At 37.9% G+C, this 114897-nt stretch overlaps 2 protein-coding genes across 7 annotated transcripts; both read left to right on the forward strand.

Annotated features, from left to right (window-relative positions):
* Nucleotides 1-11913: 11913 nt before the first annotated feature.
* OCLN (occludin) lies at nt 11914-67452 on the forward strand. 5 transcript variants are annotated; one of them, XM_027864316.1, is made up of 9 exons: nt 11914-11936; nt 21230-21353; nt 23270-23936; nt 26026-26187; nt 48130-48275; nt 57639-57845; nt 61926-62097; nt 62672-62713; nt 66175-67452. In XM_027864316.1, the coding sequence occupies exons 2-9, from the start codon at nt 21304-21306 to the stop codon at nt 66274-66276; spliced, it is 1548 nt and encodes a 515-aa protein (XP_027720117.1). In that variant the 5' UTR covers nt 11914-11936; nt 21230-21303; the 3' UTR covers nt 66277-67452. The 5 variants fall into 5 exon arrangements, with proteins under 5 accessions (XP_027720117.1, XP_027720115.1, XP_027720113.1 ...); XM_027864314.1 differs by lacking the exon at nt 11914-11936 and adding an exon at nt 12192-12268; XM_027864312.1 differs by lacking the exon at nt 11914-11936 and adding an exon at nt 12201-12514.
* Nucleotides 67453-79689: 12237 nt separating this feature from the next.
* On the forward strand, nt 79690-104905 carry GTF2H2 (general transcription factor IIH subunit 2). Of its 2 annotated transcripts, none has more exons than XM_027864318.1 (16): nt 79690-79769; nt 84867-84962; nt 85255-85332; nt 86937-86973; nt 87206-87292; nt 89671-89721; nt 90141-90195; nt 92360-92465; nt 93900-93990; nt 94134-94221; nt 94733-94840; nt 98220-98283; nt 99131-99234; nt 100048-100150; nt 102287-102326; nt 104642-104905. In XM_027864318.1, the coding sequence occupies exons 2-16, from the start codon at nt 84907-84909 to the stop codon at nt 104759-104761; spliced, it is 1188 nt and encodes a 395-aa protein (XP_027720119.1). In that variant the 5' UTR covers nt 79690-79769; nt 84867-84906; the 3' UTR covers nt 104762-104905. The 2 variants fall into 2 exon arrangements, with proteins under 2 accessions (XP_027720119.1, XP_027720120.1); XM_027864319.1 differs by lacking the exon at nt 79690-79769 and adding an exon at nt 80632-80666.
* Nucleotides 104906-114897: the final 9992 nt, after the last annotated feature.

The raw sequence follows: 114897 nt of genomic DNA on the forward strand, positions 1-114897 counted from the left end.
ATGTAAGTCTTTCCAGGTTTTTCTAAGGCATCCTGCTCATTATTTTTTTCTTTCTTCTTCTTTTTTTTTTTTTTGGTTTGGAAAGTTGGAAATCTATTTATTTTTTAAATAATATTTTATTTTTTCCAAATTACATGTAAAGACAATTTTTTAAGTTTTCAACATTCACTTCTTTTTTTCTCCCTCCTTCCTCTCCCCCGCCCCCACCAAGTCAGCAAGCAATGTGATATAGATTATATGTGTACAATCATATTTCCACATTAGTCATGTTGTGAAAAAAGAATCAGAACAAAAGGGGAAACCACAAGAAAGAAAAAAAGCCCCAAAAAGTGAAAATAGTATGCTTTAACCCGCATTCAGACTCCATAGTTCTTTCTCTGGATGTGGATAGTATTTTCCATCGTGAATCTTTTGGAATTGTCTTGGATCATTGTATTGCTGAGAAGAGCTAAGTCTATCATGGTTGATCATCATGATGTTCTCCTGGTTCCGCTCACTTCACTCAGTATCAATTCAAGTAAGTCTTTCCAGGTTTTTCTGAAATCTGCCTGCTCATTATTTCTTATAGCACAATAGTATTTCATTACATGCATATACCACAATTTATTCAATCATTCCCCAACTGATGGGTATCCCCTCAATTTCCAACTCTTTGTCACCAGAAAAGAGCTGCTATAAATATTTTTGTACACATAGGTTCTTTTTCCTTTTTGTTTTTATTCCTTTGGAATGGACCTAGTGGATGTATTGCTAGGTCAAAGAGTATGCATGGTCTTATAGGACTTTGGGCATAGTTTCAAATTGTTCTCCAAAATGGTTGAATCAGTTCACAACTCCACCAACGGTGCATTAGTGTCTCAATTTTCCCACATCCCCTCCAACATTTGTCATTTTCCTTTTCTGTTCTATAAGTCTTAAACTAAGTTTTCTTTCTTCTTAGAATTTTTGGTAACTTTGTCTTTCTCCTTATATTTACCTACTGTTCAATTTCTGACTCCTTCTCCCTTTGACGGTGGACCTCCAGAGATAACACCTCAAAGCTACCACAGCCTCCTCCCACAGTGGATAATTCACTTTTCATCAGTCTCAGTCTCTTCCACAAGTGACTTCTGGGGGAGGGGGGAACAGAACTAGTCTCAATTGGATGCCAGTCCCATTTGCTTAGGTTGATGGAGCCTCCCACATATGCTAATACCCTGCCTCCCTCTGTTTCTCAGTTCTCTACCTCAGCACTTTTTTTTTTTTGACTCCCTACCTTCTTATCTCCTCTGAAAATAGGAACTTTTGATCCTCCCCTGTCTCCCTAATTTTTGGTCTCTCCTTAGCTATACACTGGCTCCATCTCCATTGCCTAAAAAACATGTCTAGATTGCTCCCGTCCGTGCAAGCCCTAAACTTGATCCTTCCATGCCAGTGTTTTACACTGTTGGCTTCCCCCTCATTCTGGATATTCTCCCCTCCCTGGGTTTTCATCATATTCCTCTCTTGTGGTTCTTCTCCTACCTCTCTGGCCAATCCTTCTCAGTTTCCTTTGCAAGGCAGTTAGGTGACACAGTGGGCAGTGCTGGACCTGGAGTCAAAAAGACCTGAGTTCAAATCTGGCCTCAGATACTTACTAGGTCTGTGACCTTAGGCAAGACATATAACTCCTGTTTGTCTCAGTTTCCTTAACTGTAAAAATGGGGAAAATAATAGTACTTACCTCTCAGGATTGTTGTGAGATCAAATCTCAAATGAGATCATATTTGTGAAATGCTTGGCACATGGTAGGTGCTATATAAATGCTAGCTGTTATTACTGCTATACTACCATCTGTGGCTGTCACCTATGAGTAGATGTACTGCAGGGCTCTGTCCTAAATTTGCTGCTCCTCCTCTCTACTTTGCCCTTTCCCTCTCTGGGAAAAGGCCTATTTCATTTCTATCTTTGAATCCCCAGCACCTAGCATAGATTCTGGCCCACAGTAGGTGCTTGTTGATTAATATTTAGCTCTCATATCTCTAGATGACTCCCAATTCTATACCTCCAGTCTTCATCTTTCTGCTGAGCTCTAGTCTCACATCACCACACCACCTGCCAGCCTGGCATCTCCATCTGGACATCTTGTGGGAAGTTCAGACTCAACATGTCCAAAGCAGAACTCATCCTCTTTCCCTCTAACTCACTCACCCTGATATCTGCCTTCCTTATTTCTCTCAAAGGCAAAACCATTCTGCCAGTCATACAGGTTCACAACCAACCTAAGAGTGATCACCCACTTTTCATTGTCATTCTTCTTCCTTCGGTCCCCTCAATCAGTTGCCAAGTCTTGTTGATTCTACCTCTGCAAAATCTATGTGATGAGGTCTGGAGGTCTAGGGGTGCTGGGACCCCAAAATCACAACACATGTGTCCTGCCCAAATGAATTCGAGCCAAGCCTTCTTTCAGCCAAAGACAAGGTTTATTAAAGATCCAGTCATATTAATCAAACTCTTAAGGCATCTGAGCATCTGTGAGCTATTGGTTAGATTGTAAGAATCTGAGCAGTGGCTAGATTTTATGAATCTGAGCTGCCTCAGCACTCTTGCAGCAAATGTGCTGCTCTGTTGACATCACAGGTGGATAAAGCATCTGGCCTTTGGCTTTCCTTAGTACAGGGAGGGAAAGTAGAATTGAGTTTTGTTGCAAAGAGGTGATTTGGCTTGTACTGCCCTTCCAGAGCTAGTTGGTTCTCAGCAATCAGTATTAAGAGAGCACTTTAGGGATTAGGGTCATTAACTTCTTATGTTTTTTTTGTTGTTTGTTTTTTTAGGCAATTGGAGTTAAGTGACTTGCCCAGGGTCACACAGCTAGTAAGTATCAAATGTTTGGTCTGAGGCCGCATTTGAACTCAGGTCCTCCTGACTTCAGGGCTGGTGCTCTATCCACTGAGCCACCTAGGTGTCCCAACTCCTTATGTTTTTGGTTGTCTTAGACTGTGTGGACAGGTGTAATTCCTTTATTTTTTGTGCATAACTCCTATTTTGAAGAGGTTTGAGAGGTCATAAAGATCAGAAAAAATATATAGTCCCCCATGTTGTTGGTCACATAACTCGGAAGCTGAATAAGCTTTTATTAAAAACCTACATTTAAAGCACTTGTGCTGGGAACTCAGTATACAAAGACAACATGAAAGAAAATCCCTGCCTACAAAGAGTTTACATTCTACAAGAAGAAAAAAACTTATAAAGATAAGTATGTATATAGTAGTAACTTGAGCACTTGGGAGAAAACATTAAAAATTAAAGGAATCGGTAGAGCTTTTCTACAGGAGGTGCCACATGAAGTGGAGACCTGAAGGAAGGTAAGAATTGTAAGAGGCAGAAGTGAAGAGCCCGTGCATTCCAAAAATAAGGAAAAGTATGTACGAAAGTACCAGGGTAAGGTACAGAATGCTGAGTTTGAGAAACAGTAAATAGGCCAGTCTGGCTAGAATGTAAAGCTCTACTAGTGAATATTGAGCAATGAGCCTAGGAAAGAAGCCTGGGGCCAAACTGTGAAGGGCTTTAAGTGAAAAGTTGAGAAATTTTTATCTTAGAGGAGCCATGGAGTGATATTGTCAGGCATGCTTTAGAGTGATTATTTTAGTAGCCATATATGTGAATGGCAGGTGGAAGAGATAAGAAACTTGGGGTCCAGTTAGGTTTGTCAAAGTGAAACTAGGTGAGAGATGATGAGGTTGCTAGAAATATGAGCAGAAAGAAACAGATGGATGCAAAAGGCATCACAGAGGTAGAATAGATCAAATGTGACAACTGCTTGGATATGGGGGAGGGGGAGCACTAGAGAGCGAAAAGATAGGGATGACTCCAAGGCTGTAAAGCCTGGGAGGATGGTGTTATATTTGGTAGAAAAGAGGGAAATTCTTAGGAGCAGTGTATACCACCATCTTAATATTAACAATAACAGCTGACATTTAAAGGGTGCGCTAAGATTTTCAAAGCAATTTATTAGCATGATTTCATTTAGTTCTTATAATAATCCTATAAGACATTATTATCCTCTCTTTGCAGATAAGGAAATAGATCCTCAGAGAAGCTCAGGTTGAACAGCACAATTTTATAAACTCAGGTTTCTTATTATTCTGAGTCCAACACTCCACTTTCCATGATGCCTCAAGTCAATGTAGTTCAGGCGTTACTAACCTTAAGTTCATAGTACTTCAAGAGGTCTCTGAACAGACTTTTAAGGGGACTATGAATTTGGATAAGGGAGAAATTATATCTTTACTTTCACTGACCTCTAAAACTTACCATTTCCTTCAATTACTTAAAAACATCATTCTGAGAAAGGTCCAAAGACTGATCTGTCCATACTATCAAAGGAGTCCATCACACACACACACACACACACACACACACACACACACACACTCACTCACTCTCACACAGAATGAAGATCCCCTTATCTAGTCCAATCTGCCTCTGAAAAAGAATATACACCATCCCTAGGAAGCATTCATTCAGCCTTCTTTTGAAGACCTCAAAGCAAAGCTCACTGCCTCCCAAGGCAGGCCACTGCACTTTAATTTTAATTAAAATGTTTTATTGCTATCTTTCATCCATACATCACAGTTATTTCTGGAGTGATAAAAAAAATACCAATAGAAGAACCTTATCCTACAACAAAGAAAAGCAATGAAACAGGCATTTGATGTAGTTAACCAATTTTAACAACGTATATAACATTCCAACCAAGTAGTCTCCTTGACTAAGTCATTAGAAAGGAGGTAGTTCTTGAAGATGTTGAGGAAGAAACAGGAGGCAGAGTGAGCCAGATGAGTCCAACCACTACCTGCACTTGCCCTTAGACCCTGCTGAAGACAGTCCTGGACCCTGAGCCCAAGAAACCTAGAAAGAATAGTACCCAGATCACCAGTCCTGCTTCCAGCCCCAACAACCATGATGGAGGGGAAGATGTAACACCTGGTATCTGCTTCTGCTATAGCCTCTGCCTCCTCAGCAGTCACAGCTACTAAAGAACTGGAAAAGAATTTTCTCTAAACAAAGGTCCTGGGCACTGTCAAATGGCTCATCATCAGAAACAAAACGGTTTTATCATTGGAAATGAAATTAAAGAATACGCTTTGCTGCTGCCTGTTACAGATCTTGAGGACCTTCCCTTGGACTTGAAACTGAAAATCTATTCTGTGTACTGTCTCTCCCTATTAAAACGATGTGAGCTCCTTAAGAGCACTCTCTATTTGTATTGTCTCATTTTCTATTTGTATTCTTAGCCCTTAGCATAGTGTATTTCCTATAGTGTTTTCCCCTAATAAATGCTTTTATCATTCATTTACTCACTCACTAATGTTTTTTCGTTTGCTTAGAGCTCCATTTCCTTTTCAAGATCTTTTTTCATTTATATTGTAGTCACTCTATACAATTTTCTTTTGATTCTGCTTATTTTACTTTGCATCAATTTACATACATCTTACTGTGTTTCTATGAATTCTTCATGTTGGTCATTTTTCAGTACACATTATATCTGGATGATCTCATCCTATCTGAAAAGATGTTGGATGGATATGAGGAGAGACTACTGAAGGAATGTGAAGGGCTAAGAGACATTGGCCCCAGATTGCCTATTGAAAGTACAAATTCGAGGGGATGCCCATCAACTGCGGAATAGCTGAACAAGTTGTGGTATATGAATGTAATGGAATACTATTGTGCTATAAGAAATGATGAGCAGGTGGACTTCAGAAAAACCTGGAAAGATTTATATGAACTGATGCTGAGTGAAGTGAGCAGAACCAGGAGAACATTGTACATAGTAACAGCCACATTGTGTGATGACTGATTTTGATAGACTTAGATCTTCTCAGCAATGCAAGGATATAAGACCATTCCAAAAGATTCATGATGGAAAAGGCTGCCCACATCCAAGGAAAGAACTATGGAGTCGGAATACAGATGGAAACATACTATTTGCTCTCCTTTTCTTTTGTTGTTTTGTTTTATTTCTTCTTTCTCATGGTTCTTCCCATTAGTTCTAATTTTTCTATACACCATGACGAATGTGAAAATAAAAGAAAAGAAAGTACCAATTCTACAGCAACTCAGTAAAGCATATGGGTAAGAATGGACCCTGAAGAGGCAGGGTCACTCACTCCCTGGCCATAATCACCGAGAACTGGTAGTATTTCTAGGGCACATTACTACTACAAGAAATTTGTGAAGAACTGTGAAGTCATCCTTTAAAAGGCTCTCAAAAATCCCACCTGTAGGCATGTGCTTGAACCAAAAGCAGACAGGAGTTATAAGACTGAATTCTCTGGCACTTTTTTGGGATTGCTTTGCACAAGAAATGTGAACAGGCCTTCACAGACTCTTACTAATGGAGATTATACAATGGTTAGTTTGTATAAAATCCCAACATGTGATGTTATATACTACATAATAGCATATGACCTTTATTTGGTCTATCGTAATTTGCTTTGTGATGCTATGTACAAAATACACATGACCTATAAGCTTACAACACTATATGCACATTAATTAATGTTTTAAGATGTGGGCCTCAAGTTGTACAAGTATATCCAGTGTAATTTGCAGGGACAGCAAATTTTCTTTTAGACAGAGACGAGGACATTTAACAGGTTTGCCCAAGGTGACAAATAGACTTAATTCCCCAACTACCTAGATTTACAGAGTGATTTGAGAGAAGTCTCTAGGGCTCTGTTTCACGAGTGTGCTCATGGTGCCAGCTAACTATATCATGGGAAGAAACTGGAAGAAAGGCTCTGGAAAGAAGAAAAGCCAGTGCTCAGGATCTGAAATGAGGGAGCTTCCAAGACTGAAATAGTGATATCCAAGAACCTGGAAGTCCTAACATATTCCTAGGACTCCCATGACAGGAGAAATGAGCCAGAAAAGTATAATAACTGGCAAATGCAGTTTTCAAGAAGTGATATCAAAGACACCTATATTTCAAGTGTGCTACCTGCTCATTCTAGTTCCTAAGAAAGACAGTCAGAGAGAAGAAACAGAAAAAGAGACACAAAGAGCAAGAGAAGGAAAAAGAGGAAGATTAGAAGGAGGAGGGGGAGAGAGGAGGAAGGAAAAGGAGGAGAAGAAATGAGAGGGAAAGGCAAAGAAAGATGGAGATAGAAAGAGACAGAGGCACCTCTCCGTATTTCATTTCAAAGCTGTGGGTCTCAGAAAAATCCTTTTCCCAGGCTACTCTTCCCAGGTGGGAACTGGTGAAGAAACTACACTCACACAGGAAGGGGTGATTTTTTTTTTCAGTTGCTTTACAAGTTGGTCCTAATCAAAAAAAAAATGTATTTCCACATATTTTCCACATTTCTGATCTTTTAATAGAAAGTAACCTGAATTTATATGACCTCTAAATGTTTTCAGGAAATTAAGTAAAAATTTATAGTTATCTAAAACCAAATGATATAATTATCCAAAATACTGCCTTGAATTGAACCCTAATCTATGTGAATCCAGAGTTGAATGGGAAACAGGCTATACCTGCATCCTAATCCTTATACATTTACTGTATGTCATGAACTTCTAGTTACTCCCAGGAAAAAGAATAACTAAGTTTACTCATCATATTTCATCACCCTTTCTTAGAAATTATTTCCTCCTGGCTTCCCCATACAAAACTGTGACAATTTCAGGAAGACTCCCTACTAATTATTATATGTGACTTCCAAAGATATGCATGAACTGAGATGCAATTACCAGTCATTCTATTCACAATGGGAGATGGGATAGTGGGGAGCTGTTCCTCTTTCTCATCTCCCTGACTTTACACCCTAACAGTGTGGAAGAACATACTACTTATTAACATATTTCTATTTTCCCCTGAGAATCTTCCGCTTTCCTCAATTTAAAAAATTACAAAGAGATTCACTGACAGAAAAACCTTAAAATTTTTGAAATTATTTTTGTTAATGTCTTTTGGTTTTTCTATTTCTTACACATCCTTAGATCCTCTCTTGCAAGCCACTGTGTGCATCAAAGAATTTTAAAAAGAAAAAAAAGAGACTAATTCAGCAAAACCAAAAAACATCAACTATCTTGATTTATATACACATGAAGTGTCTCTCACCTGTACAAAGAAGGGAAGATATATATTTTTTTCCACTCTTCTCCACGGCCAAGCTTGGTCATTATAATTACACAATATTCAGTTGACATTTTCATTCTTTTCATTTACATTGTTTAAGTCATTGTATATATGGTTTTTCTGGTTCTTCTTACTTCATCGAGACCATAAGATATAGACTGTATAGTATAAGGAATATTTAATTTAGAGTCCAAGAACTTGGGTTCAAATCCTGGCTTGGTCACTTACTACATTGGAAAAGTCACTTCACCTCTCTGTGACTCAATTTCCTTAACTGTAAAATGAAGGGTGACCTGGATGACCCCAAAGGGCTCTTCCAGCTCTAAATCTATTATCCTATATGTCTTCTTTGAATTCATATGTCTTACAATGCCATAATAAATACTCCACCACATTCACGTAACACGAGTTGTTTAGCCATTTCCAACTGATGGGCATCTACTTTATTTCCACTTTTATATTACCACAGAAGTGCAACTATGAGTATTTTGGTACATTTGAGACCTGTTTGCACTTCACTGTACATGCTATTTCTTGTCAAAATACTTCCTAAAATATGGCACCCAGAATTGAATCCAATACTTCAAAAATACTGAAGCAACTATCACCTCCGTGGTTCAGATAACAGTGCTTTTTCAATGTAGTCTAGATCAGATTAGTATTTTTGGTTGCTGTCACATAGCTGATTGCTTTTAAGTTTCCAATCTGCTAATCTCTCCATGCCCATTGTTTTTTTCATATGAAGTATTTTTAACCACAGCTTCTTTATGAGGTTGATTTTTTGAACCCAAACAAGACTTAATATTTAACTCTATTAAATTTGATCTTATTAGATTCAGTTCCTTATTCTTAGCCTAATATATTTTTGTATCCTAATTCTGTTTTCCAACATCCTTGCCAAGTTTGATAAGGATGTCATCTAATGCCTATACTTTTAAATCACTTATAAAAAATTTTAAAACAACAGGAACAATGACAGGTGGGGGGGGAGGGGGTGTCTTGATAGAGACCTCTCTCTAAGCTGACATAATTCAATTCAGTTTTGGCTATTTAATTATTATATTATTAGAACATGTTAGCAGAAGAGCTAAGTTAATTAACAAACTATTCTTTTGTTTCTAAAATGATACAAAAGTTTATAAAAACCAACTTAGTTCCCCAAGTTATTCTCTATGCAGCATATGTATTTACAATATTAAAGTTCAAGCTTTTTAAAAGACAGGTGATAAATCTGAGACAATTGCTTAATTATACAAGCTGAGTGGAATGTTGGGAGATGATTAAAGCAATCTTAAGGCTACCATTTAAGGGATTAATTTGATAGTTTCCAGCTTTATCATAACAATTAAACCTGTATTATCTGGAAAATTGCATACTTGCATTAAAAATATAATTGCAGTAATGACTTTAATGCAAAAGATTTCCAATGAAATTAATTACTCAGTAACACTGTCATCATTTAAAGTTCTTCACATATATCTTATATAATGTGGTACTTTCTGAAAGATCATAACATGCCATAAAGATTTAAGGCAGAAGAGAGTTTCCTCTTTAAGCCCTGAAGTGTGGATACTTCTGGGTGGTATTAGAGAGAGACAATTATTGGCAATACAAGCCTTAAAGTTTGTAGCAGGAAGTGAAGTCCAATTTATGAAATGTAAGTTTCAGACTCATGTAATCAGGCAAAACACCAAGAATTGCAATAAACCAAGTTTGTTGGCTTTTTTTTTCCCACAGAAAGGGCTACTGAACCTGCAAGTTCATATAGGATAAGAAACAGGACCTCAGGTGCAGCTAAGTGGTGCAGTGAATACAGCACTGGCCCATAAGTCAGAAGGACCTGAGTTCAAATCCGGCCTCAGACCAAACACTTGACACTTACTAGCTGTGTGACCCTGGGCAAGTCACTTAACCCCAAATGCCTAGCAAAAAAAAACAAAACAAGAAACAAGACCTCAGACCTCTCAGTTACATCAGTGAATAGTGGTAATGTAAACAAGAGGCATCAAATCTTTTTTGAAGGGAGGTGGGCTTGAAGTAATTCAATGCAATTCCACTGCCTTTATTAAATTCAACAAACATTTATTAAGTGCCATTTTCTCTTAGATTGTTCCAGATATATGAACCAGTGAGCCTATCACAGTAAGAGATCTGATACAAAGATGCAAAAAACAACATAGTCCCTGTTGTCTAGAAGGGTATAATCTAGCAGGGGTGATATGATATGTAAAGGGAGAAGAATAACAAAAGCTACACTATAATAGGAGCAAAGGACAGACAGACATAAATCACTTTCATTTGGGGGGAGGTTTGATCAAAGAAGGTGGTACCTGAGTTGAGTCCTGATCAAAGCAATTTCATGTAGTCCAAACCCCTTATTTTACAGATGAGTATCCTGAGCTCCAGAGAAGTTAAGTGACTTCCAAGGTCACATACATAGTATTGCAGAGTGAGGATTTAAATTCAGGGCCTGTGACTTGAAGGTTTTCCACTCCATATTTCAACAAGCCCATGGCAGGTCAGAGTGAATTGAGGCCAGGTGGGGCAAGGAAAGATTTAAAAAAAAAATTGATGTGAAAGACTGCAGGAAAGGGTCAGAGTGTATGAATAGGGAGTAAGTGAAATAATGTTGGAAGGGTAGGTTGGAGCCAGATTGTAAAGGGCCTTCAAAGCTAGACAGAGGAATGGGTAATGGGAAGCTACTGAAGAATTCTGAGCCAAGAGAATATCAAAAGCAGACCGCTAATTAGAAGATATATTTGATAGCAGAGTGAAGGATTCAGTGGAGGATTGAGGAAGGAAAGCAGCACCATAAACTGGAAAGAAAAATAGGATGAAAAGTTCCCCGGATTTAGGGTCGAATTCTGGCTCCCTTTCTATACTACCTGTGTGGGACGGGACAGGTCACTCTGGGACTGTTTCTTTATGTATATAAAATGAGCTGGTTGGTCACTAGATGATTTCTAAGGTCTCTTCCGGTTCTAAATCCTATGAGTTCAGGAGGCTATCAGAATAGTTCAGAAGCAGTAAAGAGAGGCCTGAGGCAGAGTAGAAGCTGGGTAAGAAAAGAAAGGACAGATGGGAAAGAAGTCGTGGAAGTAATCTACAGCACTTGGCAAGTCATTGCATGGGGAAGGAAGTAAAAGGGAAGAATCAATTACTAGGTTTCCAGCCTAGGAAGAAACATGGTGTCACCAACAAAAACTGGAGTGATGGAAGGAGGAAGGAAGTACGTACTTCATTTTTGTATTAGTAATAGTCTAAGATCTTACCTTGTTTTCCCCTAGGTCCTTAAAACAACTTTATCACTTGACAAATTAAATCGTTTTTACTTCCTAGGTTCTGAGTACCCACAACCCTCCACCTCCAATTCAGTAGAAGGTAATATCAAACGCTACAGGATTTCAGACTTACAAAAGAGACCTTGAGAAAATTTGGTTCAATCCCCTCAGTTTACAGATTATTAAACTGAGTCATAAATAAATGAAGTGACTTGCCTAAAGTCGCACAGTAAATGGCAAAAAAGCGGGACCTCACCACGACGATCACGTCTTTAAGAATAATAATCTCCCTTCAAAATTCTTCTACCATTTGGTGCGTCACTTTCACACAGTTGGCCTCCAGTTCAATAGTTCTCTTTCTGCCAACAATTCTTTGACCACACTTCGGGGAAGTTTTGGGAGAGCAGCCCTTTTCCTACCGAAGCGCATGCCAAACTTGACCCGGGAGAGTTCTGGAGGGTCACACCCTTCCAGGAAAACTAGGGCTTGCGGGCGATCATGCCTACAGCTCTCCAAGCCCTCCATGAGAGCGCAACAAAACTTCGCCTTAGGTAAGGTGCTTCCCCGGCAGACCCAGTCTCACCTAAATGCGCAAAGCCCGAGGGTATTCACTCCTCCCGGTGAAACTGAACCCTGTCTCTTTAAGCTCTCTGAACTGATGTGCAGACAGAGCTACCTGTTTGTCCCCGCTTGCCTCCTCCTTCTCCTCCTTTTCCCCCCTCCCCTGAGTTTCAGGTGAATGGGTCACGGGAGGAGGCGGCGCCACACCTGCTCCTTCCCGCCCCCTCCCCTTCCCCTTTCCTTCCCTTCCTTCTTCCTTTTGCAGTATTAGCAGCGAAGGTCCCCGGAGCCTCGCGCGTTTCTGGAGAAGACTGGGTCACAGGTGGGAACTGCGTTGTGGACGAAAAGGGCTGGCTGGGCTACAGCCCGGGGGAACCCCAGTTTAGGATCTGGTGCTGCGCATGCCCGGGGGCTGGGTGAGGGGAGTAGGAGGCGGTGGCCACAGCCAAGCCCATTCTCCCGCCGCCTGCTCGCGTGAAGAGGATCCAGGACGAGCCGGAGTCAGGTGCGCAGAAGGCTAGTGAGCTCGCTCTCCTAGTGCGCCCCTACTGCGCGCGGCGCGGGGACAGTAAGTAGGGGACGGGAAGGGATCTTCCATGCGCTTCTCCCTCTCGGAGGCTGGAGGGACTGAACCTGCTTCCCCGGGGGAGCTCGGTCGGCGGAAAAAGGGGGGGGGCACTTCGGCGCCTAGGCTTCAGTCCTGAACTAAGACTCCACGGAGGAGAAGATCGGGGTCGGGGATTGGAGTTGCTGAAGAGGCTGGGGGCTTGAAAAGGAGAGGGGCGGGGATGGCGGGAGAGTCTCTGGGAGGAGGAGGGCAGGGGAGCGGGAGCCCCCACCGGGAGCTAACTTGGCCCCCTGCGGGGCTCTGAGGGTGTTTTGAGTGTGTATGTATATATCTGTGTGTGTGTGTGTGTGTGTGTGTGTGTGTGTGGTGTGTGTAAAACCTGCTGCCTGCTCTCTTAGGCTGAAATATTTAAAGCCACTCCCAGTCTTTCAGCGAAAACTTTTCACTTTTCCTGGATTGTTGTGGTTTTGTTGCAACAATAAGTCTCGTTTGGAAGTCTTCGCAGGAAGAAGAAACCCAAGCTGCGCTTTTTCGGGGCCGCATAACCAAGGGTCTACTATCCAACGGGGTGCAGTGTAGGACTTTTGAGGAGCAGGGGTGAGTTGCGGGGGGTAGGTGTCCGAGTCTCTTTCTAGACGAAACCTGCGGAAAGGAGACCGGGAGGGTTTGCAGAACTTAAATAAGATCCTGGACGCTTGTCTGGTTTTTGTTTTGAGGAAGTGCAAACCCTGGGCTCTCAGCTGTAGTAAGTGGAGGTGGTGGCCCGAGTATAACTACACCTAGAATAGCTTCGCCCCCAGTTCAATGTTACGGAAACATGGAATTAGGATATTGATTAGTAATTGAATGTTTGGGATCGTTGCAGTTCCTTGCTACTGAAGCCCAACGTGGTTATAGTTTGATTTTAATTTGTGTGAAAGGAGTTTTACTACATGTTTTCATGCAGTTAGTTGATCACTTGGGTGTAGATACTGTGTCCTCAGTACCTGACTCATAGTAAACGCTTAATTTAAAGCCTGATTGCCTGGGGAGAGTAGAGGGAACATATGTGGGTGTGACTTGGGAATCTTTACTCTGCCACTTATTACCGAGATGATTTTCTATTAGACACCTTTTCTTTTATCTTATTTGTACAAACGGTTAAGATTACGTTAGTTTCTATTACCGAGATAGAGCTTCTAAAACAGATGAAAGGATGACTAGTCTTAGAAACGTCCATATTCTGATCTTTGACCAACTTTCACAAGTAGGTTGGTTAGATTTGCCAAGAAGAGCTTTTTATGTGACTTCTAAGGCAGGGCCCTAAATCAACCATCAGACATGTTGTCTTTCAGAGGAAGTTTGGAGAAAAGGGTTGAGGGGCTAAGTACTACCCAAAATGGCCTCTTCATTCACATAGCAATCCTCTTATTCTCAGTTAAATGGTCTTATAGGTAAATGTCCTTGCATAAAATGATCTATGAGGACGGAAAAGAAATTTTCTCGGCTAATACGGGCTCACTCACTCATTAAGGGATAATAACTGAAATTTTTGGGAAACAGGATATTTCTGCTTTAAGCTGATTGGCGAAGTTCCCCCCTATCTTCAGACAGTCTTCAAGGATTTATTGTTTACTGTGTGTTCGGCACGGTGCAACGTTCTAGGGATACAAAGAAAAGCATTGACACTGCACCTATTCTCTGGAAGCTCACATTTTAATGAAGACCATGCAAACTAGTCTACTTACAAGATAGACAGATAGATAGATAAATAGATAGAAAGAAAATGAGTGTTAGTATCAGAGGAAAGGCATTAGCAGTGGAGGAATCGGGAAAGACTTCTTGCCAAACACTTTGGGGCTTTTAAATCTCAAGATTGAGCAATAGTTTAGCTCTACCAGAAATCTGCAAATCTGAGATACTCATAAGCGTGATACTGAGATGATTCTTCTAAACTGAAATCGAATTGATATAGAAATACCTGTATTAGTAGAAACTTAGGCCCTAAATGTAGCTTGTGTAAAACTTGAGTGTTAATAACTTGACTTATGATCTGTGTTAATTATTTCAGCGTATTCACATGTATTTTTCTTTTTTCTTTTTTTTCAATTTGGAGGTGTAGCCAATATTCAGTAGTGGTTTATATGCATACATAGACCTCTGTGGTATATGGTGTTTTCACTGTGATTTTCACAGATTTGAATCACCATTTAAAAACATTAGTCAAAAAAAAACCCACCAAACCCTAAGCATTTAGAGACTGCCATAATTTATGGCAGAATTCACTCACTGATCGCCCAACAAGCATTTATTGAGCACCTACTATGTGTCAGGAACCTAGGGATACAAAGGGAAAAAACAGTCACTCCTCTGTAGGAGCTCACAATTCTAATGGGGGAGACAAATGCAAATGACTGTATACTTGTAAGAGATAGATAGGTCAATCAATATGGTATAAAAGACAATCTTATAGGGGAAGGCACTAGTTGCTGAGGGCAAAGGAAAAGGCCTTCTGCAAAAGGTGACAGTTTTATTAAGTCTGGAAAACCAAGAGATAGAAGTGAATAGGGAGAGCATTCCAGGCCTGAGAGACATTCTGTGCAAAGGTAGAAATGGGAGATAGGTGTGTCCTGTTATGACTGGATTGTAGAGTATGTGGAGGGGACAGAAGTCTTAAGAAGTTTGGGAAGTTAGAGAAGGGGCTAAGTAGTGAAGAGCTTTAAATACCTGGGGACTTTATATTTGACTCTAGAAGTAATGGGGAGGTACTGGAGTTTATTAATAGAGTGCCAGACACCTACACTTTAGGAAAGTCATTTTGACAACTGAGTGAAAAAATGAATTGGAGTGTAGAGAAATGGAAAGCAGGGATAGCAATGGCAAGGCAATTACTGTAGTCTAGGTGGGAGGTGATGAGGGCTTGAACTAGGAAGAGGGTGGAAACTATGGGTGTGAAGGTTGAAGCAAGATGGGGCAGTCAATTGGATATGTAGGATGACTGAGAAGTAGAAGTTGAAAATAACAAGCCTTTGAGCTGGAGGGATGATTAGGGAAGGCAGAAGAGCTGAAATGATCCCATAGGTTAAAACAGTTGGAAAAGTACTCTTTTCAAGCAGGAACCCTTTTCCTTAAATAAACAAAACAGATTTAAATAAATAAATCCTTAAATAACTCTGTATCTATATTAAATACCGTCTTAAATTCAGCCCACTCTTCTAGCCTGACTCCATCATCTAGGGTTTTAGCTATCCCTCCTAGCTTTGTGTTATCTATAAATTTGGTAAGTTTATTTATCAAATTCCCTTCAAGTCATTGATAAAAATATTAGCTATCACAGAGCTGAGCACATACTTGACAGTCCATTGGAGATGTAACATCAGACCATTCATTTACTACTCCTTGAATTCAGCTCTTCAGCCTGTTCCATCTAATTGTACTCCTGTTTAGCCTGTATCTCTCCATTTTTCCATAAAGAATAGTGTGACATGGTTTATCAAATGCTTTGCTGAAATCTAGGTAAATTCTATCAAAAGCATGCGCAGATCTACCAGTTTAGCAACTGTGTCAAAAAAAAATGTTGGTCTAGCCCATTCTGGACAAAGCAACACAGGCCTTTAATGAACATGTCTTCCCTTTCTAGATGGTGACTAACCAATTCTCTATTAATATGTTCTGCAATTTTCCTAGGAATTAAAATCAAACTCATTATTAACCTCTAGTTTAGAGATTCCATTCTTCCTCTCTTGTTTTGTTTTATTTTTTTAATTGGGACCACGTTTGTGCTTCTCTGTGGTGCCTCTCCTTTTCTCTGAGTTTTCAAATATTGGCAGCAGTGATTCAGCTATCCCATAGGCAGGTTGTTTCAGAACCAAGAATGTAGGTCATCTGGACCATATGACTTGAAATCATAAAAGGCAGCCAGATACTTTTTCTTTCTTTTTTTCTTTTTTTTTTTTTTAGGCAATTGGGGTTAAGTGACTTGCCCAAGGTCACACAGCTAGTATGTGTCAAGTGTTTGGTCTGAGGCCGGATTTGAACTCAGGTCCTCCTGACTTCAGGGCCGGTGCTCTATCCCCTTCGCCACCTAGCTGCCCCTCAGATACTTTTTCTTATCTCTTTAGATCAGCTATCAAAGAGATCTTCCTAAAGCCCAGGTCTGACCATCTTAATCTTCCTCCCGATTCAGTAAATTTCTATGCTTCTCTATTACTTCCAGAATCAAACAAAACAAAAAACCCAAAATCTTCCATTTCATTTTTAAAACCCTTTCACCACCTGGCCCCTTCTTACCTTTCAGGCTTCTTCCGTTTTACTCTCTTCCCATGTACTATTTGACCCAGTGACACTGGCCTCCTTGCTATTCCTTGCACAAGACATTACAATCTCTCAACTCCACCTGTTTTCTTTCTTTCTTTCTTTTTTTTTAATGATGCCCATGTTAAATAGATTTTTATTCTTCAAGACAAGAATTGCATCTCCACTTGTCTGCCATACTGATAAAGTACAATATTCTTGACTTCTCTCCATCTGTACACATTCAGAATGTACATTCAGCATTCAGAATGCCCAGGTTTGCACAGTAGCTCAAATGTTAAACTGCCATTTTACTACAGATTGAGTCTTTCCATTTTAAAAAAGCTGTGTGAAATGCTGTCTCTTCTGGTACATTTAGTCAGCTTCCTGAGTGGTGGATCCAGGAGGCGGAGCAGCTCTCTCTATGTAGACTCTTCTTCACCTGAATGATGGGGGCAGCTAGGTGGTGCCATAGTGCATAGAGAGCTAGATCTGGAGCCAGGAAGACCTGAGTTCAAAGTCAGCCTTAGACACTAGCTTGAGCAACCCTGTTTGCCTTGGTTTCTTCATCTGGAAAATGAGTTGGAGAAGGAAATGGCAAACCACTCCAGTATCTTTGCCAAGAAAACCCCAAATGGGGTCATGAAGAGTCAGACGTGAAACAAAACTATCTGAGTATCCACTGAGTATGCCTCCTCCTCGTGGCATGCTGTCTGAACTCTAGTATAGCTTTGTTGTGATAGGGTGATAGGGTTGCAGACATTTTCAAATTCTGTCTTGCTGGTGCTCAAATTCTTCCTCCTTAGCGTTCAGGTTTTTATTGAGCCAGTTGATTATTTCATTACAGTTGTCACCATTCTTCTCTTTGTCTTCATCACTAGTCATGACTTGGAGTTTCTCACCCTCCATCATAGTTTTCTTGTTGAATGCATTTAAGCAATCCACCTCCCTGTTCAGAAAACTCCAATGGCTCCGTATTACCTCCAGGATCAAAAAACAAAAACCCTTCAGTTTTACTTTTTATGCCATGTACTGTGTTTCTCTACTTCTCATCTTCACCCTTGTATTCCTCAGCTTTCTTGACCATATATGCTCACCATCTTCTTTGCTCAGGTGATCTTTGTCATTGATGATAATGCTCTTATCCTTAGCAGATACATGGAGGATGCCATTTGCATAAATGTCAAAGATTATTTCAATCAGAAACACCTTTAGGGGCAGGGAAATTCCTGTGAGCTTGACTCACCTAGTGAGTTGTATCCTTTGTCATTGTTCTCTCTGAATTAGCACACCAGGCTAGTGTAAAAGTCAGTGTCTGCTTAGGATTGGTGGCATTGACATACTGCAGTTATTAAAGTGGCAAATGCTACAAATTGGGACTTGACTCATTGTTTTCTTTGTTGCCTGGACTTAAGAAAGTCATCAAGGAAATGTTAATATGTAGATCAAACTTAAAAATATGTTGTGAGCATATTCTTTTTTTTTTTCCCATGAAGAGCTAGTTGTTAATCATTTACCAGCACACCCTGATGGTGGTATTCTGTTTCTGCCAGTAGTTTCAAAACTGAGGAGAAGAATTACATCCAACTACAACCAGTCCTGGACAGCTGCCCTGTAAACACCAGCCTTATCAGGATGGATTCTCATTTAGCTCTTTGCCCTTGAAGATGTTCAGTAGAAGTTTCTGAATCTTGGAAGTGTGAGTGGAACCACTCAGTAACATGATGTCGTAGATCTATGACTTAGCTGCCTTGGCATCCCTTACAGCTTTTTCCAGTGTGCTATGGAAGAATTCAATATCTGAAAATGGGCACAGGTGATAGAAGCATAGAAGTAGATACCTTCACAGAGAGAGTCAATCTCAATATTGGCCTTGATAAGAGAGGAAAGGATATATTTTGCAAGTTTACAGTGTCATCTTGTTCTCATTGATTTCGTTCTTACACTGGCACTTGGACTTAGCAATGAAATGGTCGACCATGTGGTTGTCACAGGCCTCCCTACCCAAGTGGGTGTCCCCAACTGTGAACTTGACTTCAAAGATCTTATTTTCAATGGTAGTAATTGAGGCATTGAAAGACCTTCACAATAGGGGCAGCTAGGTGGCACAGTGGATAGAGCACTGGCCCTGAAATTAGGAGGGCCTGAGTTCAAATGCAGCCTCAGACCAAACACTTGACACTTACTAGTAGTGTGACCCTGGACAATTACTTACAATCACTTAACCCCAATTGCCTTTAAAAAAAAAAAAAAAAGACCTTCACAAGGCAAAGATCAACACATTTCTCTTGGCTCAACCTTTTTACTCTAGATATAAGCTATAGCAGCAGCAGTTAGCTCCCTGATGAATGATTTAGAAAACTTGGAGACCAGTGACAGTTCCGTGTCTTTGGTGACCTGACGTTGGGAATCATTGATGTAGGCTCTGAGAGACCAGTGATAGTTCCATGTCTTTGGTGACCTGACATTGGGAATCATTGATGTAGGCTCTGAGGCTAGAGCTCTATTTGCTGTACCACCTAGCTGCCCCCAATTCTCATTCTTATAACTACATTTGCTCTTTCCTGTTCTTCTGCCTCCTATACTAGCTCTTCTTTCTCCAGACCCCAGCTTTGTTCTTTTTGCACTTTTTCCATGGGAGAACTTTATTTTCATGCTTCTCTCTTATCCTGGTTGCTACTCAAATCTTCCTACCTTAAGTCCATATACTCATCTGTCTTTTGGACATTTCCACTTGAATGCCTTGCCATCGCCTTAAATTGAATGTCTAAAATTAAACTCATTCCCTCCAACCAAGCAATTTTTTTCCCCTTCTATTTACTTGGGTTCTGTCAGTGACACTATCATTCTCCCAGTCACTTGTGCTGAAAGCCTCATTGTCATCTTTGATTTAAACTTTTCATCCTTTGTACCCAGCTAGGGCCAAAATCCTACAAATTTTTTTTTTCCAAAGAATTTTTTTGTAGCTATCCCTTCCCATTGCTAGCACTTTGTTCTCCATGCACCTTGGACCTTTTAGCACTTCAGCCTGAGTGCAGCAGGCTCTTGTCCCTGTATCCAAGGTCTTTCGATCCTAATTTCAGTGCTTTCATATCAGGCTGATCTTCCTTAATTACTACTTTCCTTATGCCCTTCGCTTGCTCAAAAACCTTTCATGTTTCTTTATTTCCTGTTGCATCATATTTGACTTCCTTTTCCTGACTTTTTGGCTCTTCCTCCCTGTCCAGCTTTACTTTCTGCTGTTTCCAATATGCATCCTTGCCACTTTCAGGTTAGTCTCTCTTGCCCCACAAACAAATCATACCTTCAGTTTCTCCTGCCAGGAATATTTTCTCTCCCTGAGGTCTAACTAAATCTTCCCCAGTTTTTTAGGCTGAGCCACCATTTTATTTTTTTCACGAAGCCTTCCCTGGTGACTCTAAACTTCATTTACCTGGTCTTGTGATTTCCCAGAACCTTTAGAATCTGTATCATGACATTCAAATATTTAATTATTTACTTACTGCTTTCTGGTTTTTCTAATAGTTCTTAGTGAATCTAAGTCATCCTCCAAGTGGTTTGGGTTGTTGGGCTTATTGAACATTGACTGGTCTACAGTTGCTCTGGTTCTTGCTTCTCTACCTAGACTTAGAATTCTTGAAAAAGAGACCACTCTTCTGGGATGTTGTAGAAAGGATTCGTTGTTCCTTTTTTTTTTTTTTTAATCAGGTCATTTCATTTGCTTAGAAAAAAAATCCTTTTACTGTCGATTATGCTGTAGAGATTTTTAAGATTAAGTTAAGCAATCTTTAAAGGAGTATGTATTTTTGAAAGAAGTGATTTTGTAAAAAAAAAAATACATGCGTAAAACTGCATTTTATCTATTGGAAGTTTTCAAATTTTTATTGAATTTTCTTGCTCATTTTTCTTCCATTTTCTTTCACTAACAGCAAAATATGAAACAATGCTCACATTTTCAAATACAATGTGAGTTATTTGAGAATAAGGGATCTTGGGATTCTTTGTTTCCACAGTGCCTAGCTTATTGGCACTTAATGCTTGTTGATGGATTGAAGGTCCCACCCCTGTCCCAACTTATGGCAAAATGGAGAAGAAGAAGAATAATCACTGGGTTGTTGTGGGGAAAGTGATTTAAAATATGGTATAAATGTGTGCAGCTTTTATTATCATTTATCATTAGTGTGAAATCATTAGCAAGTCAAGAAGTAAAACAGTTCACTTAGAATTTGCCATTTGAATCTTTAATTCTAGTTGAGGAAAGGAAATGATAAATTACATTTTCAAGAAACTTAGACCTAGAATAGTTGGTTACTTGGCTCTTAACTTCAACTGATGAACGCGTAGCCAAGCTTCTGGCATTAACAATATGGTGAACCAATTAATTTAATCCAATTTCTTAAAAGTTGTTTATTTACTTATTTGTTTATTTATTTTTCTTCCCAGGTTGTTAGTCTTATTTTGGAGGAGGCTAAGAAGAATTCTTCATTTTGAAATTTCCTAGACCACTGATATCAACAATGTCATCCAGACCATTTGAGAGTCCTCCTCCGTACAGACCAGATGAATTGTAAATATCCTTCTGACATTTTTCTTATTAGCTCTCCATAGGTAGAGAGGATATGTAGTTGCTTATGTAATTAACAATAGTTGGTCAACAGAGTATGGCTCTTGCACTTAGATTTTTGACAGTTGGTACAATATAATACCTTTAATAACTTTTCTATTTAAAGGTTGATACAAATCTCCTTAATTACATTTTTGTAATTACAGATTTGTGATTTGAACTGTGTCATTATTCATTGAGCAGGATTGGATTACTATACAGTTTTCATAATGGAAACTGGAGCAATAACAGGACTGATAATGCCCTAAATTATTTCAGAAAATATATAGTTAGTGGTTTGTGCTGACCACGTAACACATGGAGTTTTCCAAGATTTCCTTGTTTCTGTTAGTTTTGTTTTTCTTTTGGGTTGATTCATGAAAAGATCATAGCATCGTAGGTTTAAAATTGGAAGCGGCATCTCAGATCATCTAGACCAACCCTGTCATTTTACAGATGAAGAAACTGAGGCCCAGAGATGTTAGGTGACTTCCCCTACGTATTTTTCTCCTGGTTCTCTTTACTTATTTAATTATTGGCACTTGTTTGTGATAAGGATAGCTGTAGATTTGAAAGTACAGACTTTGGACAGGCTGCTTAAACTCACTGGTTTGTGTGAAAATTAAACCTGAGAGACTGTAGTAACGGGTCCTGGACTAGTCTTGAGACTTAAATTCTAATCCTGGCTTTGCCGTTTAATAGCTCTGTGACCTTAGTAAGTGAGCCTTAGTTTCCTCATTTTAAAAATGGAAGTTTGAAAAAAAAATTTTAATTAATGAAAATCCATTTCCTCTCCTCCTTTTTTATTGGAAAAAGAAAAACAAACCTTTTTTTTTTTAAACCCCTTTTAACATAGTCAAGTAAAACAGATTTCCTCACTGGTCACATCCAAAAATTATATATGTCAGTCTGCACCCCAAATCTATCGCCTCTCTTTCAGGAGATGCATTGTATGTTACCTCATGGGTCATCCTCATGGTTGCTAATTGCACTGATCAATTCTTAAATCTTTCAAGGTTATTTGGCTATATAATGTTGCTGTTGTATAAATTGTTCTACTAGTTCTGTTCATTTCATTCTGAATCACTTCCTACAAGTCTTCCCAGATTTCTCTAAAACCATTCCCTTAATCATTTCTTTTTTTTTTTTTTTTTTTCTTATTCAGTGGGGTTAAGTGACTTGCCCAGGGTCACACGGCTAGTAAGTGTTATGTGTCTGAGGCCAGATTTGAACTCAGGTCCTCCTGAATCCAGGGCCCGGTGCTCTATCCACTGCGCCACCTAGCTGCCCCTAATCATTTCTTTACAATGCCAGTACATTCATGTACCATAATTTGCTTAGCCTTTCCTCCATTGATAGACACTCCCTTAGTTTTCAGTTCTTTGCCACAACAAAAAGAGTTGCAGAAAAACATTTTCGTACTGAGGTCCTTTTCTTCTTTCTTTAGGGTAATCTCTTTGGGGTAATATGGAACTTCTAATACATGACCTACTTCACAGATAGGGCTATCGGGAGGACCAAATAACATAATTGACTATACAGAATGACTTATAAAGACAAAATGCTGTGAAAATTTGAGTTATAATAATAGATGGGCCTCCATAGGACCATGAGCTAATCAACTGGGTTATGCAGATATAAAGATGCCCATTTATTTCTGAACACTAGAAATATTTTTTATTCTTTTGATATTTTGTATACTGCAAGCTCTTTCTGGCCAGGTTTTGTGTTCTTAAGGAGCACACTACCTTTGATAGCTTTGGCTCTAGGTTTTCATGTAGGTTTTCCTTCTAGTTCCTTTCTGTCCTGTATGATTTAAATGGGATTTTGCATAAATCTTCTAACTGAAAAAACATTTTTTTTTCCAAATAATATTTCAGCAAACCATCTCATTATGCACCAAGCAATGACTTATACAATGGAGAGATGCATGTTCGACCAATGCTTTCTCAGCCAGCCTACTCTTATTATCCAGAGGATGAAATACTTCATTTCTACAAGTGGACTTCCCCTCCAGGAGTGATTAGGATTTTGTCAGTGATCATTATTGTGATGTGTATTGCCATCTTTGCCTGTGTGGCTTCCACTCTTGCCTGGGACAGTGGCTATGGAAGCCCCTTTCTGGGAACTGGTCTAGGCAGCTACTACCCTTATGGAGGAAGCAGCTTTGGAAGCTTTGGCAGCTATAACTACGGCTATGGAGGAGTTTATACTGACCCAAGGGCTGCAAAAGGCTTCTTACTGGCCATGGCGGCGTTTTGTTTTATTGCTTCGTTGGTGATATTCGTGACCAGTGTTATCAGATCGGGAATATCCAGATCAAGAACATATTTCTTAGTGGTGATCATCGTAAGCGCTATCCTAGGCATCATGGTATTCATTGCCACCATTGTCTACATCATGGGAGTTAATCCAACAGCACAGGCTTCTGGCTCATTGTATTCAACTCAAATATATGCGCTCTGCAACCAATATTATACACCTATGACAACTGGACTCTATGTGGATCAATATCTTTATCACTTCTGTGTGGTAGATCCCCAAGAGGTATGAGTACAAATGACTGTATGATGTTTTTTTTTTTCCTGCATGAGTCATTAATTATTAGCTAACACAATTAACATGCATGTTTTTGGAGTGATGTGTGTAGTGTTTCTATTTTTTTTTTCCAATTAGAAATATCCCACCTTTCCTTTCACCTAAATAATTCACTCTTTTATTTATTTGGGATTTTGAGGAAGGGGAGAAGTTCAAGGAAGGGAATATGAATATGTTAAACTTTCTATAGCATCAGCCTGTTGTTTTCAAAAACAGAATATGTAATATGGATTTTATTTCTGTTGCTTATGAGGCAGGAGTAGCTCTGCTGTAGCAGAGCAGCTGATGTCCTAGAAACATCTCAATACCCCTTCCTCTTGCCCAGGGGTTCTCATGCTTGAGCCCTCCACTTAGGTGTATCCCTCTCTGTTTGACAGATATATGGTAAAATAGAAAAGGATAGGGTTTGGACCTTTGATTTCACTAATAAGATGAATTCTCAGGCCAGGAAACATCTCCCAAGGCTGATCAACAGACCCTTTCTGTAACTTAAGGTCTAGAGAGTTGCCTAGAGCACTGACCATTTAAATAACATTCCCAGAGTGACACAGCCAGTATGTGTCATAGATGGGACTTGAACCTAAGTTTTCATAGCTTTTCTCCCCTAGGCAACTCTGACTCTCTTTGAATCCTGGTTCTTATGCTTAACAACCTCTGTGACCTTGGGCAAGTTATTTAGCCTGTCTAGCCTTCAGTTTTCTTAATTGCAAGAAGAGGTTATTCAATTAGATAACTTCTGAGTTCCCTTCCATCTCTAAATCTTTGACCTTATTACAAATCAGACATGTTATAGAAAGGCTGACTATAGCCACCCTGTTCATTCAGTCATTTTTCAGTCTTGTCCTACTCTTTGTGACTGCATTTGGGGTTTTCTTGGCAAAGATACTGGAGTGGTTTGCCATTTCCTTCTCCAACTCATTTTCCAGATGAGGAAACTGAGGCAAGAAGATTTAAGTGGCTTGCTCAGGGTCATACAACTAGTAAGTGTCTGGGGCCAGATTTGAACTCATGAAGCTGAGACTTCTTGACTCCAGGCCTACTCTATCCACTGTGTCTCCTAGCTGCCCTAGTCACTGAAAAACATATCTAGTGGAAACAGTGGGCCATGACAGTGGAGTGAGCTGGTGCTCTCCCCAGTAAGAGGCTACCTTTTTGTGATGCTTGAGTTTTGAGCTGGGAACCTAGCACCCTTAACCAGTTGCTTAAATCTCAGCTGTATTCCCCATGTCTGTTGAAAAGTGAGAAGATTGAATATTTTTCAATGTAGGGTACCTGCAATAGGAGGAATGCTCATTCAGGAAGTTCATCCTAATTGGACACTGTCTTTCAGAAAGTGGAAAACTGAAAAGTCCTACCATTAAAAAATGAGGCAGATTTGTTCTTTCCATTTTGTAAATTTGGATCTTCATATAATAAATCTTCACCTAGTTAGTAAGACTGAATGAGACTATATTGTTGAATTTTTGATCATTCATAGATTGACTGGTCCTTTCTGTCATTTATGAAGAATTATTTTATTAAGCAAATAGTATAAACAAAATTATAAGTGAGCGATGCTTACTTTACTTACTTTGCCTAGGAAAATAAGCTTTAGAAGTATATATACAGTTGATTATTTACAAATGACTAATTAAAGGACAGTGAGGTGGCGCAGTGGATAGAGCACCAGCCCTGAAATCAGGAGGACTTGAGTTCAAATCCGGCCTCAGACTAAACACTTGACTCTTTCTAGCTGTGTGACCCTGGGCAAGTCACTTAACCACAAATGCCTAAAAATAAAAAATGTAAAAAAAAAAAAATGACTAATTACATACATAGTCTTATGCTTCCATTAAAGCAAGTCCTATGAATTATTGTTTGATGAAATTAATATTTAAAAAACCCATTTATTTAATAAGTATGAATTAGAGACTTTTATCATTGTTCTTAGCACATCAATAAAGGTGGATTTCCTTATTTTATGGAAATTAAATAGCTTATTTTAAATCTCCCAAACTGCCAAACAGTTAATGTTTGATTTTCTTTTAACCCTTTTTAGGCCATTGCTATTGTGCTGGGGTTTCTGGTTATTATAGCTTTTGCTTTAATAATATTCTTTGCCGTGAGAACCCGAAGTAAGATGGACAGGTATGACAAATCCAACATTCTATGGGACAAGAAAAGAGTCTATGACGAGCAGCCTCCTAATGTAGAGGAATGGGTGAGTGTAAAAGAAAATTAACACGTTTTTATTCTGGTGACCCTATTGACTTTGGTGTTCTATTTGACCCTTAGTGTGGCTTTGTTTTCCTTTGTCCTCAAAATTGTGATCAGTTTATCTTACAAACATAAGTTAATTTTTAATCATTTGAAAAGGAAATGATTGGTGTCAGTGATAACTGCCTCATTATGGTATGAAAATCCAGATTCTCGTTTTCCTTTTATAAAGGAGTAGCTCTATAAAGTGATTAGAAAAATGCTTCCAAATGAAACAAATATTTATGCAGAAAATTTGTCTGGACATGGTCTGGAAAACATCAATTTTCTCTTTCCCCTTTTATTTACAAAAATGTTTGCCAGCTTATAAAACATTTAATTCTACATATTTTACATAAAACCACAACAGTGTAAAAAGTAGTGCTACAGCGCATTCGAAGTGCATGTAGTTCCTACATGCATTTGGTTGTGGTTTTGGAAGGGGAGTTTGGAAGGGGCTGGACGAGTTTTGAGGGGAGGGCTTCGTTATTTTACTCTAGGGAAGGACAGCAATGCTGGTCTTCCCAGTTGTAGCTACCTTGGGGTATACGTGTTGACGGTGTTCTTTTCCTCCCAGCCACCGTACTCTTCAATGCCTGAAATTTCACCTTTAGACAGTATTTCTTGGGATTTCAAATTTATGATTGCATCACTCTACACTAAGCACCAAGATAGTTGCTTTTCTGCCTGTGGAGTTTTCCTAAACCTCATTGTCGACAAAGACAGGCCTGTAATCCGGAAAGAAGGGGGTGGAATTAAAAAGTTAGTGGATTGTTTTAAGAGACCGTTGGCCCTACAGATTGGCAGCTGGTCTGCTTGGTTTGTAAAACATGGAATTATAGTGAAAAATGTCCTGATTGCTTTGTCATGTTTTGGAGATGAGGACACAAATACACTCACAGTCTTATTGTCATCAGTTTTACATGAAGAACTAGCGTTGGATTATAGTTTTGACAGAGACTTAAGAGACTATCACAGACTTTATTGGGAAACAGAATTCAAGCCTGAGGCACAGCAACTTCTTTTTATTTTATTTTATTTTTTTATTTTTGGTGAGGCAGTCGGGGTTAAGTGACTTGCCCAGGGTCAGACAGCTAGTGAGTGTCAAGTGTCTGAGGCCGGATTTGAACTCAGGTCCTCCTGACTGCAAGGCCAGAGCTCTATCCAGTGCACCACCTCGATGCCCTGGCACAGCTACTTCTTAAACGTATTCAGAGCCATCACATCCTTCCTTTATCTGTTCCTTCGTTTTAATATGGTAAAAGTCAGGTAGGTGATTAACAATACAAAGATGGATTCAGGTTAGGTCTTTTCATAAAAAATAATAAATTCAAACACTTAAAGTATTAAAAAAAATAGATGTCATGAGATTATGGAAGTGTTTTTCACATAACTGGTTAAGAGTAAGATTTTCAGGTATTCAGGATAGGTGAGTTTTGGTGGGGGTATGAAGAGGGAAGGAAAGTTTGAAGGATGAGATACTCCCAAAGAGGATAAACCTTGGTGGAACCTGCTAGCACAACGAGAAAACTGGGCATCTTGGAGAGTGCCAAGAGTTGGAAGAGTGATGATGAAAGGCAGAGTAGCAGAGGACTGTCCGAAACACTGAACGGAGGAAGATGGTATTAACGGAAGCTTGAAAGTCAAGAGATTCAAGATCTTGTCCAGCCCTGCTAGAAACTCTTTTTGTGACCTTAAAGAAGTTACTTTACTGCTCTGGGACTCATTTCCTCCTTTACTTAATGAGAGAGTTGGGCTTAAGTAAACATTTAGCTCCAAAAAGTTTTGATTCTTTAGATTTTTTTTCCTGAAGGGACACTGAAACCTAAGTGGAGACTTTGCCAGTTTGTGGTACAGCATGAATGAGGAAGTCTTCCTAAGGCCTGACTGTGTGTGGCCTTTCCCTTGCTCTCTCCCCTGCGGTCCTTCCCCTCCCCCCCTTTCTAAAAAAAATTCTGTATCTTTTATTACAGCATTCTTCTTAGAGCACTGTGGTTTCATCCCTTTGTTCAGCATTTGAAAACCGTTTATTTTTTTTTCCCACCTTTTGATTCTTGCATTTGCTATAGAAAGTTATTGTGTTTTATAGAGAAACTAGTATAAGGCTACCAGGGAGTGTTTCTTTTTGACCTTTAGCTCTAGGCAAGGCCACCTGTAAGTGGAATAGGACCAGCTACTGTGAATGGCAGCTAGTGAGTGTATGAAGTAAATGTTTCGGTGACAGTTTCTGGGTGTGTCTTGTGTTTGTTTACTGGTGGTTGGTTTCAGGAGGTATGGGAGACCAGTTCCAGTTGATGAGCATGGAAGTCCCACTGAACTTTGTGCTGTCATCTGGTTTTGCTGTCATGAGAGTTTAGTCATCTGTAAGTGCTTAAGGAAATGGAGTGAAAGATGGCCGCAGTAAGATATAAGGTTGTGCGTGTTGATAGATGGCTTTTAACAAATTGGTAGGCTATTCGGTTTCCAGTGATGTTACAGGGAATGTGTTTTAAGGTATGGCTGGCTATCAGGAAATAAATCAATGTATATACCTTAAAATTCAATTTTACAAAGCAGTATCTTCACAGTGACACTGTGAGACTGATGGTGCAGACACTGATGATTCCCATTTCAAACACAAGAAATGAAGATCAATGGCTGTCATTTTAATCCATCTTTTATGCACAAGGAGAGTCATTTCTATTACTTGTTTTTTCCAGTGGGAAGTGACTTTTAGGTTCACTCTCAAAAGTCACTTTGAAATAAACATTTTAGGGGGCAGATAGTTGGCACAGTGGATAGAGCAGCAGCCCTGGAGTCAGGAAGACTTGAATTCAAACCCGGCCTCAGACACTTACTAGCTAGCTGTGTGACCCTGAGCAAGTCACTTAACCCCTATTGCCTCCAAAATTGGAAAAAAAAAAGAAATAAAATTCTAGTTTCTTCGCAATTTTTGTCAGGTATCTTGACTTGCCTGAGATGTTTACATTTTGAGAAGTTAATTTTCTCAAACTTGTTTTACTTATATGTGAGTTTATTTCTCAATTTCAGATTAGTCATTGCTCTTCTTCACTGTTAATGTGGCCTGGTCTTCATTCAGGCAGCTAAGTGGCGCAGTAGGTAGAGTGCTGGGCCTCTGGTCAGGAAGACCCGAGTTCAAATCGGGCCTCAGACACTTATTGACTGTGACCCTGGGCAAGTCACTTAACCTCAGTTTCCTCATCTGTAAAACGAGCTGCCCGAGGAGGTGGTAAACCACTCCAGTATTTTTGTCAAGGAAATGTGACCCCATTTGGGGTCACAAAGAGTCAGATAAGACTGAAACAACTGAAGAGTCTTCATTTAGTGCTGGTACTGCAGTAGATAGAAGGAACTTGTTGGTTTCTGAAGTGAAAATAATACTACATTCAACAAATATTTGCCATATACACCATGTGCAAGGTACTATAGTAGGCACTGGGAATATAAAAATGAATGAGACGAGACCTGATAACTTCATTATTGGGAATATAATCTGAGCATGTATTGAAAGGGTAGGTATTTGGGGCAGCTAGGTGGCATAGTGAATGGAGCACTGGCCCTGAAGTCAGGAGGGCCTGAGTTCAAATCTGGCCTCAGACCAATCACTTGACATTTACTAGCTGTGTGACCCTGGGCAAGTCACTTAACCCCAATTACCTAAAAAAAAAAAAGGTAGCTATTTGTTCAAAAATTTTTGTTGAGCATTATTTGTAATAATAAAACAACTGGAAGCAAACTAAATGTCCAACAATGAGAGGGATGATTAAATTGTGGTATTTTGATGGAATAAAACACTATAATGTAGTTAAGATTAGCAAGTATAAGAATATAAAGAAATAAGGAAAAGTTTATGAAAAGACCTTAATGAAATAAGAATATACTTTAGGATCATGCAAGAAGAAAAGTGAATGAGAATGAATGGACAAATCACACTGTTGGTAATTTAGAAAATTATTGAAAAGTTAGGAAAATTTACATGTTTAAATTTATTCATTTAAATGAAAATCATTGTATTGGTATTGAGAAGTATTTGTGATTACTAAAACAAAAATAAAGGTGGGAATCCCCATATTCCCAAGAGAGACAGTGTGCTATTTATTTAGTCAATGGTGTACTGAATTTGGATTCAGGATGACTTAGTTTCCTATCTATCTTGGATATTTACTAGCTGTGTAACCCTGAGCCAGTCATTTAATCTTTCTGAGTCTTGTTTACTTATGTGTAAAACGTAGGCGATAATTGCACTAAAAGGGTTGTTGTGAGCATCAAATAAAGAGTTTAAGTATGGTCTAGTAGAAGAGAGAACTATATGTATGTGTGTATGCATATATATACGTATATAGGGTTTTAATACCAGAGTGTGATGATGCAATACAAAAGTTTTAAGATTCTATGAGAGTTTAGGGGATACTGGTTAAGGAAAGCCTGATGGAGAAGGTAGCAAATGAGCTAAGCATTGGTTACAACAGACTGATGAATAGTTAAGGTGGGGGAAATATTCTAGACTGAAGGAACAGAAAAAGCAAAGTAAAACCCTGGGATTAGGAGACTTGGTGTAGAAATGTTTTGTTTGGTCATATGACATGTGAAAGGGAGGTAAAGGTGAATTGGTAAGTTGGTGAATTACAAAGGATTTTGAACTTAAACGTCATTTATTGAGCTTGGGGGGACACATTTTTAAAATGGGTGTTTTTTGGGTGGGTGGGGTGTGGGGAAGTGACCAATGTGAGTTAAGACCTATATTTTAAAAAGAGTAATCTGTCAGTAGTATATAGATCATACTGGAAAGGAAACAAGACTGGTGATGCTGTTGAAACAGTAATATAATAAGAGCTGACATTTAAATAGTGTTATTAGATTTGTACAATATTTTACATGATTTTTCTCGTTGGAGCCTCACAGCAACCCTATGAGTTAATTATTACTAGTTATTTACCCATTTCACAAATGAGGGCACTGAGCCTCGAGAGAGGTGGTGAGTTCTTCAAGGTTACACTATCAGGTGAGATGTGACCTTTGATTTTCCCGTCTCCAAGTATAGCATTCTCTTAAATTGTTCATGCAGGTAGTAATGACTGACTGCCTTAGGGGAAGTTGAGGGAATGGAGAACAAACAACAGGTGGGAAAGGCATTACAGAGACTGAGCTAACTCAAATTATAACTAATGGTCTATGGAAGTTAGGCTAAGAAGAATGAAAAGTGACTACAGTGTTCTGAGCATGGGGTGATAAGATAGCATCATGATTAATTAAAAAAAAATAGGTAAAATTGAAGACAGAACTGGTTTTGAGTAGAACCAGTCAATCAGCAAACATTTATTAAGCACGTCCTGTGTGCCAGGTACTGGGTGCTAAGTGTTAGGGATACAAAGTTAAAAAAGAAACAGTCCTTGCCCTCAAGGAGCTTACATTCTATCAGGGAAGTCAACATGTACACGTTGTATAGCTATAGGTGTTATTAAGATGAATACAAAGTAGATGCAAAATAACTTTAGAGAGAAAGTCACTAGCAGCTGGGAGGACTACCTGCAGAAAGTGGTTCTTTCACTGATTCTTGAAGGAAACCAGGAATCCTGAGAGGGAGAGGTAAAGAGGAAGGACATTCAGGCAATTAGGCCAGTATGACTGGACTGTAAATTTCATAAAGGAGATTAATGTACAAGAAAACTAGAAGGACTGGAAGGGTTCAGATTATGAACTGGTTTAACTGCCAGAGAAGTGTAAAAACGATCCCCAGAAGTAATAGACAGTCACTGGAGTTTTTGAGGGTAGGTGTAACACGATCAGACCAACACATTAGGTTTCTTTGGTGTCTGTGTGGAGAATGGATTGGAGTAGAAAAGTATTTAAGGCAGGATGATAATTAAGAGGCTATTGCGGGGCAGCTAGGTGGAACAGTGGCTAGAGCACTGGCTCTGGAGTCAGGAGGACCTGAGTTCAAATGCAACCTCAGACACTTTCTAGCTGTGTGACATTGGGCAAGTCACAGCCCCAGTTGCCTTCAAAAAACAAAAGGAGGGGATGTGCTAGGTGGTGAAGTGGATAGAACACCAGCCCTGGAATCAGAAGGTCCTGAGTTTAAATTCAGCCTCAGACACTTGTAGCTGTGTGACCCTGGGTAAATCATTAACCTAGATTACCTTAAAAAAATAAATAAAAAGAGGCTATTGGTTCAGACAAGAAGTGGTTGAGGACCTGATCCAGGGTGATGGCTATGTTTGCAGAGAGAAGAGAGTGTCCGTGAGAGTTATTGTGGAGAAAGAAAGGACAGTATTGTAACCAAATGGATAGGTATAATAAATAAAAGTAAGGGGTTCAGATGATGCAGACATCTAAGCAGGGAAGGCTAGTGGTGCCCTACTGCTTTTGTTTTTGGATATGCTGAGTTTGAGGTAATAGACATCCAAGTGGAGTTGTCAATCAAGTGTTAAGAAAAGTAGAACTGGAATCTGAGAAAGATGGAGAGTAGGGAAAGGGAAAGAGTGATGAAGATAATAGACTTGCGTCTAAAACTGGAAGGAACCTTAGAGGTCACCCGGTCCATTTCCTGTTTTACAAAGGAAGGAACTAAGGCCTAGAGAGGGTATACAATGACCTATGACTGACTCCCAAGTTGACATCTGTCTGGTGGATGGATCAAAGAGAGGAGGGACCAGAAGCAGGGAAATAGTTTACTCTTTTTCCATAAGAGGTGAACACAGATTCAGTCTATAGTAAGAGCAGAGATAAGTGAACTTAGAATTTGCACCTCACTGCAAATATAACTGTTTAAAAACTTATTCTGAACCTTTTTTTTTTTAGAATCAGAAACACCCCACCCCACCCCCTCTGCCAAGAGCATCAAATGAGCTGGCCTTCTCCAGCTCTGGGCTTCAAATGTTTTTGTATGTTTTCTTTATCAGAGAAAAAATATTTCCCTCGCGTTGCTAACTCTAATTACCTAACCAGGAAACTACCAAGCACATCAAACTATCTGCTCCCTCTTTGCTAGAGATTTCTGCCCTAGGGGGTGGAAAGGGAGGGAGGAAACAGAGTTCTCTCTTCCTGTTGCCAAACAAGGAAAGACTCTTAGAGATACTGGCTTTGCAGGTACCACCTGAGGGAGTTCTCCCAAATTCAGGATCATTACTGATGGCAAAAAAAAAAAACCCAAAATGGCAGACTGTCATTTATTTTGCATAAAATAACTAGTTTACATGTTCCTACTGGTTTTTGGCTTTGCCTCAAATCTCCTGTTAAATCCACTATACTTCCTCTCCCCTCCAGAAAAGCCTCATTTTGAGCAACGAGGTTTTTTTGCTCTGAAACAAACTTTCCAGTCCATGCCAGATAAAGCTCCTGACAAAATATTTGATTTATCCATGTCATTATTATGATGGAGGTCGGAGTGGGGGATGGGAGGGGAGAGGGCTATGTCCTTTAACTTTGACACCATGAGCACGATATCTTTGTTACTGACCAGTTTTGTTGTCTCTTGCTGTTGATTTATTTACATTGTTGTAGTCGTTGTGTATATTGTGTAACAGTTTCTTGTTAGATTTATTCAGTAGTTATTTTGTTAGAGTTACAAAATCTTGTTTCTTTTTTCGACCACATATCTCACAGTCATAGCCACTACCCTAGTTGATCATTTCCAGACTTTCTGATTTCTGAAAATTGGTCTCCTTGTCTCAAGTCTCCATTCATATATCTGTCCCCCACAGAGCCAATTAATCAGCAAGCATTTATTAAGTGCTTACTGTGTCCTAGTCACTGTGCTAAAAGCTGGAGACATAAAGAAAAATTTAAAAACATAGTCCCTGCCCCCAAGTAAATTTACAATGGGAGAGACAACATACAGAAAATTATGTACAAAGGAGATATATAAACTGAAAATGAGAGTTGATCTTAGTAGGAAGACAATAATAGCCTGTGTGCTTTGTGGGGTGGCGATAAGGAGGTACCCCATGGCTTCTTGCCAGAAGATGGATTGGATCTGAGGCTTGAAAGAAGCAAGAAGGGCAGCTAGGTGGCAAAGTGGATAGAGCTCTGGCTTTGGAGTCAGGAGGACCTGAGTTCAAATGTGGCCTCAGACACTTGACACTTACTAGCTGTGTGACCCTGGGCAAGTCAATTAACTTGGATTGCCTCACAAAAAAAAAAAAGCAAAAGAAAGAAAGAAGCCAGGAGATGGAGGTGAGAAAGAAGAACATTCTAGGAATGGGGGAAGACCTTTGAAAAGCCATGGAAGTTGGGTGATGAGTGTCCTTTGCAAGGAATAAAAATAAGGCCAATGTTGCTAGATTGTAGAATGTAAGAAGTGTAATGTGGTGTAAGAAGAGTAAAGAAGACTGGGAAAGTAAGAAGGACCGAGGTTACAAGGAGCTTTAAAAGCCAGAGAGGATTTTATATCTGATGGTGGACTTAATAAGGAGCCATTGAAGTTTAATGAGTAGCTGATGACATGGACAGGCTGTCAGTGTTTTTCTAGGTATGGCTCCTTTTCCTTTTTGTGTGATCACTTTGGGGTTTAAGTTGAGCAATGGTGTGCCTGGGTCAAATGGATTTGCACAGTTTAGTGACTTTGGGGTTGTACTTCAAATTGCTTTCTGGAGTGGCTGGACCAGCTTAAAACTCTACCACAAGTGCATCAATGTACCTGTTTTCTCACAGCCGCTCCAGCATTTGTCATTTTCCTTTCTTGTCATCTTTGCTAATACAGTGAGTGGGAGGTAGGGTCTGAGTTGTTTTAATTTGCGTTTCTCTTATTTGTGACTTGCAGATCGCTAATAATTTTTTTTTCATTTACTTGTTGATAGCTTGGCTTTCTTCCTTTGAGAACTCCGTTTTCAGATTTGACCACTTATGTTATTGGGGGATAACTTCTGTTTTATTTGTTTGTATTCATTCCCTATATATCTTGGATATCAGAACTTTATCAGAAGAATTTGTTGCTAAGATTTTTCTCCCTACTTAACTGTTCCCCTTCTAATTCTTAAATGAATTGCTCTTGATTGTATATATTTTCAAAGCAATTTTCAGTGACTTTTCTAAGCCCATAAAGTTGGTAGCAGAGCCAGGGCCTTCTAGGCCTTTTAAATTGATAACTAGTATCCTGTTACCTTTCAGGAACTAATTGCCTACTATTTCTGCCTTAGAAGAGAAAGGGACAAGTAGCCAAAAGTTTTTACAAAACAGTTTTCTTCTGATATTTAGTGATTTTTGTGAAAGATTTGTTGGGTAATAAAGGTTGAAATTAATGAGTCATATGCAGTATGATAATATATGCACTATTGTGTGTGATATAGAAAATGATTGGATGGTGATTGATTAGACATATACTTTGATACTTATGCACTAACATCCATCAGAAGAGAACTTAATTTTTTCTCCATTTTGTAGTTTCTAATTTTACAAATGAAAAAATGAAGGGCCACAGAAGTGAAAAGCTTAGAAAACACAAATTAAAGCAGTTGGAGGAAAATTGTGAAAAGGTAAATTTAAAAATGATAAGTTAGTTGAAATTGCATTGAAGAATTGGAGGATGTCTGTTGATGAAATGAAATTATGTAGCTAACACTGCTGTTTACCCAGTTTAAAAAAAAACACCATTAGGGTGCATAAAATTCAACTAACCTATGGTTACAGGGGAAAGTGCACTGGTTTCAGAATCAGAGCAGTGACTTTGAATCTTATTTCCATCATTTTTTTTTAGCTGTGTAACCTTGAACTAGTCACTTAAACTCAGTTTTCTCTTTGGTAAAATGAAAGAACTGAATTAGATCTAAGTCTGTGATCCCATGATTGTCCTTGTTCACATTTTAAAAATAGTTATCTAAAGGCTTGTAGAAATTCAAGCTTGTCTTCAGTACTCAAATCCACCCTTGGTAGAACCATTTTGAGAATATGACAGATTTAAGAAGAAAAGTTTCAGGTTAGGTTATCCTTGAATTATGAAAACTGCATGCTGCAGATGTCTTTTTAAGAAAGACGATATAACTAATGCCATGTTAGAGTTGTGGATGGTTCAATAATTCTGGAATTCAATTTGGATCTATGCCCAAAGGTCTTTAAAACTGTGTACCCTTTGACCCAACAATACCACTACTAGGGCTGTATCCCAAAGAAGTCAAAGAAAGGGGGAAATGACCTATATGTTCTAAAATATTGATAGCAGCTTTCTTTGTGGTGGCAAAGAATTGGAAATGGATGGGATGTCTATCACTTGGGGAATGACTGAATAAGTCGTGGTATGTGATTGTGATGGAATACTATTATGCTATAAGAAATGACAAGCAGGAGGGTTTCAGAAAAACCCGGACTTACATGAACTGATACTGAGTGAATTGAGCAGAACCAGAACATTGTACACAGTAACAACAATATTATACAATGATTGTGAAAGATTTGACTACACTAATCAGTGCAATAATCCAAGGCAGTTCAAAAGGACTCATGATGAAAAATGCTATTCACCTCCAGAGTGAGCATTGATGGACTTAGAATGCAAGTTAAAGCATACCTTTTTTCATTTATTTATTCTTCCTGCTTTTTTTTCTTTCTTTTTTCTAACATGGCTAATATGGAAATGTTTTACATGCCTTTGAATATATAATTAATATGCTGTTGCTTGCCTTCTCAATGGGTGGGGAAGAGGTGGGGGAGAGAGGATTTGGAATTCAAAATTTTAAAAAAATTAATGTTAAATTATATATTTTTTAAAAAAGGATAGTATGCTGGTATAATGGAAAGAGTACTGGTTTAGGTGTTAGAAGAGATTCTAGTTCATAATGTATGCTAGCCACCAAGCTAACCATGTGACTAGACTAGCCATGGATAATCACTTCCTTTTTTGCTATGTAGAATGGGGATAATTAATTGTATCTGCTCTGCCTCCCTCCTGGCCTGTGGTTGTTGTGTTGACCAAATAAGATGATGAAATGAATAGAAGGACTCCATTAATTTTTAATATACTATACATATGTTAGATATGCTCAGCAATACTATATATCCTGGGTAGTAGTCTGGAAAATGTGTAAACTCCAGTTGCAAATTTTTTTTGGTTTTGTTTTGTTTTTCTAAACCCATCTCCATAGTATAAAGGAATCCCAGAATACCAGCAATAGAAGGGAACTTAACTGGTCTAACTCTCATTTGACAGAGGAAAAAAAAAACAGATCTATGGGGGCAGCTAGATGGCACAGTGAATAGGGCTTTGGTCTTGGAGTCAAGAGGACATGAGTTCAAATCCAGCCTCAGACACTTAACATTTACTAACTGTGTGACCCTGGGCAAGTCACAAGTCACTTAACCCCAATTGCCTTACCAAAAAGCAAAACAAAAAAAACCAACCCAAACAGATCTAGAGAGGTGAACTCACTTGCCCAAGGTCACAGATAATTTGTGGTATAGCAAAAACTAGAACAGGTTCTTTCTAGCCTCTTGATTCCAACTCTAGGACTCATGTTCAGTCTCATATTTTCCCTTTCTTCTCCCTTCTTTCTTCTTAGTCTTCATAGTTCATTTTTAAAAAAAGAACACAACAGAAATATCTAGCTCAGGGGTAGGAAGCATGTGGCCCTCTAGGTCCTCAAAAAAGGGCTGCACTTGAGGACCTAGAGGGCCACATGTGGCCTCAAGGCCACAGGTTCCCCTCCCCTGAGCTAGAGAAAGAAATAAAGGATAGCATTTGGAGAAAAGAGCAATGGCTTAACTTGGACTTCCTTGACCTATGGATTGCAAACCACATGAATAAAAGCTGTGAAACGATCTCCTCTTGTTTGCTTTTTTTTTTTTTTTAAAGTAAGTGGCAGGTGGCCAGCCTGATTGCTTCTCCTGCAAAGTTACTTAATTCTAGAAAGTTCAAAATCTTTTGTTATTAGGATGAAATAACAGTAACCTGGTGGCTGCTCCCAGGGCTTAAAGGCCTTGGTCATGAAACTACAGGAACTCTGACCTTTACCAAAAAAAGAGATTGGTGGAAAGCAAAGCTGTGCGTGGAGCCCTGACTGAGCTTGATGTGTTGAGCACAGAAAGTTCATCGGATTGTTCTCTAAGTAGCCATGCTCTATTTTGCAACTATTTACATAATGTTTTACCTATATTATCTCATTGGAGATAATGTTTTATAACTTTGAAACCAGATGCAATTTAGATATTAGCATTGCTAATGAATTTGGGGGTGGTGTGGAGCAAAATTAAAATGAAGGTATTTTTAACAGCCTGTGTCCATATTTCTCACAAGCCTCTCTTCATCTCCTCCCTTCCCCCTCTTTGCTAGACTGGTACAAACAACAGTAAAAATTGATGTCTGAGACTCTTCTCATCCCCCATACATTAGCTCATCTTGGAAAGTACGCAGGAACTTGGTACAGCACATTCTAGTCTAAACTCCAAAGTGGGGCTAGGGTGGGCAGGGCTGGCGGCAGGGGAGGGGTGGAGTAGGTTGCTGGGTGGAGTGGAGAATGGAGACTGTCTTCAGGAGACATCAACTGGAAGTGGGGCTGGCTTTTTTGTAACCAGCACAACCATTCCCCAGTGTGTGTTCTTTTAAAAAGTCTCCTGGGGCATGGGCTGCCACTGTATTAGCATATCACTTCTTTTAAAGGAAAAAAAAAGATAGCTGGCATCTGTGTTTTAGGTCACAAATGGAAGACATTTGTTGATCTTATTTAGTTTGTTTTGTCAGATAGCCACAGTTAAAGTACATAAGACCATGTCAACTCAAACAACATTGGACTTTGAGAAAAGGGAGAGAACAGTCTGGAAGGAGCCATTGTCAGGCATTTCAGTTATGTCCAATTCTAAGTGAACTCATTTGGGGTTTTCTTGGCAAAGGTATTAAGAGTAGTTTACCATTTCCTTCTCCAGCTCATTTTACAGATGAGGAAACTAAGGCAAACAGGGTTAAGGGACTTGCCCAGAGTCACTCCTAAGCGTCTAAGACCAGATTTGAACTTAGGGATTTCCTGACTCCAAGCTGGGTACTCTATCTGCCCTGTACAACCAAGCTGCCGAGCATTGAAAGTCCTGGGTTCCTATCCTACAGACTTGCTTTATAACTTTGAGTAAGTTACTTGAGTTACTTGTTTACTTAGTTACTTAGCTAATTACTAGTTACTTAGCCTCATTTTACTTAGCCATAAAGTAATGATGATGTTAACCCTTTCACAAAGCTGTTGTGAGAAAAGTGTTTTACAAACCTAAAAGGTCTAAACAACGAAGGGCATTAACTGTGTGCAACAGAGCTCTGTGCTATAAACAGATCAGAAACTTGAACTCTGCCATGTTGGCTTCCTTCTGTTTAAATTACCGAAGGGTTAACATGTAAATGCATGTCAAACTGGTATGTGGGATTAGGTGGCATTGCAGTGATTGTCGTTTTTTGCCTGATGCTCTTGATGTTGTCTCCTGCTGTAGGGAGGTTTCTAGACCTATGATGAGTCTTGAAGAGAAAGTTAAAATAGTTAAGTAAATGGCTGTTGAATGAATGGATCCAAGGTTTCTTATACTTAGAGGTATGATATCGCTAATATAGATCTTACCTCTGTACCTTCCCATCCTGTATTGATTCTTGCCTTTGTTTTTCTGTCATTCTCCAAATATACATATTCATTGTGATGGACTTAGTGGTTTCACTGCCAGACTCCCTGCTTATTACAGTCTGGACAACGTATGTTTTTCCCTTGACTGAATATAAGTTTTTTTGAGGAAGCCTTTGAAAAGCATTCAGACACCTTGTTACAGGAAAGCCTTGGAAGGCTGGACTTTGTTCTGCTGAGCCAAATGCTTTTTTAAAAAAATCGAAATACATACAACAGTATCTTGTGTTCACCACCCTTCTCAGTCAGATTCCTGACTATGGTGATGTGTTCTCCTCTGGAAAATAACTTCCAATTTTGAAAATTGATCCTTGAGATCTTTAGTGAATATCTGTAAGAGTGAAGTGGTCACCAAAACCTAATTAGAAACAGATCATACTAGATGATCTCATTTCATTGCTGACAGGTTTCCTAGACTAACAAACTAGGGGAGTATTATAAATGGTGGTCCCTTGTCTAGAATTCAGTCTCCACCTCTGGCATCATCCTTATTATTAACTGTGTAACCATGGACAATTCACTTAACCTTTCTAAGACTCAGTTTTCTAATCTGCCAAATTGGAATAATGATACCTGTAATAACTACCAAACAAAGTTATATAAGGATCAGATAAACTATTGTATGTTTAAGAAAGAAAATTGATCCCTAAGTGCCCTTAAAACTCTACCACTTCTAGAATGGATTTCTTCTGTATATATTTAGTCAGATCCAACCACTCTTCCCAGTTTCGTTCTTAAGCATCGTTATGTTTTATGTTTTTTCTTACTTTTTATATTGTGTTCGTAAGCAGTTAGAGGTTAAATATGGTGGCTTCCCTGTTATCACTGATGAGACTGGATCACTATAAAAACATTGGCAGACCAGTTTCATTTTGCCTATTTGTTAGGCAAACCTTCCGGGTTTATCTACAGATTGATTTAGTTGATCTTTGTTAGTTGGATGTCACACAGAACTCTCTTCAGATTAATTTTCTCTCTCATTTACTCTTCATTGTTTCATAAAGCATCTTTTTTTTTTTTTTTTTTTTTTTAAAGAAAGCATCTTGGTTCCCTGGCACAGGATTGTGGGAAGGCCCTGCTCATGCATCTTTATCTGTTCTCATAACATCAGCACAAGTGCTGCTAATTAAAAGTGTTCTAGTCTCTGGAAAAAAAAATGAAGCAATACTGTGTATCTGTTATTATTATATATTGTTTTGCAAATTAGCTCATAGTCTAAACTATCATTGCCTTTGGCTGCCATGTCCTTCTGTTTGCCAGAGAGATCAGGTGTGTTTAGCTCTTCCTGCCTATTCATTGTGGCTTCTGTTTTGCATAGTTAAATTTCTCTAAGATGTTGATAGACTCATTGTCTTTGTTTTTTGCTAGTTTGCCATTTTTTCAAAGTAAAATGTTTAAATAAATTGGGTTGGATCTTGTTGTGGTGGTTCATTCGTTTTTTTCAGTTGTGTCCAACTCTTCCTAACCCCATTTGGGGTTTTCTTGGCCAAGAAACTCTAGTGGTTCAACATTTCTTTCTCCAGCTCATTTTACAGATGGAGAAACTAAGGCAAACAGATTTAAGTGACTTGCCCAGGGTCACATAGCTAGTAAGTGTGTGGGACCAGATTTGAACTTAGGAACATGAGTCTTCCTGACTGCAAGCCAGCTGCTCTATCCACTTCTGTTACCTAGTTGCCTGGGTTGGAGGAGCTATAAATCAATGCAGTATCTTCTGATTTTCATCCAAATTTGGCATTGATTTTTAACTCTAACCAGTCAATCTGCCTGCAGTTCTCCCCATAGTTTATTAATTCAAGGACTTTTTTTCTTAGTTCCAACCTGACTTTGATTAATTAGCAGTAACTTTGAGACATCGGGGATAGAGAGCCAGCCTCAGAGCCAGGACAACCCTAGTCAAATTCTTCTTCTTATACCTCCTATTTTTTTTTCCATTTTTAGGCAATTGGGGTTCAATGACTTGCCCAGGGTCACACAGCCAGTAAGTGTCAAGTGTTTGGTCTGAGGCCGGATTTGAACTCAGGTTCTCCTGACTTCGGGGGTGGTGCTCTATCCACTGTGCCACCTAGCTGCCCCAACACCTCCTATCTTTGACTCTGGATAAATCAGTTAACCTGTCAATACCCCCTAGCAGTTTTCTAAGAATAATTCAAGAGAAAGTTCAGATCTTCCTTGGTGGTGAAGTTCCCTATACCAGTGAAATTACACATCCACTCAAAAACAAACTGTTCTCTGTGGAACAGCATGCAGTTACTTCTCTTACTCATACCTGCTCAGAAAGTTGGTAGTTGAACAGGTGTTAGCAGACCCTGGAAGACAACTACCTTTACAAAATAAGTAATGTTAGTAATAGCTGGCATTTGCATATTTCTTCCTTAAGGCTTAAAAACCACTTTGTTATTTGACCAAAGATGGTCCTATAAAGAGAAGAATCTGAAGGAAACATTGAACAGATTTGGACTCAAGGCATTTACTGGTTGAGCATCGGTAGGTGTAAAGTATCAGAAAAACTGGAAAAACTAGCTAAACAACTTACTGGTTGGAGAACTTGTGCTACAAAGACCTGGAAGGCAGTTGGGGCATTCAAGTTATAAAATAAGAGATGGTACTTTGAGATTAAAGTGCTCCTCCCTCTGACATCCCATAAGTTCAGCTATTTTAATTGCCAAGCTGAGAAGCTCATCCTGGTTTCCTTTTGGCCTGCCCAGTAGATTAAACAAAGGCACATAATGTTTGAAGCAGATGTAAGTAGTAATTTTGTGTGGAGAAAACTTTCCATCCAAATGGTAGACTTCTAGGCAGTAATACTTTGCTAGATGTCTCAACCTCAGCGAGAGTTTCATAGCTTGGGTGTGTAGGGATTTAACCTGTATGCACTCGTATAGTGGTAAAGGGTGTTTGTTGAGTTTGAAAAATGGAGAACCTGCATTCACATACTAACTCTTCCACTTGTTAACTGTGGGACGTTGGACAAATTACCTACCCTCTCTGGGCCTCAGTTCCTCATCTGTAAAATCAGAATCTTGCACTAGATGACCTCCAATTGATTAATCTATGATCCTGTGACCCAAAGCTAAGTCAGTAAGAGATTACTTTTGAAACAGGGCTGCATAGGATACCCAACATCCAAAAAAGGTTTGCTTTGATGTGTGTTGTTTGTTGTTTGTCTGTTTCAGTCATTTTTCGACTTCTTAAGTGACCCCATTTAGGTTTTTTGGCAAAGATACTCAAGTGGTTTGCCATTTCCTTCTCTAGCTCATTTGACAGATGAGGAAACTGAGGCAAACAGGGTTAAGTGACTTGCCCAGAATCACAAAACTAATAAGTGTCTGAATTGAGATTTGAACTCAGATCTTCCTGACTCCAGGCCAGGTACTCTATCCCTTCTGTACCACCTAGCTGCCTAGGAATGTCTTTACTGTGATTGAAATCAAAGATGTGGGGGAGTTAGGAGGCGCAGTGGATAGAGCATCAGCCCTGAAGTCAGGAGGACATGAGTTCAGATGCGGCCTTAGACCAAACACTTGACACTTACTAGCTGTGTGACCCTGGACACGTCACTTAACCCCAATTGCCTAAAAATGAAAAAAAAAAATTAAAAAAATCAAAGATGTGGAGAAACTGGATGTTTCTAAAATTTGCTAATATGAAAAAAAAATCCAACTAGTTGAAGACTGGTCACAGCTTGATAACAAGGGTATGTAAAGTAGATTTTTGTTAATAAAAATTCTGCATTTTCATTAAATTCTCATTTGTAGATTATCCAATAAAAATATTGAGGTGTAAAGTACAACTGAAACACTTCTGAAGATTTAGGTGAAAATTTGTAAACCTCTGGAATCCTATAATGAAAACATGACATGAAACTGATATATCAGAAAACAGCTGTTCATGTTATAATTCCCCCCCAAAGTAAAATAAATGTATAGGCTTCTGGCTGTGCAAGCAAAGACGGTCACCTCTTTTTCTCCTTAGTCCGGAGACAATCCCAATATTATAGTTATTATGATTCTCTCTATATTCTTTGTTTTTCAACTTAAAGTGGAGCTCAAGAGATATGTGACTTGTCAGGTCTCCATTCACACTCCTGAACTAATCCGAAAAGTTCCTTAGAAATATACCAAAAAAGGTGACCTTGTGTAAGTCACTTGTCCTCTTTGGACTTCTGTTTCCTCCTTGGTAAAAATGAAGGGTTTGTAGATAATGACTACAACAACAACTTAAATGGAGGGAATGAGCAACAGCAACAAACAAAAAAACAACCCATAACTGAATGTTGAGTAATTATGATGACCAAGAAGCTTAGCCCTAGAGAAGAGGTGAAAAAAGAGTCCTTCCTCCTTTTGGGGGGCTTGGTGGGGGTACTAGGGTGTGGATTATTACGTAGAATGACAGATTTTTTTTTTCAGTGTGTTTGTTTTACTAGACTTTTTTTTTCTTTCTTTTTTTTAAATTATTCATTACAAGAGATGGCTCTCTCGGAGGGAGGGATACATTGAGAAATGAGGTTGATGAAAAAAAGATAAAATTTACTTTTTCAAAAAATGAAGGGGCTGAGGAAAACAGTATAGATGACTACGATATACATGATAAAAACAAAATACTTGGAAACTGTATAAGTATGATGACCAAGTAGTCCAAAAGAAAAATTGAGAAAATGAGTGACTGTGTTGTCGAATGTCATAGCTACTATAAGGTTTGTTTGCTATATTGTTTGGTTTTTCTAAATGATACAGCCTTTTTCCTCTTTGGTTTTTTAAAAATTCTTCATCTCAAGGGATGTCTTCCTGGGTAAGGGTAAGGGATATAGTCAGAAATGAATACAACAGAAAAATAAAATATATTAATTTTTTCAACAAAGGGGCAAGACAAGAATGTTTCAGGTTACTTTGACCATGCTTTTAAAAAACAAAAACAAAAACTCTGGCTCTCCCAGAAACTATGCTGAGGACTACAAGGGAACAAACTCTCTTTCTTAAGAAAACATGCCTGTCTTTTAGTGTGAATTTCCATTCCTTTCCCTCAAACTTTGCCTGTGATTTCTTTAGAAAGGGGAAACTCTCAGTGTGAAAACTGCCTGAAGATAGATATGGTCTAAGATTTTGTCACAGAGAATTGTTTGGGCCCCGGGAGATGAATGGACTTTCCCAAGATCCCACAGCTACTGTTATATCCACTACAGCACTTACCTATCTGTACTGACAATAAAAGAGGAAAATTTTACAGTGACAGGCAGATCCAATTTCTCTTTTGATTTTCCCCTTCCCATCTTACCCCCTACTCTTCCTTTCCATTTCCTCATAGGAACAATGTATTTATTAACCTAGAGGTAATTATAAGTTATTTAGCAAGGGGCAAAAATTATTCTTTTAGAAGGCAAATGCTGAATCCAGAATGGCTTGGGAATGCTCTCTCTTATCACATACCTAGGGCGGCTGGATGGTGCAGTGGCTAGAGTGCCCAGCCAGGAGTTAGGAAGACTTGAGTTCAAATATGGCCTGAAACACTGGCTGTGTGAGCCTGGGCAAGGGTTGTTTGCCTCAGTTTCCTCATCTGTAAAATCAGCTGGAGAATAAAATGGCAAACCACTCCAGTATCTTTGCCAAGAAAACCCTAAATGGGATCAGGAAGAGTTGGGCTTGACTGAAAAACAGTGGACAACAATGCCCTAAGCCCTGAAGTTTATGTAAAGGCAATAGACAATTCCTGCTCTCAAGGAGTTCACTTCATTCAAGATAAGACTGAAAAGATAGGTTAAGGCCAGAGCATTGAAGGAGATTGAATTCTAGGAAGAGGGATTTGAATGTGATATAGTTATAAAGTGACATGATTTAATCTCTCTATCTAGAGAGTTGAGATTAGAGCTCAATTCTTCTCCCTTCTCACTTGAATCTCAAAAGCTAGAATGCTTCCCTTCTTTCCAAGCATAACTCAAATGGAGTCTCCCATGATTTCTTTTCTCCATCTCCCCAGTTTTTAATGTTCTCCCTACTACCCAAATTGCTTTGTATTTACCTTGAATATATTTTTGAATTTACTTAACTGTGTGTACTTTGGGCCAGTAGAATTCAAGCTCTTTGGGGGCAGGGCATGTCTTTGTACCCCACAGTGCTTGGCCTATAATTAGAAGCTCAGTAATTGCTCTTTGGATTGAATAACATTTCATCACCTTATGGGAAGACTGAATCAAAGCTTATGTTAATGCTGGAGAAGGACGTAGTGGTCAGGAAAGCATTTAATTCTACAAACTGGACTCCAAGAGATAAAATTCTGATTGGCAAAGAGCCAAGGTACTCTGAGCGGCGTAAAGGACATTTTGCTTTCTGTCTGTGTGCTTTGACATTTGAGCCATTGATTTCTAAAATTATAGGCCTACCAAAAATTCATCTGTGATAAACTTGTAAAAATGTAGCTCTGGGGGAAGTAAAAACATTTGGAGAAATATGCCTTGTATTTTTTAACAAGTGAGAGATCTGCCTGATCCCTGATTAGGCCTTCAGAGAAAGAGCAGGTTTCTGGCCTTGATCCTTATCCCTGAGGAAGGAACACGTGGTCTGGGGTGTACTGAGAAATTCACTAGGAGCAAAGAAATGGTCCCCATTCCTCCTCCCCTGTAGCAGGGTCTAAGAACACTCCCTGGCAACCCCCACCCACTCGTTTCCTAAATACTGCCAAAAATCCACCTTCCCAGGAGAAATATTTCTTCATTCCATTCTGACTCACAAGAACAGTAGACAATCAAGAATTTCCCCCTCCCCTCTACTCCAGTACGGTATGCAACACTAATATCCCATGGCATGTCTATACATATTTATACATGGTATAGTGAGAATGTTGCTTTTTCACATCATGGAATGGAAAATTTAGTACTAAAATAGACATAAACTGGTTCCTCTGGGTCCCAAAGACTAATAGATTGGATAAATGCTGGACCCAATAGCTTAGACTTGGAATAATGAAGGAAATCCTGGTCTTCAAAAACTCATGAGAATTCCTTCATCCCATATGCTAATTGTCCTTTTGGAGGACCCTAGTCTTCATCCTTTTGACATGTAAATATTCTTCTCCCACTGTTTCCTGAGGTCTAAGCCAATTTCCATAGTACTGAAGAAGCCTGGTGTGTGAAGGACTTCTCTATGGGAGGAATTTACTAGTGTACATTTATTGTGGAGAGAGAGGAAAGAAAATTAAACAAACTGTGACCGTTTTTATATGATCGCTATAGAGAGAAACAAAGCCATTTAGAATCTGAGAAGCTGAGCTATTCATTTTTCCTGCAGATTGTCATTTTGTTAAGTTCTTTAAGAAAATGTTCTTGAATTTAATTTCATATGAGTAATTAAACTGAACAATAAGGTTGATCATCCAAATGGCCCTTTAAGGTTTTCAAAGGGAAGCAGCTAGATGGGGCAGTAGATAGAACTCTGGATCTGGAGTCAGGAAGACCCACGTTCGGATGTGGCCTCAGACACTAGCTGTATGGCCCGGAGCAAGTCACTTAACCTCCATTTGACTCAGTTTCCTCATCTATAAAATGGGGATAATAATAACACCTTCCCAGAGTTGTTGTGATGATAATAATAAGTGAGATAATAATTCTGAAGCGCTTGGCACATAGGAATATTATTATCATTTCCTTCACAGCAGTCTAGAGGTCACTAATACAAATGTATTTTACAGCTGAAGAAACTTAAAGCTCTTAGAAGTTGAATGACTTACCCAAGGTGGAAACGGCTAGTGTGGTGCCAGGATGCACAAGAGAATCATAGATTAGAAGGGGCTTCTAAGGCGAGCTGGTTGAACTCCTTCATGTTATAGATGGGGAAGCTAAGGCTTTAAGTTAAAGTCAAGAAACTTACACAATGGGGCTGCTAGGTGGTGCAGTGGATAGAACTCTGACCTTGGAGTCAGGAGGACCTGAGTTCAAATCCAACCCTAGATACTTGATGCTTACTAGCTGTGTGACCCTGGGCAAGTCACTTAACCCTGATTGCCTTACCAAAAAAAAAAAAAAAGAAACTTGCTGAAGCTCACAGGGTTCAGTCACTTTTGGAACTTGGTTTCCCTGAGTTTCACCCTAGTTCTCTAGCCCTCCCCATCCTATATGATGTTGACAACTGAAAGAGCAGCTGTTGGCTAACAGTTGATTATTATACCAATGTGTATCAGAACAATCAGTATTTATATATATATGGGCTTTCTTCCATTTTCCTTGAGTATCAAGGGTATCTTGTTAGGGAGAAAACCTTATATTACAGCATTTTCACATCTGTGGCCTCAGATGACTCAGTTAATGTTCTTGTTTCTTGATGGGGCTATCCCTTTAGGTGAAGAATGTGTCCATAAATACACAAGAAGTCCCCCCAGCTCCATCTGACTATGTGGATAGAGTTGACAGTCCCATGGCATATTCCTCTTATGGCAGAATGAATGAAAAACGATCATATCAGGACTCTTCATACAAATCAACACCGTAAGTAACCAGCATCCCTCTCACCCATCTTTGGTTCAGTAACTCTTTTGTGCCATATAAATCAACGTGATGTTTTGGTTAGAAATTATTTCTGGTGTGTATAATTGCTGCAAAGACTTTGTACAACTATATGGCACCCATGTTGGCTTTCATGAATGTCGATGTATTTTTTATTGCATGGCATTATGGAATAGAGGAAAGAGCACTTGGAGACAGAAGTCGTGGGTTCAGGTCTCCCACTTGCTGGTCATGTGGCTTCAGAGAAGTCATAGGACGCCATAACGCAAGAGCTAGATCCTCTGACAAACCCTCTCGTTTTACTGATGCATTGAAGTCCAGAGAGGTCACTCAAATAGGAAGTAGCAGAGATAGCATTAGAATCCAGGTACTTTGACACCAAGTCGGCTGTACCAAGCTAAGTCCCTCCTTAAGCCTCAGTTCTTTACTTTGTAAAACAAACATGATAATGTTTATGTTGTTCCCCACCTCACGAAGTTTTTGTGATGATTAGATCGGGTAGTTTCTGTGAAGTCCTTTATAACCATTAAAGCACTAGTTAGCACCATGCTGAGTTATGAATTATGTAGTATTTCTCACTTGTTAGGTTACTTGTAATTGATAAGCTTATTGATTTATATCTTTTACAAGATTTTGAGAAGGAAAGGACTTTCAAGATCATCTATCTTAACACTTTCATTGTACAGATGAAGAAAATGGGATTCAGAAATTTGCCTATTGACTACCCTTCAAAAATACTTTTGAACATAAAATTGACTTAGGAATCATTTGTATCATGTATGTTATATATATGTAAGTAGGTTCTTTTCCATTCTTCCTTTCCTTTGGAACGTCATAGGATTCATAGGATTTAGAGAAGAAGGGACGTCATAATATTGTGGATAAGAAAATTCAAAATACTGAGTTCTGCTTTAGCCCTATTTATTGCATAGGGTTGACACCAAATTTTATGGAATAAGAGACCACTGCCCTGGCAGTCAGAAAAACTGGGTTCAGTTCTGTGTCTGTCTGAACTGTATGTGTGAACCTTGAGCAAGTCACTTGATTTCTTGGACTCATCGGTGAAAATAGAGGTCTCAGTTAGACAATCTTTCATCTCTATTCCAGATCTAAATCTGATGATTCTGTGTTACTCCAATCCATCTGGTCCAAGAACTGTATTTTACCTTGGCCTTTTTTTTTTTTAACCTTTTTTTCATGTAGCACCATAATAAAGTACAAAAGGATACTTGAGAAACTTGCTACCATGTCCATAGGGATGGCAAGATGGTTGATTGCATTTGATTCTTTAGTGTGACTGTCCTTAGCCGCATTTCCTCCTTTCACTTTGGAAAAATCATATTTGACATCTCTTAGTTTGAATTTTCTAGCAGAACTATTGATTAATAAATTTAGAACTGGATAAAGCCTTAGGGTTTGCCTAGTCTAGCACCATCATTTTGCAAATGAAAAAAAAGTGGCATTTGAAAAAGTAAAATTGGCTTTTCCAATGTCACAAATAAATAGCTGGGGCGGGGGTGGGGGGGGAGCTTTGGACCTGGGGCCTCTGGTTCCAGACTCAGGGCTCTTTTTTGATGTGGTGCTGGCTACCCCACATTCAGCATAGAGAGGAGTCATATAAAGGACCATTCTCAGAGCACAGGAGGTACTGAATCCGTTAATCCTATACTGGGCAAGCTGTTTTTAATTATGGGATCCAGTTGGAAATAATGAACTTTATTATAATGAATGGAATGGAATTTGGAAACCAGATAGACCTGCTATTGACCTTACTTAATAATTTTCTATTTGGGTGCTCAGTAGCTACCTCTATATTGATAAAAACTAGGTATATCTTGAAAAAAGGTTTTCCTAGCAAACCATTTTTTAGCCTCACTTCTGGGGTAATTAGTCTTGTTTTTAAAGTTACAAGTTGCCATTTGCATGACTTTCAAGCTTGTGAAACTTGATTTATTTTGCATCATGTGACCATTGTTGTCTCTCAACTCTCCTGTTCAGCTTCATGGGCATTCACTATGCCATTACATTTCAAGATTTTAAAGGGATGACAGGCATTTATTGAGTGCTACTGTGTTCCAGGCACTGTGCTAAGTATTGGAAATTCAAAGACAAAAAAACTATGCCCCTAAAGTGATTTCTATCAAGCAAGGCAATATAGAGCTAAATAATTATGTTCAGCATACACACACACACAGATGCACGCACACAAACACATGCTCCCAATACGTATTATATATACACACGTGTGTGTGTATATATGTGTGTATATGTGTGTGTGTTAGCATGCATATTAACAACACACGAGCTGTTGTGTATATATTATGTATAGTATGGGTATATTATTAAGGTTCTATCTGCCAGGCTTACAAAAAGAGGCAAAAGACAGTCCTTGCCCTCAAGGAGCTCACATGTAACATCTACTTTACAAATAGTACCTCTTTCGTCCTCAGAACAACCGTGTGAGGTAGGTACTGTTAAATTCATTTTATCGTTGGAGAAAGTGAGGCAAACAGAGGTTAAGTGACTTGGCTAGGGTCACATTGCTTGTGACTATCTGAGACTGGATTTGAACTCAGGTCTTCCTGACTCTAGACCCAGCGCTGTATCCATTGTGTCACATAGCTGCCTCTTGGGAAGGTTACCAGGTAAGGTTTTGTGTTAGGAGGTGGGTATCTAGTCTGTGTAAAGTATTGTGCTAATCTTGGAGGGGGATACAGAGGTGAAGAACACATTGCCTCTCCCCTCAGGGATCTTCTAGTCTAGTAACAGAGCTAATAGGAGGCAATATGTGATAAGGACCCTAACAGAGGCACAAAGTGCTCGGAGGATTCAGAGGAGGAAGTGATATCAGATTGGGGGAATTACTGGATCTTTATGAAATCATAGGATCAAAGATTGAAATCTGGAAGGAGCCTCAAAGGCCCCGTCATCCATCTCTCTTATTTTACAGATGAGGAAACTGAGACCCATGGAGGTTAAATGAAACTCCTGTGGGAACAGGTAGCTAGCATTAGGAGCAGGATTTGCACCCAGGCCCCCTGACTACAGAACCAGTATCCTTTTCACTGTACAGTGCTGCCTGTTTCATTTCTTCTGGTATTAGGTAACAATAACACTTCTAGTCCTGTATATCCAGGTACGTAGAATCAGAGAAATTTAGAATTGGACAGCTATGTGAGGTTCATCTGGCCTAGTCTTCCCATTTTACAAATGGGGAAACTGAGTCCCCAAGAAGACAAGTGACCAGTCCATGGTTATTTTTTGTTGTTCTTGTTGTTTAGTCATTTCAGTTATGTCCGTTTCTTTGTGACCCCATTTAGGGTTTCCTTGGCAAAGATACTGGAGTGGTTTGCTACTCATTTTACAGATGAAGAAACTAGGGCAAACATTATTAAGTGACTTGTCCAGAGTCACACAGTCCACAGTTATAACTCTTGTTAATGTTAGAAGCAGGACTGGGAGTCACTCTGTTCAAGGTCTGCCAAGATTAGTAGACAGGAGGATACTTGGCTGAAGATGACTCCTCCACCTTTGCTAAGTGGGTCTAGGAGTATGTTAAATAGGTCTCTCTTCCAATTATTTCTCCCACACCCAGTTTTGGAAAATGTAAATGGTGCTGAGCTGCTCTGTAAAATTTCCATGGTAGCAGACTACTGGTAGTGCCTAGACTCTTTCTCCTAGATGTTTATGAGAGGTGAGGATGTGAACGATGGTATTGCCTTGCAGCTTTGGAAAGCTGATGTGGCAAATGTGAAATTCTATAGTGAGGGACCATCTGACTGGTCTTCATGAATGCAGTCTTGTCCTTTTCCAATCTGTCCTTCCTAATAAATGTCCTGCTGTCATCATGGCTCTCACTGCTTTGGTCATGTCTCAAAAACCTTTATTGGATTTCCATTACTTACAAATATAGTCAAACATCCTTATCCTGGCATTCAAGGCTCACCATAGATTGACTTCAACCCACCTTTTCAGCCTTCTCATATTTCCCATCTTCATGTATTCTCTTCTACCAAACTAGATCTGTACAATGGGGACAATATTACTTATAATATCCACTTTACAAGGCTTCTGTCATAATTAATGTTGCAAAGATTTTATATATATTATAACCAGACTGTGAAGGGCTTTGAGTGCCAAAAGTGGAATGGTTCCACTTCCCATTTAATCAGCATCTATCCCCTTATATCTATCTTTAAAAAGGAGGTGAGGAGTTCCCCTCTTTATCAAACCTCTTCTGGAAAATGTGAGTGTTTATGACAGAAGATCTGCTAAAATATACCAAGAAAGTTAGAAAATATGGTGGTTTGTAAGATTGGGTTTACTGAAAGAGAATTAACTTCAGTTTATTTTTTTTTAAATTGATAGTGGTGGTGATATCATCTAGCAAATTAAGAAAGTTTCTTTTTTTTAGTCAGTTAACAATCATTTGAGTAATATGACATCGATGGTCTTGTTCAGGAACACCTAGGTTCAAATCCTACTCACAAACTTTTACTAACTGTGTGACACTGGGCAAGTCATAACCTCCCTGAGCCTCAGTTTCACCATCTATAAAATGGGCATAATTCCTCCCAGAATTATAAGGATCAAGTACAATAATACAAATAAAGTGCATTGTAAGTGCCAGTTATTGCTTTTTACCATGAGCCTCTCGGCTATTCAGTGACACAGCTTTAACTCAAATGTGATGATACTGATAATCTTTGTACAAGGAAAAATGGGTATGAACCCAACGCTTATTCTAGAAATAAGTGTCTCGGAGGGACAAAAAAAAAAGTGTGGTGGTATTTAAAAGATGTGGGAAAGAATTCAGAGGGAAAAAGTCCAGGCTGAAATTGAATGTTAAACTTGTTGCTGCTGTTTGTTCTTGAAAACGACTGTGACTTCAGGGAGGTGATGCCATGACATGCAAGTGAAGTGGATTTTAAGTGAGGGAGGGCCGTGCAGAGTCACCAGCCTCACTTTCTCCTCCAGAGCCATCTGGGTCTAGTCACACGACATAGATTAAAACAACTGGAAATGGCCAGCTTTAACCCCAAATCACTCAGAGTATTAAATAGCTTAAGCTATAATACCAGGGAGTTTTGATTTCGTGAACTTTCCAAGAAACTTGTAAATAGAATTCTAGCAAGACTGGGTGATTGATTCTGTTCCTTTTCTGTTGCTTTTTCCCTGAAAACCAAAGCCTATTTTGAAGGTTTTATGTTGTCATTCTTGCTGTGTCCAAAGCAAGAGCCTAGGCATATCATGTTACCCTAACACAGTTTTGGACAGAGCATCTGGAAAGTTTGTTTTCTAATGACTCATGGGACAAAACCTGACCAGCAATTAAAATGTGCAGGAATTCGGTTGTGGAGCAAGCTTAAGGAGGTTTTCAAGCTTGGTGACAAACTAGAATGGAGGGAAACTGCCAAATCATGTCCATTCCCAACCCAAACACACCCAGAAACCCATCCTTTTTAAAAGCCTAGTTCAAAACTTCCTTTGCCTATTAAATAAGATCTTGAAGTGAGGTGGGGAGCGGTGGAGGGGAAGATAAAGTTTTCTTTTGTTGATCACAGTAGGAACATTCATCCAAATGCATTTATTGAAGTCTACTCTATGTAGAACTCTGGGGAGAGAGATGAAACAGGTAATGCTTATAGATCATCTGCTTCATTTCCTTCTTTCTTTTTTTTATTTATTTAGATGTTTAATTTTTATTTGTTTTATTTATTTAAAAAAAGTTTAAAGTTAAAAAAACCCTTTTGGGTTTTTTAATCTCACCTTTACTGAATGGCATTTCTGATATCCCCAATATAAATCATTTTCTTAAGTAAATTTGATTATCCATATAGTCTCAACAGGCAGCTAGGTGGCAAAGTGGATAGATTGCCTGGCTTGGAGTCAGGAAGATGCATCTTCCTGAGTTCAGATCTGGACTCAGACACTAACTAGCTGTGTGACCCTGGGGGAGTTACTTAACTCTGTTTAGCTCAATTTCCTCCAGCGTAAAATGAGTTGGAAGAGGAAATGGCAAAACAAGAAAACCCCAAAAGGGGTCATGAAGAGTCGGACACAACTGAAAAACAATTCACTGAATAGTTTCAACAAACTTAAAAAAAAAGACATAATAAAAATATAAAATGTAGATTCATTCTCTTTGACTTTTTTATGGAAGAACATCCATACTTTGAAGAATCTGTGATTTCATAGGTGAGGATGGCTCTCCACTGAGGCTGGTCATAACTCCTGGAAGGTCTCCATCAGTTGCTTTAGTTGGGAAAAAAAATTGATATCCTGGTGGCCAACCTCCTGGGGGATGAGCCTTACTGAATTTCCTAGGGCTGGTCTTCCTTCCTGACGGAATAGCCTTTGGAAAGCTGGGGCCTCTTCAACCCTATGATGATGTGCCTGAAGGAGGGACTTCTTTGGAGGAAGCTGAATAACCCTATGTGGAAGAATATAAAACCTTTTTTGAAATAACAGAAAACTAAAATTAGAACTTTTTTGGTTATTGAGAGTGCTTTAGAGGTTTTTTGGTGGGGTTTTTTTGTTTGTTTGTTTGTTTTGGTAAACAGTATTTTATTTCCAATTACATGTAAAGATAGTTTTCAACATTTGTTTATAAGATTTTAAGTTTCAAATTTCTTATCCTTCCTTCCCATCCCCCCTCTCCAAGACAGCACGCTATTTGATATAGGTTATACATGTGCAATCATGTAAACACATTTCCACATTAGTTATGTTGTAAAAGAAGAATCAGAACAAAAGGGAAAAGCCACCAAAAAAAAAAGTGAAAATAATATGCTTTGATCTGCATTCAGTCTCTATAGTTTTTTCTCTGGATGTCATTTTCTATCATGAGTCTTTTGGAATTGTCTTAGGTCATTATCTTATTGAGAAGAGCTAAGTCTTATCATGGTTGATCATCACATAATGTTGCGGTTACTATGTACAATGTTCTCTGGTTCTGCTCACTTCATTCAGTATCAGTTCATGTACGTCTTTCCAGGTTTTTCTGAAATCTGCCTGGTCATCATGTCTTATAGAACAGTAGTATTCCATTACATTCATATACCACAACTTGTTCAGCCATTCCCCAATTGATGGACATTCCCTCAGTCTCCAATTCTTTGTCACCACAAAAAAGAACTGCTATAAATATTTTTGTACATATAAGTGCTTTTCCCTTTTTTTATGATCTCTGGGATATAGACCTAGTAGTGGTATTGCTGGATCAAAGAGTATGCACAGTTTCATTGCCCTTTGAGCATAGTTCCAAATTGCTCTCCAGAATTGTTGGATCAGTTCACAACTCTACCAGCGATGCATCAGTGTTCCCAATTTTCCCACATCTTCTCCAACATTTATCATTTTCCTGTTTTGTCATGTTAGCCAATCTGATAGGTGTGATGTGGTACCTCAGAGCTGTTTTGATTTGCATTTCTCTAATCAGTAGTGACTTAGAACATTTTTTCATGTGATATAGATAGCTTTAATTTCTTCCTCTGAAAACTGCCTGTTCATCTTCTCTGGCCATTTATAAATTGGGGAATGACTTGTATTCTTCTAAATTTGACTCAGTTCTCTATATATTCAAGAAGTGAGACCTTTATCAGAAATACTTTCTGCAAAAATTGTTTCTCATCTGTCTGCTTTCCTTCTAATCTTGATTGCATTGTTTTTGTTTGTGCAAAAACTTTTTCTTTAATATGATAAAAATTATGCATTTTGCATTTTATAATGTTCTCAATCTCGTTTGGTCATAAATTCTTCCCTTCTCCATAGATCTGACAAGGTAAACTGTTCCTTGCTCTCCTGATTTGCTTATGGTATCACCCTTTGATGTACCCATTTTGACCTTAATATATGGTGTGAGATGTTGGTTTATGCCTAATTTCTGCCATACTGTTTTCCAGTTTTCCTAGCTGTTTTTGTCAAATAGTGAGTTCCTTTCCCAGAAGCTGGGGTCTTTGGGTTTATCCAAGAGTAAATTACAAGAACCATTGTTAAAGTATAAGTTAAATAGTTATAAAGTTAAATAAATAAATAAAGTTATACGAGTTAAATAATCACTTGTTAAAGTAATGAGATTTAAGGAAACTTTGATTAAAATGTAAATTTGCCCCTGAGCAATGTTTTGTTTCCTTTGACCACATCCTGAGCTTTCTCTGAATTGAAAGCCAATAGCTGAAAAGCCACCTGTTAACTTGCCCTTTGTTGGCCCTTTTTAAATTTCCCTTTCCCTCCTTCTGCATTCTTAAATTCTCTATTACCTTTTCCCAACTCAACTCCAGACTTGCATTTATATTTAGGAGCCTCCTTTTAGTATTTTCTCGTAAGTCTGCATTTTGAAGTAATTTTACTTCCTCAGTTGGGGGTCGTGGTGGTGGTGAGTTGGTGGTGGGGAACCAAATACTTTTGAAATAGTAAGCAGTGCCATTGGAAAAAGTATATGTTGTTCCCCTTTCATTCTTTCTAAATACATGACCAGAAGTTTGAAAGGATCTTTAGTAATTATCTTTAGTTATGCTCTAAAGCTTAATCACTTCCAGATTTAAAGATTTTACCTTGGGTTGTGAATAATTATACTTTTCCATTTAATCCAAAGAAATTTTATATGAATTTTTAATTTTTTTTTTTAATTTTTAGGCAATTGGGGTTAAGTGACTTGCCCAGGGTCACACAGCTAGTAAGTGTCAAGTGTTGTTTGGTCTGAGGCTGGATTTGAACTCATGTCCTCCTGCCTTCAGGGTCGGTGCTCTATCCAGTGCACCACCTGGCTGTCCCCAAAATTTTATATGAATTTTTAAACATCCAGTGGTGGATATATGTACATATTCTCCTTCCCTACTTTGGTTTGTTTGTTTGTTTGTCTGTTTTTTTAATAATTCCATGGAACTTTAAAAACCTGTAGAATAGAAAAGTCTAAGATTTCCCCCAACTGGACTGATGTAGTGTAAATTACTGACATATATCCTTTCATGTGAAACTAAATTTTTCTAAGATTAAATGCCCTTATTTTATTTAGAAAGACTGAAGAGAGGCTCCTTTTAAATCAGGACCTAAAAACTATTACATGCATCACAAAATCCTAAGGGTTACAAAATTGGGCATACCGAACTCCAGGGATCTGTTCAGTGGACTGTGCATAAGTTTCTTGACTGAGTGAGCACACAGGGAGCACACAGTATTTTGGAGGTCTCTTGGCAATTTATTCTTGGCTGCTATTTGGATTGTGGGGGAGGCTGGGGCTTGAATAGTATTGCATTTGTTGAGAAGATCATTCATTCTGTATAGTGTTCCTGGTTTTGGCTTATAAATTGACCACTGATGTATGATGATGCTGTTTTCCTCTAGGATACCAGAAGTTGTTAAGGTTCTTCCAGTGACTTCATCTGTGGATGATTTCAGGCAACCTCGGTACAGTAGCAGTGGTAACTTAGTATCTACAACGAAACCTCATGGGAAAGGAAGGAAATCAAAAAGGGCTGACCAAGACCACTATGAAACCGACTATACCACTGGAGGGGAATCGTGTGAAGAACTGGATGAGGACTGGGACAGGTACAGATATAGCATTTGTAGAACACAGGCTGTCCAAAACAATGCTGGAACTTCTTGCTATTAGCTAAATAGCACCCTGGGTTCTTTCACTTTGAGACAATGTGTTGGGAGAAATTTAATAATTAGTTGCCTGCTTTGAGTTTTTCCAGGGTAACCTTCCAAATGTTGATTAAGGCAGTACTTAAATGGTTTCTGAAAATCTTCCCACATTCAAATGGGAAGTACCACTGAGCCAAGATCACTGGTGTTTTCCTATGCACTTGGAAGCTTTGGGAGAAGCTTCTGGAGAACCTGTTTAGCTGATGCCATTCAGACCTGGACAAATTACTTAACCTCACAGTGCCACAAGGAACTTCTTAAGACCAATGATGTTTGTTAGTATAGAGAATTTCCTCACCAGAAGTTCTTTACAGCAAGAAAATCACAGGTCTGGGCCCCCCACCCCAAAACAAACATTCGTTAAGCATAGACAAACAGGAAACAAATTGTACAAATGTAAGAGTTCATGTGAAAAAAAGATCCATGGATGTAGTTTTTAATTTCTAGGTTATTTTAGGAAAGTTGTTTCATCTCATTGTGGCACAGCTTCCTTGTTTGTAAAATGACAGATTTGGGGAAAAAAATAAAAAATAAAATGATAGGTTTGGATTAGATAATCTCTTTTTAAAAAATAGCATTTCATATTTTGCATGACTACATATGTATGACCTATATCAAATTGCTTGCCTTCTCAATGGGGGAGGGCTGGGGGAGAGAATAAAGAAAATTTGGAACTCAGAAATGTAAAAACAAATGTTGAAAAAATTTTTACATGTAACTGGGGGAAAAGAAAATACTAAACAAAAAATTTTGAGTTCCAAATTTTCTTTCTCTTCTTCTTCCTCTCTAAGTTGGTAAGCATTTTCATATAGGTTACATATATTCAGTCATATGAAATATATTTCCATGTTGGACTAGATAATCCCTTAAGAACTCTCTATCTGCAATCCTATAATGCTCTTTTTAACCACTCGTACTCAGTTATCAAGTTTAATTTGAAGTCTTGGATGTCTTAAGCTTTTTAAATATGTAAAACTGTATAGGTAAATGTTTAATATCTGAGCATATAAACATCCACCAAATAATTTGCAAGATAAGTTATCTTTGAATACTTTTCTCTGAATGAAGGAAAGCAAAAGCAACTTTTCCCCCAAATAATTCATGAATCCCATGGCAAGATAATTTGTACTTATCCAGCCTTCTCTCTCTCGTAAGGTGTGGGGTAGCTAGGTGGTACAGTGGATAGAGCACTGGCTCTAGAGACAGGAGGACCTGAGTTCAAATGTAGTCTTAGACACTTACTAGCCTTGGGCAAGTCACTTAACCCCAATTGCTTTAAAAAAAAAAGAAGAAGAAGAAAAGAAGAAAAAGAAAAAAGGTCAAGCAGCAGAGTAGCATACACATATCTACATACCACATAATACACACATATGTGGCTGTTCTAACAAAGACATTTCTTTCTCTCCTAATGTGTAATTCCAGGTCTTCAACTGACTTCTTAATCTTTGTCCATCAAGAACATTAACTTGCTGGTTGTCTCATAAGCATCTTAAACTCACCATGTCCTAAATACAACTCATTATCTTTCTCTCTAAATCCATGCCCCCCTCCTCACTTCTTTATTTTTTCTTTCTTTTTAAAAATATTTTATTTTTCCCCAATTACATGTAAAAACAATTTTTAATATTTTTTTTTAGTTCTAAATTCTATCCCTTTCTCCTTCTCCCCACTCCCTGAGATGCTAAACAGAATGAATAGGTTATACATGTGCAATCATGCAAAACGTTTCCTTATTAGTTATTTTGTGGAAGAAAATGAAAGAAAGGAAAGAAGCATGCATGCATGCTTTCATCTGTAGTTAGATGCCATCTGTTCTTTCTCTGGAGGCAGATCCTATTTTTCATCATGAGTCCTTTGGGATTGTCTTGGATCTTTCTCTATTTTTTCAAGGGGCAACATCATTCTTCTAGTCACCTAGGTTTGAAAGGTGGGAATGAATCATCCTTGCCTTCATTTACCTACCCCGAACATCTGGTCAATCAAGAGATCATCCCATCTCTTCAACTTCTCTCTCTCTTTTGTTCTCTTCTAACAAGTCTCCCTCAACACAACTTCTCTCCTCAGCAGTCCATCCTCCATATAGTTGCCAAATTGATATTCCTTAAGCTAAGCTATGTGACCTTGTTACTCTTTCTAAGGAAACTTCAAATATCCTCCATTTGGCCTTGAGGTTAAACTCCTGGGTTTTCAAAGCCCTTCACGTTCTGGCTCCCGTCCTCTCTCTTTCCATAGTGATTACCGATGGTGATTATTCTGCTTGGAACATACTTAAGTTTCGAGCAAAACAGTCTACTTTTTGTTCTTCAAGTTCTCCATAGAAGATATTCCATCTCCCACTTCATGCTGACGGCTTTTGAAATCTTTAACTCCCTTCAAGGCTAAGCTCAAATGCTAACACCTTCATGTAGTCTTCCCTGATTTAGTACATATCCCCTCCCCTATATTTTTTTATATCTCCATTATTTACTTACCTGTGAACATGTTGTATTCTCTAGTAGAATGTAAGCTCCTTGAGGGCAGGCAGCCTCACTTTTTTATTTGTAGTCCCAGTGCTGCCTAGCACAGTTAGTGGCACCTAATAGGCTTTTAATGCCTAAATTTACTATTATGTACTTAAGTGCTTTTTGTTTGCTTGTCCCTTATTGAGTTTGAATATTCCACCTGAGTCTAGGATGTGATGCTTTCTTTGTAGTAAGGTTGTAATCCTGGGTTCTCAAAGGCTTTGCCAGCATAGCACATTTGATCTGCCCTTAGAAACTGAAAAAGCTTCTAGTACAGAGTTGATGACAACTTCTAAGTCTGTCATCACAAGAATATAAGAGCTTACAAGCAAAAATTGATGGCCCTAAGTTTGGAGAAGCCCATAACCAGTCTGGCTACAGAGTGGTAAATTTTGGGTCCATAAACAGCATTAGAAATAACATCTTGAAGATTATATGATAGGTTATAGAGGAATTATGATGTATCCCTGTTGATAAAATCACAGCTCTTGAAGCATTGAAGTAAGCATTTAAGTAAGAAAAGACATACATGTAAGGCCTTCCCAGCTGCCTGCCACTAGAGCCTAAGTAGAGCAGATGCTACTAGACTGAAATATCTCTGAGTTGACCCATGGATTAAGTGTATGGCAGTTAGCCAAGTTCAGAGTGGCTTGTCACCAGGCTGACCACAGGGTGAAAAATTATTCAGCTAGAAACTCTTGAAGATCATCTGTTAAACTGTAGGGAATGAGGGAAGGAAAAAGCTTCTATATAATGCCTACTATGTGCTAGGCACTGTGCTAAGTGCTTTTTACAAATGCTATTTCATTTGATACTAACAACAGCTCTACAAGTACTATTATTATCCCCATTTTGTTGAGAAAACTGAGGCAAACTGAGATTAAGTGACTTGCTCAGGGTTACACAGCTAGTAAGTGTTTAAGGCCAGATTTAAATTCAAGTCTTCCCAACTCCAGACCCAGAATTATATTCATTGCTCCACCAATTGCATTTAGACAAGTTATGGAGAGGTTGCAGTAGCTAGAGGTAGAAGAGGAAACTTACACTGGTCCTTCTTATATTGAGGAAAGGTTACATAATCTTGAGGGTCCAGCAAATTCCTTTAATTTAACTTATGGGTAGCTATAGATGGAAGAACCAATAAGGAACCCATTCTTCATAACTATACCTCAACTTAATGTTCTTTGGGCACCCAGGTGGTCAAGTGGATAGATCACTGGGCTTGGAATCAGGAAGACTTAATCTTCCTGACTTCAAATCCTGCCTCAGACACTTATTAGCTGTGTGACACTGGGCACGTCACTTAATCCTGTTTGCCTCAGTTTCCTTATCTGTAAAATGTTCTGGAGAAGGAAATGGCAAACCACTCCAGTATCTTTGCCAAGAAAACCCCAAATGGGATCACAAAGAATTGGACACAACTGAAAAATGACTGAACAGCAACAAAAATAGATAACAATTTTCTCACCTTCATATTTAGAGAGTACCCACCAATAACTTCAGATCAGCAGAGACAACTTTATAAGAAAAACTTTGACACTGGCCTACAGGAATACAAGAGCCTACAAGCAGAAATTGATGAAATCAACAAACAGCTGTCCCGCTTGGATAAAGAACTAGATGATTATCAAGAAGAAAGTGAGGAATACATGGTAAGTTTCCGGAGAATAAAAACCCCTTCACAACAACCAGGGGAAACAAAGACTGGTTTGATAAGGAACAGAATAAATTCTGATTGAGTTGTATGATATCAGTAACATTTATCTTCATGTCGTAGAAAAACCACTATTGATCTTGTATTCATCCAGTCTAAAACTTTGGGAACCTTTATTTTACCTTGACAAGCAGTCTGAGCATTGGATTTGGAAAAACTGATGATTCTATTTAAAAATAGAGTCATACTGTAGACTGGTATTAACATAAGTCTTTAATATAGACACCACTTCCTAGCCTCATATGAAGTCATTCTAAAATGTAAAAGGGGCTGTTGGAATTAATAAAGGGAGCAGAAATTTGTCTATTTGTATCATTTTAGCTTCTCTTTGCCTGTATGGATGACATCTATGAAATGTCATTAAATAATATGGTCCTGCCTTTTTTTTTTCTTTTAAACATAATTCAGGGTTTTAAGCCTCAGAGTAAATTAGAGGGCTTGAGGATAATTATAATTATGCTTAAGATAAATGCCACAATAAACATGCATTTGCCTGTGTGTCTCCTTAATAGGCTGCTGCTGATGAATATAATCGACTAAAGGAAGTGAAAGCAGTAAGTGTTATCGGTTCCAAAATTCCTTAATTTCTCTGTGATCTGTTCTTTTCAAAAATTCAATGGAGTGAACATTTATGAAGTGTCTTATCATGTTCAAAGCACTGTCAGATCTTGAGGATGATACACAAGATAAATTGTATAGCATCCCAGTCCTCAAGCAGCTTGTAATTTAGTAGGAACGATTTTTTTTTTTAATGTGCATATTAGCAATAGCATATGGTAAACCCTTTTTCTGATGACTGTGCAGTGGAATGTAAGATTTGGAAGCTTCTTCAGAACTGGGGCGAAAGCTTCAAGTAGAGGGTGAGGGTCAGTCTTCTCAGAACTAGTCTATGTCATTTTGGAAAAGCTTATAATAATATTAGTCGTACAGTATTGCTGTTACTGTATACAGTGTTCTTCTGGTTCTGTTCATTTCATCTTGCATCAGTTCATATGAGTTTTTCCAGGTTTTTCTGAGACTAGATGTTATTTTACCATTTTCTCCATTATTTTGGATTTCTGCACCTTCTTTCCCATTTATATTCTGCCCTTTCCAGCTCAAAGACCATTCCCTGTGGAAGCAAAAACATAGGCAAAAGTTAATTGAGAGTTGAGCTTCCTCTTTTTTTTTTTAAATTTAATTAAATTTAATTTTTTAAAAAATTTTATTTTGGAGGGCAGCTAGATGGCGCAGTGGATAGAGCACTGGCCCTGGATTCAGGAGTACCTGAGTTCAAATCCGGCCTCAGATACATAACACTTACTTACTAGCTGTGTGGCCCTGGGCAAGTCACTTAACACCATTGCCTAACCCCCCCCCCCCCCCAAAAAAAATTATTTTGGAGGCAGTGGAGGTTAAGTGACTTGGCCAGGGTCACACAGCTAGCTAGTAAGTGTCTGAGGCTGGATTTGAACTTAGGGCCAGTGCTCCATCCACTGTGCCACCTAGCTTCCCCTGATTCTTAATATGTATATTTTTTAACCCATTTGCATGAGAAACAGCATGGCATAGTAGATAGATCTCTGGACTTGGAGTTAAGAAGTCTTGGGACTGAATCTAGTATCACACATTTACCAGTTGTGTGTTCCTTGAGAAGTCATTACCTTTTCTGAAACTCAATTTCCTCATCTGTAAAGTGGTGATAATATCTTTAGCACTTACATCATAGAATGGATATGAAGTCCAATGAGTTGTCATATAAGACTCGACCGAGTTCTTTGAGCAATTTTTTCCCTTTCTTTCTTTTGATTATATTTGTTAGATTCTAGCAAATATGGCATATTGACCCGTTAAATATGTTCCATCCCTTTTAAGAATCCACTATTCACAAACTGTGGTGCAGAAATCCAAATCCTATGGCTCCAAATCTCAGGCACTATCTTTTTACTCAACAGTTGACTTCTGAAATCTGCTCATCTTTGAATTCCTTACCTTCAGTAAACAGTAGTGATGAAATTTTACCCACCTTGTCCCCTTTTCAAAGATGTTCATTTTTATTTCCCATGACTTTCAAATCTTTAGAAACACATTCTAGGTTCTTTTGGCTAGTTTCGTTTGTTCTCAAATCATCAGAGGTGGTTGTCATCATTAACAGTTTTTGGCAGTGTAGATGACCAAGAAAGACAAAAGACAACAGACATCTTATTCCTGATTGTCAATTATAACTCCAGATATTCATTGTTCCCCCTTCCCTTCTTTCTCTGTCTTTTATTTTTTCTTTTTGGTGAGGCATTTGGGGTTAAGTGACTTGCCCAGGGTCACACAGTGGGCACATTTTAACTCAGGGCCTCCTGACTCCAAGGGTGGAGCTCTGCCCACTATGCCACCTAGCTGCCCCACTGTCTCATTTTTCTAATGTCTACCCTTCTATGAAAATGAGACTCCCCCCCTTTATGTATAAATCTTTTTTTTCCCCTTTTGTTTTCTGCCTAAAACACTTATGTTGTTGTTTTTTTTTTTCTCCAAGCAACACTTTGTTGTCTCTGATACCCTGGAGAGTAAAACTGTATCCCTCCAGCCCTTTTTACTCTTTCCTTTCAGGCAGAGGCCCACTTGAACTTTGTACATGTGAAAATGTTATGTATTGCTGGCAGGATACAATTTGCAGGTCTCAGTAAAATTATCCTTGCCCTTGAAATTTCAAGAAGAAAGTTCCATAGTCCTTTGTTATCTTTCTGGTAGCTCTTGGTTAATGTCTGTGATTGGTCAGATTTCCTATTTGTGAGATGTGAAACTCAAGGTGAGAATATTATGAAATGTATCAACCTCATTTCATCTTGCCACTTACCCTCAGAAGCTCCCTTCACTTCTCTAAATGCTGGGTTCTCTGCTCCTGCTTTGAGAAGCAAGCTTATTTTATTTAGGACATAAGGTAAGACATAAGGACATAACTAAAATTCATTTATCTAATGAAATCTACTGACTCATTTCACCTTGCTGATGCTCTCCTGAACCTTTCCTCTACTTGATGAGACATTAGGCTTATCTAGTGAAAAGGCAGTTTTGGAAGGCTTTAGGGTTTTATCTTTTCCTTGTCCCCTTCGCCCACTCCCCATTGTACTTGATGTCCTTGCTTGTCACAACTTGTGCTTTTGCTGATTGTTGTGATTTGGATAGTGGGTTGGTTGGAGGGGAGAACAAATATACACACAGTTCTATCAAAACTCTGTCAAAAAGTTTTCATTGGAAATTCTCCCATAGTAGTGATTCCAAACATACTGGCCACTTACTGGCTGCTCCATATTAGTTTCTAAGGTATATATATATATATATATATATATTGCAGGGAAGGGTGGGGGGGATAGGCAATGGGTTTAAGTGACTTGCCCAGGGTCACACAGCTAGTAAGTGTCAAGTTAAGTGTCTGAGGCTTGATTTCAACTCGGGTCCTACTGACTCCAGGGCCAGTGCTCTATCCACTGCGCCACCTATCTGCCCCCCTGAGAAATTCTTTAAGATTTTATAGGGAGGGGGGAGGTATGAGAGGGAATAGTTATTTTGTGTGACAGGTATTAAACTTTTGTTGTTTTGTTTTATTACCAGGATAATTCCCCTTTAAGCCACACTCCTACTGAATTCTTCATTATAATAAAGAAAAAAATTTGAGCAAAGCAAATTAGTTGATAGATTTCAGCAGCCCTACCCTGATAATATAGCATCCACAGTCTCTATCTTTATAGTTGAGGGGTGAAAGGAGAGTTCCTTACTTCTCTAGAATGGAGATAATTAACAGTTATCTTTAGTTAAAATTTCCATGTTAGAATTGACAGATTCTTACTTACTAGAACACTTAAGGTGTTTTTGCCTCTCTTTTTTTTTTTTAAAAGTTTTTCAGTGTTTAAAATAAAAGAGAAAATGTATAATCTTATTTGCCCATTAGAGCTACTTATCTTATAATGTTGTGGGATCTGTAAAAAGAGAACTTACAGAAAATATTAGGATAATTTTTCTCTAATTCTTTTTTTTTTTTTTTTAGTCTGCAGATTATAAGAATAAGAAGAAATATTGCAAGCAGCTGAAAAGCAAATTGTCTCATATCAAAAAGATGGTTGCGGATTATGATAGACAAAAAACATAAAGTCAGTGACCAGAAGGTTTGAGAAACTGTGGAGTATATCCTTACCTTCTCCGCAAATGACTTAACCAATGTTATCTGAAGACAAAATATCTCTAGAGTGTAATCAATGAGAAGATCTCTCTTTGTGACCTTTATAAAGTTTTGGTAGCTAAAGCTAATTCAATAGCATCAGTGTTGATACCTTTTGTAATGCTTTTTGGTAACTCACCTGTACATTTTGACATTAATAGTTTTAGTCTTTTAAATCTGGGTACTAGTCTTAAGGACCAAATGTGTGTTGAAGATTTAAGCCTTAATGACTACTTCAGATGTCACCAGTGCTATGACTTACACTCCAGTCTCCTTTGTCTTCTCAGCTGAACATGTAACCTCATTAAAAAGCTCTCTCCTCAATAGTGTTGCTACTGTTCTAGCTCACAGTTGAGGTGACCTCCATACAAAGACTCTGAATATATTAAAAATGCCTTAAATATATTCGTGTCTACTATGTATGCTGCATTCTAAACCCCAGCCCCATTGATTTCTTCTTAATGGCTTGAAAATTATTTGTAATAATAGTGAACTGTTTTCCTCAGCTGATGCTATGTAACCAAAATTATGCAAAAATACCATGCTTATGAAATTTTAAAAGTGTATATATTTTACTTTTTTAATCAGGGCATTTAGACTCATGATGATGTAGGTTAGAATATTTGTTGTGTATTTTTGAATGACTGTCATTCACCTGTTATGGTTTATGTGTTTTGTTTTTTTTAACCAAGCAAATGGTCTGTATAATAAAACAAATTACTTTTGTAATACAGTTATAACTTGAACTATATCTTACTGGAACTTTTCAGCCCTTTATATAGTTTTATTGATGAGTCAACCTGGTTAATTAACAATACACACCCTTTTTTGATATTATGTGACTGCTGATACCATGTGGAAAAGCCTTACACATTGAATGGTAGTAATTCTGGTGGTAGCAGTATGAAAAGGTCTATTCACACTATGTTGGTTGTTGATTATGCTGATTGTTAGGTTGCTGAGTTTTTGGATATAGACCACAGATTTATGTGAAAACTGAAGATAACATGGCAGTTCATGTAATAGAGATTTCCAGTGGTATCATTAAGTCTAAGTGTGTTCCATTTGTTAAGTTATGAGTAGTCAAATAAATTTAGCTTAACTGGTGCTGACTGCTGTTCATCTTACCATTGTTTAGAAATTTTTTTATTAAGAAAAAAAAGCCTATGGTGTGCTTTTATAAAACTATCCTAGGACTGTTAAGTATTCAGCTTTAATCTTTAGTGCATTCAAGACACTTAGCAAATATGACTTACTAACGATAATGAAGTATCATTTCCAAAAACGTGAGTCATTGGTAAAAGGATAAATGTATCCTGTTATATTGGTTATTGAATTAATTTCTTCAAATTGAAGAAATTTATATTTTTCTGAATGCTATATACATGAAAAAGTATAGTCCATTAACCTCAAAGAACAGTATATTCATCCTTAAACTTTCACTAATTAAAAGGTATTACTGTATTGGATATCAGATTGAGTTTTACTTCTTGAATTCATTTTTACTTTTTTTATGGGTTTTTCAAAAATAATATACTTGTTTGACATCATGTGGTATAATACATACGGAGTTTTGAAAGTGGATTTTCTTAGTCCTATAATTAGTTTTATTTTTGTTATTTAGTCTTTTTCACTTATGTCTAACTAACTCTTTGTGAGCCCCCCTCCTTTTTTTTTTCTTTTTTCTTTTTTTTTTTTTGAAGTGGGCTTGGCAAAAATAGTGGAGTGGTTTGCCATTTTCTTCTTCAGCTCATTTACAGATGAGGAAACTTAAGTAAACAGGATTAAGTGATTTGTTCAGGGTCACACAGCTAGTAAGTATCTGAGGCCAGATTTAAACCCAGGAAAATGAGTTTTCCTGACTCTAAGCCAGGTACTCCATCCACCATGCCACCTAGCTGCCCCTACATAGTAATTATAAAGATAAAACAATACTCAAATGAAGATATGAGAAGGCACCCCCAATCTACCCACCTTCATGAAAGTGGGTGGGTGGGGGGGTCTGCAGGTTTTATATTTTGAATATATTTTCAGAGTTTTCAACATATTGATCAGTTGTGCTTTTTCCCCCTCTAAAAAATACAATTTGTCATAAATTAAATATTTCCCAATTATTTTTAAATCTAGTTCAGAATCACTCTAGTGTGTTGCAGCCTCGTATTTGCAACTTTACACTATTATAGTCATTGTGTATATGTGTAAAATTTTCCTGGTTCTCATTCATAGAAGTCTTCGCATGACTCTGAATTCTTTACATTTGTCATTTCTGATAGTACACCAATGTAGCATTACTTTCCTATACCACAGTTATATACCTGTATATACCTGTAGTCTATCCACTGTTCCACTTAGCTACCCCCTCAACAAACCTAGTTAACATTTGAACGGTTTGATGATATGTGGAAGGCTCCTCCTCCTCAGTTCAAATCCAGCCTCAGATAACTAGCTGTGTGACTCTAGGAAAGTCACGTTTGCCTCAGTTTCGTCCTCTATAAAATGAGCTGGAGAAGAAGAGGGCAAACCACTCCCAGTATCTTTGCTAAGAAAACCCCTAATGTGGTCAAGAAAAGTGGATACACCTGAACAATAACTAAAGTTTCCCTGAGTTGCCTTTTTCTGTTTGTTAGAAGAAATGGCTTGCTGTTTAGGTGGGGAGAGCAGTTTTTGGAAATGTAAAACGAAAAGATAATCAAGAGTGTGTTTTTTTAAAAGATTTTATTATTTAGGGGAATAATATTAACTATTGGGGAATGGTTCTTGGTATTTTATTGTCATTTCCCTAAATATCTTGGATATCACATTCATTAAAAATATTTTATATGAAGACTTTCCCCCCCAATTCATCAATTTATTTTCTTGTTATCTTATTTGTATAAAAACTTTTAGTTTTATGGAGTCAAAATTGCCTTTTTTTCTTTTATACTCTCAGTTAGCAGTTTTACCCATTAGCCATAGTTGTGAAAGCTACTTCCTTTCAAATACATACAACCCAAGTTAGAATTACTTCTGCAAATGACTGTAGCATCAGTGTGCTAACCCTCATCATTTCAAACTAGGAGTTCTATTTAGAATATAAATCAATTGCACAAAATGATATTTTACAATATTACTTGTATGTTTTGGTTTATTTCACTTTTTGTTAACTAAGCTAGTCCAACATAACAAGGATAGGGCCAACAAAACAATGAACTCTTTTGATTATTTGAACTTAGGATCAGACTAATCCAGAATTACAGATGATGATCTTTTTACTTGGGGATGAATTTTTTTAATTTCTATTTAAATAAACTTACACCCAACACTTCAGAGAAAACAATGCAGCCACACTTGAAATAAGGAGTGAGTTCCTTATAAAGGAAAGATTTCTTATGGAAGCTTCCTGCTGAAATTCTTTCCTGAATGCTTCTCTGTTCTTGGAGAGAGAGGTATCATCCTTGACCCATGCAAAGCGTTACCTGACCTAAACTTTCATCTAGAAGGCTTCTGTTCAGTTAAGTCATAGCATCTCAAAACTGGACTGACCCTGGGATCCAGCACTCCTAGAATGGACAATGTTCATTTCCCACTTGGGAGTCAGGAGACTAATCCTGCTAATCTCGCTGCCTGGTACTGCCACTAAATAGCACATTTTAATCTCAAATGAGTCTTCATACCCCCCTGGCCTTGTTGCTGTCTCATCCTGGAAATTCATTCTATCAATACCTGGGGCCTCCTTACCCTGAAACATCCTACCATCCCTGGGGTCTGCTCATCCTGGAAGGTCCCTCTGCGAGGTATGCACCTCTTCGTCCCAGTGGCAGGTTCCTCCTAGAGCTCTGTTTTGTGAAGAGGCTCAGACCAGACTCCTCATTCCCTTCCTGGCCTTGACTCTGAATTGATGGGTTTCAAAACCTAAACTCTACTGTTGTCTTATCTTCAACTTTTTTCGGCACCTGGGGCCTCCTGGCCCACACACATCTAACCACTTTTACAGAGTATTTACCCTGGAATAACCCTCTGCAAAGCCCACCCCCATTCTACCATATGTGAATTCCTCTTGTAGCTTGTGGCCAGCTGACCTTTTACCTCCTCGTTCCGTTCCTCATTTCATTTCTAACCCCTTTTGTATGTTGTTTTTTTCCATTAGAATGCAAACTCCTTCAGGGCAGGAGTCTTTTTTGCTTGTATTTGTATTCTCAGCCCTTAGCACTGTGTTAACCCTAAATTCATAGTAAGCACTATAATGTTGCCTTTCTTTTCTTCCTCACAATAGCCATGTAGAACTGTCTCAATTTTACAGATGAGGAAACCAGCCCAGAGCATCTTTGGCTATTTTGAGAGAGTTCAGGACCAGAACAAGAAACTTGATAGTTCTATAGTACTCTTCCCCATAGATTACATTTGGAGAACATCTGGAGCACCTCATTTTGAGAGGGACATGTGGCCCCAAGAGAGCAACTACAATGGTGAAGGTATCAGAGACCACGGGTCTTATGAGAATTGTGTGAGAAATGAATATTTCTCTCATATTTAACAACTAATTATTGTATTAGGACCTAGGTTTTTCCCCATTGCTACTTCCTTGTCCAGAAATCAACCTGTTCAGGATCTAGTCAGAGAGTAACAGAAATTCTAAGTATGGGCTAATGGATGTGTTCCTGCTCATTGTGTTGCTCAGGTCCCTGGAAAATGTTGATTCTCCCCATTATCAAGATAGGTGATAGGAAAATTGAGGACCACAATTTGAGTGACTCGAGTCACGGATCCCAAGGTAGCCTACCTCTCATTTGATTAACCAATCTGAGTTAAGTAGGCACCCCTGTTGGAACGGGAACACTTCCTCTTGGAAGGTCATATATAAACTGCGACTCCACCGCTATTAGTGGTCTTTGGTCTGAGAGAGACCATCCTTTTATTAATAATCTGCTGGCAGGGGCAGCTCGGTGGTGCAGTGGATAGAGCACCGCCCCTGGAGTCAGGAGGACTTGAGTTCAAATTTGGTCTCAGACCAGACACTTGATACTTACTAGCAAGTCACTTAACCCCAATAGCCTTGCAAAAAAACCCCAAAAAAACCAACAAACAAAAATAATCTGCTGGCCTTATTAATAAAATGATTAACTATCCCAGAAATTATGTCTCTCGAACCTTTTTAAACATCACAGCTAGATGAAGGAGCAAAGATGAAAAAGACAAAGTACAGTCAGGCTCCAGTAATTGTCTTCATAGGTGAAGGGCCATCATGTAGAAAGGGATTATACTTGTTCTTTTTGGCCTTGGGAGGCAGAATAAAGAACAGTGTGTGGAAGTTTCAGAAAGAAAGGTTAGGTTTGCTGAAAGGATTTCAGGATCGGGAGGAAAGAAAACTCCATCAGAAATCATCTAGCAGGGGCAGCTAGGTGGCACAGTGGATAGAGCACCGGCCCTGAAGTCAGGAGGATCTGAGTTCAGATCTGGCCTCAGACCAAACACTTGACACTTACTAGCTGTGTGACCCAGGGCAAGTCACTTAACCCCAGTTGCCTAAAACAAAAACAAAAACAAAAACAAAAAAAAGAAATCATCTAGCAAATGCCATGCATTTTACTAATAAAATGAAATCCCAAAGAGGTTAAATCTCTTGCCAAAGGTCATTCAAGTGGAAGAGACAGGAATCCTAACCTAGGTCTTTCACTTAAAATCCAGTAATTTTTCATTATTATTGCTCTATCCTTAGTAACATGGAATGTACAAAGGTACGATTCCCCTTCATTGGAGTCTTCAGGCAGAGACTGGATGACTGTCACCTGTTGACCATATTGTAGAAATGTTTTTTTGTCAAGTACAGGTTGGACTTAGAAGTTTTTTGAGGTTAGTTCTTACTCTGAAATCCCCTAACCTCAAAGGCTGTCTAATTCAACTGATCTCCAAGAAGTAACCCTCACTACATACCATCATGAGTACTCTTTTCCAGCTATTTTCCCCACAATCTATCAATATAGAATGATTTCTTAAGTTATTTTTGTTAATTTTGTTGTATATATAATATTTTGCATTTGATAATTTCAACAGATTTTTATTAAGCACTGATTATGTACAGGGTTTTGGGGAACAGTATTTCCCTACTTCAAGAAACAATGTAATAGAGGGGATATGAGATTTGCACAAATGAAACATCGCACAGGTACTTTGTTGAGGGGAAAGTCCAGGGATTGGAACTTTTCACCAGAATGCCAAAAGGGTCCATAACACTAAAAAGTTCCAATTGTGAATGCCAAATTCTTATCAGAATAGTGTTTTTAAATATATAAAATACATAGGATTACAAAGGAAACCAATCATGTTGAAATACAGATATTAAACTATTTAAAAAACCAATATTACCCCAAGTTTACAACTCCTGGTCTAGATAGTCTTAATAAGAAGTAGAGGTAGGACATGGTTTTTCCCTTTTGTTCTGATTCTTCTCTCACAACATGACAAATGTGGAAATATTTGTAACATAATTGTACATGTATAGCCTATATCAGATCCCCTATATGGGGACAGGAGAGGAAAAAGAGGAGAAAAAATTTAGAACTCAAAATTATATAAAAGTGAATGTTGAAAACTAAAAATAATTCAAAAAAGAAGAAGTAGAGGTAAGAAAGACTGCTTTCAGTTGGGGCCATCATGGAAGATTTCATGGAGGAAGTGGTATCTGAGCTGTATCATGAAGGAAGAGAGATTTCAATTGATCCAATTGGCATCCTGCTTCCAATCTCTACCCTCTTAGATCGGTCTTATCAAAATAATCACAGATTGGACCATGTCATTCCCATGTTATAGGAAGCTTTCCTTTTGTGTATGGGTTGGACTATTAGGCTTTCAAGGTCCCTCCTAACTTAAATTCTATGATTCTGTGATTGTATTTATTTTTTTCTCTTTGTATCCTCAGTCCATGGCAAGATGCCTTACATATAATGAGGGCTTAATAAATGTGTTGAATTGAATTGTTGAATAGGCAGAGATGACGGAGAATTCATTCTGGGTATTGGGGATGGTGAGCAAATAAGCATGCCTATGCACAGAACTGGTGGACTGTGATGATTTGGTTGGTATCTGATTGTAAAGAGCCTTCAGATGACAGATGACAAAGTTCCTATTTTCATTTTACAGGTGATAGGGAGTATGCCTATGAAGATTTTATAACATGGAGACAGACATGGAGATAATTTTGAGAGTGACTAGATGTTGGAAATGAGGCAGAAGGAAAAGTCAAAGGTGACTGAGTATTCAAGCCATATGACTAGGCAGATGGTGAAGCCATTAACCAGTTAACAAGCCTTCATTAAGCATTTACAATGTACCAGGCACAGTACCAAGTGCTGATCCTACAAAAAAAAAAACAAAAAACCCCACAAAAATAGTCCTTGACCTCAAGGAGATTGCATTACAACAAAGAGAGACTGTGTCTAGGTATGTAATATGCAGCATGTGTACAGAGGGGCCACATGGTGACTTTGGATAAGAAGGCACTAGCAGTTGGGGGGAACCAGGAATTCCAAGGGGTGGTGCTAGGAAGGGGGATAACCAGAGCAAAGGCATGTAGGGAAGAGATGATGTCATTCGGGGGAATCAGCGAGTAGGCCAATATGGCAGGAAGAGAAAGCAGAGGGCAAGTTCATGCACAGCAGTAATGTCTAGGAAGAATAAAGAGGTAGCAAGGTGATACAATGAAGAGTATGGAGTCAGGAACACCTGAATTCAAATCTGGCCTCAGATACTTTCTAGCTGTGTGACCCTGGGCAAATCACTTCACTCTGTTTGTCTCAGTTTCCTCATCCATAAAATGAGCCAAAGAATGAAATGGCCAACCACTCCAGTATCTTTGCCAAGAAAACCCCAAATGAGGTCACAAAGAGTTGGACACGAGCGAAATGACTGGACAATAACACAAGGGGCAAGGTCACGAAAGACTGTAGAAGCAGATGGTTTTATATTGGCTCCTGAAGAAAATACGGAATCACTGGAATTTTTTGAATAGGGGAATGATATGGTCAGATCCGCATTTTAGGAAAAATACTTTGGTGGCTGCATGATAGACCGGAGCTGGGAGAGGCTCGAGGCAGGGCAGCCCCATAGGAGGTTATTGCAAATTGTCCAGTGTCACAAAGGACTGAACTTGGGTGGTGGCTATGTGACAATGTACCTGAAGTTTCTCAACTTCATGGGCTGGGTCTCTCGGACAAAGTACTCATGTATATTTTTTAAAACGTTGAATCATTTCACAAGTTGAAAGTCCTTTTGACTGAATCATTTTTCATTACTTGATCCTGCCCATTTTAGGCACCATTACTTAAGAGTGGTGGGTGTGAAACCATGTTAGGAAGGACTTCCTCCTAGGTGAGGCTTGCATTGGATCTGGTGCTGATGATCAAGATGGAAGGGGTGGGGAGAAGCATCTGGCTTTCCAAGGGAGGTAAACTTTGGCATACAGCTAGTCTCTAACTCAACAAGTTTGTTTATAAATTGGTTTGTTTGGATACTCAGTCAACAAGCATTTATTAAGTGCCTACTCTGTGCCAAGAAAACCCCACATGGCGTCACAGAGTGTGGGACAATGGATGCAATGACTCAACAACAACAGCAACGATGAAATGTGCCAGGCACTGTGCTAAGCGCTGGCAATGGGCAGAAAGGCAAAAAACCAACCAAACAAAACCTAGTCACGGCTCATGATGGAGGAGACACGCGTAAACAGGTAGACGTAAACAAGTGAGCTACAGATGAGATAAATTAGAGAGAATCTCAGAGGGAAGGCGCCAAGACCAAGGAGGCCTGGAGAAGGCATCGTTGGACTTTGAGAACTATTCCCTTTGGGGCAGCTAGGTGGCGCAGTGGCTAGAACACCGGCTCTGAAGTCAGGAGGACCTGAGTTCAAATCCAGCCTCGGACCAGACACTTGACACTTACTAGCTGTGTGACCCTGGCCAAGTCACTTAACCCCAATTGCCTTTAAAAAAAAAAAAAGAATGTTTTCCATAGTAATTAGGTTTCAACATGAGCTCACAAAAATCTACCGAAACCACAGTGAAGAACCAAAACAAAAATAAATGTTTAGTGATTGATTCTTTGTCTTTGCACAGGCTGCGTGGGTCCAGAAAGCTTTCTTTCCTCACATTGGTCTCTTAAAACTCCCAGCTCTCCCAAGGAATAGATTTATGTTAGATTTATGGAGAACAGAAGAATTTATGACCAAACAAGAGAGAGAATAATTTTGATTACATTAAATTGAAAAGTTTTTCCACAAAGTCAATGCAACCAAGATTAGGAGGGAAGCAAAAAACTGGGAAAGAATTTTTACAACTAGTGTCTCTGATAAAGGCCTCATTTCTAAAATATATGGAGAACTGAGTCAAATTTATAAGAATACAAGTCATTCCCCAATTGATAAATGTTCAAAGGATATGAACAGGCAGTTTTCAGATGAAGAAATTAAAGCTATCTGTGGTCATATAAAAAATGCTTGAAGGGGCAGCTAGGTGGCGCAGTGGATAGAGCAACGGCCCTGGAGTCAGGAGGACCTGAGTTCAAATCTGGCCTCACACCAAACACTTGACACTTACTAGCTGTGTGACCCTGGGCAAGTCATTTAACCTCAACTGTCTAAAAGTTTAAAAAAAAATGCTCTAAATAACTATTGATTAGAGAAATGCAAATTAAAACAGCTCTGAGGTACCACATCACACCTGTCAGATTGGCTAACATGACAAAACAGGAAAATAATAAATGCTGGAGAAAATGTGGGAAAATTGGAACACTAATGCATCGTTGGTGGGATGTGAACTGATCCAACCATACTGGAGAACAATTTGGAACTATGCCCAAAGGGCTATAAAAATGTGCATATCCTTTGACCCAGCAATACCACTTCTAGATCTGTACTCCAAAGAGATCATACAAATGGGAAAAGGAACCACATGTACAAAAATATTTATAGCAGCTCTTTTTGTGGTGGCAAAGAATTGGAAATTGAGGGGATGCCCATCAGTTGGAGAATGGCTACATAAGTTGTGGTATATGAATGTAATGGAATACCATTGTTCTATAAGAAATGAACAGGCAGACTTCCAAAAAACCTGGAAAGACTTGAATGAACTAATGCTGAGTGAAGTAAGCAGAACCAGAAGAACATTGCACGCCACAATGTGGGATGACTAACTTTGCTATACTCATCTCTTCTTAGCAATGCAAGGATCCAAAACAACTCCAAAGGACTCATGACAGAAAATGCTGTCCACATCCAGAAAAAGAACTATGGAGTCTCAATGCAGATTGAAGTATATTATTTGCTCTCTTTCTCTTTTTTTTCTTTTGTTATTTCTTCTTTCTCACGTTTTCTCCCTTTGGTTCTAATTCTTCTTTACAACATGACTAATATGAAAATAGGTTCAATATGAATGTATATGTGGAGCTTGTATCAAATTGCACACCATCTTGGGTGGGGGGAGGGAAGAGATGGGGAAAAATTTGGAACTCAAAATCTTATGGAAGTGAATGCTGAAAACTAAAAATAAATTAACTTAAAAAAAAAAACCTGCTAGCTCTCTGGGCAGCTAGGTGGCTCAGTGATAAAGCACTGGCCCTGGAGTCAGGGGGATCTAAGTTCAAATTTGATCTCAGATACTTATTAGCTGTGCGACCCTGAGCAAGTCACTTAACCCTGATTGCCTAAAAACAAAACAAAACAAAACAAAAAAACCAAAATATCCTACTTCCTCTCTTCAATTTCAGCTAAAGCTTCACTTCCTTTCAGAAGCATTTCCTTGTTCTCTCAATTGTTCCCCACCCTAACTCCCATCACTTCATGTTTAGTTTATATATACAAGATCATATAATTATTTAAATTTAGTATCTTATATTTACTTAACTGAGCATGTAGCTCCCTGTTGTTCAGTCGAGTCCACTTTTTGTGACCACATTTGTGGTTTCTTGTGGTTTGCCATTTCCTTCTCCAGCTCATTTTACAGATGAGGAACTGAGACATACAAGGTAAGTGGCTTGCTCAGGGTCACACAGCTAATAAGTGTCTGAGACTAGGTTTAAACTCAGATCTTCCTAATTCCAAGTAGCTCCTTAGTATCATAAATTTCTTGAGAGCTGATTACTTCAATTTTGTATTTGATTCCCCATCATGAAACAGGGTGCCTGACACCTAAAAGCATTTCTTGATTCTTTTGTTTGTTTGTTTTGAGCCAATTGAGGTTAAGTGACTTGCCCAGAGTCACACAGCTAGTGACTATTATGTGTCTGAGGTTGGATTTGAACTCAGGTCCTCCTGACTCCAAGGCTGGAACTCTATCCACTGCACCACTTAGCTGCCCCAGCATTTCTTGATTCTTGATGCTTCTTGATTCACTAGTATCCAAGGTACTGTGCTAGACACTATTATTTATAATACTGCTTTTGTGGGAAAAGCTCCTAATCCTGGCAGCAGGAGCCAGGGGCTTCTCAGGGGAGAGCATTCATTCCCTCAATAGCTTCCACTCCAGTAAAAGGCTTCAACTGAAAGATCGTATGGAGGGGTATGAGTGTTCACAAATGAGGGAACCATAAATGTGCAGCGTCATGTTATGTAAAAATAGCAACTTATGTGAGACAGAATTGACACACTTAAGGCTACATCCATAGAACTGATCCAGGCCTCTGCAGAAAGGGATATGGAAAAGGAAAAGAAATTAAAAGCAAGAAGAGAACACATAACAGATTGGGAAAAGGGATGAGGTGGACAGAGCAGTTCCCCTTGGAGAGATGCCCAAGACCCTCAAGCCCAGGACCTTCAGGGATCTATCTCCTTTTCTGTTCTGTCTTCCCCTTCCTCCCTGGTCCATCTCTCCCCAAATCTTCCCCAAGTCTGTGCATGCCTTAGGCTGCTCTAGTATTCCTTATTTCTGTCTTTATCTCCATAGCATCCAGGCAGGTCCCAACTCTCCTCTGCCACATTTATGGCTATCTTGGGGGTAGTGGGGGTGGAGAAAGACTGATAACCCCTATGGATCAGCTCCTTTAATGTTTACAAATTGCATACGTCACATTAACGCTGGGAGACAGGTAGAGGGGGAGAACAGAATAAACATTTATTCAGCTCCTGGTATGAACCTGGCACTGTGCTAAGCACTTTACAGATATTATCTCATTTGATCCTCACAACAACCCTGGAAAGTAGGTGTTATAATGATTCCCATTTTACAGCTGAGGAAACTGAGGCAGACAGAAGCTAAGTGACTTGCCCAGGGACATACAGTAAGTAAGAGGCTGCTTCTGAGCTTAGGTCTTGAGCCATTTGGTAGTTTAATTATCCCCTTTTTGAATATGAACCCAGAATCAGAATGGTCAAGTGCCTTGCCTACCGACACCCAGTAGCAGAGCCTGGTTTCCAGTACTCCAGATCTCCGTTCTCCCTTACACTGTCTTTTCCCAGTCAGGCTCAAGCCTGCATTATGTCAATCATGTCAACCATTCAACTGCCTGTTGGCCTCCTCCTAGACTAGTTCCTTCTCCCCCCACCTGCAACTGTGAGTCAAGGACAAGGCTGGGGCAAAGTCTGTGGCCAAGCAGCTGCACCTCCTATACTCTTACTTTTGTTTTCTTTGGGGTTAGGGGAGTGGGTGAGCTCTGCTCCTTGCACCCTGGCACCCTTCCTGAAACAACCAGCAATTTAAAAGATAATAAAATTAGTTCCTAAAGTCCAGGGCTGCCACACTGGAAAATCCTAGATCTTCTTGATCTTGTTAGGTAGGCTGCACAGTGCAGAGAGCAATGGGCTTAGAGTCCAGAACCGTGAGTTCAAATCCAGCCTCAGGCATTTACCAGCTACCTCAGTTTCCTCACCAGCAAAGTGGAGATAGCAATGCAATATAGGCACTTTCTAGCTGTGTGACCCTGTGTCATCCTGTTTGCCTCAGTTTCCTCATCTGTAAAATGAACTGGAGAAAGAAACAGCAAACTACTCCAGTATCTTTGCCAAGAAAACCCCAAAAGGGGCCATGAAGAGTTCGGACACGACTGAACTAGGATGAAACATGAAAGAAGAGCTGTAAAGCGCTTTGTAAAGCTTAGCACGCCCTATAAATGCTAGCCATATTTACCGAATGGCATTCGGAAGCAAAGTCGGGGCCGCCCTTTGCTCTTTCTGCCTAGAGGCTCCGCGGGGAGCGCGAGCGCATCCTCTCCAGGCTCAGCCCCGTCCCCGCGCCCAGCCGTGCTCAGCAGCCAGCGCCACCTGGCGGGAGGCAGACACTTCGCGTTCCGGAACCTCTGCGCGCCGCCGGAACGTTTCTTCGCCGGAGCAGCGTGCCTGGCGTAGCGGGGAAGGTTTTGGGCTGAGCACTGTGCCCATGCGCACTCGGCGCCCCCCCAAGTCGTACCCAGTGGCTGTAGCCAGCCGTGCTGTTGTGGGGTCCGTCGCCTTCTCCGGCGCCGCGGTGAGTATTCTGGCCGGGGTCTGGGGAGCTCGCCAAAGGAGGGGAGCAGGAGCAAGAGGAAGAGGAGGAGGGTCTGGGAGGAGGCTGCCCCGGGCGCCGGGAGAGGGGAGGGGCCTGACCCGAGGTGGGGGGCAGGGAGAACTGTTGGAGCCCGGGGAAAGGAGGAGGAAGGAGGCGAGGCTACCGGAACCGGAAAGGGTTTGTCTGAAGGATTGGGGGGAAGAGAGGAAGCAACCGGGGCCATTTAAATCTGGGCGATGAGAGTGATCGGAGGTGGGAAGGGAAGCAGCTTCCTGGAGAGAGGAGGAGTGGATTGGGGTAGAACCCACCAGTAAGGGAAGTGAAGAGCGCTGGACTCCAGTGCTCAGCCTATGCCTGGCACCAAGGCCCCCCCCCCCACTTTTTTTTTAAGGCAATTGGGGTTAAGTGACTTGCCCAGGGTCACACAGCTAGTAAGTATCAAGTGTTTGGTCTGAGGCCGGATTTGAACTCAGGTCCTCGTGATTTCGGGGCCGGTGCTCTATCCCTTGTGCCACCTTGCTGCTCCAACTGAGGCTCTTAATAGGTGTTTATTGTAGCATTGAATGAATGGATTTGGGAATCAGAACATCTCACCTCAGACATTTACTAGCAGTGTGACCCAAGGTAAATCACTTAACCCCTTAGTCTCAATTTTCTCATCTGTGAACTGGGCACACACACCCCTTCACAAGGTTGTTGTGAGAGTCAAACGAGCTAGTATGTGTACAGCGCTTTGCAATGTTAAAGCGTTATGTAAATGCCAATTAGTATTATTGTAAACTGACTTAGTATTTCCTTTTCCACCTCTCTATGTCAACCAGCTGTTGCCGAAAACTCCTTGGCAAGTGTTCCCCCTGGTGTTGGGACCCCAAGAAGGTGAACCTTTGATAATTTGATGGATAAGAATTTTCCTGGTGTAGTGTATTGCAAAGACTTTGATATAAGAAGGTTTCATCTCTAGACCCTTAAACTTGTGGGTTTAGGCAAGTCATTTAATCTCCCTGGCCCTCATCTTACTCATCTTGCAAAATAAGAGGATTTGGAAGATGATCCCCAACTTTAGGTAGTGAGTGCGATGTTTGAGTTGGAAAGATTTGAGTTCAGATTGTGCCATTCATTGTGTGATTGGGAGCAAGTAACTTAATTTTTCTTAGTCATAGTTTCCTAATCTGTAAAATCATTTTAACTAAGATCCCTTCCATTTTTAAAAGTATGAGCCATGATCTCTTCTGGCCCTAAACATTATGCTTCTTGGAAAATCCCGAATAGTCGTTTGTTTGTTAAAGGGAAACTATTCTAGGCATTGATTTGATATTGGCAGCTTTCTGGAGAATTTAAAATTATGGATATTGCTAAAAATATCACGTAAGGTGTTGTTTTCACAAGAACTTCATTTAGGAGGATCAAACTGCTGTTCAGTCGTTTCTTCATGACCCCTTTGGCAAAGATACTGGAATGATTTGCCGTATCCTTCTCCAGCTGGCTTCCCAGATGACAGAATTAAGGCAAATGGGATGAAGTGACTTGCCGGGGGTCATGAAGCTAGTAAGTGTGTGAGTGCAAATTTAAACTCAGGAAGATGAGTCTTTCTGACTCCAGGCCTGGGTACTCTCTACAGTGTGCCACCTAGCTGCTTCCATTCTCATTACAAAACTGCTGTGGTATAGATCACAACCTGTCTATGCACATTTCTTTTCAGTATGTGTGATTATTTGTCTATCCCTTCCCTTAAATCCTACATAGAGAATCGACCTAATTCACCAGAGGCTGCTTTCTAAATAGGTCAGTGGTTCCCAGAGTGTTGACCCGGAATGGTCTGTAGTCTCTCTTCCCTCTACCAATCCCCGTGTGATAAGATGGTTAGTAGTGTTCCTCAGTTTTCTGATATTTAAAGTTTGTTTGAAGCAATGAAAATTTCAACCTTGGCTCTGGTCTCACATTCAGCTTGTTTCAGTATTTTTCATTTTGATTTTAGTACAGCAAATGTAGAAAACCAGCTGTCACCCATTATTTTCCCTGAACATATTATTGGAGCTAAATATAAATAAAATGTCAGTGTTTGGTGTCTGTGTGAATTCAGGTGTCCTTTGCAGGTGACTTATGGGGAGGGGATATCAGTGTAGTACCAGTGCACAATTTGCACTTCAGCACTGAATTCATTACTCAGATGATTATGTGGCTTTATGATCTTATGATTTGGGTGTCCATCCAATGATGTAGGTTGAATATCTGCCTGCCCATTCTGGGCAACTCTTATTCATTGTCCTAACATAAATTCCACACTGAGGGTCTACCCAGTGAGCTAGAAACTTTCGTGTCTCCTGACAGTTCAAAGGTACCAGTAGAGAACTCCTGCTTCCACTTGTCATCTTTCATCTTCACCACAAGACCAGCTTGTCTTCTCTACCTATCAAAAATTTACTGATGATATCTATTAGTCCTGCTGTTTGAAGTTTCTCATTGATTCTCTGTCCAACCTACTGGGACCCACCATTTTTATTCCTATTGCCTTCTATATTATATTCATTTTAAAGTTTCATTTGAATTGGATTGATACTGACTTTTAAGGTTAATTGGTTGCATAGGAGATAACTTATTAAAGGAAAGCCTTTTAAGTAAAGCTGCATTTTTTCTGTGTGAGTGTGGTTTTGTTTTTTTTTTTAATAATAAAGTGAGAGTTCAAATTCCTTTTACTTTTCAGTCATTTTCTGTAACAGTGGAGATGTAGAAAATCATTGCAAAGATCTGTCAGTTTTTTTCTTATGTTTTTATCAAGGATACTCTCATGTTTATGTAGATGATTTTCCTAAAATCCTGTGAAGAAAGAGACAGTGGTTATTGATGTCCTCTTGATTATCTTTCTGTGGTAATATTGGTCTTTTTTTTAAAGCTGTTCACATATTTTGATCGCTCAGTGTGTTTAAAATTGTATGACCTCCATGGGTTTCCTTTATGACATAGATGGATATATTGACTGATCCAACTTTAATTTTAAGAGCTATTTGCACTTCCTTATTTTGTGATTTATTCCAAATATTATGGTTCTGTCGGTAATGAAAATAATTTTATGCAAGAATACTGGCAAGTGTGTTGCATAATTTTCATCTGTTGTCCTTCCTATTTGATCTGTAAACACTTTTGAGGTAATCTGCTTTATTTGGGGCTTGCACCAAGCTTTCTGCAGATTTGTTTTCTCCTCCACTGCTCTTTGCTATCTTTTAAGGTTGTACTGCTTATAATCATTTTGCGTCTTTTACAGTTGTATAATGAGGTTTATATTACAAACCATTGCAGACCATGGTAGCCATGTGGGAAGTCATTGAAGGTTTTAGAGAATACCTGTACATTAGGATGATTACTCTGACAGTGATGTGTAGGATGTTTTAAAATAGGAGGAGATAGTAACCAGGAGAGAATTTTAATTATGAGAGAGAAACTAAAGAGGCAAAATTAACAGGACTTTGGCAATTGATTCTATATAGGGATGGGAGGAGAGAAAAAAGACAAAGATCGTGCCTAGATTTTGAGTCAGGCAAGTAGGAGAGGGGCAAGGTTTTTTTTTTAACTTTTTTTTCTTAAGCTTTTAAAAATCCTGAACTTAAACAGCAGATAAAAATGATGAGTTGCATGTATATCATATGACAGAAGGAAAGGATTGAACATGAAACTTAGAATCACTGTTATATAAAGCTTTGTTTTCTAAGTATATAATAAATTCAACATGTAATTTTAGAAACTGCCTGGCTTATGATTCTTTCTGGCCTTCTCATCTGTCTCTGTCTGTCTGTCTCTTTCTTAGATGGGCAGGCATGGAGCAAAGATTAAATTCTGTTTTGGACATACTGAGTTTTACAGTTGAACTGGTTGAGTTGAAGAAGATGTTTAATGGGCATTTGGAAATGCTGATCTGACTTTGGGGTCTGGAGATAGAGATCTGAGAGTTGTCTACATAGAGGTGATAATTGAAACTGATACAGTAGATTAGATCACCAAAAGAAAGAGGTTGTATAGGGAGAAGATCAAGGACAGAGCTTTAGAGCATGCCTGTGTTTTTCCAGGGTAGGGAGAAGGACAATCAAAGACTTAAGAGGAAGAGATTGAGAATTAGTTTGTGGTCAACAATATCTAAAATACAGAGACATCAAGGAATAAAGCGACCTGAAAAAAAAGTAGTGGAAAGAAGACAGTTTTCCTAATGATAGAACAGAAGCCACTTGTCAAGTGAGTGAAAAATAATGAGCAAGCAAAAGCATTGTATATATATATTCTACTTTATTAGCATCATTTGGAAAGCATTTGGAATTTGGAGTCAGAAGGCCTGTGTTCCAGGCATGGCTGTGTAACGTATAATTTGTGTGAACCTGGGCAAGTCTTTAACTCTTAGGACCACATTTTTCTCATCTGTGACATGAAATTGGCATAGATAAGGAATTTTATCCTTTTTTGTGCCATGGACTCCTCAAATAATATTTCTAAATGCCTAAAATAAAATCCATAGGATTACAGAGGAAACCAGTTATATTGAAATAAAGATGTCATTTTTCTTCCATTCACAATGTCCTTGAATCTGTCTCCTTGAAATCTATCCATGGATTCCCAGTGTAAGAACCCTTCGTCTAGATGGCCTCTAAATCTATGATCTAGAAGTTTGGCTTGAAGGAGGAGAAGAAGAGAGTGATAGCTTGAAAAGGTAGAAGAGTGAAGGGCAGGTTTTTGTTGTTTCCAGCAGGGTACCTAAGCAGGTTTGTAGCTAGAAGGGAAGAAGCCTAGGGAGAGAAGAAAATGTAGTATGCTTGAGAGAAAGTTGATGATTGACATAGCATCTCAGTGGAGATGGGATGGAGTACACAAAAGAAGGGCCCCTGTGGAAAGCAGACAGAAAGAGGAGGAAATGAAAATAGAACTTCTAAGTTGTAAAGGGAGAAAGATGACCTTATGTCGGATGGCCTCAATTTTCTCACTTAAATATGACTTACTAGGTTTTTCTCCGTGTTAATATCTTTTCCATTTGGATGGCAGATACTGTTCCGGACATTGAAAATCTACTAATAAAAATTGAATGTTTTTGTCTTACAGGGTATTTACTTTTTGATAATTGAAACTCACAGAAGGAAAAATGGATGAAGAACCTGAAAAAACAAAACGCTGGGAAGGGGGCTATGAAAGAACATGGTAAATATAATATCATCTAGTTTTGTTCTGCTTTTTTTTAATATATAAATAGTATTTTATTTTTTCCAATTACAACAATTTTCAACATTCATTTTTAAGATTTTGAGTTCCAAATTTTTTCTCTCTCCCTCCCTCCCATTCCCCTTCCTGAAGACAGAAAGCAGTCTTATTCTGTTTTTTGTTTTTTGGTTTTTTGTTTTTTTTTTTTGGTTAAAGAATCATTGTTCCTTTCAGCTTTTTTCTTTCTTTCTTCCTTCATTTCTTTTTCCTTCCAAATAATTATTGCTTTTAGGGAAATTCTTAAAGAAGATGAGTCTGGATCACTTAAAGCTACCATAGAAGACATTCTCTTCAAGGCCAAGAGAAAAAGGTAAGCCAAGGGTTTACTTAAAAAGTTTTTTTTTTTGTTTGTTTTTTGTTGAGAAAATCGGGGTTAAGTGACTTGTCAAGGGTCACACAGTTAGTAAGTGTCAAGGCCAGATTTGAACTCAGGTCCTCCTGACTCCAGGGTCAGTGCTCTATCCACTGTGCCACCTAGCAGCCCCCACTTAAAAAGTTTTCAACTAGAATCTAGTTACTAGATCATCCTTTATTGATTGCTAAGAAAACAGGAGTCTCATTGTTCCTTCCAAGACTTTGGAGTCTGTATTTTCCCTTTAAAGTGACCTTGCATAAAGCAGAATCACATGACATATCTGTAATGAAGTTTGCTACTTACTTAGATTTATTTTTTGACCCAGAAGGTGAATTTTGAAGTCCCTTTCTGCGAGGAGATAAAGAGATATTCAGAACTACGGAAGGCTTTTCTCTGAGCTCTAAGATTTTCTTCATAAAACCATTGTCCCTATGTTTGTGCTTTTTCTTTTCCTCCAGAACTCTTTTCCATTATTTTCAGCCTTTTGCAGTAACTCCTAGAATCTAAAGAAACAGTCTCCAAAGAGCTCTCTGGATGAGCTAAAAGGCTAGTTCCTGTGTTTTACTGAAGGTGACCCTTCAGTTAATAGTTAAATATAATACACTACTGAAAAGGTTATGAAAAGGGTTATACTCCAAGTGGTAAATTTTTTCAGAGGATATTAAGAAATTATTCTTAATGTTTTCTTTTTTATTCATTCTTTTAAAGCCATAACTGAACTGTTCTGGTTTGTTAACTTAAAAACATAGGAATTAGACTGTCTAGAGAATAAAATTAATTTAACTCAGATTTACTTTCTCTTTATTCTTCTGAGTTCATGGTAATGTGCTAAAGTAAGTTCCTCTTCTTGCCTCTGACTTTTTTTTTTTTAACCTCTGTTATATTTCAAAGAAGCCACCCCAGGGCCTGTTGAGTAAGAGGAAAGACCTAACGAACCTTTGAGACTAGAATGGGGATGTGGTCTAACATGACAGGGACATAATAGGAATGGTAGTTCACATTGAAATAGTACTTTTTGATCATAAAATAACTTTATGTACGTTATTTCTTTTGATTCTCATAAGAACTTTAAGTAGTACAATAGTAGATGGGTGGGTAGGTAGGTTGGTTGTACAGTATTATCCCTATTTCACAGAGAAGTGAACTGAAGCTCAAAGAGTCTGTGCCTTAGTGACTTGCCTAAGGTCACATAGCTTTTCTTCTGACATCAAATACACTATTTCTTCCTGTTATGATATTCTGTCTTCCTTTAGCATGAGAGGTCATAAAAGTGTTAACTGTATGTTATTTCATTTTTATTTTTTTGTTTTGTTTTTGGGTTTTTTTGGGGGGGGGCAATTGGGGTTAAGTGACTCGCCCAGGGTCACACAGCTAAAAAGTGTCAAGTGTTTGGTCTGAGGCCGGATTTGAACCCGGGTCCTCTTGACTTCAGGGCCTGTGCTCTATCAGTGTTATTTCATTTTTAAAATGTGGCATATTTCTTGTGGTTTCATAGTATTATGGTATTAGTAGTATGGTATTACATTGTATTCTACTGAAATACTTACCTATTTTAACAGAATATTTGAGCACCATGGACAAGTTCGACTTGGAATGGTATGTTTTTATTTGTTTTTCCCACTGTTAAAGGCATTTTGCCTATGAATGTACAGATGGTCCTGAAGGGCCTTGTAGAATTAGCAACATGGCCACAAACTTTTTAGGTTATGTTTTTGTAAAAGTACAGTTCTCATATTGTCTGTGTGTGGGTTAGTATGAGCATCAAATACCAACTTTTTTTGAAGCTAAGAATTTATTCTTAAAATTTTTCCATTATTTATTTTTGCAGATGAGACACCTTTATGTAGTTGTAGACGGATCAAGAACCATGGAAGACCAGGACTTAAAGCCTAATAGACTGACGTGCACTTTAAAGGTAAAACATCTCTAATTTAAACTGATTAAAAGACAGGGTTTTAATTGCTCAGTCTTTTTTAATAAATGTAATTTTATTGATTTATATGAATTTCATGAACTGAATTTGTGGTTAGCAGTGTTGTTAAGTAAATGTCAACCTGATTCTTTTAATCAAAAGACAAAGTTACTTTTAATTAGAACATTCAGTATTAGTTTAGAAATGTGTGGTCTTAACTTGATTGAAAGTAATTTATTATCTTAAGGAAGCCAAACATTTTCCTGGCATTACAGTTTAATTGTTTGGTTAGTAAATATTGTAATGTAATATTTAGTAACAAATGGTACATATTTGGTAATCCACAGGTGTAAAGTTAGTCAAGTCCCTTATGTAACTTATCCAGAATTCCAAATTAGTAGAGCCTCAATTAATAAGACTTTATTCATCTAAGGAAATAACCTTTGAAGAAATTCAAACACTGGAGGGCTGTATTGTGTGCTGAGAAAGAAATCAGAGGAAGTTTACCAACTTTTGAATTCACAATTTTGATTTAAACTTACAGTTATAACTGAAGAAGAGTTGATGTTACTAGCTCAAAAGTGAAGAATTTTATTAAATGTCTTGGTGTGGTCGCCTGACAGTACAAAACATTAAAAACTCTTGAGTTCATTCACAGGTTCTAATAGTGATAAAACATGTGTAGTGCTTTATCAAGTTTACAAAATGCTTTCCTCAAAATAATCCAGGGAGTGAAATAGTGTAAGCATCATCACTGCCATTTTACAGATAAGGAAACTGAGACCTGAAGAGGTGAGGTGACTTGCGTATGGTCACATACGTAAGTATATCTAGTGTTCTTTTTATTACCACACCTCCTCTCAGCAAATAATATTATTATATATCCTACTTTTTAAAACATTCATGAGTAAAATATAATGCATTTCTACTTCAAATAACCAAACAGAAGCATGTCTTACGTCAAACTTTGCCATTAAATACATAATCTATGTAGCATACTATTTGCTCTCTTTTTTTGTTTTGTTTTGTTTTGTTTCTTTTTTCTCATGGTTCCTCCATTGGTTCTTATTCTTCTTTACAAAATGACTAATGTGAAAATATGTTTAATATGAATGTGTATGTAAAGCCTTTATCAGATTGCACACTGTCTTGGAAGAGGGAAGGGGAGAAAATTTAAAACTCAAAAGCTTATGGAGGGGGCAGCTAGGTGGTGCAGTGGATAGGGCACCAGCCCTTTAGTCAGGAGGACCTGAGTTCAAATCCTACCTCAGACCAAACACTTGACACTTACTAGCTGTGTGACCCTGGGTAGGTCACTTAACCCCAATTGCCTTTAAAAAAAAAAAAAAGCTTATGAAGTGAATGTTGAAAACTAAGAAGAAATAAATAAATTTAAAAAATAAAAACAAAAAAAATACATAATCTAATTTTCTTTAAAAATTAAGATCCATATAATTTAATCTTTAGTAATTAATAGTAGACCACACAGAATCACAGAGTGGTAGAGCCTTTATTACTCTCGGAAAACGAAGACAAATGAGTCATATACTTCCAGTAGTTAAGAAATGCTTAGCTATATGTTTTGAGTAGTTAGGTTTTCTTCCTCCAATAAAATTAATTCCTATCTGTACATCAGAAGATGAATTACTTTGATTAGATGCTGCTCTGAATTTATAACATTATGCAGAGTCCAGAGGTGGGGAACTTTGGATGTGGAACATTACATTTGTTGTCAAACTCAATTGATAGATTTGTTAGTTTTCTTTTTTTCTTTCTCTTATTCTTTGCTTCAGAGGGCAGCTCTTTAAGGAGGGACATATTAATAAGATTTGATTGATATCTTTTTTTATATGTCACCAACATTTCCTAATGTATTGCTCCTGTCACCCCTATTGGAAAGCCATTCTATATAATAAAGAATTTTAAAAGAAGAAAGGGGGAAAAAGTTCTATGAAACTAACTGAATTTATCAAACGAGTCTGACTTCAGTTTTTCCATATCCTTGGTCCCCAACCACTGCAGAGAAACTGGGCCAGGCTTCCCTATTATATTTTTGCAACATTTAATTTTGGTTAAAAAAAAATTAAGGGCCTAAAATAGATTTTACAGTGTAGCTAGAAGTTATGATTTTTTTTTACATTTAGTTCTGAATATTTCAGTATTTCAAATCAACTAGAAATCTTAGAAATCATTAATGTGTGTGATTATATGGTAGTAAATGAAATAAAGAATTGGAAAAATCTGAAGAACCATATAGTGGTATATAATTCAGAATACTAGTAAAGAAAGTATAAGCATTCATCAAATTCTGTATAAGGTCTTTTGATGGGAAATATTTGTATTGTTTATTTAATATGTAAATTTTTTTTTTATTTTTACAGTTATTAGAATACTTTGTAGAGGAATATTTTGATCAGAATCCTATTAGTCAGGTATGTACCTCTGTGATAGAAAGTAAAACTGGATTGCTGTTAATATAACCAAATGTAATTGACAAATGAAATCAATTCCATATTTATCAGGTGTTTTTAGTGTCTTTTTTAAAGAATCGGATAGGGTTAAAAAAATCAATTATGAATTAGGTCATATTTTCCTGGATTAGTAAACGTCCCAAGTGTTTGCCCTGAGCTGAGCAATACAAGAAAAAAAGGCATATTAGGAATTAAGCAGTAAATCCAGTGGAATCTTATAACTGAATTAATTTTGACAAAAAATTTTTGAAGTATAATAAGCAAATGCCCACTGTGAATCATGATCTCTTGGTAATTAATTGCTTGTTTTATTTCAGTTCTTATGACAATAACAAATTTTAATATGTAAGAATAATAGAAGGTTTTGATTTATTTTTGAGATTGGGATAATCGTAACTAAGAGTAAGAGAGCTGAAAAGCTGACAGAACTCTCAGGTATGTCCTGCTTGTTATACGTTTGTATTAATCACTGCTGTTTAGATCAGGTTGTGGGCTTTGAAACATCATGAACCATACCCGTTAATCATCATTCTCTTGCATGACACTGTAGAAAGACCATTGGTCTAAGAGGCAAGAGGTTGGGATTCAAATAATAGCTCTGCTTTGTACTGGTTGTATGACCTGAGACAGGAACACCATTTGCCTAGGCTTTTCTGTACTCATCTGGAGAATGGGGAGATTAGACTATGGGACTTGTAGTATTCCTTCCAGCTTTGAAGTTCTTTGGTTCTTTATTTACCTAATCTTGGATGTTGTAATTTGTTATGTTCGTGCCCTCAATGCACCCTCGGAAACTACTTTATAACAAAATACTTAAGTGAACCTCACTTAGACTGAATTTTGCTCTTTGGTCACTGTGATAGTATAGTGACTTTAAATGCATTTTTTCAAGTTCTCTAAAATCTTGCATATATTAAAGAACTTTTAAACTACTACTATTAATGATGTTGACCAGTCAGGGAAACTGCCTAACCTTGAAATTGATTAAATTTTTTTTGTTTCTTTTTATAATTTTCCATCAGCATCTTTTGTTTTTATAATACCTACATTTCCCCTTGTATACTTTCTCTCTTGTATAACGAAGAATTTTTTTTTAGAGTAAAGGCAAAGAAGTTCAGCAGAACTGCTCAAAAATCAATTAAATATTAAATAATTTACCTTCTGAGTTAAAAGAGCACAGAAAAAATCATAAGCATTACATTTAGTTGTTATTTTTTTAAAGATTTCTTTTTACATTAAGTTACATTTAAACTGGCAAATGTTCTGATAAAAAAATACAATCAGTTCTTCTCTTTCCTTGGTAAAAAGGAGAAAAGAATAATGATGTCTTCAGAAAATTTGCAACTGAACTTCTAAATAATAGAGTCGACTCTGAATTGAATATTTATTCAGTACACAGGTTACGTAAAACCACGTTGCCTGCTGTTGAACCCTGGGCACCTTGAATGTGTGAATGGATGAAATTATGCATTATATGCAGACTCCTTTCATTGCAATTACCAGCATTTATCAGTAATGAGCTACTTTATTTGGATTAAATTCACTATTCCCTTAAATAGTAAATTTCTCTGACATAGCTGTTGTTTATTTCTGACAAAGCTTCTGTAGGACCAGTTTGGGATAGTAACTTCAGTGGCGTACACTGGTTTGTGATTGAGGAGACTTAAGTTCTAGAACTCATCTCTGGCCCTTTCACTTAACTCCTCCTGTCTTCATTTTTTAATCTATAAAACAGGTGCATAGGACTAGAATCAAAGATCCTTAATCTGGCATCCATTAATTTTTTTAAAAACTATTTTGGTAACTATGTTTCAATATAATTGATTTCATTTGTAGTTTTATGCATTTAAAGACATTATTCTGAGAAAATGTGCATAGGCTGCACCAGACTGCCAAAAAGGCCCATGACACTAAAAAGGTTAAGAGTTCCTGGTCTAGATGATTTCTAAATTTCCTTCTGGTGTGATTCTAGGAACTCTGTTACGTTAACACCTTTCATTTACATTTTTCTGAGGGGTGAAGTGTTGCAAAAGCTAGAAATGATAAAGTGACAATTTAATTGATAGAAAAATATTTATTGGATGACTTTAATACAAACCACTATTGTAGGTACTGTGGGAGATAGAAAGGCAGATCATTAATTAGTGTTAGCTAGCTTGTTTTTTTGTAATACTTGATTACCAAGGAGCCATACCTGCCCAAATGAGACTTCCTTCATCCTAAGTATCCTTAATACCTTCTCAAGGAACCACTTATTACACCTCCTCAGCATCAATTTAGGCATCAGCTAACCAGCATCAAAGTGTTAAGTATTTGTTAACACCTTGCATAGATAAGGAAAGCATCAGCTATTCAAATAGAGAATCTCTGTCCTGAACTAGTTTCAGAGTAAAAGAAAAATGGAATTTGTTGATCGTTTCTGAGGAAAGTGTTAATTGTAAGACTTTACTGTATTAGCAACATATGTACCAACATAGATATTTAGGTGGAAAATCTTAATAGGATTTCATTGTGTAACTAATGCATATGAATGTGTAGGTATGTATGTATGTATGTATGTTTGTGTATATATGTATATATAATTTCATTTACATTTTAGGAAATCCAAGGAAGCATATAGCCTCTCTCAAGAAAGCAGTAGATATGACCTGCCATGGAGAGCCATCTCTCTACAATTCCTTAAACCTGGCCATGCAGACACTAAAGTCAGTGTTTTACATGTTCTATTATTTAATTTAAATTGTTACGTTATTAAAGGAGTTAAAGTGCTAGACTGGGTCTGTAAAATTATAGTTGTAACAATATTGTTAATTGCTAGGGGAACTATAAGGGTATTTATGTTGTATAGTACTATTTGGAGGTGATATTAGAAAATATTTTTATTTCCCTCACTTTAGGTTTCTGGAGTCAAGTATCTTGTTCACTGCAAATTTTAGAGATGTGTGGATAATTATTAACCATTTTAACTGTATTTCAAAATAAATATGTTTAATGTAATAGATATTTAAAAACAATTGGTATAAGAAATTCAGTGTAAGAATTGGTGATTTGATTTCACTTTCATTGAATATAGGACAGGACTTTTCCCCTAGTGTCCTTGCCTAGAACTCATATATACCTGGCTTATCTGGCAGTCTCACCTATCTATAACAGTCCAATCTTCCATTTATCAGGAAGTAAGAAATATCCCTGAATGGCCAATCTCCTAAAGCTAAGTCCTGTATCCAGGGCATTGTGCTCTGCAGACAGCAGGCAAATAAGAAGGGTTTATTAAGGCTTTGGTGATAGGGGAAAGAACAGGACCTGGATTCAGGATCAGTCCGTCACCACCAGCTTTGTGGCCATTGCCAGGTCACTTAAGTTCTTTGGGCCTGAGTTTTCTCATTCATCAGTTGGGAATGGTAATACCTAATATACATACTAATGCCAGGTTGTTGTAACTTTCAAATAATTTCTGCAAATCACTTTCTACGCTCTAGAAATATCAGTTATTATCATTGTTACTCTTGAGTTGGAGTTACTCATGTGAATCACCTGGTCTTACTACAGAGGCATCACAGTATGGCATGTAGAATACTGGATTGAATTAGAAGGACCTGGATTTAATCTTGCTTCTAGCACTTAATTTACTAGCTGTGTGACCACTCAGAGCCTCCTTCTTCTCATTTGTAAAATGAGAATAATAACACTGTAGTACCTCAGTGGATTGTTATGAGGAAATTGCTTTGTAAGCAAAATTCTTTATAAATGTTATTACATATTGCTTTGAACATTCTTCTCATTTTAAAAACATTTCTAACAAGTGTAGTTATTTAATTTCTGAGTGTACAGCAAATTAGAAATGGCATAATCGAATAATCTAGCACATATGTAGGCCCACTGATGATATAAAATGACAGCTGAATTCAAAGTGTTAGAAAGAAAATCTTTAAGAAACAGACATTAATTTGGAACCATTTGGTGCTGGAGTGAAACAACTGAAATCACCTCAGTGTCTCCCTAAGATGTCACTATATAATGAATGCCTCATTCCTTAATGTTCCTGTAATTTTAAACTATCTATACTCTTTTAGCTGGATATAGATTATGGAAATATAATTTCCTGTTCCTAATCATAGTGTATTTTGTCTTATCTTTAGACATATGCCAGGGCACACAAGTAGAGAAGTCCTGATCATCTTTAGCAGTCTCACCACCTGTGATCCATCTAACATCTATGATCTAATCAAGGTGACGCTCATTTGCTTTAAAAGTAGAACAAAATTACAACTTGGAAGATAAACTTAGTGTTTTATATATTCTGTATATTTAACATAGCTGTTAAATGATCATCGAATATCTCTACCACTCCCTCTTTCTTGTTTCTTATGAAGAGTTTAAAGGCAGCTAAAATTAGAGTGTCTGTTATCGGCTTGTCTGCAGAAGTTCGAGTTTGCACTGTACTTGCTCGTGAAACTGGTGGTAAGTATATAGAATACTCAGCATCTCCTCCTTTAGGAAGTATAACTTCTTGAATTGCCTTATTTAAGTCATTCAACACTTGATGGCTTTTCAACTTAAGATAGCACTGTATATCTTATAGCCAAAAATACTGGCAGCCATCTTATTTTTATCATTGTTTATATAAGAGGGTATCATCCATTTGCAAAACCAAGGAACTTTTATAATCAATTGCATTTTTCAGAGAGACTGAAATAAAAAGGAAAAATTTCCGTGTTAAGTCCTTGAAAAAGATTCTTTATAACTTTGATCTTTCTAAATTATAATTTTAGCTACATTATAGCTAGCTGATGTCTATCTGGGAAAGTTATCTAAATAAAGTCTTTTTAATGATAATTTACCTTAAAGTTTTTTATTTCAAATTTTGTATTTTATGTTTTTATGGCTAAAATGACTAATGAAATTTTATAGAAACAATGTTTTGATTGTATGGTTAAAAGCGAAATTTTTTATATTTCCTCCCGATTTTTAGGAACATATCATGTTATTTTAGATGAAAGTCATTATAAAGAACTCCTTACACATCATGTTAGTCCTCCACCTGCCAGTTCAAGTTCTGAATGCTCTCTTATTCGTATGGGTAAGTTTTATTCTCAACTTCCTTTTATTTTTAAAAATAAATTTTGATCTTTTGTTTTTACATTGCCAGAATTTCTCAGTATCCCTACCCTTTCTCACAGAGCTATCCCGTATAATAAATTTTTTTAAAGAAAAAAAAAGGGAAAAGAGGGAAAAAATCAAAACCAATAAATACATGAGAAAATTCTGAAAATATGTTCAGTTTTCCAAACCAGGAGACCTCCCACTTCCATAAAGGATTGGAGTGGAGATGTCTTCTCATTTCTTCTTTGAGACATGCTTTTTCTTTGTAATTTTGCAACATTCATTTTAGATTGTTTTATTGTGGTTACTCTTTTAATTTACATTGTTGTAATTATTGTGCATATTGTTTTCTTGACGGCTTATTTCACTCTCTATTAGTTCATGTAAGTTTCTCCATGCTTCTCTGTGTTTATTATATTTGTCATCTTTTATAGCATAGTAAAAATTCCATTTCATCAATTTACCACAATTTGTTTAGCCATTCCCCAGTCAATGGATGTCTACTTTGTTTCTAGTTCTTTGCTGCTACAAAAAGTGTTGGCTATAAATATTTTGATGCATATGAGGGCTTTATATTTCCTTGGGTTATGTCCCTACTTAGTGGAATTTCTAGATCAAATCCATACCGTAGAATCTCTAGATCGAAGAGTATAGCTATTTTATTCACTTCATTTGCGGAATTCCAAATTGCTTTCCAAAGTGGTAAATTCCAAAGTGGTGGATTCCTAGTTCTACCAACAGTGTATTAGTGTGCCTACCTTCCCACAATCCCTCTAATACTGACTCTTCAAAATGAGTAATTTTTAAAATATCAGGTTTTTTTTAACAAAAGAATTAGTTTTAACTAAAAAAAATTCTTCCTTTTGATTTATTTTGTTTTTATGTCACCTTTATTTCCAAATTTATTCCTCTGTCCTCCCCTGCTCAGCAAGCCATCCCTGTAACAGATTAAAAAAGAATTATAAAAAAGTAGTTCAGCAAAGCTAAGGAAAATATCAGCTAAGTCTGACAGTATGTGCAGTGTATCCCATTCATGAGTGCATTGAAGAAGCAAGTTCTACTCTGAAGTCTTCCACGGCTGTGTTTGGTCATTATAAATATAATGTTCAGTTTCATGTATTTGTTCTTTCCATTTACATTGTTGTAGTTGTATATATTTTCCTGATTTTGATCACTTCACTCTGTATGAGTTATTGTAAGTTTTCTTATTTTTCTATATGCTTCATCTTTATTATTTCTGACAGCACGGTAATATAGCATTACAATGATGAAATAGATTTATAATGTAAAGGGAACACATTCATAGAATATTCACTTGTGACTTCACTTTCACAAAGTGATATTATATTATATCTCTCAAGTAATTCTTAAATTTAAATTTCCTGGTTTTCAGTCTTATTTGCTAAAATATTTCATTAAGAGCTTTAGTATTTTCGGTTTCCTTTATTTAAAAAATGTTAAGCATGAAAGTAGCATATTGATTTTTTAAGTACAAATTACAACTAAAATCTTAATTTGTTGTACTATACGTGAGGTTTAAAGTTTAACTTATAGAAGTATGCCTTCAAATGAAGACAGTGAAATATGAGGGAATTTTGCAGAATTTTCTAATTTCTGAGGAAATAAGTAATAATCACTTTTGATTCATCACCACTTAAAATTCACTCAGCTCAAGTGAACTTGTGAATTTATTCTGTGAATTCCTGATTGTCTTATTAGCCAAATTAGATAATTCTTTTTTTTTGTACTAACATTTTTATTTGAAGTTCTGAGTTCCAAATTCTATCCTTCCTCTCTCCCCTCCCCCTTCCCTTAAATGGTAAGCAATCAGATAAAGGTTATACACATGCAGTTACGTAAAACATTTCTATATTAGTCATTTTGTACAAGAAAACTCGAGTAAAAGAAAAACATGAAAGAAAAAGTGAAAAATAGCATGCTTCAATCTGTATTCAAACAATATCAGTTCTTCCTCTGGAAGCGGATAGTAAGCTTCATCATTAGTCCTTTGGGACTGTCTTAGATCATTATATTGCTGAGAATAGTTGTCATTAACAGTTGGTCATCTTAAAATATTGCTGTTACTGTTTACAACATTCTCCTGGGTCTGTTCATTTCACTATGTATCAGTTCATGTAAGTCCAGGTTTTTCTAAAATTATCTTGCTTTTCATTTCTTATAGCACAGTAATCTTCTATTACAGTCATATACCACAGCTTGTTTAGCCATTCCCCAATTGAAAAGCATCCCTTTGATTTCCAATTCTTAGCCACCACAAAAAGACCTACTATAAATATTTTTGTACAGATAGGTCCTTTTCCCTTTTTTTTGGATGTCTTTGGGGTACAGACCTAGCAGTGGTATTGTTGGATCAAATAGTATGCACAGTTTTATAGTTCTTTGGGCATAGTTCCAAATTGCTCTCCAAAATGGTTGGATCAGTTCACAGCTCCACCAGTGGTGCATTAGTGTCCTGCAAACTAGATAATTAAAAGAAAGGCAAACAATTTTTTGCTTGAATTACTTCAGTTATCAGTAAAGTCATCTAATATGTGTATGGTTCACTGATTATCTTTGGACATGTGAAATAAATCCCCTATATCCTTAGAGAACACGTATCACAAAATTCATATTCCAGTTCCTACTCAGCACTAGCTTTCTACTCCTGGCTGGATGCTGATATGCATACACCACCTACTTCCCTCCATATCTTCCAGAGCTACCCAGAGCTCATCTCCATTTTGACCTGTGGATCCACTATCTTCTTGGTCTGGTGACCATCTGCTGGGCCATTGCTTCCTAAAGTACTTGCAGCTTTTCCATTTTTCTTGCTCCTTAGGTCAGAATCTAAGTACCCCTTGGCTTTTTTATTTGCCTGAAATGAGTCCTTCTTTATGTGTTGTCTCCCTCATTTAGAGTGTAAGCTCCTTGAAAGCAGGGATTGTCTCATTTTGTCTGACTCTGTTTCTATTATCAGAACTTAGCATAGTGCTTGACACATGGTAAGTGCTTAATAAACACCTTTCCATTCCATTCATTTTCATCATTGGACAACTGCTTTGCCCACTTCCTTTGTTCCCACCTCATGGAATCCTGGGAGCTAGAGTTCCCCTCTTTGTGTGCAGAATTACACCTATCATCCTACTTATTTTGCCTTAAATTTTTATTCTCAACTTTATTGTAGACTCTTTTCTCATATTTAGTTACCTAGGAGATGATCTCTAGAAGGCATCTAGGAAGTAGAGAAATGAAGTTTGCTCAAACTGTCTTTGTACTGCTGTATGAAAAAATTCAGGAACTAAATCATAGAATTGTTTGATTCAGAGAAAGAAATTAAAACATTTTCTTTTTTGAAGGTTTTCCGCAGCACACCATTGCCTCTTTGTCTGATCAGGATGCTAAACCTTCTTTCAGCATGGCGTAAGTAAAGATTTAAAAATTTTGTCGTTGACAGAAATGCACATTATTTAATCCTTCATAATGTATTACAAGCAAAAGACGATGAAACTTAATGAAATGACTAGTTTAAAATAGTTTCTTGGCCAAATTGTTGATTTTGGTACTAAATACTTGGCTGCTATTGGAATTGATGTGAATAAATCCCAGAGTAGTTGAACATTAAGGATGTCAACATTTTAAAATTTCTTATCATATCAAAATGAACAGCATCATCAATTGGTCAGTGGCCAAACAAATTATAATACATATATATACATTATATAACATATAATGGGATATAATAGTGCTCTAAAACATGGTGACTACAGAGGAGCATGGGAAGACATATGAACTGATGCAAAGTGAAGTAAGTAGAGCCAGGAAAGAAAAATACACGATGACTAAATCAACATGAATGGAAAGAAAAATAATAATAAGAAACAGTCAAAACTGAATTCAGTGAAATTGTGGTGACCAAGTTTGAACCCCAAGAACTATGAAGAGTCATTTACTCCCACTTCTTTGCAGAAGTGGGGGGCTGTGGGTGTGGAATGCTACATATAATGTCAGAGTTTTTGATATGTTGATTAATTTGGCTGAACTTTTTTCCCCCTCTTTTTTATTCTTTATTACTCGGGATAGTTCTCTGGGAGAGGTGAGGGGAAAGATGCATTGGGAAATGTAGGTGATGTAAAAACAAGCTATCAATAAAATTTTATTTAAAAAAACTATATCATTTGGACACATTCACATTCATTAGTTTAATAATTATTATTCAGAAATTTCTTCATTACTTAAAAAAGTGATCATTCAAACTTTTTCCTTCAAGGCATTTGGATAGCAGTACTGAACCAGGCCTTACTTTAGGAGGGTACTTCTGTCCACAGTGTCGGGCAAAGTACTCTGAACTTCCAGTTGAATGCAAAATCTGTGGTAAGTCACCATTACTCATAATTTTACTTTATTTGCTTTGATGATCTGACTGATTGCCTTCAATCACAGGTCTGCTCTTTACTACTTGGATGACCTTGGATAAGCAAAATAAGCCTTGTGGGTCTTGGCTCCCTTATATTTTAAATGAAGAAATTGAAGTAAGGCTGCCTTGTGATTTTGGTTTAAGTAAATCTAAAAGTTCACTATTTCCTATATCTCTTGAGTTTTCTTTTGCTCAGTAGAAAGGATTCCTCTCTACCCTACTTATATAATCACTTGACTCCTGACATGTGCTATTATATATGGAGTCAAGCATTTGCCAGAGGATTATCTCAGGGAAGAACCACTGTTGACTAAAAAATTTGCTCCAATAATTCTTTTGTGCATTGATTAGAAAGTTATAGAAAAATATGCAGAGTAAAGATACCAGACATAAGAGGTAACTCTCCTGGAGCTCAAGTGTAATTTAGGTTTTGAAATGAGAGTTCCTTTCCTCTCTACCTAAGAAACTGATAGCCCTGAAAGATGGTCAAATAGAGTCCTTAATTTAAAAAAAAAGTCTTCAATTTTCTCATTCACAAAAGGAAAGTTATTATAAAGAATGGTGAGTTTTTGGCTATTGCAGATTTATTATGTACAGTTGAATGATTTTAAGCCTTATTATGATGTGTGCCCACAAATTTAAACAATGATGCGTGAAGTTGATGTTCCCAGGAATTGATAGGGAAGATCTTAGTTGAGGTTTATCAATTTCGTTTTTGGTCATTGTCCTTTATTTTCAGCATTTAACTTGTTGTTTGTTTTAAATATTAGGTTTAACATTGGTATCTGCTCCCCATCTGGCACGGTCTTATCATCATCTGTTTCCTTTGGAGTCTTTTCAAGAAATTTCCTTGGAAGAATATAATGGGGAGAGGTAAAATAGATTTATAGCTATAACATTTTGCATGTTATAATTATTTAGAAACATTGGATAGATTGTTTATTCCTAAATTGAACAAGTCAGCAAGGCTAGCCTTGGCAGGATCCCTTGTTTTGGTCTCCTGGAGATGAATGTTGTCTAAATTTTTGTGAAAGGAAAATAAGATGCTGCATGGGAACAGGATGTAGTCCAGTGGAAAGAATGCTGGATTTGGATCAGAAGGATATGAATTCAAGCCTCGGTTGATCTTGGGCATATTATGAACCTCTTTGGGTTTCATTTTCCTTATCTATGAAAAGAGAAAATTGGACCAGATGTTCTCAGGAGCCTTTCCGTGTCCCAGTTCTGATGTGGTGACTCTGGGCAAGTCACCTTTCTCCAAGATTCTACTCTTTCTTCTGCTAAATAAAGATAACAGCTGCACTAATTATCTAATCAGGTTGCATGGGGCAGGGCTTTGTGTACCTTAAAGTTCTAAATAAATGTATACTATCCTTCTTGTTGGATTACTGCTGTAATACGAGTCTCATAAAATTGAATATAGCAATTGCCAAGTCTGCTCTTCCAGACGATATATCAAAGTCATGACAATGTTGCTGTTGTGTCTTTCCATACTACATTTTATGACTTTGTGGTTAAAAACTCAATAATTTTGACTAATTATGGGGAATGTCAGTCTGAATTTGAGAGTATTTTAAAAGAAACTTAGCTTTATTATTTTCAGAAATGTCTATAGAATGAACAAAAAGAATTCAAGTCCTGGTTAGTAGAGGTTCTGCTTTAAAGAATAGGTAAGATTTCAATTAAACAATTAAATGTTTGTTAAGTACGTACTATGTACAGAATACTATGCTAGGTTCTGAGAAAATGCAAAGTTTAGATAAGAATCATTTGTTGCTAGTACAGGAAATTCTTAGCCTAATAAGAGTTAAGTTGTTCTAATCCTTCCAAATCTAGGCACAGACATGGTGGCTCCTCCTACTTTCTATGTACTGCTCATAGGGCATGTCAGTGGAAAAAGAACTGGTGCCTTTCTTAGGCTGATTTTCAGCATCACCTGCCTTTTTTCCTACCCCTACACAGTTACTGCTGCACTTCTTTATTTGTGCTAACACTGGTACTCCTGGAGACTTTTTTGATTGAATGAATCAATAAATTTCACTCATACCCTCTTACTTCTGGAATCAAATATAAGTCCCTGCTGCTTGACATTTAAGACTTTTCCTTTATAACTCAGCCCTAACACACCTTTCTAGCCTTAATTACATGAACTCTACAGGCCAGTCAAGCTGGCCTTTTTTCCTATTCCTCACCACTACTGCACCATCTCTCTTTTCTGTGTCTTTGTACTGACTGTCACCTGTGCCTGGAACACACTCCTTCCTCATACCATCTGTTAGAATCCCTGGCCTCCTTCAAGGCCCAGCTTGGACTCCACCTTCTTTATGTGTGCATGCCCTCCCCCCATTTACTATTTCTTTTCACTTTTCTTCCCTTTTGTGTGTCTTTTGTATGTATATTCTAATTGATTCTCCTGTTAGAATGTGGGCTTCTTAGGAGCAGAAACTATTTTTTCTTTTGTCTTTGTACTCCTAGGTCCTGGCACAGTACCTGGCATACAGTAGATACTAAATAATTCTTATGGCTTGATTGACTGGGTGAATTAATTATAGAGACTACTAGGTGGTTCAGTGGATAGCATTGGACCTGGAGTCAAAGACAGGTTCAAATTTCACCACGGACATTTAATAGCTGTATGACCCTGTGCAGATCACTTGTCTTCTGTCTCAGTTTTCTCATTTGGAAAATGGGGATAATAATAGCACTCAACTGTTGTTGCAAAGGTAAAATGATATATTTGTGAAGCATTTTGCAAACCTTAAAGAACAACATGAATGCTTTTATTTTTATTTATTGACTGACCCTAATGTGTCATTTATGTCTTTATTCTAAAAGTGAAGTGCAATAAAATCTGGAGGATCTCAATTTATTATAATTTATTGTATTTTTCTGGCACTATTTCTAGTGGTTAGAATTTTGCCTTGATAGAACTTAGTAGAAAATGTTATTTTGGAGGTAATTATATTTTTAAAAAGTAATTAAGAATATTTCTTTTTTTTATCCCCCCAGATTTTGTCAGGGCTGCCTAGGGGAATTAAAAGATCAACATGTAAGTTTACTTGGCTTGTAATTACCAAGAAATCTTTAATGCTTCTCTTAGGAAGAGTACTAGGAAAGCTTTTAAAGGATAAAGAAGTGCTTAAGGACCAGACTGCTATCCAGCTAGCTCCCAGAACTAATGATTCATTCCTCAGCATACATCAGGTCATAATTAGGAGATGGAAAGTTCAGAGGTTAAACTCTCACTGAAGGCTCTCTAGCTATTTCTCCACATTTCTCCTGAAGTAATGCCTGATCATTTTTATAAGGGAAGCTCATATCTGGGATTTCTATTTATTATGTCAGTTTAAAGTGGCACTAGGAAGAGGATGAAGAAAATAAAAAGTTTGTTACTTTTGAAAGTTCAATGAGCTTTCCTTGCATAACATTTGACTATTTAGTATGGTAGAATTCTTCAGTTACTTTTTAAAGATGGGACTAAAATTTCACAAGTTGTCTCAAACGTTTAATTGTTTTGAATTTACACTCCCAGTATTTTCTAATTATGCTATTAAGTAATTTGTATAAGCTTCCTTTGTATTTAATTTGTAAGATTTAAGTCTCTACTTCATAATACATATTAGAACTCTATTATAAAATTATTTAAAGTTATAAATAGAGGAGTTTAATTAATAGTATTCCCCAGTGCTATTCAGACTATGTGCTTTTAAAATTCTGAGGCTCTGTGAAGTAATCTAAGGGCCCCCAGAGAAAAATATACTAGTAGCAGATAAGAATGTCTAACCTAACCATCTTTTTTGCTCTGTGTCAGCCAAGGACAATGGATGAGGTTATCTGATATAGGCTACCATCACAGATTGGTAAAAATCAATCACATGACTGCAGTATTGGTTTTCTTAGTGATAAGATTCATTCATTGAATGAATACACCTATTATGGTAGAAATGTAGGCCTTATGAAATAATAAGTGTACTTGTAGTCTTAGATTTTTGGCTATGCCATTTTTTGTACTAATTTTCATTTTGTATAATTGGGCAAAATTGGAGAGAGGTATATACACACACACACACACACACACACACACACATTCAGTTTGAGGGGAACAGAAAAAACGTTTTCACAATAAAAACTTTGGTGTTTAAACAAACATGTATGAATCTAGTTTGATTATTTAAGAAACAGATATGACAGCAGTGATCACTAATTTAGGTTCACATCAATGGTCTTGATTTTTAGTTTATACTATTATCAAATTTGGAAAAATGGTTTCATGGTTTGGACAGAATTTCAAAGCCAATTTATAAAATAAACATAACTGCAGAAAAAAACCACTGAATTTCTTTTTATGAGCTTTATTATTTGTTATTCTTATTTGTATATCACTCATTTTTGGACATTCTTATCTTTTCCCTTGTAACAGAAAAATATTTAAGCAACAACAGTCAATACATTAATTCAGTTTGACATTGTATGTAATGTTCTGCCCTGTGGTCCCCTGCCTCTCTGCCATAGAAGGGGTAGATATAATAAACACTGAATTTAGAAACAAGACACTCATTTTTTTAAAAAATCATATTATTGATACCTTTTTTTATGTCATCTAAATTCCCACTGTATCCCCCTCCCAGAGAGCCATCCCTTATAATAAAGAATAAAAAAGAGATGAAGAAAGTTTAGCAAAATCAAAGGCTGATATTCTATCCAATGTTCCATATCCACATTTCCCTACCTTTGCAAAGAAGCAGGGGAAGAAAGAGAGAAAGATAAGATACTCATTTTTAAAATGAAAATGTGATCAGCTGAAACAATCCTTTTCTGAATTCATAACTAGCACCTAAACTGCAAAATACTGGCTTGTAAGTAAAGAGGAAGTGAAAATTATTGCACAGTGCTTTCTGGATGAGTTATTGCAATCAGTATTTCTCCCAGTTATAAAACACTTACTGATAACAAACAGTTCCCATCACTAAGTATATTTTGGTAATAGTTTTGGAATAAAATTGATTTGAAAGTATAATGTTTTTAAAATTTTTTTTGAAAAATCAGCCTTATTTTGTTTGTTACCATTTTAGTAGGAAACATTTTTAAAAATCATTAAAAAATTTTTACAGCAAGAATTCTAAAAATTTTGTTTCATCATTGCAAAAAATGTAACTATCATTGTTATAAAATGAATGAGTTAAATAGGGGAATGATTAATAAATAAAAAGAGTGAAATAACTAATGCCCTAAAGTCACTTCTAAAAGTGACTCTTAGCTATTTCTGCATAATGTATCTCTTAAATTCTTGTGTTAGACTTAACATTTGAAAATTAATCTTAACTTTTTTTTTCTCTCTGCCCTTCCTTCCACTCTCTATCGCAGGTTTATATTTGCACTGTGTGCCAAAATGTATTCTGTGTGGACTGTGATTTGTTTATTCACGACTCTTTGCATTGCTGTCCTGGTTGTATTCATAAGAATCCACCTCCTTCTGGTGTGTGACATCATCCTTTCCTACATATTCTGTTTCTTCATGAAAAGAAAACTACAGCCTATTTATAGGGTAACTTGAGAAGTAGCTCTGAGATGGATTGTAGTAAAATGTGAAGAACAATTTGAAAATAAAGTAATAGTTTTTTAATAAAATGTTTTGTGTTCAGAAATTTTGATATTTTTAATAAATTTTTACTTGTTATATAATTTCTGTATCTCAGTTTTGCTCCATTTAAATTAATTTCATATGCTTTCTTTTCATATGCTCTTTTGAGTATGCTCAAAAGAGCATACTCACTACAGGCTCACTAGCCTGTATGCTCCATTAACCTTAGTCTAAGGGTAGAAGTTTCAAGGTGGCAAAATTTAGGCTTTGATGTAAGGAAAAGATTGCTAAAAGCAGCTACCTCTGAGTGAAATCCATTGCCTTGGGCATAAATTCACTCCTTGTTGCTGAGGGACCTGCAGCAAAGTCTGGATAACCACTTGTTAGGGGAGTTGTCCTAGGCATGGATATGGGTCAGAGTAGATGGCTGCTTAGGTCCTTCCTGGTGTCATGATTCTGTGATTGTTGGGTTTCTCCTGTCTCTCACATCCAGTCACCAGATCCTGCTGGGCATCGCTTACCCCCTTTGCCTCCAGCTCCTGGACATTAAGAACCTAAATTGTTGTCTGTGCCTCTTAAGCTTTCCTTTTCAGTTATACACACAGTTGCCAGATAATTCCTTATTAGCACAAGTCTGCTAATGCCATTCACTTTCTGAAGCCCACAGAAAATTCTGCTAGCCTTCATTTACATAAAAGCAGATGGAACAAAAAGGTCTATTCTGGTTTCAGAAATGCAGTCACCTCCATCTGAATGCAGCCACTAGAACTCCCTTATTTGCCTTAGGTATAATGTCAAAATGCCAAACCAGAGGGTGTCATTGGTAATCCAGTTGCTTAGCTGGTCCCAAGATAAGAAACTCAGTTCCGTATAAAAAGGACTGCTTTGGTGTTGGTGCAGTTAGGTGACAGTGGATAAAGTGCCCAGCCTAGAGTTAGGAAGACTCATCTTCCTGAGTTCAAATGTGGCCTCAGACATTTACCAGCTGTGTGACCCTGGGCAAGTCATTTCACCCTGTTTACCTCAGTTTCCTCATCTGTAAAATGAGCTGGAGAAGCAAAATGGATAATTTTGTTTAACTGAAATTGAAAAGTTTTTGTACAAACAAAGCCAATGCAACCAAGATTAGAAGGAAGGTAGACAATTGGGAAAGAATTTTTACAACCAGGCTCTCCGATAAGGGCCTCATTTCTAAAATATATAGAGAATTAAATCAAATTTATAAGAATACAAGCCATTCCCCAATTGGTAAATGGTCAAAGGATATGAACAGACAATTCTCAGATGAAGAAATTCAAGCCATACTATAGTCATATGAAAAAATGCTCAAAATCACTGTTGATTAGAGAAATGCAAATCAAAACAACTCTGAGGTACCACATCACACCTATCAGATTGACCAACATGACAAAACAGGAAAATGAGAAATGTTGGAGAAGATGTGGGAAAATTGGAACACTAATGCATTGTTGGTGGAGTTGTGAAATGATCCAACCATTTTGGAGAGCAATTTGGACCTATGCCCAAAGGGCTATAAAAATGTGCATACCCTTTCACCCAGCAACAGCACTTTTAGGGCTATATCCCAAAGAGATCATACAAACAGGAAAAGGACAACATGTACAAAAATATTCATAGCAGCTCTTTTTGTGGTGGCAAAGAATTGGAAATTGAGAGGATGCCCATCAATTGGGGAATGGCTGAGCAAGTTGTAGTATATGAATGTGTTGGAATACTATTGTGCTGTAAGAAATGACGAGCAGGCGAACTTCAGAAAAACCTGGAAAGACTTGTATGGTCTGATGCTGAGTGAAGTGAGCAGAACCAAGAGAACGTTGTACACAATAACAGCCAAGTTGTGTGATGACTAATATTGATAAACTTAACCCTTCCTGGCAATACAAGAATCTAAGACATCTACAGAGGCTTTGTGATGGAAAATGCTATCCACATCCAAAGAAAGAACTATGGAAGTTGAATTGCTGTCTTTTTTTTCTTCTTTTCTGTTGAGTTTTATTTCCTCTTTCTGATGATTCCTCCTATTGGTTTTAATTTTTACTTACAACTTCACTAATGTGAAAATGTGTTTAATATGAAAGTAAATGTATAGCCTATATCAGATTGTGCACCATCTTGGGGAGGGTGGTGGGGAGGAAGGGGGAGAAAAATTTTAAACTCAAAAACATATGGAAGTGATTACTGATAAAATAAATTAATAAAATAATTTTAAAAAAATAAAATGAGCTAGAGAAGGAAAAAACCTCAAATGGGGTCATGAAGACTAGAACATGACTGAAAAATAACTGAACAACTATTCTGGAAGGCAATTTGGGATTGGAAATAAAAGAACTAAAATTGTAATCTCTGATCTGGAGATTCCATGGCAAGAGAGAGACTCCAGGGAAGTAGATGACAAAAGAAATGCCCCATATACATCAAAGTATCACAGCACTTTTTGTGGTAGCAAAGAATCGAAAACATAGTAGATGCCCATTGACTGGGGAATAGCTAAGCAAAATTGTGGTATGTGAATGTAGTGAAATATTACTGTAAGACAACTCTACTATAAGGAGCAACAAATATGATGCATACAGAGGTCAGAGGTAGCATGGGAAGATTTACATCAACTGATGCTAGAGGATCTCTACTCTCTTTGGAGGCACCTGTTCTTCTATGTTTTATACCTTTCAGAGGATTATAATATTTAAGGCTAGAAAGGACCTTAGAGGCAATTGAATTTAACCTCATTTTATGGATGAGGAAATTAGCTCGGAGGTGAAATTAGTTGCCCAAGATCTCAAAGGTAGTAAGTGACACAGTTTACATTCAAACCCAGGTTCTCAGACTCCAAATCCAGAACTTCATGCTTTATCACACGGCCTCTTCTCCCTCATCTACCTTTGTCTTTGTTACCAGCTTTATGAATGATGGAGGGGGAAGTTATGTAGGTGTTCTTGCAGGTCATATTCTTTGGCTGGAGGGGAGAAGAGGAAATTGAAGTGTCTATACCATAGCTGTAACATAAAATAGTGGTATTATAGTGTAATGAAGTCTTGGTCTCTATGGTCTACTCCCATAGATATTAGTCAAAAAGTATCAAGTGTGTATTAATGTACCAGACACTATGTAGATACACAGAGCTTACTGTCTAATGAGGGAGACAACATGTAAGCAACTATGGACAGACAAGCCATATCCAGGATAAACTGGAAATAAGCAGTAGAGGGAAGGTACAAGAATCAAGGGAAAATGGGGAAAGGTTTCTTGTAGAAGGCAGGATTTTAGTTGAGACTGAAGGGAAACCAAGAGGAAGAGATGAGCCATTTAAAGCATGGGGGACAGTCATTGAAAATGGATTCAGGAGATTGGGGGCGGTCCTGTTCAAGGGAAAGCAAGGCCAGTATTTCTGATTTTGGAGTATGTAGTGGTGTGGTGGTGGTGTAAAGTATAAGAAGACTGGAACAGGGAAGAGGGAAAGGGCCAGTCATGAGGGACTTTGAACACCAAACAGAGGTGCATTTGATTTATTGGGGTTTTTTCCTTTTCCAGCTCATTTTACGGATGAGGAAACTGAGACAAATTAATATATGATTATTTGATCCTGGAGGTAATAGGGAGCCATGGGAGTTTATTGAGTACAGGGATGTGTGATTAGAGGAAATGTATGCATAGGAAGATCACTTTCACAGGTGATAGTGAAGGAATCTTAATAAAGCTACCTCCAGCCCCAATATTCTAACTTCCTTATGGGCCCCACTAAACAGCAGGCATGTCCGGATTTAACCACACTATCTGGCTTTAACCACACCACAGGCCCCCAGGCTCAATATAGCCACTGCCTCTAACTAGCCACTGCCCCCAGATCCATTTCACATATTTGAACAGGTGTGACCTTATACCCAACCACAATCACATCATCCATTTAGCCCAAGATAGGACCACATTACCTAATTATCCATCTTGACCAGATAGGACCACAATGGTTAGCCAATCAAGAAAGCAGCACGACCAGGATGTTTGACCACCAGATCATAACAGGGACCCCTCTCCTATTACCTAATCCCTTAACAAATCCCTCCTGCCTTTTTAATATTCATAATTTCTGCTGTGTAATCAGCACCATTACACTATAAAATTGCCCATCTTGTCTTACTAAGTTGCTGGTTCCTCTCAGAACCTAGGCAACTCCTAAGGGATGTCAATTCTCAATAAATGCCTATACTTGGATTAGAGGTGATTTGATTCTGAATTCTTTTTTTAAAATTAATTTATTTATTTTTAGTTTTCAACAATCACTTCCAAAAGCTTTTGAGTTTTAAATTTTCTCCCCTCCCTCCCACCTCCTTTCCCAAGATGGAGTGGAATCTGATATAAGCTCTACATGTACATTCCTATTAAACATATTTTCACATTAGTCATGTTATAAAGAATTAGAACCCATAAGAGGAACCACAAGAAAGAAGAAACAAAACAAAACAGAAGAAAAAAAAAAGAACAAACAGTATGCTTCAATTTGCATTCAAGCTCCATAGTTCTTTCTCTGGATGTGGATAGCACTTTCCATCATAAGACTTTTGGAGGTGTCTTAGATCCTTGCATTGCTGAGAAGAGTTGTCTATCAAAGTGAGTCATCACACAACGTGGCTGTTACTGTGTACAGTGTTCACCTGGTTCTACTCATTTCACTCAGCATCAGTCCATACAAATCTTTCCAAGTTTTTCTGAAGCCCGTTTGCTTATCATTTCTTATAGCACAATAGAATTCCATTACATTCATATACCACAACTTGTTCAGCCATTCCCCAATTGATGGGCATCCCCTCAATTTACAATTCTTTGCCACCACAGAAAGAGCTACTATATTTTTGTACATATGGGTCACTTTTCCACTTTTATGATCTCTTTGGGAGTGCTATTTTTTATTTTTTTATTTTTTTTTCCTAGGAGTGCTATTGCAGGTTGAAGGGTATGCACAATTTTATAGCCCTTTGGGCATAGTTCCAAATTGTTCTCCACAATGGTTGGATCATTTCACAACTCCATCAACAATGCATCAATGTTCCAATTTTCCCACATCTTCTCCAACATTTATCATTTTTCTGTTTTGTCATGTTAGCCAATCTAATATGTGTGATGTGGTACCTCAGAGTTGTTTTTATTTGCATTTCTCTAATCAGTAATGATTTAGATGACTGAATTAGTTGAGATGACCCCCACAACACACCATGAAGCCACAACAATAGGAGGATGGACTAGTGTGGGCAGAGCCTTGAGGCAGGCAGATGCACCAGAAGGCTTCTGCAAGACTTCAGGTCTGAGGTGATGAAGGCCTGCACTAGAGTGGTGGCAGTGTCAGGTGAGAGAAGGGGAAACATTCAAGAGATGTTTCCAAAGTACAATTGAAAGTTCCTAGCAACAAATGGGATACAGACAGATGAGAGAGTTCGAGGAGCTGAGGATGACCCTAGGTGGCAAACCTTTGACAATGATAGGGAAGTTAGGAGGAGTCTGGTAGAGGGAAAGATAATGAGTGCTGTTTTAGACCCATTGAATTTAACACGTTTTCCAGACATCTAGCTTGAGATGTCTAATAGGCAACGGGAAATCAGGAGGCTAGAGATGGAGGAGACACCCTGACAAATTCTTATTCTGGATTTCCTTTTTGTAGGTTCCATGCAGACCACTACCCTCAGCTCAGACTTGTTAATAGTTACTTAAAGCTCACTTTACAATACAGATTTTCTAGAAAGTTTACTCAAGTCTAATGCCTCATCATGGTGAGGTGACCCTGGGGTCTCCAGGGTTACACAAGCTTGAGTAAGCCTTACCATGTTCCAAAGGTTTGACTCTATGTTTGCTGTCCAAGGACCAGTCTAAACCAGTTCAGAAAGGTTTGCCATAGGATGATTTTTTTTTTTGGCCACAGCAACTTCTGAAGACCATTTGTTAAATTACTGAGGGGTTACAACTACAGTGGTAATGGAAACAACATGGATAAAATAAATACTCCCAGTATTGAGATACAGTTCAGTTATCTCACTGACAGATTATCTGGGAGTACAGAAGTCTCAAAAAGCCATTAAAGGTGGGCTATTTCTATAAATCACTAATGGTGTCATTTAATGCCATCCTAACCTTGCCTCCATTCATGCCATAACCACAAGCACTATTGAACCTATCTTACAACATTCTCATGCTTTTAAGTCGAGTATTTTGAGGGGATGGGGTAGGGAAGGGAGGCACTATTATCTGGGCAGAGGAGGACAGAAGAAATAGGAAGCACACTAAGAGCAATAATTTTTTTCCTTTCATAGCACAAACTTAGTTTTTTAAAACAATCTAGAGGAACTGATCCTACCTTACAGGGAGGGAGTATGCCGTGCAACAAAACAGATTGCTCAGCAGTCCTCAAAGCTTCCTCATTCCCGAGTCCTTTACTTTATAAAATCTGAATGATGGACTGATGGAAATTGTTTGCTTTAAAAAAAACATTTGCTCTGCTAGACTGAATGTGAGGTAGAGCTTCAGTTTACATGGTGCAAAAATAAAATCCTACAGTTTATAAGAAAACATTTCCCTTTCCAAACAACCAACCTTTTCTAATTTTTTCCAGTTATGTTGCTTTATAATCCAAGTTATATGTGTGCAATGGAAATTGGCATGATCAATTTTGGAAATGAAGGATATTGTCCCAATTTGAAGATATTCTACAAATGAATAAAATAAAAAATGAGCTTTTGTCTTTACCATGAAATGCTTCTCAGATTGATACCTATCTCCCCACACCTTTCCAGCCCCTCCCACCAATTCTGATTACATTCAGAGAGAAAGCTGCATTAGCTGATAATGCCCTGTTCTCAAGGGCTCAGGTTCCCAGCAACCTATAGGCAATATGTGTGTATAGGGTATGGGGACAAAATTTGTAGCAAAGAGAAGTGTATGCTTTATTCCCCCAATCCTGTCTCTGTAGATCAGGAGGTATTTCCATATTGTCTGTAGTCATACAGATACAGACAATGAAAATGAGTTTGGGATAGAAGGGGAATCACATTTTGGGGCAAATGGATTCCCTTCCCTAAAGCAATATTTCTAACCAGCCAACTTAAGCCAGGAAGCAGGAAGGACTGGAAATGAGCAAGTAGGCCTTTATTCTTCTCTTCCACCAATAAAGTGAACCATTCCTTCAGCTGAGGGCGATGGTTTCAAAGAGAAGCCAGCCCCTTATCCTCAGTGGTGCTGCAGTTGTGAAGATGAAAAGCTATTACTTATGGCCTGTGGGTTTTTCCATAGTCAAGTTGTAGAGCTGGAGGGTATCTCTAAGGACAAAGGTTGTAAGCTATAAGCAAACTGTTCATACATGAATATAAAAATATTTATTTCTCAGCACTTCATCTTTGTGAATGACAAAAACACATTAAAGACTCTGGGAAAGAACAAACAAATAAAAAAACAAAAAAAACCCTCCTCACATTTTAGTTTTTCCCAAGTCTCTTTAGCCCTGTAGACCACTGACTTTTGATAGCTCTCTCCCGATCTAGTCTGGGACATAAAAACATATATCCCAATGAAATCTGGACTTCTGGTTACAGTTAGAGCAGGGCAGCTCGCAGCCAATCTGTCCACAAGGAAAAAATCTGAAGGACAAACGCTTCAAAAACATTCCATGAAATCGCACACGGGTAGTTTCCTCAAGTTTCAATTTCAATCTTTCATGTTTTCAGCTATGACTCTAACACAAGATTGCCACCATTTTTTTTTATTAATTACTATTTTTTATTAATTACTAAGGAGCTTTGGGAGCTCCTTATTGCCTCGATGACAAAACATAATCTGTTTGGCACGAAAACCATTTCAGTCTGCCTTTGGCACACTTCCCATGGCTATCCCTTAGCAACTGGCCCTTTTGTTGCTCCTTCTACACAACATTTCCTCTATCTCCATGCTGTCCCCCAAGTCTAATGTATTCCCTGACCCTATTTCCCCTCAAACTTCATCTCAAGTACCACCTCTTACATGAGGCCCTTCCTGATCCTGCCAGGGTACCAGTGCCCACCACCAAAAGTGTAACAGCAAGAACTTCTCGTGGATAATCAGAGAAAACATTAAACATAGGATCACAGAACCTTGAGTGGGAAAAATCCCTTGAGGCCATCTAGTTCAAACCCCTTCATTACTGATAGTCCCCAGGAGGGTGAGTTGGCTGTGGTCACACAGGTAACAGACAACGGCAGGTCCTCTGACTCCCGTCAGTGTTCTTTTCCCTGTACTATACTTCTTCGTGCATATGTTATTTCTTCCATCAGAATGTCTTTGTATCTCTAGGATCTTGATTTTTTTTTTCTTACCCAAGGTTCCAATCAATGGAGGTTTCCAAAAACTTAAAAATTTTTCTTTCATTGAATGACGTTACAGAGGATGGATGGAGAAATTTTCAAATGCTGGACAAAGTGCCAAAATTAACTTTGTTGAACATCAAGAAATTCCTCACACATTCTATTAAAGCTCATGCAACAATTGTCAAGCCTTTAAATCAGTGTCAATACTACTTGTACTTGTGGATCTTGTCATATATTGATGGTTCATTGATGATAAGGCTATCAAAGTGCTCAATGCTATGAAAGAAAAACCTCAATCTCAACACTTGATAATTTCCTGGAGATATGGCATTGTCACATTCTTCAGTCATACAGAATACAACGGAAATTCGTTTTACGCAATTCTAGCAGGTAACATAGTTTTTGAGTATTATTTCTTCCATTATTTAATAACTTTTATCATGGAGAACATATATTTTGAATCACTCTCTGTTCTGTCCGACCCTACTCACCAAAGCCTTGGTCTTAAAATAGCACGCTTTTTTTGTCTTAAGAGATAGATTTTGATATGCTTCTAAGGAAAACAATATAGCCATGAGAACCAGCAAAGGAACTAGTAAGACCTTTGCTTTATGGTTTTTTTTGGCATCCCAGCAAATTATAATATTAATACAGGCTTCAGAGGAATCTTTCTAATGCATCACTGCATTAAAAACAAGTATGCTAAGCTATTTCTTGTACCAGACTTAATAGCCTTTAAACTGTTTCTATTAAATTCATTTATATAAAATTAAAATCATTTATATAAAAAGCTTCTTCCCTTTACCTAGTACTTACATCAAAAGGGATATACTAGTGAAATGTGCAGGACATTACTTGATACTGGTTTTCAAGCTAAAGGCTTTTAATTTGACATTTAATGGAAAAGCAGGATTTATACACTAAGATTTAAGCATTGCTGATATTTTACTTTAATGCCCTTCCAAAATCTGAGTTGACATAGTCTCAACATTTAATCTACTTGAACTTGATTTATGAAACTTTGTAATTTCCTCATCCAATAAAAATGAATGTTACTCAAAACTAGGGACTGAGCCGAACTTGCTCTACATACTTCCTCTCCAGATGTCACATCTATTCTGCTTCTGCATTTGATGTGATGCAAATTATTTTTATCATTGTCTCAATTAAATGTAACTATGTCCACTGAAAAGATGAAATTTTATTTATTTCACTGACCAACAGGATCTCAAGCTCTAAAACACATTTGCCATACCACTATTTTACTGACTTCGTACCACACTTTTTTTTTTTAAAAGTATTTTTGACTTTCTTGTGTTCTCTCCTGTGCCCAGAATTTCACTCATCAGTGAGCTGGTTGTACATTTCTTGGATGACCCAGTGATGGAATTAAATTCATGGTATCAGGTGGGAATAAGTATGAATAATTAAACCCATCAAGGTTTTTGAAAAAAAGTACCAGAAGTAAATTTACTTTTACTTGGCAAGAACAGAATGTTTAAATTTTTTTGAACAAAATGTAGTTCACTTCAGGTCTACCCTTTTTACTTCATCAGTCTTTTAAAACCCAGTTGATGTGACATCCCTTGTTTAATGTTTTCTCTGATTATCCACGAGAAGTTCTTGCTGTTCTTGCTTTAATGTTTCAAAGCACTTTGCAGTCTACCTTTGCCTTCTGTGTCCCTGTCCTGCTCATCTTTGTA

Source organism: Vombatus ursinus, unplaced genomic scaffold, assembly GCF_900497805.2.
Source record: "Vombatus ursinus unplaced genomic scaffold, bare-nosed wombat genome assembly UNPS02014774.1, whole genome shotgun sequence".
Classification (NCBI taxonomy): Eukaryota; Metazoa; Chordata; class Mammalia; order Diprotodontia; family Vombatidae; genus Vombatus; species Vombatus ursinus.

Bases quoted from the DNA above. Each gene is read 5' to 3' on its own strand.
- GTF2H2 (XM_027864318.1), top strand. From the start codon at position 84,907: ATGGATGAAGAACCTGAAAAAACAAAACGCTGGGAAGGGGGCTATGAA. The intron at 84,963-85,254 runs GTAAATATAATA...TATTGCTTTTAG, and splicing joins GGGGGCTATGAAAGAACATG to GGAAATTCTTAAAGAAGATG. The intron at 86,974-87,205 runs GTATGTTTTTAT...TTATTTTTGCAG, and splicing joins GACAAGTTCGACTTGGAATG to ATGAGACACCTTTATGTAGT.
- OCLN (XM_027864316.1), top strand. From the start codon at position 21,304: ATGTCATCCAGACCATTTGAGAGTCCTCCTCCGTACAGACCAGATGAA. The intron at 21,354-23,269 runs GTAAATATCCTT...ATAATATTTCAG, and splicing joins CCGTACAGACCAGATGAATT to CAAACCATCTCATTATGCAC. The intron at 57,846-61,925 runs GTACAGATATAG...CTTCATATTTAG, and splicing joins CTGGATGAGGACTGGGACAG to AGAGTACCCACCAATAACTT.